Source organism: Pan troglodytes, chromosome 13, assembly GCF_028858775.2.
Source record: "Pan troglodytes isolate AG18354 chromosome 13, NHGRI_mPanTro3-v2.0_pri, whole genome shotgun sequence".
Taxonomy (NCBI): domain Eukaryota; kingdom Metazoa; phylum Chordata; class Mammalia; order Primates; family Hominidae; genus Pan; species Pan troglodytes.
This window is the reverse complement of record NC_072411.2, coordinates 47,848,191-47,992,369: the sequence shown is the minus strand read 5'-3', so window position 1 is coordinate 47,992,369 and position 144,179 is coordinate 47,848,191. Positions and strand designations below refer to the sequence as shown.

The following is a 144,179-nucleotide window of genomic DNA, read 5'->3' as shown; positions in this document are numbered from 1 at the left end:
GAAAGTTAACAAAGATATCCAGGAGTTGAACTCAGCTCTGCACCAAGTGGACCTAATAGACATCTACAGAATTCTCCACCCCAGATCAACAGAATATACATTCTTCTCAGCACCACATTGCACTTATTCTAAAATTGACCACATAGTTGGAAGTAAAGCACTCCTCAGCAAATGTAAAAGAACAGAAATTATAACAAACTGTCTTCCAGACCACAGTGCGATAAAATTAGAACTCAGGAGTAAGAAACTCACTCAAAACCACTCAACTACATGGAAACTGAACAACCTGCTCCTGAATGACTACTGCTTACATAACGAAATGAAGGAAGAAGTAAAGATGTTCTTTGAAACCAATGAGAACAAAGACACAACATACCAGAATCTCTGGGACGCATTTAAAGCAGTGTGTAGAGGGAAATTTATAGCACTAAATGCCCACAAGAGAAAGCAGGAAATATCTAAAATCGACACCCTAACACCACACTTAAAAGAACTAGAGAAGCCAAAGGAAACACATTCAAAAGCTAGCAGAAGGCAAGAAATAACTAAGATCAGAGCAGAACTGAAGGAGATAGAAACACAAAAACCCTTCAAAAAATCATTGAATCCAGGAGCTGGTTTTTTGAAAAGATCAACAAAATTGATAGATGGCTAGCAAGACTAATAAAGAAGAAAAGAGAGAAGAATCAAATAGACGCAATAAAAAATGATAAAGGGGATATCACCACTGATCCCACAGAAATACAAACTACCATCAGAGAATATTATAAACACCTCTATGCAAATAAACTAGAAAATCTAGAATAAATGGATAAACTCCTGGACACATACACACTCCCAAGACTAAATGAGGAAGAAGTTGAATCCCTGAATAGACCAATAACAGGCTCTGAAATCGAGGCAATAATTAATAGCCTACCAACCAAAAAAAGTCCAGGACCAAACTGATTCACAGCCAAATTCTACCAGAGGTACAAAGAGGAGCTGGTACAATTCCTTCTGAAACTATTCCAAGCAGTAGAAAAAGAGGGAATTCTCCCTAACTCATTTTATGAGGGAAGCATCATTCTGATACCAAAGCCTGACAGAGAAACAACAACAAAAAAGAGAATTTTAGATCAATATCCCTGACGAACATAGGTGCAAAAATCCTCAATAAGATACTGGCAAACTGAATCCAGCAGCACATCAAAAAGCTTATCCATCACGATCAAGTTGGCTTCATCCCTGGGATACAAGGCTGGTTCAACATATGCAAATCAATAAACGTAATCCATCATATACACAGAACCAAAGACAAAAACCACATGATTATCTCAATAAATGCAGAAAAGGCTTTCAGCAAAATTCAAGAGCCCTTCATTCTAAAAATTCTTCATAAACTATGTGTTGATGGGATGTATCTCAAAATAATAAGATCTGTTTATGACAAACCCACAGCCAATATCATACTGAATGGGCAAAAACTGGAAGCATTCCCTTTGAAAACTGACACAATACAAGGATGCTCTGTCTCACCACTCTTATTCAAGATAGTGTTGGAAGTTCTGGCCAGGGCAATCAGGCAAGAGAAAGAAATAAAGTGTATTCAATTAGGAAAAGAGGAAGTCAAATTGCCCCTGTTTGCAGATGACATGATTGCATATTTAGAAAACCCCATAGTCTCAGCCCCAAATCTCCTTAAGCTGATAAGCAATTGCAGCATATTCTCAGCATGGAAAATAATATGCAATAATCACAAGCATTCTTATACACCAATAACAGACAGAGAGCCAAATCATGAGTGAACTCCCATTCACAATTGCTTCAAAGAGAATAAAATACCTAGGAATCCAACTTACAAGGGATGTGAGGGACCTCTTCAAGTAGAACTACAAACCACTGCTCAACGAAATGAAAGAAGACACAAAGGGAAGAGCATTCCATGCTCATGGATAAGAAGAATCAATATCATGAAAATGGCCATACTGTCCAAGATGACTTATAGATTCAATGCCATCCCCACCAAGCTACCAATGACTTTCTTCACAGAACTGGAAAAAACTACTTTAAATTTTATATGGAACCAAAAAAGAGCTCACATTGACAAGACAATCCTAAGCAAAAAGAACAAAGCTGGAGGCATCACGCTACATGACTTCAAATTATTCTACAAGGCTATAGTAACCAAAACAGCACGGTACTGGTACCAAAATAGAGATATCGACCAATGGAACAGAACAGAGGCCTCAGAAATAATACAACACATATACAACCATCTGATCTTGGACAAACCTGACAAAAACAAGAAATGGGGAAAGAATTCCCTATTTAATAAATGGTGCTGGGAAAACTGGCTAGCCATATGAAGAAAGCTGAAACTGGATCCCTTCCTTACACCTTAAACAAAAATTAATTCAAGATTGATTAAAGACTTACATGTTAGACCTAAAACCATAAAAACCCTAGAAGAAAACCTAGGCAATAGCATTCAGGACACAGGCATGGGAAAGGACTTCATGACTAAAACACCAAAAGCAATGGTAACAAAAGCCAAAATAGACAAATGGAATCTAATTAAACCAAAGAGCCTCTGCACAGCAAAAGAAACTACTATCAGAGTGAACAGGCAACCTACAGAATGGGAGAAAATTTTTACAATCTTCCTGTCTGACAAAGGGCTAATATCCAGAATCTACAAAGAACTCAAACAAATTTACAAGAAAAAGTCAAACATCTCCCTCAAAAATTGGGCAAAGGATATGAGCAGATGCTTCTCAAAAGAAGACATTTATGCAGCCAACAGACACATGAAAAAATGCTCATCATCACTGGCCATCAGAGAAATGCAAGTCAAAACCACAATGAGATACAATCTCACACCAGTTAGAATGGTGATCATTAAAAAGTCAGGAAATAACAGGTGCTGGGGAGGATGTGGAGAAATAGGAACACTTTTACACTGTTAGTGGGAATGTAATTAGTTCAACCATTGTGGAAGACAATGTGGTGATTCCTCAAGGATCTAGAACTAGAAATACCATTTGACCCAGCGATGCCATTACCAGGTGTATACCCAAAGGATTATATATCATGCTGCTATAAAGACACATGCACACATATGTTTATTGTGGCACTATTCACAATAGGAAAGACTTGGAACCAACCCAAATATCCATCAATGATAGACTGGATTAAGCAAATGTGGCACATACACACCATGGAATACTATGCAGCCATAAAAAGGATGAGTTCAAGTCCTTCGCAGTGACATGGATGAAGCTGGAAACCATCATTCTCAACAAAGTATTGCAAGTACAGAAAATCAAACACCGCATGTTCTTACTCATAGGTGGGAATTGAACAACGAGAACACTTGGACACAGGGTGGGGAACATCACACAGTGGGGACTGTCATGGGGTGGGGGTAGGGGGTAGGGATAGCATTGGGAGAAATACCTGATGTAAATGACGAGTTAATGGGTGCAGCAAAGCCACATGGCACATATATACTTATGTAACAAACCTGCACATTGTGCACATGTACCCTAGAACTTAAAGTATAATAATAATTTTAAAAAGCCTGTAATCCCAGCACTTTGGGAGGCCGAGGCGGGTGGATCACAAGGTTAGGAGATCGAGACCATCCTGGCTAACACGGTGAAACCCCGTCTCTACTAAAAAAATACAAAAAATTGGCCAGGCATGGTGGCAGGCGCCTGTAGTCCCAGCTACTCGGGAGGCTGAGGCAGGAGAATGGCATGAACCGGGGAGGTGGAACTTGCCGTGAGCAGATATCACGCCACTGCACTCCAGCCTGGGGGACAAAGCGAGACTCCATCTCAAAAAAAAAAAAGAAAAAGAAAAAGAAAAAGAAGACAAGACCAATTATAAGCTGCCTACAAGGGACTTATTTTTTCTTTAAGGATGTATATAGGCTTAAAATGAAGAGATTGAATAAGATACTATGTGCAAACGGGAAACCAAAGAGCGTAGGGTAGGCATACCTATATCAGACAAAATACAAAATAGACATTAAGCGTCCCAACAAACAAAGAAGGTTATTGTATAATGATAAAGGTATCAATTTCTCAAGAGGGTATAACAACTGTAATAATATATATAGCTAACACCAGCGCATCTAATGTGTAAAGCATATATTCAACACAGAAAGGAGATACAGATAACAATACAGTAATGATAGAGGTCTTCAATACCTGGCTTTCAACAATGGATACATCATCCAGAAAGAAAATCTAATAGAAAACATTGGGCTTGAACTACATTTTAGACTAAGGGAACTTAAAAGAAATGTACAGAATATTTCATCCAACGCGAGCATAATACACATTTTTTTTCAAGTGTACTCAGAACATTCTTCAGGATAAATCATATATTAGGTCAGAAGACAAGTCTTTAAACATTCAAGAAGACTGAAGTCATACCAAGTATCTCTTCTGACAACAATGAAATGAAACTAGATATCAAAAACAGGCAAGAAAAAAATCAAAAAAATAAAAAATAGCTTGAAACAAGTAAAAATGGAAACAAAGCATACTAAAACTTATGGGATGCAGGAAAAGCAGCTCGAAGAGTGATGTTTATAGTAATGATTGCTTACATAAAGAAGAAAGGAAGCTCTCCAATAAATGATCTCACTTTACATCATAAGGAACTAGAAAAAAAAAAGAACGGAGTAAGCCTAAATTTAGCAGAAGGAAAAAAATAATAAAGACTGGAATAAAATGGAGGCAAAACAAAAGAAAATATTACTAAAATTCAGAGTTGGTTTTTTGAAAAGATAAACGAAACTGGCAAACTTTCAGTTAACCAGGTGGAAAAAAAGAAATGATTTAAATAAATAGAATCAGATACAAAATAGGAGAGTTTATAAATTATAACACAGGGCTACAAAGGATGATAAAAAAAACTACTAGGAACAATTACATGTGAACAAATTGTATACCTAAAAGAAATGAATAAATTCCTAGCAACCTTCTGATGCTGAATTATGATGAATTGGAAAATATAAACAGGCCGGTAATGAGTACGGAGATTAAATCAGTATTTTAAAATCTCCCAATAAAGAAAAGCCCAGGACCAGATGGCTTCACTGGTGTATTATACCAAACATTTAAAGAATAATTAACATCAAGCTTTCTCAAACTCTCCCTCAAAACTGAAGAGGATTTAATACTTTTAAACTTATTCTTCAAGGCTAGCATTACCCTGATACTGCAAACAGAGAAGCAAAGTAAATTACAGGCCAACATCACTGATGGATTCCTTTATACCAAAATAGGTATAAAAGAATATACTTCAACATAGTAAAGGACATATATAACAGTCTCACAGCCAAGATCATACTCAACGGTAAAAAACTGAAAGTTTTTCCTCTTACAACAGTAATAAGACAAGAATCTCCACTCTCACCACTTCTATTCAACATAGTACTAGAAATCCTAGCCAGAGCAATTAGGCAAGAAAAAGAAGTAAAATCATCTAAATAGAAAAGGATGATGTAAAATGTCTTTGTTTGCAGATGACATGATTTTATGTAGAGAAAAATCCTCAAGACTCCAGCAAATAACTGTTACAACTAATGAACAAATTTGATAAACTTTCAAGGTACAAAATAAACATTTGTAATTCTGTTGCACCTCTATCCACCAACAGCAAACTGTCTGAAAAAGAAATTAAGAAAATAATTCCATTTACAATTGCATCAAAATAGCAAAATACTTAGGAATAAATTTAACCAAGGAGGTGAAAGATCTATACACTGAAAGCTATAAAGCATGGATAAAAGAAATTAAAGACACAAATCAATAAAAAGATATTCCATGTTCCTAAATAGGAAGAATTAATTTTATTAAAATTTCTATACTAAAGTGATTTACATATTTGATGCCATACTTATCATAATTCCAATGACATGTTTCTCAGAAGTAGAAAAAAACCCTAAAATTTGTGCAAATCTAAAATGACCCTGAATAGCTAAAACACTGTTGTGCAACTGGAAGCACTAGACTTCCTGATTTCAAATTAAATTATAACTCTGTAGCAATCAAAACATTATGACAATACCATAAAAACAAATACATATAGTAATAAAATAGAATAGAAAGCTCACAAATAAAGTGATATGTGTGTATACATTACATATATATATAATGTATACACACACACATATACATATATATAGTCAACTAGTCTTCCACAAAGCTTCCAAGAGTACACAATGAGTAAAGGATAATGTCTTCAATAAATAACACTGGGAATACGTTGAATATCAATATGCCAAAGAAAGAAACTGGATTCATACCTTATACACTAAAATCAACTCTAAATGGATTAAAGAAAGAGATTTAAGACGTGAGACTGTAAAACTACTAGATGAAAAATAGGAAAATGTTCCTTGACATTGTTTGGGCAATGATTTTTTGGATATGACCTCAAAAGCACAGACAAAAAAGCAAAAAGCAAAAATATTACAAATTATGCCACATCAAATTAAATAGTTTCTTTTCACCAAAAGAAACAATCAACACAATTAAAAGGCAACTTATGGCTGGCGAGCGTGGTGGCTTACGCCTGTAACCCCAGCACTTTGGAAGGCTGAGGTGGATCATGAGGTCATGAATTCAAGACTAGCCTGGTCAAGATGGTGAAACCCCATCTCTACTAAAAATACAAAAATTAGCAGGGCATGGTGGGAGGTACCTGTAATCCCAGCTACTCAGGAGGCTGAGGCAGAGAATTGCTTGAACCCGGGAGGCGGAAGTTGCAGTAAGCCGAGATCGTGCCACTGCACTCCAGCCTGGGTGGCAGAGCGAGACTCCATCTCAAAAAAAAAAAAAAAAAAAAAGGCAACTTATAGATAGGACAAAATATTTGCAAATCATGTATCCAAGAACAGGTTAATACCCAAAATATATAAGGAATTCATCCAAGTCAACAGCATAAAAGCATGTAGCCTGATTAAAGAATGGGCAAAGAATCTGAATAGACTTCTTTTTTTTTTTCCCAAAGAAGAGATACAAATGGCCAACAGGTGTATGAAAAAGTGCATAATATCACCAATAACCATTGAAATTCAAATTGAAACCACAAAAAGATATCACCTCATCATACCCATTAGGATAGCAATTATCAAAAAGTCAAAAGAAAGCAAGTGATGGTAAAAATGTGAATACTAAAGATCCCTTCGACAATGTTGGTGGATATGTAAATTGATAGAATCAATAACAAAATGATTCTATCAATTTACATTTCCGCCACCATTGAGGTTCCTCAAAAAGCTAAAACTTTATCATATGATCTAGTAATCCCACTTCACCACTTCAGGACTTCAGGGCATATATATATATATATATATATATATATATATATATATATATGATTTACATATTTGATGCCATACTTATCATAATTCTAATGACATTTTTCTCAGAAGTAGAAAAAAAATCCTAAAATTTGTACAAATCTAAACTGACCCTGAATAGTTGAAACAATGTTGTGCAAGAACAACTGGAATATATATATATAGACACACACATGCATATGCGTATATATGTGTGTGAATGTGTATAAATTCACTTATGTATGTGTGTGTAAATTCACTGTTTTGAAGAGCTATCTGTACTCCCATACTTCCACGTTCATTGCAACATTATTCACAATAATCAAGCTATGAAACAAAAGTGTATATTGACAGATGAATGAATGAAGAAAATCTGATACATAGACACACACAGAAGAATATTATTCAGACTTAAAAATGAACTAAGTTCTGCCATTTTTGACATTGTGGATGAACTTGTAGGACATTATGCTAAGTGAAATAAGCTGGACATAGAAAGACAAATACTGCATGATCTCACTTATATGTGGAATCTTAAAAAGTTGGGCCAATAGAAACAGAGTGGAATGATGGCTGTCAGTGACTAGAAGAGGGGACAAATGGGGATATGCTGACCAAGGGGTACAAGCATTGAGTTACAAGATGGATACATTCTGGAGATCCAGTGTACAGCATGGTGACTATAGTTAACAATATGTGTAACAAATCTTAAATGTCATCATCACACACACAAAAAGGTTAACTATGTGAGGCGATAGAGATATTAATTAGCTTGATGGTGATAATCCTTTCACATTGTATATGTACATAAAATCATTGGGTTGTAAACCTTAAATATATACTATTTTTATTTGTCAAACAAAATCACTGATAAGGAATATAAACAACTTTCTGCAAGTTCAGGCCAAGTTTTTCTGCTAAATTAGTTCATGTCAAGTTAGCTTCCTCCTAAATGAATTCATGTGAGGTCAACTTGCCACCAAATGAGTTCGAAGAAATTGTTAAATTTTTAGCACTGTTTTGACTTCAGCAATGTGGGGAAAAAAATCTGAAATTGTATAATGTTAACTATTTTCTATATGTATTCAGTAAAATCTGAGTTTAATAATATATTCTGTTTTAATGTATGATAGCTTTTAAGGACTAATAAATAAAAGGTATATATAGTACTATATAAGGACTTGGTGTATCAAGGTATAACAGAACTTAATTCACTTTAAAAATATGAAACAATTACAGTAATTATAATAGATTGCATTTTGAAGGTCTCAATATCCTGAATTTTTAAAATGGTTTTATTTCATGCACTTTTAAAAGACTATATTTAAAACTTGGGACATACAGAGTGAGGCACTCACTGTGATTTGTAAGTAATTGCTTCTTCATCTCCATGAGTAGCACCATCCCATTTAAGAAATGGAATGCAAAAGCTGATTACGCTGAGAAGGATAGTTTCTGCAGCATTGTTTGCTGTATAGCACCTTGTGATACTTGCACTTCTTGCATTGAAACAATCTACTCTATGGGCACTGTTTGTATCAAAAGCCTTCTATACATAATGTGAAAGTTTCTTCAACTGTGAACAGCACAGTAGTAGTAGTTAGGGCTTTATTACTTAGTTCTAATTTGTATTGATGGCCTAAAAAAAGTAGCATGCTTTGCAGTTCTATGAAAGAAAAGATTATAAATGGAGATTAATTATAATTTTGCTAGCTCAGTACTTGTAAAACTAAAGCAATTTATATTCTTTCTCTTAATGATCTCCATTCCTGATTGCAGTAATGTAATCTAATTGTGATTATGATAGTATCTGAATCATGTGGGCTTCAATGTGATTGAAACTACTCTTTGCATTAAAAAGTAATTTTGGAGTAATGACGAAAAGTTACTGTGGAAAATTGGCAAGTAATATATTTTATTCTGTATCTTAAGTTTCTGCTTTCATTTTTGATTATATCTCATAGCATGGATAAGTACGATATTATATCAAGGATTTATTACATCAAAGCCTTATCGATGATAAGTATGAGTATGAGTATCAAGGATAAGCATGATATTATTGAAATGGAAATGCTATGGTTGAGTCAGAGAAATGACTGAGGAATTAAAATGCTAGCATAAGGTTTACTGAAAGTAGAAACCAAATAAGAAGGAGGAGGGAGGGCTCAATATTGCACACATATGATAGCCAGTAAAAAGAAATGCTGTGGGTGTTTAGCTGACACAGCAGATGCTATTTGGACAGACATTAAGGAAAATAAGGGTAGTCAGGTATTTTGTGAATGTTGAAATACACCTCCAGGGCAGGAAGAGAAAATAGACAGGAAATGTTTTGTTTTATTTTGTTTTGTTTCTTAATAAAATACCCTTAGCAGGGTTGAAACTTGTTTAGGCAAAAAAAGTAATCCACATGTATGCACAGTTAAAGATGATGATTTGCAAAATCATGCTCTAGAATTTGAAAAATAAGTGAATAAAAGTTAATTTTTTTAATATTTACTATTGAAACACCTAGATAAGTATTTATTATGAAAATAGAAGATTTCAAGGGAGATTGTTCTGGGAAAAGATATTTTTGAAAGAATGCAAAAACCACAAAGAAAATTTTTCTTATAATCATAATGAATTTGTGGGAAAAATTATAATTTAAAAAAGTGGTGATGCATTTAGTAGCCATTTAAATTATGGTTAAGGAAAAAGCTGATATACTTTAAAAATGAGCCTAAGCAAAATTATGCTTGAAATATCCTGAAACAGATATTACATAAATATAATTGAATTGATAATAGGTAGTAAAAAGAAAGAAGCTGACTAATAGAAATCTATCAAAATTTTGAAGGACAAGTTGGCACTTCTTATAATAGAGAGTCTTTGCTAATCCCTCAAGTCATAGCATGGGTGAAATAAGAACACCAATAGGTAACCTCCCCATGACACTCAATCCAAATGTAAGAAAGGATGTCTTTCAAACCTTCATTTCTGGGTGACACCACAGGGGGAAAAAATGGATAAACAAGAAAAGAAAGTACAAACTCATTTTGTATAGTTACTACTGACAGTGAAAACAATCCTCTTGCTCCATCCCTAGAGTCTGTGAAGATCCATTTTAAAATGTCTCTTGAAGCAGTGATGTGACTCAGGAGAAGAGAAGGGATTGCCTATATATAAATGGCTCACTGTTTCTAGTAGAAAGAGGCACATTAACTCTTTCAGACCACTAGAATCCATTTACCAAATTACGTTTCTTTCTTTCTTTCTTTTTTTTAGTGCAACAAATTGTACTGAAGAAGTAATGCAACTCCATGAAGTGCATCATTTCCTCCCATTCTGTCTCTGATACTTATGTACAGATAAGTGCCTTGTCTATTGCCATTTTTAGACTCACCCTTTAAGAGGAATACACTGTGAAATAGATACTCTCCAGGCTCAGTCAAGAAGAGAATATCATGAACCTCTATGGTACATTACGGTCAGTTATAATAGACCAGGGAGGGAAGTGAGCCTCCTACCATAATGACTATAATATGATGACCCTGTAACACATAGATGCATTGAAGTGTAGCACTGAAACTTTTGCAGTTTTTCTTTATCAGAGATAGCTGTAAAAATGTCCAAGATAGGCAAGATGATTATTTCTTCCCACCCTCCTGGTGAACTTATATCCCAATACGGAAAGAGGATGAGCCTGTTCCACCTCATTTCTACTTTCTTGAATGAATTCCACAGTTTTCTCACTTCAAGAAAGAAAGTCCATCTTTTTTATTCTAGTGAATCATGGATCTTTTTGTCATCCTTTCTTAAAAGAATATGGCAATATTTGGTATTAGAGCAATTGTTATATTCTTGAGCAAAGACTCGACATATTAAGCCTTTTGGGAGGCTGTTGTTTGTGGGAAAGTCTTTGTGGGAAGCTCATTTATTTATTCATACACTTATCAGTGTATCCATAAGTTACTGCAATTGACAAACGCTGAAATAAGCATGGGAGAAACAGGGATGATTCCTCTGCACGTGGGTACTTAATCCTAATGCCTACAATCTAATGAGGCAGTACATCCATTGTGCTCAGCGCCTTCATTCAATCACTCCCACGCTGTAACATGGAAATTGGAGGGCACGAGACAAACACAGGAGGGGCACATCTAATTTACTGTTGAGGTCGGGGGACACTTCCTAGAAAAAGGAACTAGATAACTTAAAGCTGCAGTGGAAAGTGATGGAGGCCAAAATGAGTCCCATTTCTATCTCTTCGATGTGTTTACATGGAAGAGGAGTTAAAAGAAACTTTAAACACGTGGTGTACCGTTATACCATCAATTTGTTGAGTGAGATTGCTGTGTGTTACTAATTCTTAACAGGATACAGTGAGATAACAATATAATTTATTATTTCACACATTGAAGTCTCTCTTTCTGCTTCTCTTTAACTTCAGTTGCTTTATTTTGTCTCCGGCAACTCAGCAACTACCTGCTTGTGTACTATTTCTCCCAGAAAATTGGTTATGGCTACTGACATGTAGCTCATGAAAAAATTATAACCAAGTTATTAAATTTTATTTACTTAAGGTAGTGATGTTCAGTACAGGCTAGACTTTAGAATCACCTGGGAAAATTTTCACAAAATAATTATGCTCCACCTACACTAAATATACCAGGAAACTAGGAGAGCTGACCAAATATCAATGAACCAACAAGCAGAAGGACCACATTCACTCATCCCATGAAAGCAACACATTCATTTTACAGGATGAAGGGCCCAGCCAGTCAATAACGGCAATGCAAATTAAGCCTATGTAACAAAAGAAGTATGATAGTATTAACATCTATTCTCACCAGCTCCTTTTTGTTAGTCCTTTGTTTGTTTGTTTGCTTTTGAGATGGAGTTTCACTCTTGTTTCCCAGGCTGGAGTGCAATGGCGCAATCTTGGCTCATCACAACCTTCTCCTCCCAGGTTCAAGTGATTATCCTGCCTCAGCCTCCTGAATAACTGAGATTACAGGCATGCGCCACCACGCCTGGCTAATTTTGTATCTTTAGTAGAGACGGGGTTTCTCCGTGTTGGTCAGGCTGGTCTCCAACTCGCAACCTCAGGTGATCCTCCGACCTTGGCCTCCGAAAGTGCTGGGATTACAGGTGTGAACCACCGTGCCTGGCCACTTTTTGTTTTTATTAGTAACCTTAGGTGTATTAGTAATAAATCGTGCAGACAATGTCTCAGCATTTCCTTTTATATTTTGACCAGGTTATGACTTCACAACTATCAGGGTTAATTCTTGACTTAGCCCTAGGTAATCATCTCTCTAGTCTGGAAATTAACATGTTTAGTATTTTGGAATTAGGAGGATAACTGCTTAATATCCGTAGCTAATATTCATGATGTCTGAGCTTCAGTGGCAAGGACCATGAAATCGTGCCATATATTTGGTCGATCGGAGGAATAACATTTATCATTTATTGAACTTCTATGCCAATGCCATGCTGGGTATTTTTCATGCATAACCTCACTTAAACCTCAGCTATTATTGTCCTCATTTTGTATACGGAAAGCTGTGTCTCAGAGAATTTTCATGAATTTACTGAAGCAACACAGATCCTGCAAACCAACATTTAAACCCCGGGTATGTCTGCCTGCAGAGCCTATATTTATCTCTCATTGCCATACTACCTCTCTCTATAGAGAACACCGAAACATTCTTTGGAAAAGTCATGCAGAAATTCTCTCAAAAGCTAGGGCAACTCTCTATAACAAGGGACAGATAACTGCAGTTATAGTCACAGAAGTGACTCAGTTATGTTTGACAACAGCCCATGAAAACAAGACCTCTTAAAGGGAGATTAATGCCATCAAATCCTTTCAACTCAGACCTACACCTGCTTATACAATTGGCCTTTCACATACCAGTCGGTAAAATCCAGCCTCGGGAGAGAGAGACACATGCAGTATTTATATTGTTGTTGAAAGTTTCACGGCCTTCAAACCACACAGGTTGGAATTGAATGTGAAAATCTGTCTTCTGACTTCTTTTGAGGAATTGCTAATCTTCCGAAGGATGTTGTGCTTGCTCTGCACAAATAGTTTTGCTGGAGAACGTGGTTATGCTGTGGTCGCTAAAAGAGGCTAAGTTGTTTCCTTCATTTACAACAACAGCAAAAAGAATTATTTGCTATATTGAAGCTGTTTAAAATCAATAACACAAAGAATAGAATATTTCATTATCCTTTAAAACAATATAGGAGGACCCCGCTCCTATCATTTTGACTTCCAAGAGAACATATAAAATTAAAGGTGATGGCTAAATAAAAGGCTGAATTAAACAGTTTCTTGATCCAGTAGACCCTGGGCAGGAACAAATGGCCATATCTGCACCAGCATTATTTTGCAACAAACCAAATGTAAGCTGTAGCCTGGGCAATACTACTGCTGGGGTGTTAAGCCAGTCACTGTTTACTCTAAGTTGAGAAAGAACAATCTATCTCTGCATGATTTTCTACAACATCCCAACTCCTAAACACTTAATATCCTTGCTTTTAGAAACAAATATCAGATTTTATTTTGATTAAGTCAGATTGCCTAATGTTTTATTCTTCTGAAAGTGGGTACAAATACTGGAGTTAACTGATTTCTAAAACGCCCAAGTAATAGGCGTTTGGAGTGTGAAGAACCATGTAATGAGGCCATTTAACATCTTTTTGGGGGGCATCTTGTTTTCATAATAGGCAATGTTGTCTTTTGCCATAAGAAGAGAGGTAGCTTAAAGTACTTCCCAAAGTGGCAGAGTTGCAGAAAAAAATCCTATTGCCAAAAGCCAGTTTCTTAGCAACAGCACCCTCTCAATGTGTCACAAAGTCTGAAGCCCTTTGGCCCCTCAAAGGAAGTTCCTTAGGTGTCTTTTACACATTGAATGCTTTGTGATAGTTGAGGCCTGCTGGCTGTCAACTCCGTCCCTTAAGGGAACTTGACAGATCTTAAAAAAAATCAATTTTAAACTCACATGCCCCAGTGGGTGCCAAAGCCACTTCAGAGAGCCTGAAAGATGGCTGAGTCGACAGGATTTGACTTCTGGAGGTAGAAAGGTGACAAACTCTATCATGAGAAAGGGGCAGCTCGGGGCCTCAGAGGCCTAACCTGCTCCCAGGATCTGGGGCCTGGTGTTGTATTGAACCTATTTATCTCTTTCATGGGCCTAAGGTACCACAGGGAAAGAAAAGTTGTTCAAAAAATGCTGGCAGAATTCAGGGGTGTAAATGATGAATTACTTTTCATCAGCTGAAAGGAAACATACTCCGGAACAATACTGAAAGGGAGCAGGAGCGGCTGACCCCTGCTTCAGAGCAGCCAATATCTTCATTCAAGAAGACAACCATGAAATTACACAGAAAATGGGATTGTCATGAACAGCCCCTTGAAATCTCAGTATACAGTCATTACTGCATGGGAAAAAGCCTTCATCCACACATCATAACTTGTAACAGACAAGGAGGGGGAAAAAGAACAGAGAAAAAAAAAAGGCCTTGGAGTTACCAGTAGGAATGTCGAAAATATTTGTTGATTCAAACTTTCCCCTATAGCTTCCCAATACTTTTACATAGTTTTAACAGTATAGTAACTTTATGCTGAGTGAGGTTTTCCTTTTATGAGCTATTTTGAGAGAGTTTGTATAAATTTTAAAGAAGTGGCAAGGGGAGAGAGAACTATATATTTATAACGTCTTCACCCTGTAAGATGATAACATATGCCCATATAATATGTCCTCAAATTATTGCTTAATTAATATTCTAACACTCAATGTTAAATATTACTTAACTAATATAGAGCTTACTTAAATTCTTCATTCCAACTGTCACAGATTGTAAGATCAACTAATTTTCAGGTCTATGTTGGAAAAGTTTGAGTCAAAATATAGAACGGTAGAGTCGGAACATAGAATTTTTTAATAGGGTAACTAAAATATAAAATATTGGAGATCCAAAAAAATGAAATAAAAATAATATATGTTTGCTTTGTCATTCTGGCTACTTTCTCCACTGAGTTTAATTAAGTTTGGTGTAGGTTTTTTTTTTTTTTATTAGATGATTACTCATTACACTTTTTTTTTCATTTATGTTCCGGGGGCTCAAACGACTAAGCATCATGAAAATTTAAATTATAGATTTTGTCAAAAGTCCAGTTGAAAAAAAAAAAGGAAACTATGACTAATTTGTGGAGTGCATTTCTTTCTGCAAGTGGAATGTATGTCACTGCAGGTAATAGAAGAAAGCAGAATAGGAAGTGCCTACTCGGACCAACTGATTCCTTGGTAACTTCTTGGATACTACTGCTTGGGATTTTGAGGTGTTTTCCACAGCCAGAGCACTATTTATGCTCTTTACCCTAAGTCTATGTTGAAAAAAAAAGTAAGCTCCATTGATTTAAGAATAGAACTTATTTTCTATGCTTATTAATTCTCTTAAATCAAACAATGTAGAACATAAAACCAACTGAAAAGAAAGAATTCCCCAATAGATCACTTCAGACATGAAAGTTACTTTCCTAGAACAGCATTTCTCACATTGAATTCTTTGGAATTTAAGAAGATATGGAAGGTAGACATATCATGGAAAAACCGTCTTGTGGATTATTATGTTTAGGAAATGCTGACCTGAAGTAACTGAAGGAATGAGTACAGTATGCCTAGTAAACTTCCATTCAAGGGTGTAAGATACAAGCAGGCTCCTAAAGAATGAAGGAAATGCAACACAGTGGAAGCCACGCTTTGCATTAAACTATAGATGACCTACAGAAGAAATATATAAGTAGAATGTAAATGTGATCATGCTTAACTCTAAAAATTAGCCCCTGTGAGCTCAGTGGCTGACAAAATGCAACTACATTCTTGAATGGTGATGGTTTTCAAAGCCCAAGGCTTTGCAACTATTTCTATTATTTCAGAAAACAATAATATACCCAAGATGTTATAAGGGGTATACAGAAAACCAGCATTTCTGCCCAATGGTAAGATAATTTCTTACTACAGTCTCAAATTGTTCAATGACTTCTTTTTAAGGATGAAACCACGGGACTGACCATCCACTTCTCTAACTTATTTGTTAACTCTAGTCAAAGACAATGGCTTTGCCCCTCTGTCCTTACTCTTATTTTCCACTGAGCAGCCTTTATAACGTGTCATCTGAAAGCACTTTTACAGTGCTGGGGTTAGGGAATGTGGGAAGAAAAAGTATAATGGCATAATTTGATTGAACTATAGTTTTCAAATGAGTAAGTAAATAATATAGTTACATATCAATAAGCAAAATTTTCCTTTTCATAGACTCTGTGGGAGTAAGCAAAGCCTTACTAATATTGTGTGTGTGTGTGCGTGTGTGTGTGTGTGTATGTGAGCATGTGTAAAAACAAGTTATAACTTCAGAATCATCCCTTTTCTTTTGCCCCTATTTTATTCTTCTATGTGTTTACTGTATATATTGAATATCTGCCGTACATGGCGAAATTATGTACTATTTTGGGCATATTTGGGGCCTTAATAAATAGCTATCATGTTATGTATTGTATTACCAAGGTATTTTTCAGTAGTATACAATTATGATGATTATGACATTTTTAAATATCTTTTATTGAAGGACTGCAGATCATAGTATTTGCTCCCTTTCTCCCACAAAAAGTTGTCTAGAATTTATTCACAATTTTTTTCTTTTGTCATACTTATAGTTCCATATACTCAAATGGATAATCAAATGTTATTTGATCCAATTAATGAAAGCAGAAGTAGATCAGAATTTTCCTCTAATGATGAAAATGATTATTAAATAAGTAATATTCTCCAGACGTAGATACGTATTCTAATATTAAGCCTTGCTGAAATTTTGTTAGTTTTAAAATTTTGCTTTCATCTTTCTTCTAATTATTTTTATTTTAAAAAATCAGGGTAGAGGAACCAAAATAAAGTTCTTTGGCAAATAGGAATCCTGTTTATTTTCCAACTCTGAACTCAGCAGGTTAAGTAATTGGGCTACAGAAAAGTTCCCCATTTCTATTTCCAGCTGGTGATACACAAAAGGCAGGAAGTTATCTCATTAATGGGGCACCAGCTTTATGCAAATTATAGTAACAAAAAGGCTTCCCTTCATACTTTTTCATAAATTACCTAATAAAGTGGGAATAAATGGCCATATTCAAGAGCCTTTGTTGTATTTTTAGCACAAGACTCTTTCTGTTACTGCAAATATGACTAAATGTGCCTTGTTCAAAAGGGGTGTTTATGAAATAAGGCCACTCAAAAGCTTTTATTCCTTAACAGCCTTCAGTTACTTTTATGGCACAAAATTAACATAATTAGTCACAGAGAATAGATGACATAAGCAGCATGCCATGCACAAAAGGCGGAAGCAGTATCTAAGGAAGGTGTTTTGAGAGATCAAAAATTTTCAAAGTGCTTAATACTAGAAGGTCCTTTTTATTTGTGCACAGCCTTAAGATACTTTTTTTTTTTAACTCTGTGAAATTCACATAATGAGATGCAGTAGACAGATGACATTAGCGATGTGCCATTAGAAAGAGGTCAGTTTCTTCTGAAAGATAGTCACTGTTCCTGCTCGTCATTAATTTGCAGCTTCAAAGCACTGAGCATATGATAGCCTGGCATGTTAAGCAAGTTGCAGTTATCTTTAAATAACCATTTTTTCCAGTTATTAGAAGCTAAAGTTTTTAAACTACCGACTGAAAGCAAAATTAAAGCACGCAGCAGTGGAATAGAGAGAAAAGGGAAAGAAAGAAAGGCTGCAAGAAGATTAGGAAAATAAAATCAAACATATTTTTAAAATGAAGTTGCTGTGGTATTTCCAGGGGGTGGCCTGGAAATTCAATGCTGGAATTTTGGGGGTAGTAAAGATTTGAGCTCTAGCTAGCAAATGAAACAACTGGGAATTTTTGTTTTCTGAGTTCTTATGGCACATATTATAAAACCAAAAAGCAAATTGTATGGTTCTCTATAATTCCGCTGAGGGAGAACAGTGCTGATCTGAAGCCTAAGAGCTCTGTGCAGTAGGAGAGTAAAAGGGTTAAGAGCACTTGGGTTCCTTTTAGATGTGAACTACTCAAATAAAAATACATCGAGAAATATATCAGATTATCTTATTTAAAGAGAAGATCAATGAGATTTCTCTAGTTTGTCTGTGAATAAATCATAGATGAGAAGACAGAAAAGTAAAGAATTAAAGACTGCATTCATCTGAGTTCAAATCTATTATTACAAGACTCTTCTGTTTAATTTATTTTAAATAATTCAATTTTTTTCCATAGGAATACATGAATATGGTACAAAATTCATAACATTCACAAAGATTTACAGACTTTTACATTTCAAATTTCCTTTGAGTTTATTTTTCACTTGGAAATCATAGAAGCATTACGTAGAGTTTAGCTATTTTAAAAACATCCTGATTTATAACTTCATCTTCCACCACCCAAAATAAGATTCAGTCACCAAAATCTCTGATGAGCACATGGAGACTGATTTTTCTGCAGTGTTTTCAGCCTTTGTGTCCGTCGAATTGTCCAGGTCAAATGGAATTGAATGAGTAGGTTTTGGCAAAGAAATGGCAAGCAACATTAACAAACATTTCAGAACTGTTGAAACAAATAAAATACATGTTTTAGAGCAACAATAATTAAGAGGAAAAATATTGACTATCAAATGATGTTTTCTTATCTGCAATGACATTTTACTTTTCTAAGAATTACTTTTAAATGTCTAGATCACTGGAATTGCATTTTTTTCACTGCCTAAATTACCTGAGACTGGGCAGGTTAGGGGAGGATTACACAGAGCCAACATTCTATGATGAGGAGAGGAAGCTGAGCCACAGCTCAGACTGCAACTGGGGCTTTTGTAGAACACGGGCAGAGTTAACCAGCAAAACAAATTTAAGAGTTCTAACCTGAAAACAAAGGATTGAGGAACATTAGCACAAACTGCAACTCTTCCTTCTTAAAAGGTGGACTTCTACTAACTTTTGACAATGTTTTATTACCTCCCATTTAGGTATTAGAACTCTCCTTTCTTTTCCATAGGGTGTATTTTTCAAATAATGTTACTCCTTCTCTTCTGGCATCCTGCAGATATTGCATCAGTGCTGGAGAAACGCTAAGGTATAGCTCAAACAGCTTATAGTCCAAGAAGCAATATCAACAGATGCATGGAGAAGATTTTGATGCTGCTCTAATAGAGAAGCTGTGGGTGATTATTTCTATCTTGTTGCATCTGAAGAGATATCATTGAAAGACGACTGGGAATTCATTAGAGTGACAAAATTGAGAATCAAGTGCAAACTAGGGGAGCCTGGAGAACATGCAGGGCAGGGTTAGGTACACCACTGATGGGAGGCTTAGTTAGAAAGAAAGTTTTGGGGTATGCCAGCATGGGAAGTTTGTAAATAATGGTGGTTAGCAGTTAAAAAGTGAAGGATTTTGACTCTATTATTAAAAACAAAGAAACAGCATTTTATACAAACTCAGGATGATTTGGACCACCTTCAGGTATTACTTTACATTTGAAGAGTAAATAATGGTAATTGTTTTTGCCTTTTTAAAGGGCTTACTTGTGCTGGGAACTGTAATTGGCACTTATCTGATTATCTCTTTAACTCTCTCTATCAGTCCGTTCTTGTACTGCTATAAAGAAATACCTGAGACTCGGTAATACATAAAGAAAAGAGGTTTAATTGGCTCATGGTTCTGCAGGCTGTACAGGAAGCATAATGGCTTCTGCTTCTAGGGAGGCCTCAGGAAACTTACAATCATGGTGGAAGGTGAAGAGAAAGCAGGTATGTCTTACATGGCAGGAGAAGAGAGAGGTGTGCTGGGTAGATGTCACAAACTTTTAAATGACCAGATCTCGTGAGAACTCACTCACTGTCACGAGAACAGCACCAAGTAGATGCTGCTAAACCACTTATGAGAAATCCACCCTCATGATACCATCACCTCCCGCCAGGCCCCACTTCCAACACTGAGGGTTACAGTTTGACATGAGATTTGGTGGGGACACAGATCCAAACCATATCACCCTCTCAATTCTATGAAGCAGATATTCTTAGCTGTTTTTTCAAATGAAATAACTGAAGCTCAGACAGATTAACTGACTTGCCCAGCATCACACAGTTTAGGAGATAATAGTTGGATTAAAATTCAGTTCTGTCAATTCCGTGAATCATGGTCATTCCATGATAACACATGGAAATTGTGCATAGAGGAAATAACATATCAGAATCCGTCTCCTACTGACTTTGAAGGAGTGCCCTCAAGGATCTAGGTATAACCGACAAGAAAGAACACTTGGATAATAAAATACTGGAATTTGCAGAGATTCCTTTATTAATAGTTTTCCTATTTCACATTTTTTGGGGATACAGGGTCTTGCTCTATCACCCAGGCGAGAGTGTAGTGTTTCAATCATAGCTTGCTGCAGCCACAACCTCCCTGGCTCGAGAGATCCTCCCACCTCAGTCTCCTAAGTATCTGGGACCACAGGCATGTGCAGCCACATCCAGATAATTTTGTTTTTAATTTTTAATCTTGCTGTGTTGGTCAGCTTGGTCTCAAAATCCTGGCCTCAAGCAATCTTCCTGCCTCGGCCTCCCAAATTACTGGGATTACAGGTGTGAGCCACCATGGCCCATATTTAGCTTTTCGAATGTGTTAAAATACTACATGCATTGTAAATACAGTTGATGACACAGATTTTTTTTCAAGAATTTCAAGCTGTAAAATAATAGGGAATGCATACAAGTGGCAAAAAGTAAACAAAACCAATCAAACACCCCACAAAACACATATCCATAACACAGAGTAATAGAAAAAAATTCGATTGAATTCACATGCTGTAATTGCCTTTTTGTCACTGTTCCTTTCCATGAAAAATGTGGTAGAATAATTATATGTGTTTAACCACATAAAAGAAGCAATGATAGTTAATACTAATTTTTTTTCTTTTGAAAATGAATTCCATCTGCTTTTATTAAGGAGAATAGTTGTACTAGAATGAGATACTTATTAATCTCTCTGGGCTAGGTAAGGTCTAGTTCACTTTAATTAAAAAGCAAATTACATGTATACAAACACACTGAAGGCACCTTACATTTTACATTTCACCTTTTATTTTAATCTTGAAGCTTTCGATATTGTTATTTTAAGTACATGTTAATAATATGCAAGCTGATGCTTTGAAAATTCTCTGAGATGTGGTTAATGAAGAGAAACTGCACCATAAATTTCATGTAAAATATGCAGTCCATGCAGATGTAATTTTTCTTGAACTACAGTATTTTGCAATAAACATTTTTTAGCTTGTTTGGATTTATTCTCAATTGTTTACAAAAAGTATCATCAGGCACTACTGCTTGAAACAACTACATATAGTAACAGGCAATCTTCTTGGTTTAATAAGAACTGTTGGATAAAAATAGATTTCAGATCTATCTTGTACTGAGAGAATGCAAATACTGATAAAACTGCAAACTAGTATTTTCCATAAAGTTTGTCACATGATATAATGCAGTTGCTTGCTTTCCCCTGAGTTCTGCCAGAGGAAGCACAGTGGCTATGCCAGTTTATGATCAATAGAGACAGAATGTTCTACAAGGTATTCTGGGAACTGTAGTTAACTGAGAACATTTTTCTTTCAAATGCATTTGTTAAAACAATGCCCAAAAGAGACATGATATTCTGGCGACTGTCAGAGTTTCTATGATAAACTCTGCATTTTTTAGAGGGTTGTAACTGGCAATTTGGCCATTGCTAAATGGCACCATCTGTAGTGTAGCCTGAAGGTTTGCACAAACTGCAATGCTGTTGCCACTCAGAAAAGTATATCTTTTAAAGATCACGTAAACCCGGGTTAAGAAAGACATAAAAATAGTTGGTCTTTTCATTGATTTCATTACAAGCTGAGTTCTCACGCATAGAGATGGGCTCTACAGAGAAGTGCTCCAAGTGAGTGGGAGAGATTGTGGCCAGTTTATCTCACAATGGATTATTTAACATTTCTGCTTGTTTTACTTTCCACATTATATTACTATCATTAGGGAGTGGGTGGGGAAGTTGCCAGAAAGAAAATAAGAAAAGGCTGTGATTCTATATTTTGCTAGAAGAAATAAGAATCATTTGGGTCTCAGGCTAGCCTAGGAGACAGAAGCTAAAATCTTATGGGAGATAGGTATTATATGATAAATACTGGAAATGGAACTTGGGCAACCTGGGGAGAAGTGCCCAGGTAAAATAAGCCACCAGTGCACAGCCCTAGCAGATAGCTGCCATGGTCCACGTTAAGAGCTAGTCCTGACTTCTCAAGAAACATCCAAAATATAGATTTTCTTTTCAATATAAAGTACCTTAATTTTTAATTGTTGGCATCATGTTCAAATTTAAAATAAGAAAACATGTGGAAATCAAACAAAAACTTCTCTAAACCAGTTCTGACCAATCTACCTTAGTGTGAGCCCTATCTCTAATCTCGTACGTTTAGACTAGCAGTTTCAATGCCTTCTTAAAATAGACAAAAACACTTGAAAGGTAAAAAGAAGAAAATCAAATTAGATTTTTGGGGGTTAGTTAAGCTGTTTCTATGTTTCAAATGAATTGGCTAATTTTAACTTTCTCTTAATTCTTCAGGGTTTCTAGAATGTACATATCTGTAATTTATGTGTTCACACTCTAATGACCTCATAGGCCATCAGTACTTTTCTATTTATTTTATGATTTTAGTTTCATTTTGGCTTTTGAAGTGGGCCAAAATCATCAGAAATCATCATAGAAGCATTAAAATTATTAATTCTTAGTAAAACCATGTAGCAAAATAATATATATACTTGTGAAAAAGCTATTTTATAGAGACCCTGGAAATTAAGCAAAATAAACTGAATTATCGGTAGAGTTTTACCTCAAAAAGAAGGTAATCTTTGCTAATACCTCTTTCCAATACCCTGTTTTAATTGCATAAGAATTAAGGTACAATAAATGTGATTGAAGGAAAGCAGTTACAAATAGAGAACAATACAATTTTGGAGATGTCAAAATAATGAGAAAATCTTGTTTTCTTCTAAGAGAATACATATGCATGTATTCGATATGTAGGATTATATTTTACATATTTAAAAAAAGAAAGAAAAATAAAAAAGAAATATAAAAACATATCCAAGAGCATTAACATTATTTTGAAAATATAGACAAAAATTAATGCATTTTATATTTATTATGAATGTAAGGATGGCTATTATTTTGTATATAGTTCAGCTCTACCTATAATTTCCCAAACTTCGATTATTTTATTTTGAAGAAACCTGCCATGCTAGCATATAAAGTGACAAATTATCTGTTAGAAATCAGTTTCTACCTTAAAATTATTAGATATTTAAAAATCCAAGTATGTCCCTTATCTGGCCCTTTAATAAATGCCTGTTGCCTTGTTTCCCTTAAAAGTCTGGTAATAGCTGAAAAGAAAAACGAAAAGTACATGTGCTCTTCACTGAGGCAGAAAGAGCTCTAATCGTAAAGTTTCCGACCAGAACAGGGTCACCTACACTGAAATTTTCTGTAAACAAATAAGTGCTGAGACAGCAGATTGACTTCCTTAGTGCATTTTTCCCCTAGTAAAATCAGTTCGAGATGAATTGCAAAATAAATAAATGTCAAATAACAATTCCCATGACTAGTATTTGAACTGAATTTAATGATTATTATGAAGACAAAGCTGTGATAGGTTCCTGTGTAGAATGCTTAAAGGGGACAATCTGAAACGACTTTAGCTTGAAACCATTTTAACAAATGAATGTATTTCTTAAATTGCTGTATCAACCAACCCTGCCATCTAATTATGGCTGGCAAAAAGATCTACAAATGAACTATTCCAAAGCCTAAGCCATTATTTTTGGTTGACATTCCCCAACATTCAGTTAATAAACCTGAAAGGCATCTCGCTCATTTAATATTGTAGGTTCTCATTTACAGCTAGTTGAGAATATAGTAGAAAGTTGTACTCCTCCAAGTTAGACTCTCTCTGATGACTTTATTTAGACTTGATGGTCATGTTGACCATGGATGCTTTAATCATTTTCCATGCTATCATGGTTGCTTTTTTTTTTTTTTTTTTTTTTTTTTTTTTTTTGAGACGGAGTCTCGCTGTGTCTCCCAGGTTGGAGTGCAGTGGCGCGATCTCGGCTCACTGCAAGCTCCGCCTCCCAGGTTCATGCCATTCTCCTTCCTCAGCCTCCCAAGTAGCTGGGACTACAGGCGCCCGCCAACACGCCCGGCTAATTTTTTGTATTTTTAGTAGAAACGGGGTTTCACCGTGTTAGCCAAGATGGTCTCGATCTCCTGACCTCGTGATCCGCCCGTCTCGGCCTCCCAAAGTGCTAGGATTACAGGCGTGAGCCACCACGCCCGGCCTCATGGTTGCTTTTTAATCTAGACATTCAATACATCCATCATCCATTCTTTCAAATTTACTTTTTAAGAAGAAAAAATTCCTAAAATGTCTATCTTGTATCCCACACAGTGGAATGGCTTTAGGAGCATGTGATTCTCTAATCCCACCAGGTTTGTTCTGAAAGAATATGCTGCCGGGTACAGTGGCTCATGCCTGTAATCCCAGCACTTTGGGAGGCCAAGGTGGGTGGATCAAATGAGCTCAGGAGTTTGAGACCAGCCTGGGCAATGTGGCAAAACCCCGTCTCTACAAAAAATACAGAAAAATTAGTGGGGTGTGGTAGTGCAGACCTGTAGTCCCAGCTAATTGGGCAGCTGAGGCAGGAGGATAGCTTGAACCCAGGAGGCAGAGGCTGCAGTGAGCCATGTTCATGCCACCACTCCAGACAGGGCAACAAAAGGAGACCCTGTCTCAAAAAAAAAAAATAAATAAATAAATAAAAAATAGAAAGAAGAAGAAGAAGAATAGGCCTCTGTACTGTAATTATTAACATCTAGCTTGCATCACCCTTGAACTTGTCAAGAACGATCTTGAATATAAGGATACTTTTTGATGTTCTGAAATTTATTTTGGTGTTAAGCTTGTTCTTTGGAAAGCTATGTGCTTCAAAATGTTAAATTGGTTTCCTACTAATTTTACTTTTGTAGCTATACTATTCACTTATCTGGAGGGGATCTTTAAAATGTTGCTATAAAACTTGGAGCTGTTTTTGCTATCAACTCCATATCATACAGTCATCTGTATTTAAGAGTCAGGAGAAAACATTTCTCTGCCTGGGGGACAAAGTTGTATTTTACCTAATCAATACTGATTGCATTTCTTTTTTTGCATTGGCTACCAAAATCATTAGAGCCATATCTGTGGTCTACTTCCAGGAAATGAATGAGGTTTCATGAGTTTCCTGTTCCCCAACTCTTTCACTTAAATTTGCTTTAATTCCTTCACCTGGTTTTAGAGGTATTCATCTGATTGTATTGCAGCTTTGACAACTTCCAGTTATTCTGTTTTGAACACTGTAGAATTGTGACAATTAATTCATAAAGTTTTCCTTTTGCCATGCCAAATTTTGGAGACTATGGATTAAACAAGAAATCAATGAAAATCTTTCGAAAGGCTAGATTTTAAATATAGTTCAAAGTGCTTTTCAATCATTCATTAGCCCTTCTCATAAACTCACAAAATCACAAAAATGAGCCATAATTCTGGCAAAGGAATTAGAGTTTTTGCACAAACAATGCAAGCTACAAATGTGAAACATTCAAAAAAGTAAATTTTGTGATCCCGTAAGTATTTAATGTAGTACTTCACATACTGTGGCAAATGAGTGCTCAATTGCTTATTCATTCTTTTGGCATAGACATCCTTTCTTTATAACTGCTTGGTAGACCTCTCCAACCAAATATCGCAGCCTCTCACATTAAGGGTGTCCAGAAATTTTCCTTATTATCTTCTGCATCTCTTTCCCAATTGTTCTCCTGTATTATTGCCACCTAAATATGGAACCTTAAAGAAATCTTTAATGTTTACCTTTCATTACTGCATATACCAACCAGTTTCACACATTGATTCTAAGTGTCCAAAGCCATCTGTTTATTTTTTATTTTTTATTTTTCAATATAGCCACTAGGGTTAAGTTTGTCCAACTCACACCCCACAGGCCGCATGTAGCCTGGGAGTGCTTTGAGTGCAGCCAAACACAAATTCATAAACTTTCTCAAAACATTATAAGTTTTTTGTGATTTTTTTTTTATTTTAGCTCATCAGCTATTGTTAGTGTTCGTGTATTTTATGCATGGCCCAAGACAATTCTTCTTCTAATGTGACCCAGGGAAGCCAAAAGATTGGACACCTCTGTTGGGCAATCACTACATTTGTTTGGATGTTCTGAAAAAATAACGTTTTTTTGCTTTGGACAAAAGGAAAGGAAGCCTTCTCAAATTAGCTCAAGTAGAAAATGTGGCGGGAAGGAAAATTAGGCCTCACTTGGGGCAGGACCTGAGGCAATGGCAAGGATAAGTCATTGTTTCTTTCAGGTTTTCTATTTCTTGTTCTCTCTTAACTGGTGTCCACTCTCTATTACCATAATATTATTCATAAGACTTCAAAATGCTTTGCTCTAAAATTGAGTGAGTATGACTTTTTAGCTAATCATTATACAAAAATCTCTCTAGGTATCTTAGTTAAAATTCCCAAAAAGAGAAATTTAATTGAACTGGGGTCACACATCACAAGTTTTTGGCCAGCCTAAATCTACCCCCTAAAAGTCACAGATTCAAAGTCCATCCATCTTTTTTGAAGCGATGGTGCCATGGTTGAACAGACCCAACTCAGCAGATTTTGTTAGTGGAGATAAGGTTACTTGAAAAAAATGGAGAGAGTGGAAAGTGATAGACAACTCTATCATAAGTGTAATGTATTTCTATATCTAAATGTTCATTGTTAATCAACTTCATATTTTTCTCATTGTAGGCCAAGCTACAACCTACTAAATACAGTTTGGAGCAAAGATATTCCCTTTTTTGACTTGTTTGATTTATTTACTTTTCCTAATAAACACTGTATTAGTCAGCTTTGATGCGGTAATAAATAGTCCAAAAATTACAGTGGATTTTAACCAATATCTGACTTTTCATTGACATGTATTACTTGCTCACTTCACCTGTGATGGTTGTTTGGTGTGCTATGTGTGTTCTTAAGTCAGACACATGATAAAGGACTGGCCACCATTTGTGACATAATATTCTTATGGAAGACAAAAAGGGACAGGAGAGCTGGCAGAACTGGGTGCTATCTCTCTTAAAGATTGTGCTCGGATGTGGTGCATATTACCTCTGCTCAGGTTACATTGGCCAAACTATATCACGTGGCCAGAACTAACAATGCTGTGTTTGGATTATACTTCTTATACTAACAGGGTATAGCAAATTATCTAATTGTGAATGAAAGTGTGTATTCCCTTTCCAGGATAAGATGGGAACAAGAAATTGGGGACCATACTATGAACCTACCACAAATTACTATAATGCCTCACCATGAACACTAATAAAGTTCAACTCTTTATTCCAGTGGTGTTCAAAATATGATGCAGATCCACGAGGCTCCTTGGAGATGCTGTGGCAAGGCAAGATAAATTTAGAGGAGCAAGGTTCTGTGCCTTTCCTTACATAATAGCTCTGCTTTTATCTATTTTCTATCTAGATACCTGTGTTTGGTTTATTTGGCAGAGAAATAATAGGTTTCCTTACTTTCAGAATAATGTTTAAAAGCATTTTCTTTGCTTGACAATCAAGATCTTCTCTCACATAATACCAATCTGGTTAGTAAAATTCAGTGTCCCTATTATTTTCCGTTCACTTTGCACTTCCACCAAAACTCACTGTTCTTAATTTGTTTGCCATATTACGTATTTTTTTCTCTTTGAATTTCTTTACTTCATTCTTATCACACAGACCATTATGCCCTTTTGACTTTTATTGTATCATCAGTGCTTTGCAAATTTTACCTGCATTCGTTTGCTAGATGGTAACAAAGGACCACAGACTGGGTGGCTCAAACCGCAGAAATTTACGTTCTTACAAATGGGAGCTAGATGTTCAAGATCAACGGTGTCCTCAGGGTTGCTTTCTTCTAATGCCTCTCTCCACCTTGTAGATGGCCATTGCCTCCAGTGTCCGCACATGGCCTTCCCTCTGTGTATGTGTCCTAATATCCTCATATAAGGACACCAATGATATTGGACTGAGGCCTACCCATATGATCTCATTTACCTTAATTATCTATTTAAAGACACTGTCTCCAAATACAATGCTGGGGATTAAAGCTTTAGCATCTGAATTGTGGAGGGTCACAATTCAGCCCACAACGTGTCTTTCAATTTTAGGTGATAATACTCACTCAGCTCTTATTAAAATAAATTTTCAAAATATATTACATTCATCATAAGTCTGTTGCATACAATAGAAAAAAGGAATATTTTTAATATTTTTCAATAGCTAATCTATTGGACTGAGTTAAACAGATAACTGTTGTCAATCATATACAATTAAACTTTGCATTATTGAACTCCTGTCTTTCTTTTAGCTCAATAATCATGTTGCTGATGAGGTCTTTCCTGGCCACAGCTACAACACTTACCTACTTGCTCCCTTACACTTTACCTCACTTATTCCAATGTGCTCTTTCATTTGTTGCACTTTACTTGTTTACTGCATTTCTCTATCACTCTGTTTTAATTTCCAACAAGTCAAGGAACTCGTCTGCCTTGTACATCCACTACCGAATCAGTTGTGCTAATCTGATGCTGGGCACATTGTAGGGATTCAATGACTATGTCTTGATAAAATAAACGCAGGAGAAATAGTGTCAGATATCAAAAGGTGAGAATAGGCACAGAAGCAAGAAATTGGGCTGTCAAACAATTCAACAAAGCCAGTAGTTTAGTATTTCACAATAAATCCTAATTATCAATGTAATGCAAAACAATATCTTGGGGAACAATAACATTTTTTTTTCTAAAGGGCACTGAACAATCACTAAGCTAGTAGAGAATTGACTGTAATTTAAATAAGATAATGAGGAATAAGTTACCATTATCTTCTACAAATATTTTCATACCCATGAAATAAAATAAAAGTAATATACATTTAATATACTTTGAATACACTGAATAATGCATTGAATGTACTTTCAATATATAACTGCAATTAAATACTAGAGGACTTTTTTTCTTTCTTTAAAATTTAACATGTTCACCCTCCAGAAAAGTTTCTTGAGTATAATTACAATGTATACACCTATTATCATTAGGTTCCACTAAATTTATCTTTCTTTCTATATATATACAGATGTCAATATAATTATCATTAAAGTGATAAATTATCCATGTTGGAATTCTAACAAATAGGGGTGTCACAGTGGCGTTTTGGGAAGAAAATCCATGCCTTTAATCCCATATCCTTTTCACGAACCTAGCTCATTGATGCAAAATATTAAACTATTGAACAAGAAAATAGATTCTATGCAAGAGGTAATTCCTTTAGAGGCACGAAATTTATGGGACCAAAGACTAGATTGTCTGAGGATAAAATTGAAAATAACCATGGAGGAAATAACATGAGGATTTAATTCTTTCCCAAGGAAAATTATAAAGAGAAAATAATCTAATACTAACCTATAAGCTAATGAGAATTAACTGTGAAATAAAAATTTCAAAAAACCTGGTATACATGTATTGTTCTTACTGTGTTCCTTCATCAAAATAGCTGTTGAAATAGTAGAGAATTTGTACATATCTTTATATTCTGCTTTAAATATTTTTGTTGATTGAATATAATTTTGCATGACAAGGTATATAAATGACTTTTTCAATTACCACATTGATCTAGACCTCCCTTTTCCTTCTGAGTTTACAAAAATAAATTTCCAATAAAAGCAAAAATGAACACAGCAACAAGTGAAAAGCAAGGGCATTTGTCATTTCAAGCATATAACTCTACCTTACTACTTTCTAAATATCTTACGCCTTATTTTTGCTCTTGCTTCTGTTTACACATTCAGGTGGCAAAAGTTAATGTTATATTGTCAAAAAGCAAATGAAATTATTTGACTAAATTTAAAATTAAAGTTATAATAAAGTGCCTCTAATTATGTTTTTCCTTATGCCCTTATTTGGCACTGTTCAAAATGATTTAGAAATATTTTCAATTTTATGTACAGTATATGCCAGTAGGTGGTGGTAGTATTTTCTACAAGCACTACAATGCTATTTTCATTAGTAAATAACCCAAAAAATAGAGATCACTTTCAGAACTTCAATAATTCTTAGAGGAATATAGAGACTTCAGAGGTAATCTTTCCCAAGTTGTATTTCTAGACTCGGTTTAAAAGCAAAACTAGGCACTAAGCATTTTAATCTATGTACCAGATTTTTGGGAGTATGGTCGGGGGGAACCTCTAATAAATATGGGGAGCTGTGTATTTAATTCCACAGCATTGATCATTATATTTTTATTTTCTAACAGATGCTAGACATTAAATTGGAAAATTGGAATTGAAGATAAAAGGTGAGATATGTATACCCAGTCAGTGGGTTATTTTAACCAGATTTTCTCCTTCATCATGGCTCATTTGCATTGTGAATACTCTGAAAAAGACAGCTTTTGTGGACTCTTTGCTGTGTTTGTTGCTCCTACAATGTAATACTATTCAAAGAGTCTGATTGTGTATTCAGATATTACATACATATTGCCCTGGGTCTGGGATTTCCTGTTACTGTGAATGATAAAGACTTTTTTCCTACTTAATGTACAATTATCCCATTGTGTCTGCATATGTGAAAGGGCACCTCTGTGGAATATCCATAACTAGAGGAAGAGACTGAGAGATGAGGGAATGCAGCATTTTGGCAGATAATAGAAAGGAGGTATATTTAGTAATTGAGATAAGCGAGGTGAACATTAGAGGCTGTCCCAGACAAGAGCTTACTTCAACTTCAGATGGGATGGTTTGGAAAGTGATCTGGGATTTAGAACTTTCTGAACTGCATTTTTAAAGTGTTTTCCTGACCTTAATTTAATCCAACTTTTGGGAATCCAAAATACCCCTACCAACTCAGTCCAATATTATTTTTAGAAATCAGGAGCTGGAAGAAAGTACAGAGAATGCTTCAAGTTTGAAAAGCCACGATCTCTTTAAATTTTAATCTAAAGGTAGGAGTAGAAGAGTTAATATATTATGCCCAAAGTCTGGTCCTCGGGCTGGCAGTTTCAGCATCACCTGGGAGGTGGTCAGAAATGCAGAATCTCAGACCTCGCCTTCCTCACACCTACTGAATCAGATCATGCAGTTTCATGAGACCTCCTGGAGACTTACAATCTTGTAAAAGTTTGAGAAGCACTCATTTAGATGATTCTGAGATACAGGAACCTACTTATTTTCTTAGAGCTGGGAAAGCCACCAATGAGTGGTGTTTTACATACATCACACATAATCTCAACAGAATGAATGTCAGTCACTCAAGGTCCTGATTTTCCTATCTTAACTCTATTTGGGGATTCTGTTTATACTGTCATAAAGAATTTGAAAACACTGGACAGATGGCCAAGCAGAAGAAAAAAAAACTCAGGATGGTGCTGCAATTTTAGGTATGACCAAATCTTAAAGATCATTTAGCTGCTCGGTTCCCCTATCTAGGCAGCCCATGGCGATGTCCTTACATATTATGCTTCCATCAGGACTTGGTGAACAAAGTATTCTGAAAAGCTTTGCACATAAAAATTGGTGTTGCAGCTTTTTTGAAACTGAAAGCAAAAAATCTCAGATAAAATTAAGCATCGAAATTTTGGAAATGTAGTTATCAGCAGCAGAATGGAAGCAAATTAAGCTTGTGAGCTCCAGTGAATTTTCAGCTGTTCTGTAAGGTTTCCTGTTAAAATGAGTCTGGCAGTGTTTGAAATATATTAGAAGCATTTTAAAACAATTTTAGTCAATTATTACTGTTAGAAATGTCCATCTTTTTTAAAAAATGAAAATAACTCATAATGTTCTTGTATCTGTTCCCACTTTTAAGCCTCTTGAGCAAAAGAAACTCAATAATGATTGCACTCTAATTTTGACATTCTACATAAGAATGACCCCTGCATTTACACCAAATAGGTGTTACCACAATTTTCGAAGTTTATATTGTTCATTAACTTATACTTATTCATTAACAATAAACTTTAATCTGATGCTATTTTGCCTAGGGTATCAAATAAATTGCAAGAACAAATAGGAACAAAGTGTATTATACAATATATTCTAGGACCCAGTGTGAGATAGTTCAGGTAGAGAAGAAAGGCAAATAGTTACCTGGGATCTTCATTTTGGCCAGAATGTTTGCAGTGCCATCCAATTCTGAGTTTCCATTCATCTACCCCGAATGGTTAGAAAGCTAACTTCTAAAATACATATGAGACATCAGGAATACTTTCATTGGTCATTTTACTATGTGGAAAGTTTACTGAAGTGGAAAATTCTTGGGATTTAAAAGTTGTTAGGCCCATCAATGATAGACTGAAAGAGAATGTGGCACATATACACCATGGAATACTATGCAGCCATAAAAAAGTATGAATTCATGTCCTTTGTAGGGACATGGAAAAAGCTAGAAACCATCATCCTCAGCAAACTAACACAGGAACAGAAAACCTAATACTGAATGTTCTCACTTATAAGTGGGAGTTGAGCAGTGAGAACACATGGACACAGGGAGGGGAACATCACACACCGGGGCCTGTTGGGGGTTAGGGGAAAAGGGGAGGGAGGGAATTAAGACAAATACCTAACGCATGTGGGGCTTAAAACCTAGATGATGGGTTGATAGGAGCAGCAAACTTCCATGGCACATGTATACCTATGTAACAAACCTGCACATTCAGCATATATCTCAGAATTTAAAGTAAAGTTAAAAAAATAAAAAGTCATTAGGGCTGGTTGCTGGCACTACAGGACACTCTTTCTTAGGAGTGTTTTAGTTACTACCAACCCGGGGTAGTACCACAGTGATCCTGTGGACTCCCTCCTGTTTCTTGAACTTTTGTGAACAGCCTGTCTATAAAGAAACCTTTTCAGAAATATCAAATTCTGTGTGTGCCATGTGTTTCATTTGGGGACCCTGGCAGATTCAGGGGAAGTAAACACAGTTTATAACTAAAGAAAAGGCTTAAGCCACAGGAATTGAGATGTTTGTTAAGTGGCTTGTTAGTAGCAGGCCTGAATAGAAATCCTACGATTTGCAACTCCCAGAAACTGCTTTTTCTCTATCTTGAAGTGGGAGATTAGATGCAGAGAGAATTATTCCCAGAGCATCTTCTCCCCTCAATGCATTCAAAGAGGATCAGAATGTATATTGGGGGCTATTCCTTGCCCTATGATCATTTCTTCTAAAAGGCATTCAATGGTCCGAGCCCAGATCAGGCACACTACATTGGTCACCAGAAATTAGAAACCACCATTTCCTTTAATATTGTCACCCTGAATCTGACTCAAATTTAGTTCATGAAACACACTCAGTGTCAGTGACTTTTTTATGTCTCTGCACCTTTTTGTGCTTCTTAAAGAGATGCTAGAGCCATAAGGGAAAAGAATTAAGATCAGGCTACTTTTCACAAATGCACACATGATAACATCGATGAAATGTTATTCAAACCACTAGAGTTTTTTGTTTGTTTGTTTGTTTTTGAGATGGAGTCTCACTGTGTTCCCAAGGCTGTAGTGCAGTGGTGTGATCTTAGCTCACTGCAACTTCTTCCTCCTGGGTTCAAGCCATTCTCCCGCCTCAGCCTCCCGAGTAGCTGGTATTACAGGTGCATTCCACCATGTCCAGCTTATTTTTGTAATTTTAGTAGAGAGAGGGGTTTCACCATGTTGGCCAGGGTGGTCTTGAACTTGTGACCTTATGTGATCCTCCTGCCTTGACCTCCCAAAGTGTTAGGTTTACAGGTGTGAGCCACCATGCCTGGCCTCAGACCACTTGTTTTTATTTTAATATAATTTATACATACTATGTAACGATATCTTCAACAAAGTAATTTGTGAGAGAAAAACTAATCAATGATTTGCATGTGGTCTGTGCTCATTTAAATATGTGTGTGTGTATATATATATATACACACATATATTTATACACAATATACCTGCATATATACAAACACATATATATATTTGTTCTTTCATCTCACACGTTTATTGAGATGTTCTACAGCGGTACACTGACTTCTCCAGTGTTGAGGTGGGCAGAAAACCTACATTACCAAAGCCAGGAAAGTCATATGTGACAATTTACTGTTGGGAACCAGGGCAGGAAGAAGAGCATATTAGGTCCTAAATAAACATTTGATGATTGGTTGAGCAAAAGTACGAACAGTGAGTTTGAGTTTTTTCAGAAGTACTGCTTATCTTCCAACGTTTTAACTTTATTATTTTCAATTTTAAATCCATCAGCTAACATATTCTCGGGATTACCTATCTACAGGATAGATAGACTCTATGATATAAGGGCACTAGATAATGCCACAGGGAAGAAACAGAGTTGATAGGAGAGGAGGGTCAATATCCACTAAGTCAAACATGACTTCTCCCATAGGATTGCTTGAGTGCAGGGCTATGAGCATACAAAACTCTATGTAGAAGTTATCTATGAAAAACCTAATTAAATTATTATAGGACTCACTTTAAACTTCTAACTTGCAGTGATAGTATTATTTTTCTGTTCTTCCATCTTACTTATATTGAGGATGTACAACCAGCCCCACAAGGACATTCCTAGGGGTGTCTTCCCTTGGCAGAGTGAGTAAAGACTGGCCCTGAACCCATGGATCAGGAATTGGAATCTACAAAGGAAGGGGAGGAGGATGGGGGTGGAATCACGAGATTATGAATAAGGTAGGCAGGCCTTAAAAGTCACTGTGCAGGAAACAATAAAGTCATAGAACTGGGTGTTTGTGCAGCATGTCGTGTGGGAGTAGGAGAAAAAGAATCTCTTTTTCTCTTGGTCAGGAATCAGATTGAACACGTTTGCAAAGACCAGTTAAATCATCTGAAGTGAAGCAGTTGTTGCTGCTTTTGGGTATGAGTTGCCTTTGTACACGTGGTTCAGCTTATACTCTCTTCCTTAGGTTGAAAAATAATAAACTGAGGTTGAACAAAATAATTGTCCTTCCTCCATGTCTGCCAGTGTTGGCTTTCTTACTCCGTTCTCATCCTTTGTCCCTTTGGATTGGACTAATTACATTTTATTTCTCCATCTTTTTCCTTCTGAGAGAGAAAGGTAGTGATTGTAAAGAAAGAGTGTTGCATGGAAGGCCATTACAGACTAAGAAAATAATTATTAGATTATAGATACATTAATAGAAAGAACCTTAACTAATCATCCTCTAGCTTTGGGGAGGTATCCATCAATTGTATTATTCTCAGATACTTTAGAATTTTTCATCAGAATTATCAGAATTATCTATGAATCCAAGCCTATGAGAATTAGTGATTGCACATCCCTAGCCCTTTAAAATTTCCTGCGTTCTTGCTAAACAGAGCTATATTTGCTTTAGCCAGTAATTATGATGCTAAAAAATTAAAAATAAACATTCACTTATGTGAAGAAAAGACACTTTGTTAATTAAAACCATTGAAGAGCATTCTATGTGTTTTTATGTAATTTTCAGTTTACTTTGATATTATGTGACTGTAAGTTTCAGGACTCCTTATAACCTATCAAAAATATGTTCTTGTCCTCTAATTATAAAAGTTTTGGATTCAAATTATAGGCATTTGAAAATTAAGGAAGAAAAAGAATACCACATAATCTCATTCTTGACAAAATCACTTAATATTTTGATATATTTCTTTCAAATGTTATTTTCTTTATACCTATATAACTGTTGAAGCCCAAAGCAAATTTTGGTAAATGTAAAATTTTATGAGGTTATTTTCTAATTAAACTGCATTTTACATATTTTTTCCTTTTAGAAAATTTTTTTTACATGATTTTGGTTGAGTTCATGCTATTCCATTATAGAACACTGTACTTGGGCTTGAATTCAACTCAATAAATGGGCATTTTGTTATTCCACTGGTTCATTATTCTAAGTGTTGCAATAAACATATTCATACATGAATCTTAGCCTGAGTCGGAAAATGTCTTTAAGATAAATTCTGGAAGTAGAATTAATGCAACAAAAGATATAAAATTTTGGGATAACAATTTTAAAATTCTTAATAATATTTTCAATAATTTCTACCTTTTTATAAAACTTATGAAGACTAATATACCTACTGGTAGTCTAGAAGAGGTCCATTCTAGAAAAATATATTTTTGAATTAAAAATATTTGATTTAAATTTATTTAAATATTTAAATATATTTATACTATTTAAACTTATTGATTGGATTGCTAATGAGACTGTATTGGGTAGTCATATTTCTGATTTTGTGAATTGTTTATTCATCTTTTTTTCAATTTGTTATTACATAGTGGTCATTTTATTGGGCCTAACAAGAGTTTTATAAATTAAGAATGACACTATATATCTATTATATTAGTTGTAAAATTGTCATTAGTTTTGTTTACCTTTGAACTTTAATAAATTTCCTTGACATTTAGGAAGTCAATTTTATGTTATAAAATCTATTGGTTTTTTCCTTTGTGAATTCTTTCATTGTTTATAAATTTAGAAAGAGTATACAGTCATATATTTCATATTTAACTGAAATGCTTTTATTTGATGTTTCAGTTTAACATTTTATCCAATTGGGAAATAATTTTAGCATTGGATAAAGACAGATATTTGAGATCTAGAAATATTTAATGTTTCAGTATATTCATTCTGGAAACCATTGAATCATATTGTCTATTTTTGTACACTGATTTTTTTCTGACACAAATCTGATATCTTGATCTGTTTATTGATTTTACAGAAGTCCACACTTTAAAATATTTACATTGAGCAATACATTTTAATATTTTATAGCTCAAGATTCTACCAGCTCTTTTTGTTTAAAGGTGTTATGAGTGGCTTATTTCAACTCATAATTATAGTGTGTGTTTTTTTGTTTTCAGAGGCTCTACTTAGCCTTTTGGTTTTAAACTAGGTTTTTTTAGAATTTTATTCTTTAGAATGATCTGTTTTACTATGATCAAATGTGTAACTAATACAGATTTCAAAACTAAACTTTAGAAAAGGCACGTCAGTGACGTTATATGCCCATTGTCACTCAACAAGCCAGGAAATTATAGATTTGGAATCAGAACTCACATTATAACAATTTTCCAGCCTGATGCTTACCTTATGAAACTCATAACCCTATTGTTTATGGGCTGAAAGAAAGTCTCATTGTGGGGCTTCTTGCTCATAAGGAGCTTTCCCTATGAACTGTGACAGAGCCTCCCTATTGACTTGCAACAGTTTCTCAAAGCCTTGATCCCAGAAAGAGAAGAGGCTCAGGACAATACCCTTGCCATGTCATTCTGTCTTTGTTAGAGCATAAAATAATCTTGGAAATATCTATTGTGAATGCTAATATAGAAATAGTCTCTTCGGGGATGGGCCTGGGTTGAAAGGGGCAGGTTCCTGGAACATTATGGTGGCCTAATGATATGTCTGTGAAATAAAACAGTTCCTGAGATTTTCCAAATAGTTTATTGTTCATGTTTAAGTGATTATAGCAGTGATTTAAGCCAAACTAAATATTCTCTTTCCATGGTTTACTTCAACTCATTCTAATCCTTCTTCATACAAACCTGTTCAATTTCTATTCTTTTTCTTATGTATTTGATCATGTGGGCAAAATTTACTGACTGAAAAGAGTGTTGAAACTGAAAAAAAAAGAAAAGAACAAAAGAGCAAATACTGTGTGGTTAGTGGGAGGTGCAGGGCAGGATTGATTACAAGTGTTCTAAGAGAAAAATGACACATCCGACTGGGCATCAGGAATCATTTCTTGCCAATGAAATTTCTGAAGCTGTGGAATCATCTCTAAAAAGAAATGATTGAAGCCTCTTATCTGAGCCACTTACAATTGCACCTAATAAAGCTTTTGAGAACTCTATACTGTTAGTAAGGGATGATGACTTAGTAAGTCCGGTCCATTGATTCTGTGATAGTCTTGGCATGACCTACTCATGGAATAACTTCATAATCAAATCTAAGACACCCTGTGAGCACTATTTAAATTCATGTCTCCAATTTTTGGATGACTATTCAGATATGATTCTGCTATTTGTAAAATACTTATACAAAAATGACTGTTCTTACATTTGTAAAAAATACTTTTCCCCCGCAAAAGAATGTCTTCATCTATCACGGGAAAAATGATTGGAAAAATAAAATACAAAAATAAGCAGAATTTGTCAAGATACAGTATACAACATCCCTGATGCTTTATCTAGCTGTTGGTGTTATTTCAAGACTAAGGAACAGTGTTAGAAGCTCAATTATTATTTTATCAAAATAAAAGGAAAGGAAGAAGAAGAAAACACTCTGAACTGACAATTTGTATATCATACTAACAGCTGATCTACGCCAAGCACGGTGGCTCATGCCCCAGCACTTTGGGAGGCCGAGGTGGGTGGATCACGAGGTCAGGAGATCGAGACCATCCTGGCCAACACGGTGAAACCCCATCTCTACTAAAAAATACCAAAAAAAAAAATTATCTGGATGTGGTGGCGCATGCCTGTAATCCCAGCCACTCAGGAGGCTGAGGCAGGAGAATCACTTGAACCCGGGAGGTGGAGGTTGCAGTGAGCTGTGATCGTGCCACTGCACTCCAGCCTGGCTACAGAGTGAGACTCCATCTCAAAATAAATAAATAAACAATAAAACAGCTGATCTAAACACTGAAATTAGATTGATCTAAAACACTCAAATTAGACTTTACAAGCAAATAACCAATTCTATCTTGGCTTTAGCATTGCCTCTGGCACCTTTATAATAAGAATATCTGAACAAAATTATAAGAGTCTCCCTTTGAGTGCCTGGGAAACTTATTAACTACTGGACATACAAGGCAATGACTTCCCAATGTGAAAAGTTACTGCTAATACCTGATATTAGCTTGTTTGGGTCTTGACTAGTTCCTACAAAAAAGCTCAATTGGCAGTTCCCCCTTTTACTAAAGATTGATTCCCTTTCTAAGTCCTTTCAAAATCTAAATTAACCTGGGGATTTTCACCTTGACTTCTTTAGTTCCAACGAGACATGACATGCAAAAACTTTCCTGTTAACCCATCACGTGAGACAGAGTTTGGTTTCTGTAATCGTAAGCGCAGAGCACTATAGAGAGCTTCTAAGTGGTAAAAGGAAAGGAAATTGGAAGGAGGAACTGAAGATATTTTTCTCCTATGAATTAGCACAAATACAGATTTATAGCCTACACATGTGTTTTGTTTTTACTGATGGTTGTAACTAGGGACACCTGTAAGACAGAGCCAAAGGGGAAGAATTAAAAATAAATGGAAGAAAAACGTAATAATAAGCTGCATTTCAGAGCTTGATTTGAAGCCTAGTATGTGAGACTTTAAAATTCCCCTTTCCTGGAAAATGTTTTATCATTTAGCTTATGTAATTTAGCATACAGTATGAAGGCTGAAATATAACATTTTAAAAAAGATTCTTTCAGTATTTCCAACGGAAATGTTGAGCTAAGTGTAGAATTTGTGGGATCAGTTAGCTTATAAATAATGATCCTTTATGCTGGCATTGGGAAATCCCTGTTCCCACAGCTAGTTCAATAAAGCAATTAATATCAATAAATGCTGAAGAAAGCAAATCTCTATTCACTTTTGTCTGGATTAGTTAACATGAGAAAAATCCTATCCCTCTCCTGAAGTACTTAACCTTCTCATAGGAAGACATTCTAATGGAAGGTAAATAAAGCATGTTTTGACGTATGTTTCTCTTGTCATACACTGTCTCATTCTTATAAAATGATTCACCTTTCTACTACCCCCAGAAATTTTCAATGTGGTTTTCTATTTAGACCAGGATCTTGTGGAAACTTGTGTTGTCAATATACTTTATCATTTTTCCTAAAAAATTAACTCTAAATTTAGCTTCTGTTTAGATGGCTTTCTTTAAAGGCAACATAACTTGCAAAATTCAGACATAATGTTTCTTTTCTACTGCATAATGATTACACATTCCATGCCGAATAGTTCACATGTACTCAGAATTTACAGAGGATATTTGAGAAAAAGCAATTTTTGTGCGACATCACATACTTTAGTGAATCTTTTAGCACAATCTACACAATGAAAAAAGGTTTCATCAAGGCAATGGGTGAGGTTTAATCGACCTCATTGATAGATAAGGATTTAGGCATTCAAACTTTCACAGTTCAGCATTCAGTAAACCAATGTCAAGAAACAGCCCTGAACTTTTGCTGCATTTGGCAACATTATTTGAGATTTCACACGCAAGCAATAAAAAGCTTAAAAGATATTATCCTGTAGAGTCCAAAAAATGTGGTAATAAGGTAAGAGTTGAAATGCATTGTTGACATAAGAAACCCCTGGCTCATGCTTGATTTATAACACACCCAGTTTCATCAGAATTGGCATAAATGAGCTCTTCTAACAGTATGGTGATAACATACTGCAAGAATTGAAGCTGCCAATTCTTACACCTTCATTCTACTAGCAAAGAATTTTAAAACAAAATTTCAATATTGCTACAATACAACAACACTCTTTTGCTGGTTCTCGAAAACTGAAAGACCCATTCTGCCTCCTGCTTATAAATTTGAGGATGGAGAGAAAGCTAACTTTTAATGTACCTAACTAAATGTGTGTGTGTGTGCATGTGTGTGTGTGTATCTGTTAAATTTATATATACCAAAGTTATAAAATTTAGGGTGAGTTGCCTAATTACCAAGCTATAATCAAATGATATTTTAATGTTGAAATAAAGTATAAATTTCAAACCAATACCTTAAAATTAAATATAAATTTCAAACCAGTACCTTAAAACATAATTAGAGGCTATTATTATTACTCTCATTACAATAGGTTCTTCTTATTATTTGCCATCTTGTCTGTGGGGCTTGAATAAGAAAGAAGACAACATTTCTTACAGAAATTACATTTAAAAGTTACATTACAGTAAAGCAAGTAACAGCTTTTTCAGAGAAGTAAGTTTATTTTCGCAATGTTAAAAAAGGAACACTTGTTGTGGAGGAAGGGGTATCAGGAGAAAATCATTGAGTATGGAAAAACGAAAGGACCATAAGAATTTGTTGTTTTTCGACTTCCTCATTAGTGAATTCTTTTAAAGCCTTTGTGTTTAATTCAGTGAAAAATTATACCTTAAAATATTTTATGTATAAATTGAACTATGTTCAAAAGCGGCCAATATTATTCATGGTGTTTATATCAAGGGATAAATAATACATTAAAGTATATTGTGTATTATTTAAGTAAGCTTTTTATATTGAGATAATTGTAGATTTGCATGCAGTTGTGAGAAATAAAAATTCCAGAGTACCATTTACCCAGTTTTCCCTAGTAGTAATAACTTGCATAACCATAATACAAAATCACCAAGCAGGATGTTTACACTGATACAATGCACTGATCATACTCAATTTTTCCCAGTTTCACTTGTACTCATGTGTGTGTCTGTGTATATGTGTGTGTGTTTAGTTTCATAAAATTTGGTTATATACGTAAGCTTATATACCCACTACCATGGGAAGGATACTGAACAGTTCCCTCACTTCTCTTATCTCTCATGTGGCTCTTTTATAGTAACACCCACCTCCTCTTCCACTCTCCCCCCATCCACACCCTGATAGTCACTAACCTGTCCCCACTTTCTACAATTTTGTCATTTCAAAAATGTTATATTAATGGAATGATACAGTATATAAACTTGATATTGGCTTCTTTTCACTCGACAGAATTCACTGGAGATTTGTCTCTACTTGTTTGATATCCATAGTTTATTTCTTTTTATTGCAAAGTATATTCCATGGTATCAATGTATCACCATTTGTTTAATCATTCATCTACTGAAGGACATCGGGGTTTTGTTTTGTTTCTAGTTTTTGGATATTATGCCAAGTATCTAAAGATGTTCCTGTTGTCTCTGTATCTTTGATTTCTTGTTTGAATCCATTATGTTCAGAGAGCATACTCTGTATGAGTTAATTCTTTTAAATGTGTTAAGGCTTGCTTTATGGCCCAGGACAGGGGTGCTTAAAAAAAGAAAGTATATTCTACTGCTATGGGTTGGCTTATTGTATATATGCCAATGAGATCCTGTTCGCTAATTGCATTGTTTAGATCTATATCCTTGCTGATTTTCTGTGTAGTCATTCTTTCATTTGCTGGGGGGTTGGGGGAGTTTTAAATTGTTAATTATAATTGATGATTTCTTTATTTCTCCTTTAAGTTTTATCAGATTTTGTTTCATCTATATCCAGAGTATCTTCTTTGGTGCATATACATTTCAAATCATTATTATGTTTTCCTGGTAGATTGATCTTTTATTATTTCATAATTCCCCTTTTTATCTCTAGTAATTGTCTTTGCTCTGAGGTCTGCTTTATCTGATAATAATACAACCACTCCTGCTTTTTGTTTTGGTAGCATTTACACAGGTTTGTCTTTCTCGATCCTTTTATTTTTAACCTACGTATATTGTTAAATTTGAAATACATTTCTTTTAAATGCCATATAATTGGGTCATATTTTCTTATCAACTATATTGATCTCTACTTTTTAATTGGTGTGTTTAGATTATTTACATTTGTTATACTTATTGATACATTAGACCTTAAATCTGCCTTTTTATTATCCATTTTCTGTTTGTTGTCTCTATTTCTTGGGTCTCTGTTTTGTTGTTCTTGACTTCCTATAGATTACTTGGATTTTTTATTTTTTAGGTTTACATCTTGATTTATTTTGAGCATATCTCTTTGTTTAGTTTTCACAGCGGTTGCTCTAGTCATTATAATATACATATGTGGCTTATCACAGTCTAATGATATCAACATTTTACCACTTTCAGTGAATTGCAGAAACCTTAACTTCATTTATGTCCTTTTTCCTTTCCTACTTTTAAATATCGTCTTGCATATCAGATAGTGTTATATTTTAATCAGTCTTAAAATACGGCTTATAAAACTAATGAGAAGGACAGCCTATTGTATGTACCCATATATGTTTCTGAGTGGAGAAGGGAAATCTCAGGCCTAGTAGGAGAAGGAAAAGGGAACACTCTTGCTGTCAGCCTGGCTCCTGAGTAATTGGCCTTGCTGTGCTGACCTACTTTCCTGAGGTTGTTGAGGTCAATCCAGAGAAGGAATGCACCCACCTAGGCCACCTTCTGTGGTTAGGCTGATAGTCAGGAAATGCAGGACTGAGTCATCGTCTTCTGTTGGGTGTAGGTCACAAGACAGCCTGTCCCTTTTTTTTTCCTGCAATCCCAGAGTCTCTAACCAGTTTTCCTTCTTTCCACCTTTCACCATTCCCCATTTGATCTCCTACTGCATTATTTCCAGTTTGTCATTGTACTTAGTGGAGAGGAGGAGGGTGATGTAAGTCTACATCATCTTATCCAGATGAGATGTACCACAAAATATATTTTAGCATATAAAAGACTATTTTTTTCAGAAGTTGATAAAAACCATATTATAACAGTTTGCTGTGGGAATGGTAGAAATAAAGGAATATGGGGAATAAGAGGTTGGTGAGATAAGAATAGATCTGATGCTGCTGAGTATGCACAACTTTAATTGAAAACAGTATTTCAGTCACAAGCAGTTTTATACCATAAATAGGAAACAGCCCATACATTATTTACATAAAGGAAAAAGAGGAATCAGAAACTGGATATTTTGACAAGTGTCAAGATAGCAGTAACGTTCTGTTTGTGTTAGTTTCGGTAATTTCCTTAAATCTTTCAAAACATGGTCAGAATAAGCTAATGTGAATTAGCTGCCAATATAATAAAAGCAATTGTTGTCCTCTAATTGTTACTTTTTGTCACAATTTCAAAAGTTTTATTTCTGAACTGATTCAACTGTTCAATAGATGAAGAATAGTATAGACAACTATGAGGAAATGAATAAAATTGGAGAATGTATATTAAGTATACATGAAGACTTAATAAATCTAGAGAAACTGAAATGAATAGGTTAGAAAATTAACAAAACAAAAGAGAAGTCACAAATATACAGTCAGCTGTTATATGATAAAGGTGGTATTGCAATTTAATGAAAAAGAATCTTAAATAATGTTGAATCAATTTTATATTCAAATATAAAGAAAAGGAACTTTGACCAGTACTTCACAGCATAGTCAAAGACCAATTCCAGATGGCTCATAATCTAAATTTGAAAGTTAATACACCACAGATAACAGTAAAAGGTTTTCATGAACTTGAGACAGGTAAAAATTTCTCAAGCAGAACAAAAAAAGTATTAAGACAAAGATTTGTAATTTCTACTAAATTAAAATTTAAAACTTCTGTTCATCATAAGACAATATTAAGAGTGAAAAGGCAATCCACAGAGTGGGAGAAGAAATTTGCAATGCATATATTTAACAATGGACTCTTATCTAGAATGTATAAAGGACTCTTACAAATTGAGATTAAAAAGACAGACGACCCAATTGAAAAATTGTCAAAAGACTTGAACAACACTTTACAAAAGAGATTGTCAGAATGGTCAATAAGCATATGAAAAGTTCCCCAACTTCATTATTCATCAAGGAAATTAAAATTAAAATCAAAATGAGATTACTACACACCCACCAGAATGACCAAAATGAAAAAAAAAGAAAAGTTGGAAATATCAAATGATGGCAGAAGTGTGTTGCAACTGGAATTTTTATATACTATACATGGTAGTATAAGTTAGTTCAGTCACTTTGTAAAAATATTTGGTACTACCTGTTAAAAGTGACCGTGCACACAATTCTGTAAACCCAGCAATTCCATGCCAGTTAACATATGCACATACATGCACCGAAATACATGCAGCAGAATTCATAGCAGTTTTGTTCATCTCAGACAAAAACAGGAAACAACCAAAATGCCCATCAACAGAAACATAAGCAAACAACCTGTAGTATATTTACATACAGAAATACCATAGAGCTATTTTTTTCAAAAAGAATTACTGTCGCATACAACATGTTAGATAAAATGTTGAGCAAAAGAAGTCAGACCATAAAAAGTAAAGTTCGTATAATTCCATTTGTTTGAAAAAAGCAAAATATACAACAGTTTCTATAACAAAATTCAGAATATTAGTTTAAGTTTGGGTATTTAGTTTCTGAGAATGAACATGATGGAGGCTTCTGAGTACTTCACTGTGTAAGATTTATTAAGCTAGACATTTAAGATTTATGTATTTTAGTGGTATTTATACAATGGCCAATTAAAATATTGGTAGTCAAAATGGACCTACTTTTACTCAAAATCTATATCACAACTACTTGCTAATGACAAGAAAATGTGTAGAGAAAAGAGCCAGTAATATTTTTAAAGTATTATGTTATCCATACCCTTTATCAAAAATACACAACTGAGAAAAATACAGGTGATTAGAAATCAGGCAATTAGAAATGTGTCAAGAATCTTCTGTATACTGACTATAAAATGTAGTGCATCACTTAACAATTTGGCATCAATTTTCTCATCTGTAACATGTAAATTAAAATACCAGCTTCAATCGAAATCATATCGGTGGTAGTATTTGAAGTTGACATGGAAAGTGTTACAACATTGAAAACAAATACAATTTAAGGTAGTTAATTAATGTTATTGAAACAATATCATGATGTGCTTGGGAATAAATAAAATAGTAAGAAGAATTTCAGTTATGTTGAAGAAGATACTTAGAAAGCAAAATGGAGAAGGTATAATTGACCAGTCTTTTGAGAGATTTCAATTCAGTTTATACAATTGAGTATAGGGCATTTCCACTTAAAGGCTGACTCCATAGTCCTGCTAAACCCATTTTATCTAAAACTGATCTCTTTGTACACAATTTGGGCTGCCTGCTTCTGGTTCCTCTTATACGTATTCCAGTGAATGTCTGTATCCCCAGACGTTCTGTCTTCTAACCTCTGTATCATTCTTATCTCTTCCCTCATCCTTTACCACAGCAGCCCTACAGGTTCTTCTCACTTGCTGCTCAGAAAAGTCAATACATTGAGAACAGCAGGAGGTGAATCAGAAAAAAAGAGTTTAATGGTCATAGGGCCAGCCAAGCAAGGAGACAGGAGATATTTCTCTAATCTGCCTCTCTGAGAATTCAGAGGCTAGGGTTTTAAACTGTACTTTGGTGGGGAGGGGGCTGGGGAACTGAAACAATGGGTTGGCTGGGAATGAAATCACAAGGGTGACAAAGCTGCTGGTGAGTCCGTACCCAGCTGAGGGTGCAGGACCAGTTAAGTCAGTCCTTAGTACGGAACACAGGTTCAAGTGGCATCTCTCAGTCTATCAAAATGCTACATCTGAAAAATATCTCAAAGATTAATCCTTTAGTTCTCATAATAGTGATGTTATCTATAGGAGCAGTTGGGGGAGTTATACATCTTGTAACCTCAGTTACATGACTCTGGGACACTAAACAAGCTAAGCAGGCAATGGATGGCTATCATTTAACCATACCTATTCCTTAGCAAAGTTCAGGCCCCTACAATGATTCTAAACTTGTGGCCTTTTACTACTTTTTACAAATATAGTTTTTATCTTTCAACAAGGAGGAAATCAGCTCAAGAAAAGGACTATGATGGCCTCCACAGAATAATGAGCAAAAGCAATTTAGCCTGGTAGGTGCAAGATGGAGTCAGTTATGTCAAATTTCTTTTACTACTATAATTTTTGAAAGGCAGTTTCATTATCTCTCTTTGAACCACCACAAATCATTTTCATCTTACCTCCTAATCTTTTACATCATCTACTTTTTTTCTCTATCCTGTCATTACCTAATTAAGACTACTCTCATGTCTCATCAAAATTGATATAATAAAATAAAAAACAAGTTAGTTACTTCCTAAATACAATGCAGGTACAGACATTGCATAAATACACTCATTCAAAATGGAAGAAATTGGCCAAAACAAAGGAGCTACAGTCTCCATGCAAGTCAAAAATCCAGTGGGGCAGTCGAATCTTAAAATTCCAAAATGATCTCCTTTGACTCCATATCTCACTTCCAGGTCGCACTGATGCAAGAGGTGGGTTTCCATGGTCTTGGGCAGCTCCACCCCTGTGGCTTTGCAGGGTACAGCCCCTCTCCTAGCTGCTTTCATGGGCTGGCATTGAGTGTCTGTGGCTTTTCTAGGTGCACAGTGCAAACTGTCATTGGATCTACCATTTTGGGGTCTGGAGGACAGCGGCCTTCTTCTCTCAGTTCCACTAGGTAGTGCCCCAGGGGGACTTTGTGTGGGGGTTTCAACCCCACATTTCCCTTCTGCACTGCCCTAACAGAGGTTCTCCATGAGGGCCCTGCCCCTGCAGCAAACTTCTGCCTGGACATCCAGACATTTCCACACATCCTCTGAAATCTAGGTGGAGGTTTCCCAACCTTGATTATTGACTTCTGTGCACCCACAAGCCCAACACCCCATGGAAGCTGCCAAGATTTGGGGCTTGCACCCTCTGAAACCACAGCTGAGCTGTATCTTGGACCATTTTAGCCATGGCTAGAGTGGCTGGGACTTACGGCACCAAGTCCCTTGGCTGCACACAGCAGAGGGGCCCTGGGTCCAGCCCACAAAACCATTTTTTCCTCCTAGGCATCTGGTCCTGTGATGGGAGGGTCTGCCAAAAAGGTGTCTGACATGGCCTGGAGACATTTTCCCATTGTCTTGGTGATTAACATTCAGCTCCTTGTTACTTAGACAAATTTCTGGAGCAGGCTTGAATTTCTTGTCAGAAAATGGGTATTACTGCATTATCAGGCTGCAAATTTTCCAAAGCTTTCTGCTCTGCTTCCTCTTGAATGCTTTTGCTGCTTAGAAATGTCTTCTGCCAGATACACTAAATAATCTCTCTCAAGGTCAAAGTTCCACAGCTCTCTAGGGCAGGGGCAACATGCCACCAGTCTCTTCATATAGCAAGAGTAAACTGTGCTCCAGTTTCCTAAAAATTCCTCATCTCCATCTGAGACCACCTTGGCCTGGACTTTATTATTCATATTACTATCAGCATTTTGGTCAAAGCCTTTCAACAAGTCTAGGAAGTTTCAAACTTTCCCACATATTCCTGTCTTCTGAGCCCTACAAGTCTCTAGGAAGTTCCAAACTTTCCAACATTTTCCTGTCTTCTTCTGAGCCCTCTAAACTGTTTCAACCTCTGCCTGTTTCCCAATTCCAAAGATACTGCCACATTTTTGGGTATCTTTACTGCAGCACCCCACTACCTTGGTACCAATTTAGTCTGTATTAGTCTGTTTTCATGCTGTTAATAAAGACATACCCAAAACTGGGTAATTTATAAAGGAAAGAGTTTTAAGTGACCCACAGTTCCACACAGCTGGGGAGGCCTCACAATCATGGTGGAAGGCAAAGGAGAAGAAAGTCCTGTCTTACACGGTGGCAAGCAAGAGAGAACTTATGCAGTGGAACTCCCACTTACAAAACCATCAGATCTTGTGAGACTTGCTCACTACCATGAGAACAGTGTGGGGGAAACTGCCCCCATGATTCAATTATCTCCACCTGGCCCTGCCCTTGATATTTGGGGTTTATTACAATTTAAGGTGAGATTTGGGTGGGGACACAGCCAAAGCATATCACTCTCTTTGAAATTCTGTAACTCTTTACTCCACAGATAGTTATAGTGGGCTTTCAGCAGGATGGAGTTGTAAATGTGAAGAAAAAAAAAACTGAGAAGTCAACAGAGTGAAGTAATAGTGTCAGAGAAATCACTGGAAAGGTGGGAGAGGGTATATCAGTGAATTCTTGGATGGGAAACAACCTTGATAGGCAATCCAAGTTATGCTCTGAAGTAACAAAGGAAGGCATCCAAGGAAGGGGTGGGTGGGGGAAAGACGGAAAAAGTAGTGATGATGAGAAAAGCAAAACAAGATCCTCTTCCCTCATTGAACTGCACAGAGTTGGTGTGAATGTTTTTGAAAGCAAGCTGAGTAAAATTTCACAAAGAAGGGATTAATGGAGGTTTCCAAGAATAAAGAATGGCCTGTGGAGAGTTAGAGTTATAGAGATTTTTGAATAACTATTGGGAAAGTGCATCACAATCACCCTGAACTCAAGTGGAAGGAATTGCCTCATCTGTAATCAGGACAAAGGAGGTAAAAGAAACTCATAAACCCAGAAATTTAGCAACATAGATGTAAAAAATTAGCCAGGGAATGATTATCTAGTTTCATATACCAATTACTGTATTAAGATTAAATATTCTTTTTTGTTAATAATTTTAATTAACTTTTTACATTTTGAATATCCCCTAAAAGTTCTAGTTATGATATCATAAGCTAGAAACATGGGTGTATTATTTTTTGAAACAAATTATTTTGGGGATAAAACATGTTATATAAATTAGGATAGGTTATGTTATATTGCATTTACAAATAGTCCCCAAATCTCAGTGACCTATATATTAAAAGTATATTCATTGATTTATGTTACATTTCCATTATCAGTAGAGAATGCAAATTCATCCTACGTACTCAGGTACCCATATACAAAAGCTCTATCTTGACAGATCTTTCATGATCATGATGGCAGGGATGGTCGTCATGCACTGGTTCTCAAAGCTTTCCCTAGAAATAACCAATGACACTGCCACCTGAATTTCATGGGCTAGAACAAATTGTGTACTCATGCCCAATCTCAAAAGGCAAGGATAAGTGAGATTCTACTAAATGCCTGCATAAAGAAACAACTAGAATATTTGAATGGCCCTAAAGATAACTTTGAATGGGTAACAGCAAGTAAGATAGTGAAAATTCTTATTCTGAGCCTTTTATTTAATAAAATGGCTCTAAGAAGATAGGGCAAGGAAGAAAACTTAGTCACTGAGAAGTGGAATGAGATACCAATGTGAACAACTAGCAATTGGCAGAGCTACAACTGAGTTTCAATGTCTGAATCTTCCTTTTGTAGTATATATCATTTTTAAGTAGTATAACCTACTTCCTCCTCTTTCACAGACTTTATAAAAGGATCTGTACATTCATATTTCTGTGGCAATCTGTAACATGCTGACCTTTGCTTTGTCTCTTTTAATTCTCTCCTCTTCGAGAAAGTTGTCAAAATAAAGGGATATATTAAAGGGTATCTTGTACAACAAGCTATCTTGGTTTTATAGGTATATTGTTATCACTGTATTTAAGAGAATTTTGGTGACCTCTAGTGACCTTTGGGGTATATATTTTTTTCAATATTAAAGAAAAAAGGGCTGGGCATGGTGGCTCATGCCTGTAATTCCAGCACTTTGGAAGGCCAAGGCAGGATGATCACTTGAGGCCAGGAGATTGAGACCAGCCTAGACAACAATATAATGAGACTCCCTCTCTACAAAAAATAAAAAATTAGCCAGGCGTGGTGACACACACCTATAGTCCCAGCAACGCATGAGTCCGAGGAGGAAGGATCACTTGAGGCCAGGAGTTAGAGGCTGCAGTGAGCTATGGTCACGCCATGACACTGTAGCCTGGGCAACAGAGTGAGGGGCCCTATCTGGAAGGAAGGAAGGAAGAGAGGAAAGAAAGAAGGAAGGAAGGAAGGAAAAAAAAAAGAAAAAATAAAGAGAAAAAAAGAAAAACAGTGTCTTCCTGCCCCTAGAAAGAAAGCAGTTTGCTCAACCTGTTTAATTGAGATGAATCAAACTTATGACAAATAAAGACTTTTAATTAAAAGTATAATTTATAAAAACAATAAAAGAAACCATGTTTGAATCATACGCTGCATTGTCTATGGAGTGAAACTTAAGCATCATTCTAAGCCTGTTATTATGAATCCCCAGTTGGAAATGCCAAGACAATCACCTGCTTAAACACTGATTGAAAAACAACTGCTCTCAGGATTCTGTCTAACTTTATAATTTCAAGAGTAAAAGATAGGATTATTCAATCTTAAAAAAAATCACTTCCACATTTAGAAAATAATGCCACATACTGGGAATATCCACTTTCTATACTCCTTTTCTACAAAAAAGTTTATAAGAGATTTAACTGTGATACTTAATCAATCACAATTTGCTAATGATATCAAAGCGGCAGATTCAAGTGCACTTTAGATCATTTGAAAAGCTTTCTATTTTTCATGTACTCCTTTTGTCTGGTGTAAAATAACCTTTAAAACTGTCTGAACCCCCTCTTTAGTGAGAAGACAGAGACTAATCACAAATGGGAACTGATTGCTGTTCACCAAACTTGAAATAAAATGCAGGTCTAAAGCTTTATATGCAGAAAAGATGAAATCCTCTTATCTTATATTGAATGTGATTGCCGTCTCCCCACCCTTTGACATGCATTACCATATTAAGGACATCTTTACAGAGAAAAGAAGAAAGTACAGATATACATTTGATAGTCACATTAGTTCTACTAAATACTTCTTTAATTTTTGTTTGTTTTACCTGTTAATTGGTCTCCAGCATGCATCTTCTTTCTTCAACCCATCTTCTATAAATGTCCTTAGAAATTGTTGACATTGGCATAGTTTCTACCTGAAAATAATTTAAATTTCTAGGTTGTTTATGGAAAGAAAATGTTGCTTCATTACCAGTTGCTGAATATCTTGCCACTTTTTAGAAATGCGTAAGCCCAGAACTCTCTACTCACTCTCCATATCAGAGCTTGCACCCTGGGCTATTTGGGCTGAAGTGAGTGTGTGTGTGTGTCTGTGTGTGTCTGTGTGTGTGTGTAATCTGAACATATAAATACTACACATATTTATCTATCGAAATTTATAAACCGAGAAATGTAACAGAACCTCCCAAATTTTTGTTTTCTCTTGATCGTAGTCAGAAGGCCCACAGTTCTTTGAGAAAAGTTTCCTGCCTCCTGTGGCAACTACAACCTTCAGCTAGGGCTTGTGCTCTGTGGTTTTGTGCACCTCGCCTTCTTTACTCATGAGTGTTTCTTTCTGACTTCTAGAAGCATTTCAGTTTGTCATCCTGTTCTATATAAGCCAATTACTTGTTTGGCGGTCCTATAGCTGGAATTGTGTCCCCCGGAAATTCAAATGTTGAAGCCTTAAATCCCAGTACTTCAGGATGTGACTGCATTTGAAGATGGGCCTTTAAACAGATGATTAAGGTAAATGAGGTTGTAGGGAGGGTTCTAATTCGATCTGACGGATGTTCCTCTGAAGGGAATTTTGGATACACAGAGAGATACCAAGGGTGGGTGTTCAGAGGGACGACCACGTGAAGAGGCAGCAAATGGGCAGTCATCTGGAAGCCAAGGAATGTGGCCTCAGTGCAGCCAAACCCACTGACACCTTGATCTTGGACTTCCGGACTCCAGAACTGTGAGAAAATAAAATTTGTATAGTTTAAGCCCGTCTGTAGTATTTTGTTATGTCAGCTGTAGCAAACTAATACAGTCAGTATCACACTGAAAGAACTGAATATCTTTTCACAAATATGAAGAATTAGGATTTTGTTCTTCACGTAATGAGATGGCATAATTTAACATTTAGGATATGATATGCTTTATAAGCACCTTTGAGGGTTCTTAAAGACACCAAAAGAAAAAAAAAGTTTGGACCATTGCCCTTTCAAAGAGTCTGAAGAGCAGGCAAACAGATATGCCTTATTTACTAGTAAACCAGGAAAGAAAACTGAAAGATTGATTTCAAATATGAGCCCCAAAACAACAGTCACAAGGAATGAAGCTGCTCATCTACTGTAGAGCTGCTTCTTATATGGAAAACATTATGTTGATACCACAGAAGGAGTAAATTTTTATTAATGTAAAAAATAATGTTAATGATTCCTCTGAAAAACTCAAATGTCAGCTAGTTGAGGAACATAGGGCAAGAGAGCAACTAGCCAGTATTTAACTGTCATTTATTATTCAGAAAACAGAAATGAGAGAGGTCTGACTTCCCATTCCCCCTTTCTCTCTCTTCGCCTCACTTCATCAACTAGGGATCTGTTGCATTCACCCTGTTGGCTACTTTTCAACTAGTCAACTCCAACCTTACCCACATCCTGAGCATTTCTGGTCACTGCCTAAGATGCATACTCCCATACCTGCTCATCTAACTTCTTCCTTATTTTCCTTGTGATTTCTCTCCTTTGGTAGTTTGTTCTCCGTTTCTTTTTTCAAAACCTTCCTAGCCTCTAAAATATCACACCAGAGCAAATCAACTTCTCAGCAGAGCTGGCTACATAATCTGGGGAAGGAAGGCCTATGTCAAACAAAAATGAGGGCACTAGCTTAGAAAGCAGGAAAAAATGTAAACCTAAAGGCACTAAAATATAAAGCCTTTTTCTTTTAAAATATTTTATTAACTATAAAACACAGTGGGGAGACCAGGTATGATAACTCATACCTGTAATCCCAGCACTTGGGGAAGCCAATGCAGGAGAATTGCTTGAAGCCAGGAGTTCAAGATCAGCCTGGGCAACATAAGGAGACCTGCATCTCAACAAAAATTAAAAAAAAAATAATTAGGCAGTGCAGTGGCATGTGCCTGTAGTCCTAACTACTCAGGAGGCTGAAACTGGAGGATCACTTGAACCCAGGGGTTTGAGGTTACAGCAAACTTGAGCTATGATTGCACCACTGTACTCCATCCTGGGCTTGTCTCTTAAATAAATAAATATATATATATATATCTCATATCATATATATCGTATATGGTGATAAATATGAGATATATGATATATGAGATAAATATGAGATATGTGATATATCTCATATATCACATATCTTATATATCATGACATATATGACATATTATGTATATCACCATATATGATATATATACATATATATTTAAGAGACAAGCCCAGGATGGAATATAGTGGTTCAATCATATATATCACATTAAAGGTAATAGGATACATGAGTAAAAACAAACTTACAAATTGCAAAAAGTAATATTTTAGTATAACTTTATAAGATGCAATAAATAATATTTTATTAATGTGATATCTTCATTGATCATAAGATTTTCCTGGCTTGCTTTTCTGAAAATTCATATTTTAAGTCATCAAAGTTTATATGTTTATATGTTTAACAACTCATTTTAAATTGACAAAACTGAAAATGATGTCATTCATTCTTGGCAAATAAAGATTGCAAAACTTTTTGATAATTTTTAATTTTGAGAAGGATATTTCTGCTGATACAACTGTTACTAGAACAGTTCAGTGTATTTTATAGGCTGTGATGACATTGTAATGAACTTCTGATAAATTATTTTGAAATATAAATTTTAGTACCATCTATAGCTAGTGATTCTTAAGGAATAGTTTTTCTAGAGTTATTTAACTTTATACAAATCTGTTCTGTGTAAGTCTGTTACAACTTTAATATATAAATGTAATGTAATTAATATATAAATATATGCATTTAAATGAAATTTATACAACAGCATTTTAATTTTTCCTATAACTTGTGGAGATTGTACAGGAAACCAAATGTGGATTTAAGAGTTGTATATAATTCAAAAATTCAAAACACCCATGCATGTTTTTTATAGCTGTAGCTTCTATTACAGGAAAAATAATTTTAAAATTGCCTTTGTCATTAATAATTAATTCACTCAAAGCTTCATATGAAAATAGTGTCCTTTCCTGTAGATTGCAACTATCTTAAATTTAACTTCTATTAAGTCTGTGGATATGTGCTTTGAAATTGTGGCAGTTTTTAAAACCAGATATTATAAACTCTTTGAAGAATTTCAATATTTCTGTGATATTTTTTATTTTAATGTCTACATGTACACTTTTATTTTGTATGAATTCACTGGCAAGGTATAGTGCGTGAACACTAACAGCTCCTGTACTGCTGCTCAGGGTGGAGAGTATTTGCGCAGATGCTTCCGATCCAGACTCCAGGTGGTGGCACTCCTCAATCCAAGCCCCCTCTTTCAAGGAAGGGCAGCCCCTGCCAGACTTCTGTGATTACAGTGGCTGCTGTTCACACTCTTGCCACTGCCAGTTTGGATCATGGTCTCCATCTGGCCAACACCTTGGGGCAGTCATGGACTGCCCTGGGCATCCACTTGCACCCCAGGATCCAAGTCAATTGCTTAAAACGTTAGCTTCTCCCACAGTCCTTTTCTCCTCAACTATTTATCTAATTGAGCTGAAACATCATGTATTCAGTTGCCCAAACCTGAAATCCAGGCATTTCTTTAACTCTTCTCTCTTGTGCATCTTGTCTATCAATATCTAAATTTTCTTAGCTTCCATATTACTCAAATGGTCAGAAGCATTTGACACAATTGAGCATATCTAATATATAAATATCCTTCCTCAATAACTTTTTTTTGGCGGGGGGTGGAGTGCAATGGCACGATCTTGGCTCACCACAGCCTCCGCCTCCCGGGTTCAAGTGATTCTCCTGCCTCAGTCTCCCGAGTAGCTGGGATTACAGGCATGCACTACCATGCCTGGCTAATTTTATATTTTTAGTACAGATAGGGTTTCTCCATTTTGGTCAGGCTTGTCTCGAACTCCTGACCTCAGGTGATCCACCTGCTTTGACCTCCCAAAGCCTCAATACCTTTTAGAACATTACACTCTCTTTCTTTTCCTTTCCATTTACTAAGCACTTCTTCTCAATCTCCCATGTTGTTCCCTCTGCTTCTCTTGAATGCCTAATGCTGGAGTTAACCACAGTTCACTCCTCAGCCCTCTTCTTACCTTTACTATATCCACTTATTTGGTTATCTCATCCATACATAGCTTTAGTGATTGTCTTTATGATGACTACCATGACATTTATGCCTGTAACCCAGGTATCTTTCTAAACTCCAAATACATATATCTCTGTCTTTTTGGATATTCAGTAGATACCCCAAACTGCTTGGAGACATATATATATCTCTCTCCAAACAATCCTACTGCTTTTGCCCTCTTCTCACCACTTTCACCTCTATGACCCCAGACTCTTCTCTTATTTTTCACTTAAGATCTATAACTCTAAAACACTGCATATTTTGCTTATTTGTTGATTGATGTTAGTGTTTGTTAGTGTTTCTTCCTCTTGCTAAGGAGAGATGACTGGCAGTTTCATTCATCAATGCATCTCAAATACCCAGAGCAGTGCCTACCACATTACTACATTTTAGGTGCTAAATAAATATCTGTGATTTTTTTTTTTAAATCAGTATAGCCTCTTCAACTTCTCTAATATCTCCTGTTCTCTTTCCCACTTTCAACTACCCTAATTCAGACATCAACATTTTTAGTTTAGTTTACTAAACTGAACAGCTGCCTAATTCTTCTTCTGTTCTACAGTCTTTTTTTTTTTTTTTTTTTTTTTTTTTTGAGGCGGAGTCTCGCTCTGTCGTCCAGGCTGGAGTGCAGTGGCACGATCTTGGCTCACTGCAAGCTCTGCCTCCCGGGTTCACGCCATTCTCCCGCTTCAGCCTCCCGAGTAGCTGGGACTACAGGCGCCCGCCACCACGCCTGGCTATTTTTTTGTATTTTTTTTAGTAGAGACGGGGTTTCACCGTGTTAACCAGGATGGTCTCGACCTCCTGACCTCGTGATCCGCCCTCCTCGGCCTCCCAAAGTGCTGGCATTACAGGCGTGAGCCACTGCGCCCGGCCTGCTCTACAGTCTTAATCTCTATACATTCATTTTCTACTGGCAAAGACAGTCCTTTGACCAAAACTTTAAGCAGGCTCTTCTTAGTCCTATGTTTGACTAGGCTGGAGTTTAGCCTTTCCTCTCTGTCCTTGTAGAACCCTCTTTAAGCAAAAATCCTGCTAGGTCAGTTTAGCAAAAATCCTCTACCCTTGGTATCTGACACCTCTACCTTACCAGCCTGGTTTCCCTTTAGCAAGGATTTTGTGGAGTCAGTCTGGCAAGACTCTCCCTTACACCTGAGTTTGCTCTCAGTAATTCTCCATCCTCTCTCCCCCACCCTACTGCTTGGCTATTAAACCCTGTGTATCCTTGTTAGAGTCAGAGTTGAGTCCAATCTTGGTCTCCCACTGCAAGACCCCATTCCAGTGTTCCCTATACCTGTTACAATGCATTGCCTTTTGAATAAAATTTGCCTCACCCTCTTTAACAAGCTTCATGAGTAATTTTTTCTTTAACACTATAATCAGAACTGACTTCTAAAAATAGCGACTGCATCCTCTTCTGCTTGAAGTTTTCCAATAGCATAGTATTTTCCTCAATTTGTAAATAGCCACAATTATAGTAAAGGGGTCATCAAGTTGCAATCTATCAATTTCCAAAAGTAACTTCCAGGAGATATCTTAATTTTATACTACCGTGTTTGAATAATTTTAAAAATCCAAGTATGAGATTTGTCCTATTTCTTAATGACAAAGTTTTATGTTATGTTAAACACAATTTTTTGTGATACTAGAAAAAGTACATTTCAGTAGGGCTATGAAAATCGTCTTCATTTGTGCAAAGTTTCCATTAGCTATGTAGAATAGTGCTGTTTAATTGGAATGGAATTGGTGACAAGGAGTTCTAAGTTATCAAGGTACAATGCAAAAATGTATACTGTGAAGGAAATATTCTTTATGGTCAAACAGAGCAGCCACCAGCCATAGAGGCTATTGAGCACTTGAAATATGGTTAGTGCAACTGAGGAACTGAATACTTCAATTTTATTTAATTTTAACATAATTTAAATAACTGTAGGGTGCTAGTGATTAGCATATTGGACAGTACAGTTCTAGAGATTCTGTGTTAGATATATGTTATAGAATATATATTCTGAATGGGGACATAGATTAATGGGCATTTCTAATTTATCTTATATTGCATCTGGGTATATACTTCTAGGTGTTTTGTCTTTTGATAGGATAGACAACCTCTAAGATTCTAGATTTTAATTTTTGTCCCAAACAGACATACTCCTCATGAATGTATATAATTTAAACAAAACAAATGGCATACTTTACCACTTAACAATGTACTGTTGAATGAAAGTGGGATGATGATGATGATGATGATGATGATTATTATTATTATTATTTTGACATCGAGTTCCTGTGTCCATGCTGGAGTATAGTGGTGCGATCTTGGCTCACTGCAACCTCTGCTTCCCAGATTCAAGCAATTCTCCTGCCTCAGTCTCCTGAGTAGCTGGGACTACAGGTGCGCGCCACCATGCCCAGCTAATTTTTGTATTTTTAGTAGAGACGGGATTTCACAATATTGGCAAGGATGGTCTTGATCTCGTGACCTCGCAATCTGCCCACCTTGGCCTCCCAAAGTGCTGGGATCACAGGCATGAGCCACGATGCCCAGCCTGAAATTGGAATTATTTTTAAATATTATATTTTAAAAGACAAAACAAAGTATAACGAGTAAATCCAAATTATATATATATATAACTATATATATAACTATATATATAACTATATATATAACTATATATATAACTATATATATAACTATATATATAACTATATATATAACTATATATATAACTATATATATAACTATATATATAACTATATATATAACTATATATATAACTATATATAACTATATATAACTATATATATAACTATATATAACTATATATATAACTATATATAACTATATATATAACTATATATATAACTATCTATATATAACTATATATATAACTATCTATCTATATAACTATCTATATAACTATCTATATATATAACTATCTATATAACTATATATATATAACTATATATATATTTAGTTTCTCATTAATACCTAATTCTGAAAAATGCTTTCTTTTAACAGGGTCTCTATCTTGCCCACTTTGACAAATTATTTGATGCAACTTAAAATAAAATATACATAAAATATCAGTGTACAAATAGAAAAAGAAAATTTAAAACCACAAGATGTTGGAAAAATTAAATATCTCAAGAACTTAGCATTATATAGTTATTGTAATTGAGCCATAAATTTAGCTTAACATTTTCTAGAAATAAAAATATTTTTTAAAAATGTAAAAGGAAGCCCAAAATGTCACAAACATAGAATGTTATAAATGGTTACAGTATTGGAATGAAAGGAGATGAGTAATTTAACATTTATAATCTTGTCCTTGTCTGATAGTAAAATATACAGTTGTCTGTGACAATAGAAATTTTATTTTTCAAAAACTTAATTCTGAAAGTTACTTATGAATGATCTTTACGTGAGCAACATTGAACAACATAATGGAAAATTCCTTTGATGGTGTTTTTTTCGGAATAGACAAGGATGTATTCTATGTGACCATTTTATTTGAATGTTTTATTCTTGGGAAGTAGGCTAATATGTCCAGGCATATGGATTTTTGCTTCTAAAATGGTTTTTTATACAGCTTAGAAATTAAAAGTGAAATAAATAGTGAGTGTCTCGGTCATCCTGCCTTAAATATAGATTCTGTAAGCTATTCTTTCAACAGAAGCATTGCTGTAGTTCAAGACTGAGCTATAGTTAATGTCTGAAGACAAATGTTGTGTTGTGGACTAACAATATCCCAACTCTCTGCATACTGTGTGTGATAGTCATAGTATTTACTCTGTACGTGACAATTCAGTAGACATAATTATATTTTATTCAAAAGAGTGGGAATTTTTTTGCATAATGTATGGGAGTAAATTGCAAAATTCATTCAAAACTGACCCAAATATTTCCCAAACTGGATCTGCTGAATTTTATGAATAAATTATTATTTGGGAAGCTAGATTTCCACACCACAAAGCACATACTAGATTATTTTGACCAGGAAAAATCGAGAGCAGGTATGATTACCCACTTTGGCCATAAAATTAATCACTACTGCACATTGGAATACCTGGTATTTGCATGGTTTTATAAGGATTTAATGAATATGTACTCCCAGGCTAATAATTTGAATGACCTACAGTATATAGTAATTATAATCAAACATCATTCTATTGAACTTTTATTTTCTCCTTTCTCATTTAGAACAACTCATCTGGAATTTTCAGTATAAAGATAAAATCTTCTTGGATAGTATAAATGGCTCTATGAACTCACAGCAGATTGGTACCAAAGACTATTTTATTCATTTTTTTCTAATCTGTCAAGGGTGGTACTTTAACACGGTCTTAAAATTTACTCATCCAGCATTTTTTGTATACCTTAATAAAAACTGTATCTTCTATTTCTATATCTTTTGCAATAGGGATAATATTCAAATTTATGAAACTTCTATAAATTTGCTTCCTGGTATTGATTTCTCAGTGCCTCAATATCATCAGATGTTTACTTCTATTTTATAATAGTTACCATGTTTTATCTTACTTGTGTGTTTATAAATTTCTCTTTCAATCTTGGCTACAAATTAAAACCACCTGAGAAGCTTTTAAACTACTGATGCCTACACTCTGGTTTAAGCTGAGATTATTATTTAATTAGTCTGAGGTACCATCTGAGCAACAGTACTTTGGGAAACTTTCCACTTTATTCTAATGGATGGCCAAGTTGAGAATCACTGCTGTGGACTGTACTATTATTGAGGGTAGGGGGCATGGCTTATTTACCCTTATGTTTGCTCAACACTGTGCCTGCCTGTAATAAATTTTCAAACACATGTTACTAGATATTACCCAACAGCAAAGACCCAGTCGTGCAGTTATACTCAGAAAGGTCTTCCAATTTTTGAGAGAATCAAGTTTCTGTAATTCTCAAAGATTTCAGGGCTTTTTTCCTCAGAAGTCTTAATCTTCTTTCCTAAGATTAAAATTTTTGATTCTAATTTTTTATTCATCATACAATTTTCTATTTTTTCTTCTCTCATGGACAAGGTACAGGAAACAAGAAAAAGATATGATTTTATGTTACCTACAATAACACATAATTAATACTATGATTAATTTTCCCCATTAGAGAAATCATCTAGACTTTCTCTTTTTAATGTGATCTCTCTTAACTCCCCATTCTTTCAGTATTTAATTTTCAATTAAATAAAATAAATTACATCCTCAAATGTCATGCACACAAGATTGGCCTACTTTAGAAATAATTTCTTTGTATAATCATCTTAAACTAAACCCATACCTGAACATGACTTTAAATCAGTGATACTCAACCAGAGACATATCTAGGGACATTTTTGGTTCTTACAAGGAGGAGGGGAGTGCCAGTGGCATCTATTGAATAGGTGCAAGGAATACTGCTAAACATCCCAGAAAATTCAGGCAGCCCCACAACAAGGAATAAATGTGTCTTTAGTGCTAAGATTAAGAAGTCTATTTAAATACACATGCAAATTGCACATAAGCATTTTTAAATAAATTATATTATTTTCCCATGGTTTCCTTCTACTGTAAGTCAACAAATAGTCTGAGAATGATTATTGACAATGTAAAACAAAATGTGAATGTCAAAACACTTTGGCATCATATAAAAATAGAGTTATTCCTGATAGCCAGATAATAGAACAAGCCAAGCATCAGGCCCAACACTTACTAATATAGGTAGCAGATCTCCAGAGAAGGTGAAATTTTCAACCACAGAACGTCTGCTTCACCACAATTCAAGTAGTGGTTTAAAGGAGTGGGATTCTGAGATTTGGGATTGTTACAACTGGGTTAATGCACTCAAGTATTTTGAAACCTTTGCTCTTCTTGTACATTCTAAATCTGCAGAAGTAGCTCACTCTCCCTATTAAAAGCTAGTCCTACTCTTTTGATGAAGACAATGTAGAGACCCGTGCTTTGCATTATAATGTATCCTCTTTTTTTTTTTTTTTTTTTTTTTAGCATCTACCACCACCTTTTCTCCTGAACAACAGACCACAAATAATATACTGTCCAGGGAAATGCTGAGAAATGTTAACAGCTGCAGCTGTGGGTCTTAGCCAACATATATTGACAACAGCCTAGAGAGTATGTGTGAGACTGGATATTGAGGATGCTGGATTAAAAGGGATGAAATACAAAGTTGGATAAGGGAGAGTTTATCCATATAAGAGCACTCTTCCATGATATAGCATTTAACATCCTGGCAAGGACTGAGAGAGATAATACTAATATGTTACTTGGATGTTTTTTAGACACTTGGAAAAATCAATGGCCCATACACAGTGAGACACAAATGCTGACTACCACGGCAGAACAAGGTGGTGGGGGTTGGAAATCAAAAAATTCAGAGAAGTGTGAATGCTAAAGTGGATATATCATGTAAGGTCAGAAGCTCACAAGCTAACTGACTGACTAAAGAAGAGGTCAGGTGCCACGTGAGGAAGATCTTGCTATCCCGTAGCAAGTCTGTATAGTAATAACTCTTTTTTCTTTATTTGCTGCTTTTGAGATGTTATCAGTTTAACATGCCAAAAAACATGCTAAAAGCATGACGTTCAATAAAACCAAGACCAGGATGAAGGAAATACACAGACAAGACATTGCAAACAGAACAGTGCATTTGAAACCAACAAATGTGCTTCCTCTGATGCCCTGGGGTAGAGGGGTCAGGCAGGTGGGAGGGCAGGGGTGTGTATAGGAGCTCCCCCTCCACAGGCTCACCTCCTCAGCATGCCTGTTCATAAGAGGAGGGCCAGGACCCACCTTAGACCCCTGCCTCACTGTGGTGGAGAGGAGGAAAACGGGGAGAGCAGGAACACACAAGAGGCCAACTGGACTCTGGAGGGCTGAGGGATAAAGAACATACCCCAAGCACCTGGCACGCAGCTCCCATCATATGTCATGTCCCTGCTAGTTAACACCTTGACCTGTGGGTGGGCAGGAGGCTGGAGAGGAGGGAACAGTCACTTTCATCCACTTGGACTGCTCTTTGGTCACCAAAGCAAGAAGAGATTGCCACCTAATCCCAAGTACATTATCTAAATCAGACATTTCAAGCACTATTGGACACAGGGTCTAAGTTGACAATAATACATAGGGACCCGAAGCATTTCATAGTTTCTATGTTTTGTAGAGGCATACAACATTCAGGCAATAAACCCATGCTCAGCTCACAATGGGCCTACTGTGTCCATAAAGCTACTCAATACTTCCTACTATGGTCCAAATGTACAATTGGAATGTACACACCGGATAGTTAGGAAAACCTCCATATTGCTTCCTGACCTATAAGATAAGAGCCATCATAGTGGGCAAGGCACAGTGAAAGCCTCTGAAACTGCCACCCAACTTTAATCAATATAGTAAAACACGAGCAATATCGAATCTTGGGTAGAATGGCCGAGATTAAAATCACTTCTAATGACTTAAAGGATGCAGGCCTGGTAGTTCCAATCACATCACTATATAACTTAAAATTCTGTTTTACACAAACAAGCGAAAACTAGGAGAGGAAAGTCAACTACTGCAAACATAACCAAGTTGTAGCCCCAACTGGAGCTGCTGCACTGACTATAACGTGTTTGCTAGAGCCAATTGACTGCACTACAAGATGTGTGACCACTGATCTGGCATATGCATTTGTTTTCATCACTATGAGAAAGGAGGATAAAAAGCAGTTCATATTTACATGGCAGGCAGCAGTATGCATTTCAGCTTTTCTTCAGGCCTAATTTAACTCTATGCCTAGTCCACTGTATCAGTGGTATCAGATTAATTAGACTGGATAACCAAGAAGCAGAGAATACATTGGAGACCTTGGTGTGGCACACGCATTCCATGGGGTAAGATTAAAGCTGCAGGAATTCCACGGAGCGGGTTATGCCTGGACCTGCTCTCTAAAGTGAAGAACAAAAGACTGTATCTTACACAGTCACTAGGAAGTAAGCACAAGGCTTGGTAGGCTTTTTTGGGTTTTGACAGCAGTATAATTGACAGCTGGAAATACTCATTTTACCCTTTTACCTGGTGACTTGGAGGGCAGCCAAATTTGAATTGGGTCCAGAACAGGAAAGAGCCCTTGAACAAGTCTATGCCAAAGTGCAAGCCATCTTGCTGCTTGGGCCACATAATCTGGCAAACCTCATGGTCCTGGAGGAACTATGAAAATTACAGTGTAGTGTTTATAGCAAGTCCCAATAAGAGGTCCTCAACTTTAAGACCCAGGTTTCTTGAGAAGAAACATGTCATCTGTAAGGAAGTACTACACATCATTCAAAAAATAAGTCCCAGCCTATACTGAGTCTTGGCTGGGATTGAGAGGCTGTTTCTGAGGGATCACAAGGCCGTGTGGTCAGAGCTATACATCATGAGCTGGGTTTTGTCCAACCAAAAGGTGATAAGACTGGGTGGGCTCAGCAACAATCCATCATAAGATGTCAGTGTAATAGGGAGGATAAAGCATAAGAGGGGCCAGAGGCAGAAATCAGCAGCATAAGCAGGTGGCCTGGAATACCCCACATCAAGCTCCCCTGTGCCAATTGTTCTCTCCTTCAGCTCATGCCTATGACTGTATGACGAGCCACCCTTTTGACTGGCTGACAGAGGACAAAGTAATCCCAGGATGGATCGGCTTCATATGTTAATATAAATTGAATATGGATTGCTGGGGCATTACTTCCCTGCACAGGAGCATCCCTGGAACAAAGTGGTGAGAAAAACTCTTCCCAAACTACAGTTTGGCTGGCATACCTAATCATTTGTTTTGTGTAGAAGGGGAAGTGGTTCGTGATAAGACTACATATAAAATCACTGGTGAGTAACAATGTTTTGTTTAGTTGGTAAGACACTCAGAAAGAAAAATATTGGAAGATTGGTGGCAAGATCTGAGGAAGCAGCAGATAGATGGACCTATGAAATAAACATGAATGTAAAAATTATTGCATTACATATTAATGCTCAGTAGAAGGGATTCCAAAGAAAAGTACTAAAAAGTAACCACCTAGACAGAATAACTCAGCCAGCTTCTATCCCTAGCTGGCAAAATGTGCTCATAAACAAAGTAAACATGGTGGTAGCAATGGAGGATGTTCATGGGCTCAAAACTTGGGCTCCAACTCACCAAGGCTGATCTCTGGGCAATAAGTAGTTTCCAGCACCAGAGACAGACTCTGAGCTCCCATTATAGCATCATCCTTTGAGGAGTCTAACTTGCTATTTAGTGGTAAATGATTTATTTTTAACTCTTTCTACTGCAGGAAGGCCAACACTTAATCTTGACATGGACTGCATGTATTCTGGGTACAGGTTTTCATTTCCTGTCTCAGCCAGCACCACTAACCAAGCGTTTAGACAGTGACTGACCCTACTAACACAGAAACGTACAGAACACTGCATTGTAAAAGAGATCCACTTTATAGCAATGGGCATATGACTATGGCCTGAGCATACCCCACATCACCCAAAATCTGCTAATCAATCTTTTGAAGGTACAATTGAGGAGTCTACTTGAAGCTGTTGTGTGTTTAGGATGGTACACAATCTTCCAGAATGTTATATGCTCTAAGTTGTTTCAAGTAGATAATTTCCATGAATTCAGAAAACAAGGAATGGAAGTTAGAGGCTGGCCCAACCCAACATCATCCCCAGAATTTCTCATAGGGAATCTTTGCTTTCTGTTCCTAAAAATATTGCTTCTCAGGGTCTAGAGCAGGGATATTCAATAGAAATTTCTATGATGATGGGTACGTTCAATGTCCATGCTGTCTAACACACATGTGGCTGTTGAGCATTTCAAATGTGCTAGTGTGACTGAGGAACTACATTTTCCATTTTATTTAATTTTAATTAAGCTTCATGTACTTTGTCTGCTTTTTGGATGAGAGTGCAGTTCCTCACTGATGCATCGCTCTCCTCTTTGCCACAGGATACTTTACTTTTCTAGACAGGACTCAGGAACTTATCTGCTAGGTCCCTAACTGAGGGACCACAGTCTTTGTTCTTTGGGTGGTGTTACTGATGCCCTCTCAATGAGCATTCAGAGAGATGCAGGAACTGTCCCCTGAAACCACTAGAGGGAAGGTCTGTGTGTTAGGCTGCCCTTGCATCGCTACAAAGAAATACGTGAGATTGAGTATCTTGTAAGGAAAGAAATTTAATTGGCTCATAGTTCTGCAGGCTGTACAGGAAGCATAGTGCCAGAACCTGCTTCTGGGAAGACATCAGGAAGCTTTTACTTATGGCAGAAAGTGACAGGGGAACAGGCATGTCACATGGCAAAAGCAGGAGCAAGAGAGAGGGGGTGGGGTGGCTGGAGGGTGCCACACACTTTTAGACAACTAGATCTCGCAAGAACTCACTATCAGGGAAACAGCAGCAAGCTATGCAGGATCCATCCCCATGACCCAAACACCACCCACCAGGCCTCATCTCCAGCACTGGGGACTGCAATTCAAAATGAGATTTGAGTGGGGACAAATATCCAAGCTATATGAGTATGCAACAGAGCTCACACCCCATCAGCTGTTCTCTAAAAAAATGCTCATATACACCTTTCCCTAATATCCATTTACTTGACCCTTTCATCTCTCATTGGATGGGAAGGAGCTCCAAGTCAGTGAAAGGCTTTCTATTTTGAAATTCTGCATATGGTCTAACATCTCCTTTGTAATACAGTATGGAGGCTTGGTGCCACAGCAGAAACTCCCATTTTAACATCCTGTTGCATGCATGACGTAGGCAGAGATACAAAGTGCAGAATATTAAGGTACTTTTCTTCATTGGACTTTAATAGGACTTACTTGTTTTCCATAGTGAGGCATTGGGAATGTCAGTTACAGTATAATTAATATTGGAGCTGTTGTAGGTCAAATAACTCTGAACCACTGTGAAAGCTTCTCAAAATATATAGCAATTTTTTTGGGGGGAAATGAGAATTAAGTTCTACAGACAAAAATTGACAAATGTGATTTTGGAATACAACTGATTTGTATGTTAAGAACTTGCTTGGATTGGTGATTGTCTTTCTACTCAACCCCTCAAATAGTGACTTTCGACCCCCGGTGGCACATAGTTTGGAGATGTCTGGCTGGAAAGAAATTGTTGACCTTGAGAAAGCTGACAGTCCTATCCTATGGCATAGCATTTTAACTGTCTCATCGAAGTAGCCCTACACTCCAAACAATTAAGCAAATAAGTCCCATTCATCCAGAACAGGATCTTTCCAATAATTTTTGAAGAAGTTTACTCCAAATTATCAATCTAATTTATTCTAGCCAGTTAACATGGCTTAAGTAAGCTTACTAAGTGAGTTTGAATCCTGGTGATTTATTACTTTGAATGTGGGCAGCTTCTACATTTCTTGTGATGCTTTCTACTTTGGAATCTACTGGTGAATAGTTTCTGAACTTACACAACTTGACTATCAATATGCCTAATAAAAGATAAGTTAGTCCTGCAAAGCAAGACACTTAAGTACAGTCATATTTTATGCAAAGAATGCTTCTTTGAAGATGTCACATAATTTGAAATTCATGTCATTTAAAACTAATTTTCCTATAGGAATAAACATAAAATTTTATTATTTCAAATTTTTTATGAAAACTGAGAATTCATTAATATTTTATATTGCACTCTTACAAATTACCATAATATAGCTTTACGTAAAATATAACCCCCTACTTTGTGTATATGAACAATGACAAGGGTACAGGTGAATGTCTTTAATATATGAGGCTAGAGAGTTCTTTAGTTTGTTTTCTGACAGATATTAGTAAGGGCAATCTCTATGTAACTATTTCAAAATAAAAATAGCAATGTTTTTGAGAGTCTAAATATGTAAGAAATAAATACTGAATTAAGAGTATACATTATTCACCAAGTTAATCTGCTTTGTTTATAGCCAAAGTGTATGGAAAACATTTCTGATTCCCACGTTCTGAGCTTAGGACCTGTGCTTCAAAAATAAAGGGAACATCAAGCCTTAAATGTGCTTCTGATGTTAATGATTTCTCCTCATATTTCAGGGAGGTCTGGATGCTGACTCTGACAGCCAAGTACAGAAAGCTTAAAAAGATCGCCTTAATTCTATCAGAGCATGCATTTTGTGGTATGTTAATATTTTGCATTAAGCCACTTTTGAGCTATTAAAGCTTTTTATTTTCTCTTTTTTTCTTTTCAAGTCTGTGAATCATCAGAAAGCACTGGCCCATGTATTGATTGTATTTCCCCAGGTCCCATGCTGCATACCAAGCTTTCAGGATTAGTTTTGGAGGTGGCTGCGGTGACTCCATCTTCCCCCAGTGTGCTCTCTTTGCCCTTCCTTAGGCTTATGGAATTAAAAATAAAGAGATAATTTCAGACAGCTGGAAAAATACTCCTGTTCATTTTATATTAATGGACAGACTTGGGGATATGTGCTGCTTGTATGCATTAGGAGAGCAGTTCATATATTAAATATATATATATATATAATTTTTATTTTTAATTTTTTTACTGTAGACATATTGAAGTGTTTTCTACCCAAGTGTGAAGTTCTTTTCTGAAGCTCTGTCACATGTTCCTCCTCCATTTCCTCATGGTTCAGAAATCTCTGCTCTATCAGTGAGGTTCCTAGCAAGAAACAGATGTGCTTTAATTTGAGTGTGACCACCCCACTCCACAACAATTTCAGGTGTTGCCAATGTGATAGTGAGAGGTGACAGCATGCTGGCAGTCCTCACAGCCCTCGCTCGCTCTCGGTGCCTCCTCTGCCTGGGCTCCCACTTTGGCGGCACTTGAGGAGCCCTTCAGCCTGCCCCTGCACTGTGGGAGCCCCTTTCTGGGCTGGCCAAGGCCAGAGCCGGCTCCCTCAGCTTGCAGGGAGGTGTGGAGGGAGAAGCGCGAGTGGGAACAGGGGCTGCGGGTGCGGCGCTTGAGGGCCAGCTGGAGTTCAGGGTGGGCGTGGGCTTGGCGGGCCCCTCACTCGGAGCAGCCTGCCGGCTCTGCCGGCCCCGCCGGCCCCGGGGAATGAGGGGCTTAGCAGCCGGGCCAGCGGCTGCGGAGGGTGTACTTGGTCCCCCAGCAGTGCCAGCCCACCTGGCGCTGTGCTCGATTTCTCACCGGGCCTTAGCTGCCTTCCCGTGGGGCAGGGCTCGGGACCTGCAGTCCGCCATGCCTGAGCCTCCCACCCCCTCCATGGGCTCCCGTGGAGTCCGAGCCTCCCTGATGAGTGCCGCCCTCTGCTCCACGGCGCCCAGTCCCATTGACCACCCAAGGGCTGAGGAGTGTGGGCGCAGGGCGCGGGACTGGCAGGCAGCTCCACCTGCAGCCCCAGTGCGGGATCCACTGGGTGAAGCCAGCTGGGCTCCTGAGTCTGGTGGGGACGTGGAGAACCTTTATGTCTAGCCCAGGGATTGTAAATACACCAATCAGCACTTGGTATCTAGCTCAGGGTTTGTGAATGCACCAATCTACACTCTGTATCTAGCTACTCTGGTGGGGCCTTGGAGAACCTTTGTGTCCCTACTCTGTAACTAATCTGGTGGGGGACGTGGAGAACCTTTGTGTCTAGCTCAGGGATTGTAAATGCACCAATCAGCGCCCTGTCAAAACAGACCACTGGGCTTTACCAAACAGCAGGACGTGGGCGGGGCCAGATAAGAGAATAAAAGCAGGCTGCCTGAGCCAGCAATGGCAACCCGCTCGGGCCCCTTTCCACACTGTGGAAGCTTTGTTCTTTCACTCTTTGCAATAAATCTTACTACTGCTCACTCTTTGGGTACACACTGCCTTTATGAGCTGTAACACTCACCGCGAAGGTCTGCAGCTTCACTCCTGAGCCAGCGAGACCACGAACCCACCAGAAGGAAGAAACTTCGAACACATCCGAACATCAGAAGGAACAAACTCCAGACGCGCTACCTTAAGAGCTGTAACACTCACTGCGAGGGTCCGTGGCTTCATTCTTGAAGTCAGTGAGACCAAGAACCCACCGATTCTGGACATAACAGTATTGAGTGGTGGGTACCTTCCAAGGTTATTGGGTCATGAGAGATCCTCCCTTTGTAAATGGAATTAAGGCAGTTATAAAACAAGCTTCGCACAGAATGAGACAAGCTGCTTTTCCAGGTTCTGCCCTGTGAGGGTACTGTGTTTTTCCCTCCGGAAGATGCAGCCATAAGGCGCCATCTTGGAAGCAGAGATCAGCCCTCATCAGACAACTGAAGTTGCCACCACCTTGATAGCAGACTTCCCAGGCTCCAGAACTGTGAGAAAATGAATTTCTATTCTTAATAAATTACCTGGTCTGAAGTATTTGGTTATTGCAGCCCATAAACAGAGTAATGCAATATAGTACACTCAGAGCAGTTTAATAGAAAGTCTGGAATGAAGGCAACCAGCTAGAGATGTTTGAGGCACCTGATACATTTGAACTATAGGATGCCATTATTACTTCTAAGCCTGGAGGAGAAAAGGGAGGGGATGGTGTTACTGGAGTCTTAAGACAGAAGGAGCCATGGAAGAACACTCGCCCTGACACCAGCAAAAAATAAATAACCTGCATTTCTCTTCCAGTCCCTCATATTCTGCCTGTATACCTACCATTCACCCCAATTCACTGAAAGCCCAGAACAACAATAACAACAACTAAAACAACAAAAACCTGTGGGTAGTCCATAAAAGCAACTTCCAGTCACAGAGCAGGGCAAAGGAAGGCCAAAAAGGAATCTGGGGGAGCAAATGGAGAATAACCAGCTCATCTGCCCTCTTATTGGTCTTAAATCAACTCTTGCCTGTAAATTCCATCCATCTTCCCTCCCATCCTCCCTTTGGCTTTCATTTCAAAGCAAGGTCGATCTATTTATTTTTGTTTTAAAATTTATTAAATGCAGCTATACAGTAAGCTCTATAGTAGAACTGAGAATACACACTAGATCAAATCCTTGAACGCTGGAATACAGCATCATGACAATGAGCATGAAAAGGGTGTTTGAATGGAAGGCACACCAAGACAGCCACTACTCCTCCTTCGTCTTGACTCCTCCTCCTTCATCTTGACTCCTCCCTATCAGTCCACTCTGTAGCCAGTCGTCTTCTTAGCGGCTTTCTCTGTGCAAGACCCATTTCTTTCCATGGGCCCTGCCTTGCTATTCTCTAGAAAAGTTAAACTACACACACACACACACACACACTTTTTTTTTTTTTAGCTCTCAGAATATAACACTTTAATGTTAAGGAAGCCAATTATAAGTAGAATATGAGTGTTGGGGCTCAGAAAATGCTACCGCAAAGTACTTTGAACTGAAGGACTGAATCATCAGAAGCAAGATGATTACTCTGACCTTCCCTTGCTTTTCTGCATCAGAGCTGGCTGTAAAGAACTTCTCTGACCTACCCTTCCTGAAAGTAGTTTATAAGACACTTTTTTCAAAGGGGTCCTGCCCCACATCTAGGGGGAAGGAATGCTACACCGAGAGTCCAAGAAGCATCTGAAGTCAGGTGTTGGCTAAGAACCCTCCCTTAATCTATTACCATTAGATCGTATTATTTGGTCCAATCACATTTCTACACAGCTGTTCATTCTTTATGGAATGTAAACACAAAAATAGACACGTTTCTGAAGCCACTTGTGTGACATAAAACTTTGATTAAATAAATGTGTTGTGCTTTTCTCTTGTTAATCTGTATTTTGCTATAGAGTGCTGTCATGACCCTTAGGATGGGTGAGGAAAGATATCACAAAATAATGTGACTTTTAGTTATCAGTTTTCTTAATATTAATAAGAAAAATAGAAGTGCACAAGAATATTCACAGGAACATATATAACCCCACGAATAAACCAATGGTTGTGCTTCAAGCAGTGCTAATATATAGAAGAGAATATACTCCAATTCTTTTGATTTTCACACACTTTTTTTTTGAATGCACAGGGAACCACTGGCAGAAAAGCCTGCATCTTGCAACTCACTTTCAAGATCCTTATTAAGAACCATCCAAATCCACCAGCCTCTGACTGACTGTAGCCATGTCTTAAGCTGTTGGAACTACTCCTATTTCTACTACCAAAAATGTGCTGGGGAAGAGGAGAACAGTGCATTGAATACTTCCATCCTACTACAGAGTGGGAAGGATTACTGTTGAACTCCCAATTATTTTGCCATAGACACATTGTTTACACAACACAGCTGCTGGAATGACTTTGATGACAGGAACTTATTGAGGCCTTTGGGGGATGATGAGATTTGTTGGAATCATGATGTTTGTTTGCTGCACTTGATTGATGTACCATCACCAGTCCTAGGCTTCAGGCATATTGAGGCATACACAAGTTTTGTGGACTGAACTGCAAGCCTAAGCCCACTATAAAAACAAATCAATCCCTTGTTTAAAAGCATCCAGTGTCTTATACAGCCTGAGAGATAAAGTTCAAGCTCCCTGACAATGTAGACAAGGCCTCCTATAATCTAGATCTTATCTCCAAAATTCTCCCTGCTGAAAACAAATGGTAATTATCCAATCATCCCATGCTATTTATTTCCCTCTTTCTACTTTTCTGCTTAGAATGCCTAATCTATTCTTAAAAGCTCCTCGTCTTTAAGATTCATCTCATCCCTTTTTCATTCCACAAAGCCTTCTCGGAGATTGATCCCCTCCCCACTTACAGTGTTCTTTATAGAACTCCAATGGCATTTTGTATTTTCTTCTATCAGGGTTCTGAGCACATGATACCCTAGTGGATCCTGTTCTCCTACCAGAGGTTCTGCTCCATTCCACAGCCCCCTGCAGGCTGTATCATTCCACGTGTTCCACATCTAGCTTCCAAATGTAGCCTCACGGATCCGTGTCTTCCCATAGAAATTCAAGCATACTCGGCTTCCCGTAAGTTTAGGACCTTTTCTGAAGGTATAAGGAGCTCCAAAGAGAAACACATTTTATGACTCCCTCAGTCTCCATCATACTGAGCTGTTCTACCTCAATTCCTTCTGTAGCCTACCTTCCTACTATGTGTCCCACCCAATTTGTGAACATATAGATACTGGAGGACAAGGACAGGTTATTTCACCACTCTGACCTCTCTTCTGGAAGTTGTCCTGCCATGCTGGCCTGCCTTCCCTATCACTCTGGGAATTCTGCTAAATAAAATATTATCCATCTGCTGATGTTTCTATCTCCCTGAGATGATCATGAATTCCTTGACGGCAAGAATTGTTTCTAACTTACCCTTATATCCCCAATGTTGGGCACAGTACATAGAAGATAGTAGATCCTAATAATGCATCAATATTATAAAGGAGAAAATGATTTTTAAATCCCAAGCCACCACTTGGAGTTTTGGATCTTAACCTTTTTGGTCATTAGGGAATGCTGCACTTTACAGTAGAAGAGAGGAAGGCTGCTGAGTTTAAAGTGGGCTTCAGGAATCTATCAGTGATACTGTCTTTCCTAGATTTTTTCCCATTAGAGATCTCTCTAATGAGAATCTTGAACTTAGCTGCAGTTATGAAAGAATTTTGATTAAGGGGAAATGAAAGAGGTAAAGGCTGTTTTTTCATAGTCATTGGTTTGCTTCAAATTTCCATCCATCGTCTTTCTCTAGCTTTTCAATTTCTGGCTTTATTGTGGGTACGTGTAGTTTCTAGAATACAATTCACTAATCACATCAATTTCTTATATTACAAATTATTTAAACAAAAAGCAAATTTTACAAATGTCCTTTAATTTACAGGTCTCTTAAAGATTAGGAAAGTAAGACTATGGCTATATATGTTATCTGATGTATAATTTATACATGTATGAATAATCAATTTCATCCCAAATAAAGAAATTCCTTTTTTAAATTTGCTTGAGATTGGGGAATGAGGAGGAGTACGTGAATGGGAGTTAGAGTAGAAATTAATTTAGTAATAAACATTAATAGCAAAAGCTTTATTGAACACAAGCTTGTTCATGTTGTTCTTGCTCTATGACAAAAAATTAATAAGGGCTTGAATCACTACCATTTATTGAACACATATGCCACATGACTGTATAGACCCACTCCCTTGTATGATGTGAGCTTGAGATCTTAGTGAAAGTGTAAAAATGTTTCACATACACTAGGATATTTTTTTCTCATGTTACAGCTAACAAAGATCATAAAGAGTGGTTAAGTCCCAAAAAGTAAACCAAATCCCAAGACTCCAGGAGAGATTCATTCTACATTGTTGCTTTTCTTATCACAAAACTATCTTCAATTTCAATCTTCATATGACCCCATAATCACCAGCAATAAAACTGGCTTATCAGAATATTATTCTTTTCTGACTTAGTGTTTACATAACTAATTTTTATAAATACCTCCCAAAATATCTCTCCTTATATTGTACTTGACTTTATATTATTTATTTTTATGGTCTAAACTTAATGCATAATTCATCCTTCATAAATGAATCCAGCATGGTTCAACCATGGTTGGTGGACTCCTTGAATTTACTTGTAAACCAGTAACTACTTGAATTTACTTGTAAACCAGTAATTGGATATTTTACTCTTCATTGGACTTCATTAAAATTAGCTGAACAATAAATTCACCATTCCTGGTCAGATCACCCAAACTGGGGAGAAGTGCACATCTTAATAAAATAGCTATGATTACCTTTCAAAGGATTGGGCTCTGGAATTACTTGAGCCCTAGTAGGCACTGCTTTCTGAGCACTTTATTGTCATGGAGGAGCTCTGCCAAGAAAATTTAAAACAAATTCTTCTTCCCAAAGTTCCAAACATTTCTCCATTATGAAATTTCTACGGAATTCCATGAGAAGTCTCTTCTGTAAAATGAGCCTCCGTACTTCTGCACAGCTGCAATACCTGGCAACTTCCCTAGCCCTAGGATGTGAATACAGCAAACAACAACTCCACTGGCTGTCAAAACCGCGAGCAAGTTCTGGAAATGGAAGCACGCTGCTGCTCTCACCACAGAAAACGAGGCACACACTGATTTTATTACCTGGGTAGTCTCAACTAGCAAGATGCTCCTAAAAGGACAGGCAGACTAATGGTTTATTTCTGGCATGCCAAGTGCCTTGGTAGAAGAAATTAATTTTGTTTTTCATTTGCTATCATCCTTGACTCTCTCGGCAAGGACAACTAAGCAATGCTGATTGAAGAAGTCATCATTGTGTGCTTAAATATGTTAGGATCCAGTCAGCAAAGATGGGCACAAGCATTCTCTAAGAGCTTTTCTTCCTTTTACTTCCTAGGAGAGCAATATGCCATCTTGTGAACTAAAAGTGCCCCCTGACCGACACCAAAAATTAAAGACGAATGTTCTGCATATCAACTGCAATGCAAATCATTCTGCTATCCTCGAGTTTGTAGAGAAGATAATTCTTACTTCATTTGCTATAGGGAGGTGCATCTTTCTGGCATCTTCCACAGTACTGTGCTGTCCTGGACTCTGTCCAGAGTCAACAGCTGAGCAGCATGATGTAGCCTATGATTCAAAGGCCCAGGGCAGAAGGGAAATAATTCCCCAATGCCACTTTGTACTATCTTGCTTTTTACATAAATAAATCAACATCCTCTGAAAGATATTTGATTGTGTAGGTAGTAAATTTAAGAAGTTTGCTTCATGTGAAGATGAAACAAGTTATATTTAGTCTTTTAAAAATTGGTCACTGTTGAGAGAAGAACCACACCTGTCTGAAATTATTTTTAAGGTATGCATTTGAGTAAAAATATCACGGTTATCAGAATGTCAGGTTATTCCACAATGAATTTTTTCCCACAAACATCTTTTTTTTTCTTGCTACTCTAAAAATATAACTGCCTTAGGGAGCAAAGTTGAAAACAAATACACATTTTGCTGAATTCTTTATATTTCATTCACAGACCTTAGCAAACAGGCTTTAAGATGTATTTAATTTAAGTAATTTTTAATGCATTTAAAATGAACATTAACCTGTAACATACAAGCCTACAGCAGGCCAGCTTTCAAGCTGCACATTGAAAAATCCATATTGAATTAGACAAGGTAAATAGAGCCAGTTCATGATTCTTAAGTAGACTTGACATTTACTGTTGGAAACATATAGGATCTGTTGCTACTACTTAGTCTAAAAAGGAAAAATGAGTCTTGGGCCCATTTTTGAAATTATGAGGTACCATAAAAATTGTGGCATTCTGAGGACCCGCCCTTTCTAATTTTGAAAAGTGATACAGAATTTGAGAAAAGATGGAAATCTTACTTTTACAGTCAACTGTGCTCAACAGGAGCTGGAGTAGAATTTGTCTACCATGGCACTATTAAAATCTTGGGGCAGATGATGTTTTGTTGTGGATGTATCCTGTACTTTGTGGATGCTTACCTCTATCCACTCACTGCCAGTGGCACCTCCAGTCATAAGAATTAAAAATGTCTCCAGAGATTTCCAAATGTCCCAGGGGGAGTTGCAAAATCATTCCTGGGAAAGGACCACTGCTGTTAAAGTGCTGCATAAAATCTTTTGAGTCCTTCTCCATTGTTGCAGACGGTAATCTCCGACAGTTGACACCATGGATTCCTTCAGTGTTGAAAAGGTGCTCTTCTTTATTTTTGTCTATGTTGTTCCTGGATCCCCTCTTGGCTGCCTGTTTACTGACTTCTATTTCTCTTCCTTCATGCCACTCAATGAGTCCGGTAAGATTCAGCTGTGAACACTTTCTCTGTTTCCTTTCTCTTCTACCATGTAGTTTAGTTCATGACTGACTGCTTAATGTTGTTTCACCTATAGTTCAGGCTTTTCTAAGCTCTAGATTTCCACCTATCTTCTGGAAACTATGCACTGATATACTGTAAACTCCTTATAACCACCACATACCTAAAAACGACCTCCATATTCATTCATGTTTTCTGTTCTTTTAACTATTATTGTCTTCATCAGCCCCCAGGTGTTCCTGATTTTAAAATAGGGAGTTGTCTCTTCACTATAGTTAACACACAATCATTTGCCCAGAAATTCTATTATGCATTCTGTCCAGTCATTTCTACCTTGGGAAAGCCCTTATGTCAAAACGTTTTTTGGTAACCTCTGGATCTATTCTAACCCAGGCTCTTACTGCTTGCTGCCTTATGTTTGAAGATATTTTCCCGATTGCCTCCCTGTCACTTCCTTTGTCTTCCCTAGCTATGTAGTTCTAGAAGAGAATCCTTCCTAAAGCATAATTCTGATTATAATTTTCCTGCTCAAAACTAATTTTAAATTGCTCCCTTGCCCCTAGACAGTGACAGCCTCCATGATCCAATCCTAATCTTCTAGTTGTTTTTTTTTTCACTCCCCTTACCACGACACCTTGTAACCATTTCCTCTCCACTTCTAATATTAGACCAATGAATCATCTCAATATACCTTTTTACCTCACCTTGCAACCATTCATCAAGCTCTTTTCTTTAGAAGAAATGTTCTTTCTTCTCTCTACTCAATCAATCCTACTTAGACGTCAGGATTCATATCAAGGTAAAACTTCCAGATTCCCTGACGATAGTCTTTCTCTCTCCCAACCTCACCAAAATTCAACATTTTGTATTGTACTTTTTGCATTCTTAAATAAGTTACTTGTATTTCCTAAATTATGTAGCATAATGTCTTGTTCTTGAAAGGTACTTAGTGTTTGTTGAATTATATCTATATCAGAAGATGGGGCTTGTTTGGGCCCTAGCTTCATAAACAGTAAGAATCTGACATTGCATATTAAGAATTATCCACTGTCACATTCTTCCTAAATACCTAAGTTCTCGGTGGCAGATAGTATTTCTCAAAAGTGACCGCAACAATATTTTCAGTCCAACACGCTTCTCTAGTACCTTGCCACTCCTCTTCAAAAAGTCGAGTGTATTTCCCATCCCTTTGAAAATGGGCGGGGCTCTGCAGTTGACACAACAATAGAATGCCGCGCAAGTTATGCCACATGACTTCCAAGGATAGGCCCTCAAGGGCAATCTGGCCTTTCCCTTTCTTCCTCTCTCTAGGATACTCATCCTTGGAACTCAAATTCTCACACACGGAGAGACTTCCGCACTGAGAAGAAATGAGCACCCTAACTGACAGCCAGCGTGGACCATCCATCAGCAATATGACTGAGGGAGTGAGCCTTCAGATGACTCTTCCAGCACCCAGTCTCCCAGTTTTCCTGCTAAGGCTTCAGACATCATGCAGTAGAGAGAAAAAGCCATTCGTGCTCTGCCCTGTATAATTTCGGACCGAGAGTATAAGTGGTTGTCTTAGACCACATGTTTCAGGGTAATTTACTATGCAGCCATAATGACTGGAACATACTTCCAAGTAAATCTAGCAGAAAATACAATAATATTTTTGTTTATTTTCTACTCATATGTAAGAGATGAGCCTTTTCTCTCATAAAGAAATAGTTTCTATAATGTTATGGTAGAGGAAAGGGGCAAGATAACCCAAACACACTGAAGGGAGCTCTAAGTACAGGGAAGAACATATACATATTATAGCCACAGGTTTTTTTTTTTCAAACTCATCTATTATTTTGAGTATGATAATACTATGTCTGTGTATGACAGAAAAATTTAAACTTTGTCATCCTCTGGGAGAATATTCAGGTAAATTGAAGGTATTTCGGAAATTCAGACTAACAAATGCATGGCTAATTATAGGCATACATTTCAAGGGAAAGATTTTCAGGTAAATACAAATTTGTTTTATTTTATTTTATTAAATTATCCCTTGATTATTAACAATTTGTTGTTTGTGTAAATAAAAATAGTTACTGTACAATTTGAAGGTTAGCCTTTTTTCGTGGTATTATCTTTCATACCGATCCCTGGAGGGTGTTTACTCTGAGGAAATGTTGATCTCTTAAAGATCTGCCACAGAATTCTTCTAGCCTACTTTCTGATCAGCTCCCTTTGTATTATGAGTCTATGAAATGATAAATCACAATTATTTCCTGGTCGATTTCTTCTGGATAACAGTCCTCTTAGCTCCCTTCTCATTCCCAGTAATTAGTGAGCTCTCTTTTCTTTTACTGTTGATGTCACTAGTATTCAACTGACATCTGTCAAAACTTTCGGTATTCTTTATTGAGTTATTATTGAAATGCTTTTAAAATGGATGAATACAACAATCATGAAGTTGTCAATTTTATAATTAATTTTTGGATGAGCTTGTGAGAATGATTGTGGCTTTATAGTATCAGGTGTGAAAGCATTCAAAATTAGTCAAAAGATTTTTTTCCTTTATCTCTTAAATACAATTATGAATTTTAAAAAAACAGAACAAAAACAGCATAATGATCTAGATATTATTATTTTTATTGCTACATGGTGGAAAAAAAACTTCCTTTATACATTTTTCAAGACGTGTATCTATTTTCTAGTATGTTTTACTTTACCAAATCCTGTTTTAAATAAAGTGAAATTAGTGCTTAAGAGACTGCAAATTTGAATTAACTATAAAATCATAAATCAGATGTTAATTTTGTTAATTCAAAACATATTTAAATATAATGATATTAACAATAAAAAATATAACAACAAATATTTATTGAGCACTTACTATATGTCAGACACTGATAGGTACTGTTCAAGAGTTAGTTTATCAGATTCAGGTATTAATGCATTTACTCTACACAATTACTTTGGATAGATACTTTAAATTTCCTTTTGTTTTACAGAGGAGGAAAAAGACTTACAGGGACTATCTATGTATAGAAATGCATTCGTTTTCAATGTATGTCTATGTGTGCTCTTTGTAAGTATACATGCATACACAAATACAGACACACACACACAAATTAATATAGCTGTATCAAGTTTTCTGAAGGAAAGACACAACATATTTAACTAGCATATTTTCTTCTTTGTTTTTACAGTGGCTATAATCCAGTTTCTGTCTAATAATTGTCTTCCCTGAAATGCCCATTTTTCTCCAGAAATGGCCTTTGAATGGAATGTTCTAGCTAAGGGGCTCTCTGTTGTAACGGTTCCCGCAGCCATCAGTACATTAGCTCCAACTGCTGCTGTAGCCATTGCCATTTACGTTTCTCCCAGGAGAATTCAGATGAAAAAAGGAAACTGTTAGTGCTAAGTGTATGCCAGGTTTGGATATAATCTCTAAACACATTCTAGCTGAGCCTAGAATGAGAATATTTTCTTTTATTTTTCAATGGGCAAAAATACTATGTTATAGAGTACAAAATGTGAGTGCATTACAATAAAAACAGTAGTACAGTAAAAATAGACACTCTTATGAGGACAGAAAAGATTTTATTTGGAACAATAGCTTTAAAAGCAGACTCCTGCTTCTCTAAGTTTAAGTATTGGGAAGCCAAGGGGACAAAATTCCAATTTAGTTGCTGAACCCTCACTTTTTCCAGATTGTTCTTCCCTTAAAACAGGTAACAACAGTGATTGTAATTTCAACTAAGTAGTTTGGCACTAATTCAAAATGAGGATTTTAATAAACTTCACTGTTATCCTAACATCTCCTCTCTTCTCCTAAAACCATATATGTGAAGGTATGTGTATATTCACCTACATATTTCTTTGCCTATTTTTTTCTTTTAACGTTTTATTCTTCTACACTTCAGTTTTGCTGAAAGTTATGTTCTAAGTCATAAGAGGGGGGTTTCATGTAAATCTGTAGCCGAGAAGACTGGGAATCATGAAAGTCTTTGGAAATTAAACCCTTTATCTTCAAAATGTGGTGTTATTGCTTCTGAATGGGAGAGTTAAAGGCTGAAACCTGCTGCTAAACGACCTTGCTCAATATGTTTGTAGGTGCAGCTCAAAGAGAATCCAGCGGATTCCTTCTTGTTTCTTTGCAAGTAGATGACGCCTCACAGTCAATATGGTAAAGTCTGACACACTCCACAGAGAGGGAGGGTAGAATGTTAGTTTGAGCACAACTGGAAAAGGTGTAATTAGAGAGTGAAACCATAATAATAGAATAAATAGAAAACTTAAAAAATAAAAGTAAAATAAAGCAAGAAACTGTGAGTAAAAATTCGTGTAAAAGATCAAAACTAAATTAAACCGTCCTAATAATACCAGAGCCTCCTGGAGTTTTAAATCAGAAATATTATAGCAGAATAAACCCAAATATAAATGACTTAAATAACCATTCCAGAATCCCACAAAACCATTCATCCATACTTCAATTTATTCACTTATTAGTGTAATTGGTAAACCAAGAACAGTATTGTGGCCTTCTGACCATGTGAGATACCAGAAGTTAGACTCATTTTTAAATCACAAAGGTACTATTAAAAGCAATATTGAAAATTTTAATGAGATGGGATAATGCAAACAGGCAGTCTTGGTAAATGATTAAGTGACTGTTATGTTTTTATTAGGTTTACTGCTTCTGGTATATATATTATTAGGGTGGTGTGTAAAAGTGATATGACAGAAATTGTTTTTTCATAGATAATTCCACCACTTTACTTCTGAACAAGATTAAAACACTACTTTGTTTTACAACTCCTACCAATCCCTCATACACTTTTCTTTTGTTCTCTACTTCTCTTTCTTCGCAAGATTCCAAACCTAATAGAGTATAAATGCGTGTTCATGGCTGGGAAGTAAAATGAAATTTGATAGTTGTTGAAGGACAGTATTGAACTAGTTCAGTGACTTGCCTTTTTTAACATAATCCTAGGTATTGGGTATATAGTTGTGGCAAATGGATAGGCTTGATGACTCGAATACATTACCTATTCCTTTATCCATACCCTTTGCTCTGTATCTTTGCAATTCCTATTAAAAGGGTTGGTGTCTATTTGCCTATCACATCAACTGCACGTAGACATGTGATTTGCTTTAGTCAAAAGAATGTTAGCAGGCTTCATACAAGCAAAGGCCTAAAAAATTGTTTGTATTGTACATTTTTACTTACTCCCTTGGAAGCCTGCCCTATCAGATCATGCCTGAAGTAGCATATGAAGGATGAGAGACCAGGAAGGACAGTGTCAACTTACCAATGCCAACAACCCCCTAGATCACCCAGCCTCTATACTACAAAACAGCTAATCACAGATATATGTGGGAGTCCAGAAGGTCCCAGTGAAGCCCAGCAGAGATAAGCAGAATCCCCAACCTACTAATACATATGTAAGAAAAAACAAGTCATTGTTATATAAAGCAGTTAACATTTGTATAAAAATGTGAGATGTTTGTTAAGCAGCAATAGATAACTAACACAACATCTCAAAGATTTATACTCTTCATCTTTAAAAGTAACATCATTTGGAATATCAAGGGAGAATAGGTTTTGGTTTGTGCCAGATACCATATTAAGAACATTATTAATATTAACATTATCATCCTCACAATCCTATACAGTAAGTAATAGTAAAATCAACACTTTAAATTAGTAAACTGAGACACAGAAAGGATAAGTGATTTGTCCAATAATATATATTAGGTAGGGCTTGACTTTTCAACCCACACTATTTAGCTCCAGAATATGGGATTTTTAGCTACTGAGCCATATTAAATAAGACTACCACTCTTCTGGTAAAGCATTGCCTTTTGCAGGGATAGGTTCAGGCTGTTGCTTCTTTTGTTCATTGGAATTTTCTTCCATGTGATCACTTTTCTAGTCTAATGTTTTTGTATAATCCATTGAGATACGTTCATGGATTATTTCTTCAGATCTCAAAAAGCCTAACAAATGAATAAATACAATTTCAAAAGACTAGTCAGAATTTCAAATGAACACAGTCCACACTTCTGCTCTAGTATGCTATGAATATGACTTTAAATATAATTTCAAAAGACTAGTCAGAATTTTAAATGAACACAGTCCACACTTCTGTTCTAGTATCCTATGAATATGACTTCTTATATGTCAAACATAAATGTTCAATTATTTCTTAAATAGGAAGGCTATTTAATCAACATTCTTTCCCTCTGCTCTTCATTTTTTTGTTGTTTGTTTAATCAATTTTGAGAACAAAGGTAAGGCAAGTATTGTATTATATGCTAGGCAAGAATTTTTCACTGGACAGAACTCACAGGCCACACAGACTAAATCTGGAGAAACACCCATGTGGGAATCAAACAGGAAATCCTAACACCTGATGACTCCACCTGTTTCCCCCAACTCACTCCAGGCACAGCTGAGGTGATTAACAAGGTATCATGTCTACTTCCTGTGTGGAATCTATTTCATAGCTCCAGGGATTGCTGCTCTTCCTGGATGATTATTTCCCAATGTTTTTAGGAAGACATTTACTTAAACCTGTGATATCGCTAGGGAAACGTAAGGAAAATGTTAAAAATAACTGCAAGAAGGGAGGAGAGAAAGTCTGTATTTTAAAATACAAAATGAATGAACTTTGTATTTTGGGAAGAGACCAGTTGTATGTGAAGAGCTGAGTTCGACCTTCAGAGTCAAATGATGTTTGACCACTCCCTCCTACTCACCCAAGTGTGAAATATGAGAGCAGAGGGACCCTTATTGAATTTAAAGGGCAATAAATGTAGACCAAATAAAAAGAAATATTTTCTCACACAGCATATAGTTAACCTGCAGCATTTCTGGCTCCAAGGATCATTTAATTAAATAATCTGCACAGACAGAATTAAGTAATTTTATGACCACTAATAACATCTTCGGTGCTACAAAGTGAATATGGTGAAGGTAAATCAACTCACATTCTTCAGGCATAAGTTAATTGTCCATAGAAGATAAGAATAATTTTCTTTCCAAGTGGAAATAACACTGGACCACCCAATAAACCCCCACTGACTTCCTTATAGGTAACAGGAGAGAAATTTAGACTAATCATTTCTCCAATTGTGAACACCCCCCCATACAACATTGATGCCAAAACCATTAATGGTTGAATCTATCTTGGCATCTCTATTATATTTTATACACAAGTAAAGGTTTATAGCAGGAAAATCTATAAAAGTTGGGGAAATAAATTAGAGAAATTAATGATAGATATTAATACTTTGAATTATATAATTGAAAAAAACAGTAGTGTTTCATTGGCTACCCAAAATTTGGTATATTTCCTGACAGACAGTTTTAGTTATTGAAATACTAGAAGATTTTTAGAGGAAAATCTGGGGGTAGACTGCCATAATAAAATGCCACCGACTAGGTGCCTTAAACTACATATAGGTATTTTCTCACATTTCTGAACTGTTGAAGTTTGAGATCAGGGTGGCAGCATATTTGGGCTCTGGTGATGGCCTTCTTCCTGACTTGCAGACAGCCACCTTTTTCTTGTGTTCTCCCACAGTGTGCAAAAAGAGAGGAAAAGAGCCAGCTCTCTGATGTCTCTTTTTAAAGGTCACTAATCCCAACATCAGGTCCCACCCTCATGACCCTCATCTAAACCTAATTAGCCCCCATCTCCAATACCATCCCATTGGTGACCATGTCTTAAACATATGAGTTTTTCAGGTTGGCGGGGGTGGGGGTACACAATTCCATCTATAGCACTAAATAGTCACTAAATCCACAATCTAATCAATAAATAAGGAGATTCTCATGACAACCAATTTGTATATCCAAACTCCAAATACAAACCAGATAATATTCTTGGCAGTAGAGGCACAAAGGGAAAAAAAAATCCTTCCTCCATCCTTCATCTTAAATTGTGTTTTTAGTTTGTTCAGGGAGGTACATAGTACATATACAAATAAATGATATTAATGCAATGTTTTACATAATATAAAGAGAGGGTGTAACTAATGCTTTGGAATCACAGAGAGAAAAGATGGTAGAGGGAAAAGTAATGAGTAAGAGCTTGTCAACTAGACAAAAGTATTCAAGAAGAGTTGCAGAGTTCACTGCCATTACATAACCAGGCAGAGGGAGAGAATATGTCACATTCTTGACAGACATGGCCAGTAGTACAATCTGGCTGAATCATATCATGAATGACAGGGAACTGATGTTATTTATCTGAAAAGGTAGCTGGAGATCAAATGTGAGACCAATTGCTTCTGTGGAACATAAAATCATACATTTCTAAAGTAGAGGATCAGCAGTAGAAAGGTTAGTAAAAGAGAAAGTGTGTTCAACAATTTTTCTCATATTTTCTACAAATAGCAAGAAATGCCTTACAAAGTGACAGCTCAGTAGTGTTCCCTTCTCCAGAATTTTAGAATGGCATTGACAAAAGGAGAATCTGAGGCAGCTAGACAAATCTAGGGCATCTACACAAAAAGCTAAATGTGTGATGGAGACATGGCTACCAGCTCTTGAGCAAAAGAAACTGAGAGATGGATTATGGTTCTTCATATAAGCACTGAAAATTAAGAGAGTTGTAAATAAATTATCCTAGGAGAGACTTGACCATATTGCATCAGATTGAACTGATTTAGGCAACTGAAATTTCCTTGTGATTCACTTTCATACTCTCTTCACAGTACTAGTAAACTAGGCTTTGGACACATACTGGATTTCGTTACTTGTCAAAACATGCGTGACAGAGTGTTCTTGATTGATTTGAAGTTTCATTACAAGATCCTGTCAGAGGGAAGAAAACTGTGGAAGGTATTATATAGTTCAAGTAAATAAGTAAAAATTAATTAAAATTATAAGTTGCCAGAAAAAATCAAATATTACAGATTTGTGTTGTGCATTGATTCATATGACTGTTGTTATTTTTATTGAGGAAATAATCTATAATTTTTCTCTTTGCTGAGATGACTTTGATTTTAATTATAAACAGCATTTAACATAATTTCTAATTAATTTTATTTTACATGGGTTTCTCTATATACAGCATAAAACTAAAAGTTGAGTGGCACTGAGGTATTCCCATTCTTGAATTGGGGTACATTTATATCTTTGGAGGCTGGGGATTTGGAATTCTGTTATTTTAAAGGAATAAAAGCTTTTAAATGATGAGAACATCAAAATGAGGTCAGATGGGCAACTGCAAAGAAGACAGTTATAACATTTCATCACACTCTTTAGCTCTGTTTACTCTGCTCATCATTTTTCAATCTGTGATTTATATCTTTGTTATTATCAAATTTTGAAAGGTTTAAAAAAACTTTAAAAAGTTTAAATAAAACTTTGGCCATGTGGCCTAAAAATTATATACATATTTTCTCCTGTGTTAAATGAGCACCACCTACATCCTCAACTTATCCACTGTTAAAGTTTTCTGTGGGAAACACATTAACCAATTTACTCTGGATTACTTCTTTGTATAATTTTGTAAAGTCTTTACTTTCCTCATGTTTAGTTTTATCAAATAAATTAAGTTCTTCAAGCTTTTATATTTTTCCTATAACTCAACAGCATAATCCTAGAAGACTAAAATTTAAAGTGTCTTAAAATATCATACAAAACAAACAAAAATATGAAAGTCCTATTTATGAAGCAGAATCTACATTCTCATAGAATATATTTTGATGAATAATCTTATTTAAAGTGTTTTGAAGTGACCCAAACCTAATCATACTTATGTTCATTGTGATGCTTAGAATATACTGACCATAAACACAATTTAAAGGTGCTTACAGGAAACTCACTAGTTACTCCTTTTAAGCATCAGAATAGAGTTTACGGTTACTCACAATCATTCTTTTTTGATTGCCTGCTTATTTTTTTCCTATTAAAATTGTGGATGCTATCAAAGAATACAATAAGGTTATGTAATGGAATTTAAACACACTTTATTGCAACAATATAAGTTCCATGTACAGTTATAAGCAATATGGCTGTGCTTAATAATCTTACATTGCAAGCATAATTGTGGTATCAAATTAGTAATTTTCACAAAGTACTTGCATTAGAAATTGGTATGATACAATATATTTCAATTCTCAGTTGCACAGGAAGATAACAATTTGTTTAATAGGAGAACTGGGGATACAGTTCATACTCTTAGATCTGATTGTCCTGTTTATACAAAGCTCGGATTCCTAGTCATAGAATTTTAGAGCTTGAAGAGACCTTAGAGATCATATAGTTCAACAGCTTTATTTTATAGAAAAGAAAGTAGAAGTTAAGGGAAGTTCTTTGACTTAATGTAACATAGAAAGTTGGTGAAGGAGCTAGAATGGAAACCACTTTTTAACTTTCTTAGGACTGCAAAATGAAGTTGGGACAAAAGGCTTAGACTTGAAAATCTTATGCACCGAAATGGTATTAAAGCCATTGGGTTGGACTGAGTCACTGAGGAATTGAACAGGAGGTGCATGTCAACCTGTAGTTTTTGAGCAGAAGAGAGAAAACCAGCAAAGAAGGCTGCAAAAAGTAGCTGGTAAAATGTCAAGAGAGTATGGGATGATGGAGCCCATCGAAAGAAATAAGGGCTGGTTCCGTATCAAATGCTGCTGAAAGATCAAGTAACCAATGCCAGCTTAAATGACCATCTGGTTTAGCAATATAGAAATCACTAGTTTCCCTGGCAATGGAGGTTTGAAGCCTGATTGGAGTCGATAGAGGTGAGAAAGTATAAAAAGTGACTGAAGGCATTAAGCTCAGGATGCTTTACTATGGTGACAGTAGCTGCTGGGAAACTAGACGTTAAATGACATCTTCATTAAGCTACTTCTTCAAGTTTGTACTTCCAGTAACAAAAAACAGCAACGTTTAAATTGTTGTGAGAAAATGGTTTCTGATTTCTTACCTGGGGCACATGCACAGTGCTTTGTTTTGGATGACATTATTAATTAACCACTCATTCTAAAATAAAACGTGTGCTCAATTTGTTAAATGCTGTGGAATCCCTGAAGGTAAGGGACAAAACTCTTGTCATTGTCCATTGTGTCTTAACCTGGGACTTAGCTAAACCTGGGACTTAGCTAAAACAATTCACGCTTCTCCCAGCAAAACCTCACTAAGACACTCTGTGTCTAAAGTAGCAGTCCACCTTAAAGTCTTGTTTCTTTTAGCAGAGAGCTCATCAATATCTGCACAGCCTCACAGGCAGCTAGGAGGCCCGTCCATTAATGAAATGTTAATGACTGAATTAGACCTGTAATAACTGAAGTAGGATGCACTGCTGTGAGTCCATTAGCATCAGCAAACCCCGCTGAGAAACAAGTAAACACAGCATACAATGAGAAAACTTTCAGGCAGAGGAGTTAGAAGTGTACAGGTGTTTTCACATGGAAAATGACATTTCCCTGAAATAGGATTAGTTTATTTAGGAAAGCTAATCCCATTCACCATATTTCTTCAGGGGAAAATAAAGAACACAAGATGGATTATGTACTTATTCAAGATTGTTTTGATTTTAAAAATTCTAATATTGCACAATTGTTTCCTCAAAACATTTTAGGATCACTTGCCTTTATCATCAGGTGCCAAATATGCCAAACAACTATGCTTTTCTTTTTTTCTTGCCTTGTTCTTTTTCTGGCTTTTTTTATTTTTGTTATATTTCCCTCTTTTAAGCTTTCCTTGCTTATTGAAAAGCAAGATTTTTGTAAAAAGCAAGAAAAGACTGTGAACCATACAATCTTCCCAATATACCTATCCATTTTCAAAAAGAGGAAAATTATTGGGAGATTTAGGATACTTTTTGAGTCTTGATTAATATAAGATTATTGTGGAATTCATTTCTGAGATGTAAATATAAATCATATGACATATAAAGCAAAAGCTGCTACATATTAGCATCTAGTTCAATTCTATAATATATTGCCCTTGTAATAAGCTTGAAGATTTACCATTTTTATTTAAACATATATTGTAATTCAATAATACTTGAATTGTAGCAACTTGATGTAAGGCAAAAATAATTGCCATCCCAAGTTATTACAAAAGACAGAATAGCTAAGGCTAATTCTATTAGATTTCTTTACTACATCTACTATGGGTCTTACTGCCCCATTTTCATATTTGAATCTCTAACCAGAGCTGAAAATAACATATATGTGGTTTGAGAATTGGACCTTAGTGTTTGCTTGGTGGATGTTTTAGAAATACATATAAAAAAGCTATAAAATCAATATCATATTTTTTGTTAAATAAAATAGTATATATCAAATATAGTAGTTCAATAACAAGTGTTGCAGCTTATGCTTAACCTCAAACATCCTTCCAGGTCTGTAGTTCTATATTTATCAATAACCAGTCATGTGACCCTAAATCAAATCCTTTAACCTTTCAGGGATATTTTAAAAATTTTGAAAAGGAAGCTTTATAAAAGAAAACATGATAAACATTTAAACTTTACATTTATTTGAACTTTAAACTTAAATAATTATTCTCCCTGATACATTAAAATGTAAGAGGTGCAGATAAATCAAAGAGATAAGAGAAAATGAAAATAAAAGGTATGTTAGAAATCTAATCAGCTAACTGTCCCACAAAAAAGGAAAAATCATATCAGTGGAACCCAAATTCACAGAAATCATGCAGTCTACATGGGTACAAACTAAATATTTTAACTAGAATTTGCAAATACAACAAATCATAAAATATATCTCTTTGAACAAATTGTGCTCTAATACAGCTCCTAAGAGATCAGATTTGAATGGGACAAAAGAAAATACTGACATGTTTCTTTTCTGTAACCTAAATGTTGGTTTGCCATGCAAATCATTCACTCCTTGATTTATGTTTGGAGTGTTCTGGTTATCTTTAGATCTCAAAATACATACATACACTTGCACACACACATACTCACATTATCTTGCTTCTTGAAATCTTTGTCAGGTTTCTTATTTCAGTTTAACTTTGCTGTCCACACGCAAGAAGAGAAGTTCTGCACAGCATTTTGCAAATAGCAAGCATGACACTGGAGTTGAAATTCAGACCATGCAATGAACTGGCCTATAAAGATGAGGTCAATGACAAATAGTAACACCTGACAAAAAGTATTATTATGATTACAGTTAATGGAATGTGTTTCCTCATTCAGAGTGTCCAGAGCCTATAAACACTGCCTTACAATTTTAAATGGCTAAGAAAGAGAAATCCATCAAGCCCAAATGATGCACTGATAACCATGAATATGTAACTTATGGATAATCTATTGGTGGTAGTTTCTGGAACAGTCAAAGATCAAGTAGGTTACATATTGGTAGTATAAACACCATATGAATTACTGCAAACTAACACACTCATAACATCAGTCTCAAGAATATTAGTGAATTTAAAGCCAATTTAGAGTAGTAAGCTATTAGCTTTGAACTAAATCTCAGTATATAAGATTGGATTTCCCCCTCACTATTTTTTTTTTTGGCTTGGACAACTAATGATTTCAGAATCAAATATCAAAAGGCTTTTGTAATACCAAATGTCTTCCCCTCAAAGTTATTTTTTTCTTTTGTCTTTAGGTATTAGTTATTCTGTAGAATAACGAACAAGGTATCCTTAAACTTTTCTTTAGTACAAAATTTCAAGCAAAAAGTTTAAATGTATCATTATTTTTCAGTAAGGACAAACTCCCATTAGCAATACATATGCAATCGTACTTTATTTCAATAAATCAGATTGAGATTATAAAGAAATATGGCAAATGTTGTATGCCCTAATGGCTCCTATAATTCTAAAATGTTTAGAATATAATAGAATATACAAATATCTTATTAGTATATAATGGTAATGTATGGCTTGCCTGGCTATGAAAAATAACAAAGTTTCCAAAAGTAAGCTTGGATCAGGATTCAACTAACTTCACCCCAAAGAAATGGAAAAGCCCTAGAATATCACATAATTGAGTAGAAATTCTAGGGCCCATGAAACACAGCTGTCATTGCCCCTTACTTGCAACGGTATTGGTCATTCTTCAGGCTGCTACGTGAATATCCGTTGGCCCTTTCTGTAAAAAAATTATAATGTAGAAATTAAAAATTTTATTTGTAATCCAGAAACCCCAACAATGGTACTCCCTCATTGTTCCTCTATGTTACTAACACTCATAGAAAATCTCTCTAATACACTAAATTGCAGTTAGAGAATAAGAATTTCTAGTTAGGCCAGTGCAGTGGCTCATGCCTATAATCCCAGCACTTTGGGAGGCCGAGACGGGTGGATCACCTGAAGTTGGGAGTTCGAGACCAGTCTGACCAACATGGAGAAACCTCGTCTCTACTAAAAATACAAACTTAGCCAGGCATGGTGGCACATGCTTGTAATCCCAGCTACTTGGGAGGTTGAGGCAGGAGAATTGCTTAAACCCAGGAGGCGGAGGTTGCGGTGAGCTGAGATGGTGCCATTGCACTCCAGCCTAGGCAACAAGAGTGAAACTCCATCCAAAAAAAAAAAAAAAAGAATTTCTAGTTAATCAAATAGCTATTGTATTCATTCATTTGTTCGTACATTCTCTTTTATAAAATTATGTTAAATATCTATCATATATAAGGGAGTTTTTTTGTTTATTTATTTATTTATTTATTTACTTGAGACAAAGTCTCGCCCTGTCACCCAGGCTGGAGTGCAATGGTGCGATCTCGGCTCTGCAACCTCCACCTCCCGGGTTCAAATGATTCTCCTGCCTCAGCCCCCTGAGTAATTCCCTGAGTAACTGAGATTACTGGTGCGTGCCACCACACCCAGCCAATTTTTGTATTTTTAGTAGAGATGGGGTTTCACCATGTTGGCCAGGCTGGTCTCGAACTCCTGACCTCATGATCCACCCGCCTCCACCTTCCAAAGTGCTGGGATTACAGGCGTAAGCCACTGTGATGGCCAGGGTAGTTTATTTTATGTGCTGTTTGTTCACCGCTCTCAAACATTTCAGAGTGCAGTAGAAGGTGTTTCATTCATTTATTCATTCATTTATCCATTCAGTCTATTTTCTGAACCCCTACCATATTCCAAGCACTGTTATAAATATAGAGAAAGAGACAAGAAGAAAACTGTCAGGATCCCTACTTTTACAGAGCTTACATGCTCATCATGGAGGGAGTAAAAGTAAAATGTCAACGAATAAAACAAATTCAATGTCAGATAGATAGGAATCAAGAAGGAAACTAGAACAGAGTGAGATGATAAAAGTGGCTGTGGTGCTGTTTTAGATAAGGTGGTCTGAGAAGGCCATTTAGAGAGGATGTTTAAGGAGAGATCTGAACAATGTATTAGGGAAGAGTTTCAAAGCATAGAGCAAAATAAGTGCCGGTGCCTGAGGAGGGAGTGGACTTGGCGTGTTTCTGGAAGAGCAAGTAGACTAGTGTGGCTGAAGAGGAATGAGGGTAAGTGGGGAGACTATAAAGAACCAAGGCAGGAAGGACATGCCAAAGATTTGGGGACTTTATTCAAAATGAGATTGCAGGATATAAGCTAGTATCATATCTTAATTCCAAAGCTATTTAAAAATAAGTTTATATGGAGATTGAAAAGAAGAATGGCAGAAGCTCTGACTTCACTGAGAGAGTAGAGTCACTGTTGGCAGCGACTTGGAGACGGTCAGGAACTTTGTAACCAAAAGATAACTATGGACACATTGGGCTGGTGGTAAATACAAAATCTTTATAATCCAGGAGTCATTACATATACTTCCTAAGATGGTTAATGATATATAATAATACAACCTATACATGCATCCTGACAGTGGATTATTACTAGTTATGACATAACTTGAGACAGATAATCAAACTTCAAAATGCAGTTAGAGCACTTGATTGGGAAAGGAAAAAGAAAACTAGGTCCAAGGCAGACTTGATAGGAAAAATATGTCAAGAAAGAAAAAAAAAATAGTCAAAAGGACTTGGCAGAGGATAGAAAAGTGGGGAAGCTAGTCACCATGTCAGATTTTTAGCTGTATACCTGCCTTTTCCCAGGAATGGTCTTCTGCTTTCCCGCTCTGAATTGTTATCTCAAAATAACTCCTTTGTTTTTCAGAAGGATGGAAATTATTCTGTCTCTGGTTAACATTTGTTTTGTAGGGGTTCATATTTATTTGCCATTCTACAGTAGCCTGCCTACTTTAACAAGTACTTTCCAATTGCTCTATTATTTCTCAGAGTTACATTTTGCCTCTAATTAGTTTTTATTTTGTAAACGCCTCCCATTTCCCATTGATTTCTTGAGCTTTCTGGTTTATCCTTTGTTAAGGAAAGAGAAAAGATTATATATATATATATATTTTTTCCAGATTAATTCTACTCAGCTGAACTTGTCAGTGATGAGTGTAACTGTGTTTTAAAGCAGAATTCCAAGTCTTCAGGCATGGCAGAGAATCAACTGGTTACTCAAGATATGATCACCAAACTATTAGATACACTGATTATAGTCCTCCTGGTTAAATATTTCAAAAACACTCAATTAAGAGGTCAATCGATATAGTTGTGCAAATCCAAAGGCGAGTTCTTGGGTGAAATAGACATAGATAGTCTCTACATCTCACTCTACGATATCTTCTCTCTAGAAATATTCTTTCTTATTTTTTTTCCTTCTTGCACATTTGAGTTCAAAAGGGCCTAATGACTATTGTTTTCTCCCTTATCTGTGTTACCATTCACAGCTTTGTAATGCAATCTGAATGTAAACCCAATTGACCCTAGTAAAAGTGAAGTCATGGAACAAGTGCATCTATAGAGAATAAAAAAGCAACAGGTTTCTAATGACAAATGCAAGGCAAATTTCTCTCCCTTGGGTCAATTTCAGCAAAATGGGTGGGCACAGCACATTCCCTTCCATTTGGAGAAAGATAGGGCAAAGCAGAGAAGACCAAGAGGTGATTTTGCACTTTTTTGACTAGATGGCTACAAATTGAATGTGAACTACAGTCTTAGTACAGGAAGCTCAATGATTCTTTTTTTATCTTGCAGTTTTGGAAAATGGAGACATATTCTGAAAAAGGAAGAATAAAAAGTAACAGAAAAAAATGTTGTTTGCAAACTGGACTATTCTTGCTTATACATCTCTATAAATACCATGATTAATTACAAGCTGTAAGGAAAGGAGAAAGAAAATAATTGTTGAGTTCTTACTTTGTACTGTGCTCATTATATAGACAATTTCATTTTATCTTTACAAATTCCTCCATATTAATCTCTATTAATTAGGAAAGGAATTTGAATTAATTAGGAAAAGAAAAGGAAACTGAGGCGTAGCAAGGTTATCAGCTGAGTTTTGAACTACATGGCTCTAAAGACTGTCTTGTTCACTAGGCCACTGAACATGGGGCTTTGTACAATGTGAGCTCCTGGTCCCTGGTCCCAAGTGGGTCTGAGGTGAGACTATATTTTTAAGAAGCTTTACAGATTATTCCTCTAACCAATCAGTTTTTTTTTTTCAATCACAGCAACAGGCTGTGCTCCCTCTCAGAGAATCAGTAGCTGATATCAGGATGCTGAAAGCAAACAAAAAGCCCAATGGTAAAGACAATGCATCCAGCACACCATGCAATTAGTAAGTTACTTTGCTGAATTGTCAGAAATATGGCTTAAGCTTTTCAGGGCCAAGACAGTGCATGAATATGAAATTGCAATGGGAAAAATATAAATAAGAGCATCTTGTGATGTTGACACAGGGCTATAAAGAAATGTACCTTAGAAGGTCACAGCACACACAATAGACATTGAAGTTTCCAAATGAAAATAACTCCTTGACTAAGAGAGAAAAAGACAAAGAAAAGCAAGTGAGGAGATGAATAGCAGTGAAAGACATTGAATTCCTCTACCTTCATTCCAGTGTGAGTGACTCCTAAAAGATGGGAAATGAAAGGATCCATATGACACCAAACCAAAGAAATGGAGCTGAAACTTTCATGGAAAAGAGATATCAATTAGTCTGGGGTGTGGCTGACTTTTAATGTATTTAGTAGAGCTCCTGAGAGTGCTGGGATGCTGAGCATAGAAGCAAATGGAGCTCTGAGGCCATCACGCCCATTCAAGAAAATAAATAAAGCTTAAAGGGTTGGAAGGGTGGTGAATAGACTATGTATCTTAAGCTAGGGAAGCTTGACTGTTCCTTTGCCATTGTACCTCAAGGATGGTTGCATAATAATTTTTTAATCTAAATTTTGTTAGACCTCTGGAGAGAGGATACTTTTGCTGTGTTTCTGTTATTGGAAAGGGGTCCTGATCCAGACCCCAAGAGAGGATTCTTGGGTTTCACACAATAAAGAATTTGAGGTGAATCCATAAAGTGAAAGCAAGTTTATTTAAAAGGTAAAGGAATAGGCTGGGCGCGGTGGCTCACTCCTGTAATCCCAGCATTTTGGGAGGCCGAGGCAGGCAGATCACGAGGTCAGGAGATCAAGACCATCCTGGCTAACATGGTGAATTCCCGTTAATGTTAAAAATACAAAAAATTAGCTGGGTGTGGTGGCACGCGCTGTGGTCCCACCTACTCGGGAGGCTGAGGCAGGAGAATCGCTTGAAACTGGGAAGTGGAGATTGCAGTGAGCCAAGATCACACCACTGCACTCCAGCCTGGGAGACAGAGCAAGACTTTGTCTCAAAAAAAAAAAAAAAAAAAAAGAAAAAAGAAAGTAAAGGAATAAAAGAATAAAAGAATGGCTATTCCATAGGCAGAGCAGGAGGGCTGCTGATTGTCCATTTTTTTACGGTTATTTCTTGACTATATGCTAAATAAGGGGTGTATTATTCATGAGTTTTCCAGGAAATGGGTGGACAATTCCTGGAACTGAGGGTTTCTCTCCTTTTTAGACCATATATGGTAACTTCCTGACATTGCCATGGCATCTGTAAACTGTCATGGCACTGGTAAGAGTGTCACTTAGCATGCTAATGCATTATAAGTAGCATATAATGAGCAGTGAGCACAACCAGCGGTCACTCTCCTTGCCATCTTGGTTTTGGTGGGATTTGGCCAGCTTCTTTACTGCAACCTGTTTTATCAGCAAGGTCTTCACGACCTGTATCTTCTGCCGACCTCCTATCTCATTCTGTGACTTAGAATGCCTAACTTACTGGGAATGCCGCCCAGCAGGTCTCAGCCTTATTTTACCCACCCCCTATTCAAGATGGAGTTACTCTGGTTCAAACACCTCTGACATTTCTGTTACTTCTGGGAATATTCAGAAAAGGAAAGAATTTCAGCCCTCTCTTTACAAGATCCCTCTTACCTTTTTAGTAAAAAAGGTTTCTCTCTTCTCTCTCTTTTTTTCTCAAGACAGGGTCTCATTCTGTCACCCAGGCTGGAGTCAGTGGCTTGACCATGACTCACTGCAGCCTTGACTTCCCAGGCTCAAGTGATCCTCCCACCTCAGCCTCCTGATGAGTAGCTGGGAATACAAGTGCAGGCCACCATGCCCAGCTAAATTTATTATTTATTATTTTATTATTTTTTGTATGGATAAAGTCTTGCTATGTTGCCCAGGCTGGTCTCAAACTCCTTGGCTCAAGCAATTCTCCCACCTCAGCCTCCCAAAGTGTTGTAATTACAGGTGTGAGACACTGCTCCTGGCCCATGAGTTTCTCTTAAGGTGGAGAGGACGCCCCCACAGAACCTGACTGTAGAGGCTTCCGTAGCTCCAGGTCAATTGGGCAGGAGCAGATGGGGACAGATAACACCAAAGACATGGCCATGATAACATCTATAACAGCAGTTCTTAACCTTGTCTATAATTACAATCTCCTGGGATTTTTTTATTATTATTATTTGCTAGTACCCAAGCAACACCCCAGACTAATTAATTCAAAATCTTTGAGGGTGGCCCCCAAGCATCAATACTTTTTAAAGCTCCCAAAACAATTCTAATAAGCAGCTAGTACTGAAAACCACCAGTGACAGACTTAGCCTGTTTCTCTCAGCATTTGAACATTTTATCCCATAATGTAGAAAATGGAATTTAATGAAAATTATACCTGTAAAGACATATTAAGTAGTTAAGTATGTATTTGCTTTGAAGACCAGAATGTATGCATACACATCATTATCTTACTTCAAAATCAAAATATATTTCCCGTGTCACAATTCAAAAATGTTAAAAGATCTTCCATGTCATATAAAAAGAAATTCATTGACATTCAAGAACTTAACTGATCATATGCATATGATCTTGGTTCCTGGGCAAGCCGTGACCTTGATTGGTCCTGCAATATCATCCATTACAAAGGTAGCTATTATCCAACTGTCACCTAAATATAAAGCATCTCTTATTAAGGTGATACAGTATACTGTAATGTAAAATTAAAATAATAATTTAAAAATATTTTCAGTACCATTATTTCAGTCCCAAATCCCAAATCAACCATTGCCCTAATTTCATAATGTCACAAGGGGATATATATTTTCCACTGTGATCTTTTCAAGCACCTGGTCCATTGGAAAACTAAAATTTTATCTCTCCCTCCTCTTCTTCTTCCCCCTCTTGTTTTGTTTGGTTTGGTGTTTAAGATGAATGACTATTGTGAGGGGGCTGGTAAAAACATAACCAGAATTAATAGATTCAATCCTGTCCCACAGAAACCAGCTCATTAGGTACTCCAGGCTCCTTGATGTTCAAATTTATTATTCTCAACATAAGGGAAGTATTAAATTTAGAACATTGAGGTTCTTTGGCATGACATACACTGTAGAGAAAAGAAACCTGGATTAGAGGCCAGAAGATAGAGTCAGTAAATCCAGCTTGAGAATTAACAAATTATACTATTTTTTGCAAACCACTTAACCAACCTCTCTGATGTTGATTCTTTCATCTGTTAACTGAAAGACTTGGACAATACTGAAGGACTTAGTCCCTTATAACTTGAACTTCTTATGGCATATTTTAGATCTGTGACCTGTGGAAATAATTTCATTTTGAGGAATGATGACAATTCATTTAATGTGTTATAAATCAAATGTGGGGTAAATAAACAAGTTATATAGAGTTCCCAGAAGAGACTGAAAAAAAAAAACTTCTTTCCTGTAACTATATATTTTTTTGTAATTGCAGGTTACACAGACTTACATATTGTTTCAGCTACAAAGCTCTGCCTAACACTGGTTAAGAACGTCCAGGTTATACTAAATATGTAAGATTTATAAAATGACATTACATGTACATATAAATAAAACTCTGGTGTGTATTTTTGGACACAATACTGTCACTGCAAACAAATAAAAAGAAAAAAGAAAAAAAGATGGATCCAAAGTCAAGTAAAACCTCAAATACCAAAAGCTGCATAAATCAAAGCTTAAAATCTGACTGGTAACAGCAGGACCAGATCCATGTGTATAAACTGACGGAGGTGTGGTTTCCAAAGCCACTCAATCCGCTTGTATACACAATGCTTGAATTTATTGAGTTTTGCTGCAGTGACCATTTGCTTCTATGGCTCAAGTTTTGTTTTCTTGAGGGTTTCCCAATCTGTCTCCCTCTTGAGAAAACCACATGAGATTTGTTCTTTTTATCTAAGCCATTTGCATTCCTCTTAGCGTTTCTCCTTTTAAGGTAAAATGAATGTTAATTCATGTTAGTGCCAATGATATTTGGCATATTCTGATTTTAAGGAATGAGATTCTTTCCGTCTAGCTCTTGTGGGATAGTGATTGCTACATATTTGAAAGACAGAATAATCAGGCTTAAAAGCTCATTGAAAGGTCATTTAAACCATATCCCTGACTACACGCACCTGGCCTCTGGGACAAAGAAGTGAGCTTCATAAGGTTGTCTCCCATTTATTTCATTGACACAATCGATCATCGAGAGTCATTTTAATAGGATGATGCTGTCTACTTATTCATGGCACCTAAGACATGGTCACAGATACTGGACCACAGAGAAGGACAGGCCTTGGTTGGAGGCAAACAGAAAACATACTCTCCATTGATGTCTGTCACCTTGACTCCTATTGTACACATGGGGTTTATACTGACAAACCATGCCCATTTTCTGATACACACATTTTTCTCAGAGATAATCTGTGCACCTTGTGAATGTTAAACTGATGGTGCACATCACTTGGCTGTTCAGAAGAATCAGCTTCATATACTCTGTTTAGGCTCCAGGTCACAGTCCTTGGAAGGGCCGCTACTTGCAGCTATCAGATAAAAATGACAATCTTTCCTACACAGTACTTTAAAGAACATATGCGGAAATATTTGATTGATTTTTTTTCTATGTTTCAGGCTATGCTTGTGAGGATTCTGCTATATTAGGCCTATCAGAACCCAGAAGCAAAAATAGTGCTGATTTTTATACATGCTTTCATCCAGATCTACAAGCAGAAAATCAAAGGCTGTGGATCCTTTTTCCCCTCATAATCTAATCCAACCCTTATCCAAACATTTGCATCAGAAGGGATCATAAAGCCTCTAAATAAATAGCATATATGATAAAAGCATATATGAAAAAAGTAAAGTCTTATAGCCTGTCATTTATCAGACATCTTATTTGCATGATAAGAACAGCCCTTAACACAAGAAAAATTCAAACTCTGGGCATCACAGATAAAAGTCAACTGGTTTAGCTCTCATTCATATTTCAGAAATTTACTCAAATACTTTTGTACACATGGTTGTAGCCAAGAGTTGAAAAAATATGAGTACCTGTACATTTATATAAATAAATATTTATCTCAATGTATTTATAAAAACATATACCTACATTTATCTATATTCATGTAAACTTTTATAAATTTTATATATATATAAAATATATGTATGTTTATATATATATGAATGAAGAGATAAGAACAATCCAATGATGTTAGGACATTGTGTCAACTCTGATGGTGAGGAACTTTTAACTATTGATGCTGTTTTGTCTGAGGTCAAAGGAGTTTGGCTCTGAGCAGTTTTTGTTTTTGTTTTTTTTAAATTTTAACTCAAATCCTCTCTTCTCCTTGAGATTCTGTTTCTCATATATTTTCACACTTAACAATCTCTTATTCATCAAGGCTTGGTGAAATGGTCACTTCTTTCACACAAGAGTTTGATGTTTACAAATAAGAATAAGCCTTTCTTCCTAAAAGCTTCTATCAAACTTTATCTCTCTTCTTTTTATATGACCTCCTCCTTTTGGTTTTTTATTTTATTTTTGTCCATATGTTTAGTTGTATAAGAATCTCCTTGAATAATGCCGCAATAAACATACGTGTGCATGTGTCTTTATAGCAGCATGATTTATAGTCCTTTGGGTATATACCCAGAAATGGGATGGCTGGGTCAAATGGTATTTCTAATTCTAGATCCCTGAGGAATCACCACACTGACTTCCACAATGGTTGATCTAGTTTACAGTCCCACCAACAGTGTAAAAGTGTTCCTATTTCTCCACATCCTCTCCAGCACCTGTTGTTTCCTGACATTTTAATGATTGCCATTCTAACTGGTGTGAGATGGTATCTCATTGTGGTTTTGATTTGCATTTCTCTGATGGCCAGTGATGGTGAGCATTTTTTCATGTACATGGACGCAGGAAGGGGAACATCACACTCTGGGGACTGTTGTGGGGTGGGGGCAGGGGGGAGGGATAGCATTGGGAGATATACCTGATGCTAGATGACGAGTTAGTGGGTGCAGCACACCAGCATGGTACATGTATACGTATGTAACTAACCTGCACAATGTGCACATGTACCCTAAAACTTAAAGTATAATAAAAAAAAAAGAATCTCCTTGAAAAAATACTACTAATAGTAATAATCCTTACTTATTGCATTCTTTGTATTTTATACAATGCCTGACATAACCCCTTGAATAATGTAGATACTTAATACATAGTTTTGAAGATGTGAAAAGAGGTATAACATTTTTATACTTCGTTGCAGTGGGAAAGGGCTTTTCTTGCACTTCTTGACATTCTATTTCCAGTCTAAAACAGGGAAACTATTTTTTTCTTAGGCTTTGTACCCTGCTTCAACCACAGGTTCTAAAATTAAATTAAAATCTATCTCTTTTGAATTGAGAACCACCAAGCTTTATTCCCTATCTTCCTCAGAGTCCTGAGCTACTTTGAAAGTTGCCTGGGATTCTATGGGATTTGGAAAGGCCACAGAATCTTCCTGCAGAACAGCACAGGTATTTTTAAGAAATAAATCTATAGCCGTCGGCACTAGGTCAGGTATCAGACGACTGTCCGCAGGCCACTTGGTGAAATCATAACTAGGATTTCCACTTAGTTAACACTAAAACAAACAAACAAACAAAACCCCACCCTGCAGTACCCAGAATACATATCCAGTTAAAAGCACAAGGGGCTGCCTTTGTTCCTCACAGAAATTTTCTCTGTGATCAATAATGTCAGCCAGGCTCACTGAGTGTGTTGCCGTCAGACTCTTGAAAACAAAGGTTTATTTTATTTTTGTGACAATTTAAGTTAAAGAATTACAACATTAACAGAGATCCACCCCATTAAAATATAAGAAATGTTAGCTATAACACATACTCATCTCAGCCATTTGAGATTTTGGTTGTGATCTATGATAGTCCTCACTTGAATTTTTGCTGAAACCCCCGTTACTTAGAAATTGTTAGGATATGTCAAATAGAATAAAAATATAATCTGATAAAAAATTGATACATTTGACTAAAAAAAAATTTTGGAAATTTTCAACTCATAAAATAAGTTACAAGGCAAATGATATACTGGGATGAAATATTTGCTTTATATGTAATTGCCAGACTCATACAGCCATTTTATATAAAGAACTACTACAGAGCAACAAAAAATTTAATTTGCATAATACTAATAGGAATTCACTGAAAAATATTACAAACAGACAAGGCACACGTGAAAAGTAACTCATTTCAGTAATAAACAAGTAATTGAACATTTTTAAAAGCTGTTTTTTTAACAAACTTCAGATTAACAATATTTTAAAGTTTGAAAATATCCAGAGTTGATGTAATTGTAGTTGCTTTCATATATTGTCACTTGGAGAACAAGTGATTACAACTCTTTCGGTGAGAAACTTGACAATAAATCCTAAAATTGAATCTCTACATATCCTTTGACCCAGCATTGCTACTTCCAGGAATTTATTCTATAAAAATGCCTCCACAATATACGTATATATAAAAGTTTATTGCATTTGTATGTGCAATATTACCAATTTTTAAATACTCGTGTTCATCAATGAGGCTGATTAAAGTAATTCATCATATATATATGATACATGCAAATATGTAGATATATGAATTTCTTAAGCTTATCTTAAGAAATAAGCCAGATATAGTGAATAAATTGCTATGTGAAGAAAAGTGTATTGAAGAACAATATGAAAAGTATAGTCTCATTTCACATAAAAATCAGAAAATTATTAACGTATACAGAAAAAATAAAAATTTAAGGAATATGCATGCACTTGTTGACAAAGGGTCTTTTCATGTGGTAGACTTAGGGTAGACATTTATCTTTTAGAATATATGTCTCTATTATTTGGATTTGCACATATTATTTGTTTTATTCTGAAAACAAAATAAGCATTTGTTCAAAGTATTTAAATAAAATCTATCTAACAAAGCACCATGACAGTCCATTTGGTCCAAATTATCAGGAAAATCTCCTTGAGAACCAACTTTACATGGATTTTAATGAATATCAGTAGTTTGATTCATACTTTCCAGGGCATTAATCTGTTGTAAAATACTCAGCATTACTATTAGGGATTAACAGAATGCTTACTCTTACAAAGTTTAACACTTAATAATTCCTTTTTTGAAATCAATATAGTGTTGTTTAGATATTTTCCTATAAAATTATTAAAGATAGTTTTTCATATTGAGTGTAGAATGAACCTAGTAACGTGCTACGGCCCATAAGAAAAATGTCGTATCTACAGAAAACAGTTTAAAATGATTGTAAGAAAAAGAAAAGACTCAAGAAAAGGCCAGTGTTGCTCTTTTTACAAATCTTTCATAATGGTTACTCTTTTCTTTGTATTACTACATTTTAATTCCATTTTACTCTAAATATTAAAAAAATAGAAATTTAAACCTATAGGTGCTTTTAAAAAGTCAAATACAACTTGTGTTTCACTTTTCCTAAAATTGCACTGCCATGAGTAACCAATAAATCAGCTGTTGACTTTTAAGTGAGCAGAGGTTATAATTGTTCTTCAGTAAGCATAGATTTATTTTGTAATTAATATTCTCTTTGGAATTTGTCTATGAATAATACATCATTCTACCTTTTTATTTTTGCCAAGCATTAAATATAATAAAAGATGTTTTGACTGGTCTTTTGCCTCAAAGAGATTTTTTAAGTTTAGAAAATACATTTAAAATATATGTAAAATGCAATATAATACTCAGGCTTTAATATTATTCCTAAAAGTAACAGAAATAATTTGATATTTTAATGGCAATACATATACCCAACATTACAATGCTTTTACAGTCCATGGTGGGGGAATTAAAAAAAAATACTTCCATATATTTAATTATTTGCAACCATGTTATCATTAGTGATTCTCATTGAACAAACACTGTTCTTGAGACAGTACAAATATAAAGTGGAACGCAATCTCTATTGGGTAGCATCAACCTTTACTCAATCATTAAACGATGAGAAATATTGGGCTGTTTTTGTTAAGGATTAAGAAAATGCTTTTTGAAGCAGATAAACATTTGTCTGTGCTGGAAGCTCCTCCAGCAGTAATGCATTACTATGCCTGACCAGCCCTAGAAACCTTGGAAAGACAAAATATGTACATGTTCGTTGTTAGGCATATGTGATATGTTTTGCTTTGTCACCTGGCAACCAAAAGATTTTTGAACTTTGCCAAAATCCAAACTTTCGGGACTCTTAAGCTGCTTAATTTTTATATTCATAAAACACAATCCATGGTATATTTTTGTTTGGAGAGCTAATTGCATAAGACTTCTTGAGTTGTGATAGATTTTGCTAAAAGATGTTTAACCTCATAGTTATCATGTCAAATTCAATTCAGACCAGATTCCATGTTAGTTATTTAGACCTGCATGAATGATAAATACTAAAAGTCACATATATTTCATGTATTTATCATGTCTTGAAGGAGCCATGAAAAATGAACAGAGAAGCAAAGGATGAGTGTTCTAATCTTGCTTGGCTCTGTTGTTTAAAATAGTCTTGAGACTTCAGAAAATAATGAAATCCCTTTGATCCCATTTTCTTCATTGGTAAATTAAGGAGATGCACTTAAAAATTTCAAAGAGTTGTAAAAAAATTTGAGGTGTATGTTTTCTTTTTAAATGAGAGGAATATCAAAGATGTTCAGTCTAGAGACACATGGGTATACAGGCCTTTCATTCGTACCCATGTTTTGTCAATCTTTGACCCACATTCCATCTCAAAACCCTCCAGCATGCTCTGATATATATGAAGTACTTGTAGAATATAAATTCCACTGAACTTTTACAAAGTATTTCTATATTCATGCTTACTGATCACCATCAGAGATATTCAGTTATTTTTCTTTTCTTCTATGTTTAAAAATTTGCTAACTCTTTCCCCTTGTTCCATTTGCAGTATGTTCCTGGGATAAATCATGGTACTTTCAATTTAACTTGGTTACCTGGATTTTCACAAACAATGCACCATCCTGAAAGACTGAACTAAACTGAGGAATCAATTGTAATTGGCAAAGTTTCCATAAGTACTATGTTGATAACATCCTCAAATAATACCTCATATAAGGAAGGATAGTTTTGCTATTTTAAAGTCCAATTTAGTAGTGCTACATTGCTGACTGTGATGTTCAAAGATATGGGGCATATGAGTAAATATTTGTCACTGGAGACCATCAGCCCATGGTGAAATAGACACCAGAACGCTACATAATTTGTGTTTGTTCAGAGAAAAGACTATTCAGATTTTTATTATCCTAATGATTAAAAAATTGCTCTTGGTGCTTGTTCCAGTAAGAGAAAAAAATGTTCTTAAATGCTAAAACAATAGTAGCTTCTTTGGTGAGTGATGTGCCACTTAGTAATAATGCAGTGCATTTTGAACAGATCTGTAGTTTTTCAAAGACAAACATCAAATAGGAAGAAAAAGGTTATGTCACCTTCACCCTCACAGTACTGTCATTTATATGCTATCAGCTCATTAAATTCACATTAGGATACTCCATGGGACTTGAGTTGCTATTAGTGCACCTAAAATGGCATAACAAAATCTCAGTTCACTTTAAGAAAGATGGCATTGCGACATTTTGTATTTCATCACTGAATTATTACAGTCTCAGATGCATTCTGCTGTGATGGTAATGGAAGGAGGAGTACAAGAGAGGAAAGCTGTCCATTTGTTGTTCCCCAGGGAGAGAAAAAGCAAAGTTTGATTAAAAAAAAAAATTTAAGGAAGTGAAAGTAAAGCATTAACAATTTAACCCCTGTATCTAGGCTGAAAATACACAAGTAAAGGCAAATGTTACATTTTGAGATAGACTTTATAGGACTTGTTTATTTACTTAAGTAAAATGACTATATTGACTACTCGGGAGCTTGTTTGCTTAGTTGTTTTATGTCCACAGGTGCATGACCATCTGGACTTCATATTACCTTTCAGAAGTACTCACCAGTAGCAAATCACTGTCCTTTTCTATTATATTTTTAGCAGTTATATCCTTATGAAAAAAATATGGGTAGCCTCTCAAAGGTAAACAATTCCATGATAAATATGAATATTGATAGTTATCTCCATGATCTCAGAACCTTTCCATTATGATGAAGAAAAGCTTATTATCTCCTATTCTGAACAACTTGCAGTTATACAAGATTTCATGAAATAATTTTACACATTTTACAATGATAAAATTGCACACTTGTCAAAAAATAGAGACACCAATGGAAAAAGCTTGAAATAGCAATGGCTTACACAGCATACAAGAATTAGTGTTGTTCTCAAAACCAGTAAACTTATGAGAATTTTGATGTATATTCTACCAGCAGAATTAAGAGAAGTATACGGCTGACATAATATGCTTTTACATATAGAGAAATAAATGTGTGTTTATTAAGAAATGAAATTGTATAATAACAGAAGCATGCTCTCTTCTAATGATTGCTTCTCAGTGACAGAAACAGAATTTGAATAGAAGAAACAAGATTAAAGTCTTCATCCCACATCTTGAATGTTTGGACATACTAAACACAATATTTCATAATTGGGAGTTTATATTACATGTGGAACATGTTTAAAATTACAGTTGTTCAGAATATTTAGATTTCATGACTATTGCTTTCATTTGTATCATTTGTTACATAAAGTAAAAAAATGTATCAAATATGTGAAATATAAATACCTGCTGCTTCTGAGTAGACTTTGGTTGTAGTTACAGCTCTGTTGCTGGGTGATTGGCAGCTGTAATATAAAAAAATTAAGGGGTTGAACTAGACAATCGTTAGATTTCCTAAAATTCTCTACATCTGTGTCTTACAGGAGACATCAGAGTGTTGGAAAAAGAGACCCAGTAGGAGTCTAGGCTGTTGGTCTTCACCCAGACCAAAATTAAGAAACCTAAATTAGTGAGTAATTTACTCTAGGCCTTAGTTCTCCCTTCTACAAAGTAAGGCAAAATACTTTCTGACCTCTAAAGCATCCTGAGATCTAAACTTCTCTGGCTTTGTGTTCTCCGATCCTTTCTCAGTTCTCTAACAATTTTACCATGTAATATTAGAAAAGGTCCTAAAACATATAGAGTACTCATTTTTATTAGTCAGGGTTCTTCAGAGAAACAGAACCAGGAGACAGAGAAAGAGAGAGAGAGGGAGAGAGAGAGAGAGAGAGAGAGAGAGAGAGATTTATTATGAGAAATTAGTTTTTGTGATTACAGAGGCTAGAAGTCTCACAATCTGCTTCCTGCAAGATGGAGAACCAGGAAAGCCAGTTGTATGATTCAGTTGGAATTGGAAGGTCTGAGACCCAGGGGACTTGATGGTGTGAATTCCACTCTGAGGGCTGGAGAAGACGAGATGATATACCCCACCTCAACTAGTGAGGCAGGAAAAAACAATCAAGTTCCTCCTTCTACTTTTTATTCTATTCAGGCCCTCAATTGATTGGATGATGCCCACCCACATTGGGGAGGGCAATCTATTGTAATGAGCCCACAGATTTAAACATTAATCTTATCCAGAAAAACTCTTCAAGACATACCCAGAAAAAATGTTTAATCTGGGTACACTACACAAATTCACATGTTAATCTTATCCAGAAACACTCTCCCAAACACATCCAGAAATAGTGTTTAATCTGGGTACACTATGACCAATCAAGTTCGTACATAAAATTAACCATCACACCATCATTATGCTTAATCTACCAACCTACTCCCAGGAGTATAGAAAATGTTACTAAATATGATACCAGATGAGTGTTACAACTAAGTCAACCACAGACAAATTTGTTAGGCCTCTAGGTTTATCTTCGCTTCTTTAATAAGCGAGATCCCCCCATAACTTTTTAATCTCTTAACTTCAGCCCAGTTCAATCACTTGGATATCTACCCTCCAGCAATGGTCATTTGAGTTTATAATCATCCTAATAAGATAAGGAAATTGAAATCCACACAGGATAAATGACTCATCCAAGGTGACATGGCAGAGAGCTAGGTTCAGAAAATACTCTGTTTCATGACTTTTAGTGCAGTGTTTTTCCAGCCAGTGTCCTGCGGAGTTAAGGATCTCACTTTCTATTATCTTGGTTTCAGCTTTCACATAGCCCATAGCAGGGTAAATTCTTTCAGGAAAAGTTGCATTCAAGATAAAGTACACTGTACTATCAAGTGATAAGATATTAATGGTAGGAAGTGAAGAATCAACCAGTCATGAGGAAAAATTTTTTAAAGTAAACCAATTTATTTATCGTACCCTCTGAAATGAGTGGGTAATAGACTATATCGTCATTTGTTCGACCTTAGAATAAGTTCTGATCCATACTTAATACATTCAATGTAGCCTTGAAATTGCATTCTGAATTGTATTCGCCTTTAAGTCACCATGCCAACCGCAATGCCAGGACATATAAGACACCTTATAAGTATGTCCTATATTGAATATGACCATCTTTCAAACAAGCCTGAGTTTGCAATTGTGTATACCTCAGCTGTGCTCCCTTTAAAAAGAAATAAAACATTTGTGGTGTAAAATCTCAACAGCAGGAATAAAGAGAGTATTTTAGTTATGTAGTGTGTATTTGATATCATGCTTCTTAGGTAGAAAGAACCCTTCAATACTCATTACATTGAGTATTGAAGCTGATCTCATTCAACACAACACAAATGAGATTAGCCATTTGTAGAAGCACCCTCCCTGAGAAGTGACTTTGCATGTCTTGGTAAGATGAATATGTCTTCTAAAATTCAACAAGAGAGCCATGAAATTTTCTTTCCAACATTTTATAAGGGAGACAGTAATCAAGAATGTAAGTAATGATAGATAAGCTAGAAAGTAATTAATTGTGTGAAATAACCATTATATTGAAATAACAGAATCTTATGTTAAGTGATAAGAAACATTGTTTCTTTTTTTAAGTAAATACTAAAATCTGTCCGTGCTTATTTAGCAATAACTCAAAGGGTAGTCAGCCAGTTTGGTGATACTGCTCTTCACTTTTTGGCAGGTATAAACCTGAAATGCAGAAGGCGGCATCATCTACCACTACATGAACAAAATATTCCCTAATATCATCCAACTCCCTTTGTTTCACCTCTTGACTCACCACAAAAACCATTTGACCTTATTTTGATTTCCCAAGAAGACTTTTTTTTTTTTTTTAAACTGGCAAGGAGCATGTACTTGCCAGCTGATGCAAGTATTCTGTTACATAGTGCAGCGTGTTGTTCTGTGTAAGTGAATAAATTGGCATTCTGGTTTATAAATCTGTTTCCTGTAAGCTTATTTAGCATTAATGAGTCCTCTAGAGCCTGACCATTCCTGGGAAAACTGATAAAATAGTATTCCTATCTAGGTAAAGCCAAGATCGCCACCCTGGCTCTGAAGTCACTCCAGTGAAAGTTATATATATGCCATGTGTTCCTGCTGGAAACAGCAAGTCAGTCAGCCACTCTCTTAATTCCTGGTAATTACAAGTGAGACAAATCTCTTAGGAGGAAACTTCTAAAGTGAACAGGAACAGTGCATACCATCTTCATCCCTCAGAGATTTACAGCATTCAGTTATATAATAATAGTTTGTAAAAGATAAGCCTGATTTATACTGTATAACCCAGTATTCCAACTACTTTCATGTGATCCATATTAAACTTTCTGGGAATACACTATGGAAAACTCTGTTTGTGGGATATTATAGTTCTAGGAATCCTGAAGAAGGCCTGGAAGTACAGCTTCTCCTCAGGGACTTTTATCTCATTTGCATCTTGATAAAAATGAGAATTTCTCAGCTATAGATACCAAGAAGAATAACATCTGACAATGCCATAATAAAGTTAGTTTTATTTAGAAACTGGGTAGATTTGCTTCACACTAGTACTTGGATGTGTCTTGACACTGACATCCTTCTCTTTATCTTCCTTTTCTGTAAAGCAGCCCATTCTTAACAAGTAACCCACAATATACTGTTTAGAGGAGTTATAGAAGATCAGTTGGGATGGTTCTGCTACCAAACTTTATTAGAGCTAAAAATGTACAATATCAGTCACATTCTGTTGTGTTGGAGTCTAAGGATGTATCCAATAAGTATCACCCGTCTTATGCAACAGAGTTCTTAAAGCTAATAGAGAAATAAAGGAATGGCAGAGGAAGGCAAAGTAACACCTTGTTTACTAGAAGATCAGATAAGAGCCCCTTATTTAGAGTCAGTTATTTGAACCTACCTACTCACCATTGAATTTAGGTTGAATTACTCACCTGGGCCCAGCCAGAATAAAGTTGGTAGAGAAAAGTCAGCCACAGGAGGTAGAGATAGTCTGTGTTTCTCCTTAAAGGAAAAAAAGTTTCCAAGAGGAATAGGCTTGGAACCTATTAGAGTAGGCTGACTTTAATCCTCAACTGAAGTGCCTGCATCTGGGGTAAAGTGAGGAAAAGGATAGAGAGAAAGTCTTCCTCTACATGGGACAAAATCAGGAATGGGGAATCATAATTTTCTTCTAACATACTACTTCTTGTAGTAAGAGACCTAAACTATAAAACCTAAAGTAAACAATTTAAAAAAACCACTAAGATTTGAGCGCAGTATATTTTTTCCCACAAGACAAACCTGGCAGAAATTAGTTAATGGGACAAGAAAATTATGTGTAATGTGCCTAAAGCTGGAAAAGAGAAAACAAGACAAAGATGGGATGAGATATAAACTAAAAAAGGCAGAAAGGTAAAGGAATTATTTTCTCTTCCTACTAAGGGATGCACTGATATTGAAGCAATGACATTTGAGTGGTAGGCTGTCCTAGGATTTGTCCACCATCTTTTTGTTTTGTTTATAACATTTATTCTGTTTTCAAATACATCTAAGGAATCACTGGTGTGCAGATTTATAAAAATCTGAATATTAAAAGTGTTTTAGCTTAGACCATTGGGTCTTCTAAAATTAATCAAAGGTTCACCTTAAATTATAGTTAGACAGATGATTTAACAAATGCATAATATTGCAGATTTACAAATTATTTTATTAATAATAATTAGTGTTCCTTCTCCACATGGAATGTATATTTCTGCAAATGTATATATCTATTTATGCTTACTCTGTAAGCGCTTATTAGGTTCACAACTATACAAGCTGTGTGCTGTAACCTAAGATTCAAAATCAAATATGGGCCAGGTGCGGTGGCTCACGCCTATATTCCCAGCACTTTGAGAGGCCAAGGCGGGCACATCACAAGGTCAGGAGATCAAGACCATCCTGGCTAACACAGTGAAACCCCGTCTCTACTAAAAATACAAAAAATTAGCTGGGCGTGGTGGCGGGCACCTGTAGTCCCAGCTACTCAGGAGGCTGAGGCAGGAGAATGGCGTGAACCTGGGAGGCGGAGCTTGCAGTGAGCCGAGATTGGGCCACTGCACTCCAGCCTGAGTGACAGAGCAAGACTCCGTCTCAAAAAAAAAAAAAAAAAAAAATCAAATATGACAGTTTCTGTCCTTGAATAGTTTTGATTCCCATAGGAAAGGAGACAAATCAATGATGATCATATAGCATGAAAGATGCTAAGGTAGTGGCATGTACAGAGCATTGTGGGAGACAAAACATCTGTGTCAGACTGAGAGATAAAGACAAGTGGTGTTTGAGCTAAGGCATGTCTGTGTGTGTGTGTGTGTGTGTTTGTGTGTGTGTGTTTTAACTTTTATTTTCATGCAATTTCAAAAAAGTTTGTTCTGAAACATTTGACAATAACTTGGAGATGTGGTGCCAGTTTACATTAATATCATTGAATGTATTAATTCCTTCACACAGGAACATATAGCTCTATGATCCAATCCACAATCTGTATTCAAATTGTGTCAATAATCCTAAAAATGTGCTGCATTTGTTTTTTCCGCAGCTCAAGGTCTACTCTGGATCACTTGTTGCAGCTTGTTGCCATATCTCTTCAGACTCTTTCCTTCAGTCTGTATCTTGACCTTGATGTTTTTGAGAAGAACAGAAGGGTTATTTTGTAATTGAATTTACATACCTTTGATGTTTCACATTGTTACATTCTAATCATGATTTGTGGCAGGACCACCACAGGAATGACAGCGTGACCTTCCCAGGAAGCATGTGAGGCTCACTGGTCCCAGGATCTGATCACTTGATTAAGGGGCTGTTCCCATTAGACACTGTGAAAGTACTGCTTTTCCCTTTGTAATTAAGGAGCGTTAATGATTTTGGCAGGGGCAATTTGGGTAATTCAAAACATTCAATTTTTTGAAAGATTTTTTTTTCTAGTTTTTGGCTCTTATAAATAAAGCTTCTATGGAGAGTGTCAGATAAAGGTTCCTAAATACATTGGGTTGTCAGGGAAGGTTTCGTTAATAAGGTAATTATCAATTAGAAGTGCAATGTGGAAACCAGTTTGAGTAGGGAATACTTATTTGTATAACTTAGAGTAGGTTTGGATTCAAGAAACAAAATTCTCAACCCAAAATAACAGAAATAATTTGAGCTTTATTACCTCCCTTGAGAAGTCTAGAAATAAACTCTCCCAGGTTTGGCCTAGTTGCTCAACTTTTTCATCAAAGAACCCAGGATCTTTCCATTCTTTGGAACCATCATTCTTTATATTTCATTTGCCTTAGGTTTGTTTCACTGGAGTCAGCAACTGCTTGACTGCCCCCTTGACTCTAGACACCATTTGTGTGTGTGTGTGTGTGTGTGTGTGTGTGTGTGTGTGTGTGTGAAGGAAAAACTATACAAATAGTTAAAGTGTCTGCCACACTAAATGAGAGCAAAAATATAGAAAGATATTTTGCTTCCGCATTCTTAAAGTAATACCTTCTATAAGAAGGTACATGCTTCGAAGTGTCCACTTCATGCTTTTATGCACAATTAACTATCATACCACAAAATAATCAGTGTTTCTGCTTCTGCTTAGTATGCTAAAACTATCTACTGTCTAAATGGAAATGTTCTCACCTCTTCCAAAAATGGATGATATGAAGTCCCCTTGTCTGTCATATTTTACACAGGTCAATATCAATTTCTTTTCTAGTTCAGTCACAATCTTATCTGGTCATATATTCTAAAAATCAAGTTGCAATTTTATCATTGACTAACACATAAAAAATAATAGGGGAAATTTAATTGAAGGAAGAAGGAAGAAAAGGTGCATGATTTTGTTCAGTCACTATGCTAGAGTTGATATTTATTGTTTCTCCTTCTACTTACCAATTTAACGTTATCTTTGTCCTCACTCGATCTTTGGGATGGTTGCCTGATAGAATAACTCAAGCCTTCCTTCCTCCAAGTTTCATGCTTTTATGGCTCTGTTGACATAAATTTATTACCAGTTTCTCAAACATTTTAAGTTAACATTGTTGTATGATAAAGACACATTTGTGTTATGCTGTAGATGATGCAAGGAATGTGGTGAACCATGTCATAATTGAAAATAAAATAGTTATTCATAATTGAGTCCTATAAAATCACTAAATATAAGGCAAGTAAATAAATATGGAGTACTTCAAAATTAATAATTACACTAGGAGTCAAAATATAGGTGGAAAATTGCCTCAGGATGAGCCAATCAGATTCTTTTTACCAGAATTTATCAATTAAACTAAGAGATTCTAGTTTCAGTTGGGGTGGATCTCTTGCACAGCAGAGATATAAAAATTTGAGATGGTAGCATAGTGTACTTTAACACACATAGTAAGAAGCAGAGAAAACCAATCTGCAGAAAAAGAAAGATAAAAAGATAAGAGAGAGAGAGAAGTCATAGAGTGCAACGAAACATTCCCTGCGTTCTGATGGTGTTTTTAATACACTGGGCTCTAGTCTTTCTAAAGGGACTTGATGCATTTCTTATCTTTGCATTATAAAATTCTCATTTATGCCAGTAAGTAATTCCTCACCAACATCCCCATTAAAATATCTACTTAATTTAGCTAAGGTTATTATATTTCACTTGCATTCACCGAGCTCTAACTCTAATATATCTTCCTAAATTATTTTATCCTGAAACCTTCTTTCTGTCCCCTCACAGTGTGAAAATATCTTTACAGGAACAAGGAAAGAAACTCACCTGTTTAACTTATTATGGAAAATTATTTTGTCCATGTGATTTTGACACAGTTACCTCAAATTCTCAGGAAAAATGCTTAGCAAGGCTTTTCTTGTGTCAAAATATAAAAGAATGTTTATTTTAACAAAGGACATGGGGGAGGCCTTTACTCAATAAGTTTGTATTAAGTGCTTACAACCTGTAAAAAGCACCATAAATATTTGTGGAAGATAAAGTTTTATGCAATTTAAATGTTCTGTGTATAATTCACAAGAAGAGTATTTCACATGCAGTTGATGGAGAGGTGACTGAATTTCAATAACCTAAATACTTTTACATAAAAAAAAAACAGGGAACCTACAAGTGTTACTCTGGAGAAGCTAGGTAAAAATTTAACTATGTGCACAACATATTTAAGTTCAAGTGAGGTGGGATATCTCAGAAATTTGGTTATTTATTTTGGTGAATAAAACCTCTAACAAATATTTCCAAATGCAAACTTTGGGAGAATTAAAATATTTATTATTTTTTCCATGGAAGCCTCTGTGTTTCCTAATTGGTCATTTTACTATGTTTGTTCCAGGTGGCTGTTTCGAAATATCCCTCACACATTCATATTGTGTTTGAAAACACATGGCAAAACCACGTATTTTGACTAGGGAAGTAACAATAATTTTTCAATGGTAGACAAAAATCATGAAATTTACTTTTCAGTGGAAACCTCTCTCTCACAATACCATAGCCATTTGTTTTCACAAACTATGATTTCTTCACAAGGTTATTTTTTGGTGGTCTCCAGGATGCTCACTTACCAAGGGAGTTACACTAGCTATTTTCTAAAATAGGTGTTCCACTGATATAACGTATGTTGGACATTTATGCTTGTTTTTATTTGACTTAATTATAATTCATTTCAACCTTTGCCCCAAGGTAGTTTTAATGTGGAGGCCAAAATTTGAAACTTTTAATGAAATAAATAAATATACTTAGTAATATATTATTTTCCTGAAAGAATGAATATGCTTTCAAAAATAACCCACCTAATAAGAGTTCCGAAGTTTTACTTTCACACCATCAGTAATGTTTTAAGTTGCTTAATGCATGAAACAACCCCATATATATATACATATAAATACATTTAACCTGTACACAACCATACACAGACATAGCCAATTCAACACATTTTCTTTTGAGTGCCTACTATGATCCAGAAACTGGAAATGTAACAGTGAGCAAGTCAGTTATGGTTTCATTCTCAGCAGCCTTATATTATAGTGGGGATCTGCAAGTGAAAATAATCAATAGAAACTGTGAACATAATAAGGGAAAAATTAGGAAAGGGAAGATATGGAAGAATATGTTTATTTAGCTACCCCTCCCTTCATGATGTAACTTTTGCCTTCCCCTCTAGACACATCTGTATTCAGTTATAACTCTTAGAAATAATCTGTCCTCCTTTTCAAGTCACACTTAACTCCTTAGGGTAGCTATTATCAAAAAGACAACAACTAGTAAATGCTATGAGGATATAGAAAAAATGGGAACTCTTATACACTGTTGGTGGGAATGTAAACTAATACAGCCACTATGAATAGTGTGGAGGTCCCTCAAAAACCACAAACAGAACTACAATATGATCCAGCAATCCCACCACTAGGAATTTATCCAAAGAAAAGGAAGTCATTATATCAGGGAGACATCTGTACTCCCATGTTTATTGCAGCACCATTCACAATAGCCAAGATGTGGAATCAAACTAGGTGTCCAATAACAGATGAATGGATAAAGAAAATGTGGCACACATACACAGTAAAATGCTAGGCAACCATAAAAAAAAAGATGAGGTCAGATCAGACTATGGTGGCTCACACCTGTAATCCCAGAAATGTGGGAGGCCAAGGCAGGAAAAACACTTGAGGCCAGGAGTTTCAGAACAGCCTGGGCAACAAAGCAAGACCCCATCTCTACAAGAGGTTTAAAAAATTAGCCAGGCTTGATGATGCATTGGTGGTTCCAGCTACATAGTAGGCTGAGGTGAGTGGATCACTTGAGCCTGGGAGTTTGAGGCTCTTGTGAGTTATGATTGCACCATTACACTCAGCCTGAGCAACAGAGTGAGACCCCCTTCTCCAAAAAAAAAAAAAAAAAAAAAAAACAAAAAACGACAACAACAAAAAAACTCTATCATTTGGAGCAACATGGATGGGACTGGAGGACATTATGTTAAGTCAAATGAACCAGGAAAAGAAAGTTAAAGACTACATGTTCTCACTCATATGTGGAAGCAAAAATAAATGTTGCTCTCACATCAAGGGTTGGGAAAAGGAGGAATAGGAAGAGATTTGTTAAAGGATATAAAATTACAGATAGATAGGAGGAATAAATTCTAGTGTTCTATAACATTGTAGGATGACTATAGTTAACAATGTATTATATAGTCTCAAATAGCTTGAAGGAGGATATTGAATGTTCCCAACACAAAGCAATGATAAATGTTTGAGATTATTGATACGCTAATTACCCTGATCTGATTACTATATAGTATATGTCAACTTAAAAAATATATATTATATATATTTCATCTTTCCATATCTACATACAGATGATTTCTTATATGTGAATTATTCATCTTTCTAAACTCCTATTCACTATGAAAACTCAGGTCTCTTTACACTTCTGCTCATGAGATTTGTACCGGACTTTTCCTCCAACAAAAAATGCATGAGGCAGGTGGTTTTAGATACGGGACAACAGACAAAATGTGATCCAAAAGGGAAAAGAAATATGTGTTGAATATCAGGACCACCGTAACATTTTACAAACTTAGAAGAGGAAGAAGGAGCTGAATGAGGTGAGTGGGGCTGGATCAGAATCCAGGGCTGCTAAAGTGAAATGGATGGCAATTTGGGGGCAGGATTCCTGAGAAAAGAGGCTAAAGGAAATGACCCCATGTGTTTAGTTGGAGTCACTAAAAGTTATAGAGTATCAATCAAAAATAACAAATAATAACACTTCTTAACATCTGACCTATTCTATATTTATTTTCTTTCTGATTTTCTGTGCTCACATGAACATAAGCTCTGTGAACACAGCTCTACTGTTCATGCTGTATTCCTAGCAGAAGAATATCTGACACAAAGTAGGTGCTTAATAAATATTTATTGAGTTAAGTGACTCTCACATAACTGGAAGTCCCAAGAGAGGACAAGCTCAAGGCAAATTAAAATGAGGACTCAAACTCAGTTCCCCTGTGCTTCTTCCAGGTCGACTCTTGTACATATATAACTTTGTTTTCAAGCTGGCCTCTCTTGTGGCCAAAACATGATTGTCAGTAGCCTCCAGGACAGCCCGTTTCCTAGTCTTCATGTAGTAGGAGAGAGGAAAAGCCACTCTTCTATTTGTGGAATAAAACACCTCTCTTCCACTGTGTTTGGGCTATATCATGTCTTGGGTCAACTCACAGAATAAAAATAACCAAAGGCTGGAATGCTCTGTGCTGATTGGATTAAATTTGAGTTCCTGAATCGATCACTGGCTTGATCGAGTGTGGAATGGGGATTAGATTATGATTAATAATTTAGATTGATCAAGGGTGGCATCTGAGCTAGAAACAGAATCAGTTTTCCCTGAGTCACCCAGGTAGTATGAAGGAGGAATGTGTTCCTGAAGAGCATCCCAGGTTCCCTTAGGAAGGTGTAAGGAGACAATGAATGTTGAGTAGACAATCAAAATTGTCCATTGCATTTTTTCACTACAGATATATTTCAAAGATTTTATTCTTAGCAGTGCAACAAACATGAAAATAAAATATTTTAAGAGGAATGTATTTATTGTATCACAAAGAAGCCATTTAAAATGACAGATCTTTGAAGACAATTTGGGGAACAGCTACTGACCTATCAAGAACTTACAAGTTTGTCAGTACTGGAAGAACTCTACTAGATCTGTACCTGCTTTGTTCAACATTGTACACACAATCCTTAACATAAAGAAGATGATCAGCTGGGTGTGGTGGCTCAGGCCTGTAATCCCAGCACTTTGGGAGGCCAAGGCAGGTGGATCACCTGAGGTCAGGAGTTCGAGGCCAGCCTGGCTGACCTGGTGAAACCCTATCTCTACTAAAAAAAAAAAAAATACAAAAATTAGCTTAGCACAGTGGTGGGCACCTGTAATCCCAGCTTCAGGAGGCTGAGGCAGGAGAATCACTTGAACCCGGGAGGTGGAGGTTGCAGTGAGCCGAGATTATGCCACTGCACTCCACACTGCATTCCAGCATGGGCAACAGAGTGAGACTCCGTCTCAAAAAAAAAAAAAAAAATGCTCAACGAATACTTGATGAAATAATGATTGTATTCACGTGTTTGTTTTTGTAAGGATAAAACCACAAGCTTTTGTATAAAGAAAACCGGAAGTTTCCTGCAGGGAAAACACAGCATACCCATATTATAAATGCCTCTTGCTTCCCAGTAAGATTATTCACAAATTACTCTATTTATGTATATGAATTAAGATTTTTCAGAGTGACTCTAGAGGAAACAACAATAAAAAGCCTAGGAGATAAAGATCTACCATTTTCCCACACTGTGTTTTATTTGTTCTATCTGTTTTTGCTATTTTTCCCTCTTTTTCTGATGTATCTTGTGTTAATAATACATTTTATAATAATCAATTTTTATCTCCGTTATTAAATTATTTGTACTTTTTCATAGTCCAGTGATCCATACTTTCAATATATACTTTCAATTAATCAGAATCTTATTTTAAATAAAATCATGTACTATTTGACAAGCAGATTAAGGACCTCATAACTGTGTATGTCCAATTCTTTTTCCCCATTCTTTGAGCTATTGAGGTCATACATATTCTTTTAAACACTCCGCAAACACAATATGTTGCTAGTATTTTTCTTTAGGCATCAAGTTATCTTTTACAGCAAATTTTAAAATTATTTTATTTTCAGTTATTCCCTTGGCAGTGCTCTTTATTTCCTTAGAAGATTCACATTTCAATCTGATATCACATTCCTTCTGCCCGATGAATTTCTTTTAACATTTCTTGTTGCGTAGATCTTCTCAAAATGAATTATCTGATTTTGTTTCTCTTATAAAGCCTATATTTATACCTCATTTTCAAAATATATTTTTGCTGGGTAAAGAATTATGGAAACACAGTATTTTATTTTTTTCAGTTTTTGATGAGAAATCAGCTATAATATATTTGTTTCCCTGTAACTTGTCTTTTTTCCCTCTCAGGCTGTGTTAAGTGTTTTCTTTTTGTCTTTTGTTTGCAGCATTGTTTAATATAGTATAATATAATATAATATATATAATTATAATATTACATATAATATAATGTAATATATTATATTATATATTATATGTAATATAATATTATATGTAATATATTATATGTAATATAATATTATATGTAATATATTATATGTAATATAATATTATATGTAATATATTATATGTAATATAATATATTATATTACATGTATATATTACATAATCAATGTAATATATTGATTATGTATATGTCAATGTAATATACATGTCAATGTAATATATAATCAATGTAATATATTACATGTAATATAATATTATATTATATATAGTATTATATTATTATATTATATCATATTATATTATATTACATATAATATAACATATTATATGTAATATAATGTTATATTACATGTAATATATAATATATGTAACATAATAATATTATATTATATTATATCATATGTAATATTATAATATAATATGATACCTATGTGTGTTTACTGTCCCATCCCACCAGGTCTCATCCCTTAAGGCAAGTATTTACCCTGTTTGATGTTCTTTGAGTTTCCTGGATCTATGTGTTGGTGTCTATTATTCATGTCAAAAATTCTTGGTCATTATTTTTTTCAAATGCTTCTCTGTTCCATTCTGTTTCAAATGTTTCTCTGCTCCATTCTGTCCTGATTCTCCTTCTAGAATTCCAGTTAGGCAATTGTTAGATTACTTGATTTCGTCTGACAGTTCATGGATGCTTTTTTCTGTGTTATCGTTTGTTTTTATTTTTCCCACTATTTTTTCTGTGTTTCAGTTGAAGTAATTTCTATTGACCTATGTTCAAGTTCACTGAATATTTTCTTCACTCTGTCCAGTCTACTAATAAGTCAATCAAATACATGCTTTATCTATTACTATGCTATGCATTTCTACCATTTGGATTTGTTTCTTCCTTTTGCTTTCCCTCTTTTTGATAAAACTGGCTATATAATGTTAAATATGTCCACCTTTTTATTTAGAGTGTATAACATATTAATCATAGTAATTTCAAATTCTCAGTCAGGTGGTTTCAACATCTGCACCATATCTGAATCTGGTGGTTCTGTTGATTACATTGTGGGGTGTGTGTGTGTGTGTAGAAAGCCATGTATTTTGTATAGGAAAGCATAGACTCAAGTACTTAGAGTTTAGGCTTTTAAATAGGCATACCTTTTCTGTATATAGGATTGTGTTAATCTAGCCAGGAGTTGTTCAGTATTGAAATTGTCTTTGCTATGTTTGCCTTTAGTAAACCCCAGTCTTCAAATTTCTCTAGCAATATACTGTGTGTTTGGAATGGAGGCTTCCCAAAATTTTTTTCTCAATTTCTACTCCACCTTCCCCATTAACCTTCCCTTTCGTGCTGTACCACAAAGAGTGTCTGTCACTTGCAACTTAACCAGCAGTACTCCATTATCACCTTACTTGGTGCTTTTTAGCCTGGTGGTGGGTAGTGAAGTTGGGAAAAGTCTCTGGGTCTCAGGGATATGGCCCTGAAAGTGTTACTGCTCTTTTTCCAGCTATAGTTCTTGCTAAGAACATAGTTCTGCTCCTTTTGTTTTTCTTGTTCTCTTTGTCAGGTGCCATAGGTTAACATCAGTGCCTTATGCCCTGTGTTTTTCCGGTAGATTAAGGCTTTGGTTCCATACAGGAGCATTACCTCCAGCTCATTTTTCATGCCTGCTTTTCCTGTCCACCAGTCCTAAATAAAAGAGGCTGTCTCTTGACTCACCTTTCTGTTCCTCTAACCCCCATACCTCCAGCTCATTTTTTATGCCTGCTCTTCCTGTCCACCAGTCCTAAATAAAAGAAGCTGTCTCTTGACTCACCTTTCTGATCCTCTAACCCCCATACCTCCAGCTCATTTTTTATGCCTGCTCTTCCTGTCCACCAGTCCTACATAAAAGAAGTTGTCTCTGGATTCACTTCTCTGATCCCCTCACCCCCATACCTTCCTGTTAACACCTAGTGGGCTTCATGGATAAAAAGAATGCTGGTGTGTGGGAGTCTCCTTCTCCCATATCTGTGGACCTCAGAGGCTTCACCCTCTCTACCAGTCTGCACTCTGCACTCTGCCTCCAATTTATCAGTTATTCTGAATACTTAGTGGTGTCCAGGTGACATCCACCTTAGCAAAGCAAATGCATATATCCTGTCTCTCCCTGTAGGCACCTGTCTCTCCCCAGTTTTCTGGTTAGTTGGTTGTGTTGTAATCTCAACTTTTGAATGGGTCCAAGAAAAGTTGTGGGTTTACTATTTTTCTAGCCTTTTTGTTTCTATAAGTGTAGAAGAAATACTCCTTCTAGCTTTCCATATCCTGGAGCAGAAACCAGATGTCATTAAGACTGGAGGAGAAAATATTTTGAGAAGAATTAAAAATTGTGCTCAAAGGCCTTAGATTCTTGATGAATCAATAGTCTTCTTTGTATATTGTGAAATTAGTGATCAAATACAAATGAACATGAGAACTCTTTTAAAAATATACTGAATTAGTTGATAAGTCCTAGAAGGTGACATTCAAATGAATTTTTTTTTTTTTTTTTTGAGACAGAGTCTCGCTCTGTCACCCAGGCTGGAGTGCAGTGGCGCGATCTCGGCTCACTGCAAACTCTGCCTTCCAGGTTCACGCCATTCTCCTGCCTTAGCCTCCTGAACAGCTGGGACTACAGGAGCCCACCACCACACCTGGGTAATTTTTTTTCTATTTTTATTAGAGATGGTGTTTCACTGTGTTAGCCAGGATGGTCTCGATCTCCTGACCTCATGATCCACTTGCCTCGGCCTCCCAAAGTGTTGGGATTACAGGCGTGAGCCACCGTGCCCGGCCTCAAATGAATTTTTTTTTATGTTTATAGTGCTGTATATATCACTTAGACTGTAATTTCTGTAAATTTAGTGTTTTTTTTAATTTTTAATTTTGAGTCAGATTCTGGTTCTTATTACCCAGGATGGAGTGCAGTGGTGCGATCTCAGCTCACTGCTGTCTCCAACTCCCAAGCTCAAGTGATTCTCCCACCTCAGCATCCTGAGTAGCTGGGACTATAGGCACATGTCACCATGCCCAGCTAATTTTTGTATTTTTTGTAGAAATGGATTTTCACCATGTTTCCCAAGCTTGTCTTGAACTCCTGAGCTCAAGAGATCTGCCCTCCTCGACCTTTCAAATTGTTGGGATTATGGATTTAAGCCACCATACCTGGCCTATTTAGTTTTAATAAAGAATGTTGCTCATGATTCACATTGTTGACTAATTGTTGTGTATTTTTTTTGATAAATTTGAAAATCTCTAGGAATTGTTGCAGAATTTGTAAGTGAAAGCAACAGAATGTCATAACTGAAAGCATAAATGTCAAATTTGTAAATGCAGAGGCTGGCTGGCTGGTGAGATTTTACCTGGATCTTCTGGTTTACATTACTAACTTAGGTTTTCTACACAACCAGATCAAATGGAATCTAAAAGAGAGGGGACAAGCTACAAATGTGAAGACCATGGTAGTCTGAGAAGGCAAGAGATTAAAATAACCAAATGTGTGGGTGAAATCAGTAGTACACAGAGAAGACAGATATATGTTAAGACAAGGCATAGATGGTGGTTATGGCAACTTTTGGAAACTACTTCTTTACTTTATGCATTACTTAATTCCTCCTATTGACCCTAGATGCTGATTGGTGTTAGCCAACACCGAACAGCTAACGTACCTGAGGAGGAAATGTGATCCTGGACCACCCAAAAAGAAATATTTGGTGACGCTAACACAAATTTTATAAAAATGGGTTCAACTCTTCTTAGGTTTAGGTTCCTGTAAATAACTGTGACTCAGCTAAGCATTTCTCAAAGGTCTTGTCCAATCAACCTAAGGTTTAGACTGCATGTGTAGAAAATACTATACTGTTTGTGTAACTATAATTAACGCAAAGTGTTACGTGTTTTTAAAAAGAAGATTTCAACAACAACTTAGGGATTTAGTTCCCTGAGTCTATTGTAAGAGAATAATATTAAGTAAACAGAGAGAATTTAACTAAAAGGGAGTTTTAAATTATTATTCTAGCACCTTGCTTTCCTTCAGCATGAACAACCATAACTTCGAATTCGCAGACAGAAGTGTTAAGTTCTGGTTTGTTGGTAGAAAGATATACTGTCACTAAAACTTGCATAATAGGCTAACATTGATTTTCAAAGTTAAGTGAAAGGTACTAGAATGTTTCTCATTCAACCAAGAGGTTCTTTGTCCATTGCATCAAATCTTAGAATATAGAGGATACACTTAGAGACAATATTAAATTCAAATGATTAGAAAATATTTACCCTCAAAATTCAGAGGAACATTTTAGGCAACATGGCAGGTATGGAGGAGGCAGCGACCTTTGGGAGCTACATGAATGGCAACCTGGATCCAGATGAAAGGGAGGAGGAAGCTGCCTCTACAACTGAGGAAGCAGCCAAAAAAAACAGATGGGAGAAAAAGAAGAGTAAAGGGGCTGCAGCAGGGCAGCAGGAAACTGATAAAGGATTAAGAGCCTCAGTGGATGAAGGAGCAAGACAACTGGAAAGACAAGCATTGGAAAAGAAAGAAAGAGATGATGATGATGATGATGGTGATGGTGATGGAGATGGAGCAACTAGAAAGAAGAAGGAAAAGAGGAAAAATAAGAAGGAAAAGAGGAGGAGGAGGAAGAAGAAGAAGAGGAAGAAAAAGAAGAAGAGGAGGAGGAAGAAGAGGAAGAAGAACAAGGAGGAGGAGGAAGAGGAAGAGGAAGAAGAAGAAGAAGAAGAGGAAGAAGAAACAACCAAAATTCAAACAGACCCTCCCTCAGTTCCAATATGTGGCTGTATCCTACTGGTGTATTTCCCAAAGGACAAGAATGTGAATCCCCACACACACAAGATGGATGGAGAATTATGTGTGAAGAAAAGAAAGTGTTAGATCAGGCTAGGGAAGAGATTTGGAATGATTTTCGATAAGCTGCAGAAGCACATTGACAAGTGAGAATATATGTAATGAGCTGGATCAAGCCTGGGATGATAGAAATCTGTGAAAAGCTGGAAAACTGTTCACACAATCTAATAAACGAAAATGGATTAAATGCATGCCTGGCATTTCCTGCTGGATGTTCTCACAATAACTGTGCTGCCCATTATACTCCCATTGCTGGTGACACAACAGTATTACAGTAAGATAACATCTGTAAAATAGATTTTGGAATTGGTATAAGTGGTAGGGATATTGACTATTGACTGTGGTCTTACTGTCACTTTTAATCCCAATTATGATACATGATTAAAAGCTGTAAAAGATACTACTACTGCTGGAATGAAGTGTGCTGGAATTGATGTTCATCTGCGTGATGTTGGTGAGTCCATCCAAAAATTTATGGAGTCCTATGAAGTTGAAATAGATGGGAAGACATAACAAGTGAAACCAATCCATAACCTAAATGGACATTCAATCGGGAAATATAGAATACACGCTGGAAAAACAGTGTCCATTCCGAAAGGAGGAGATGCAACAAGAATGGAGGAAAGGAAGTGTATGCAATTGAAACCATTGATAGTACAGGAAAAGATATGATGATATGGGATTTTCACATTACATGAAAAATTTTGATGTTGGACATGTACCAGTAAGGTTTCCAAACAAAATAATTATTAAATGTCATCAATGAAAATTTTGGCACCCTCACCTTCTGCCACAGATGGCTGGATTGTTTGGGAGAAAGGAAATTCTTGATGGCTCTGAAGAATCTGTGACTTGGAAATTGTATCCACCATTGTGTGACAGTAAAGGATCATACACAGTGCAATTTGAACATACCATACTGTTGCAACCAACATGTAAAGAAGTTGTCAGCAGAGGAGAGGACTATTAAACTTAGTCCAAAGCAACTTTAACACCTTTATTTTCTAAGCTTTGTTGGAATACATACCAAATTAATTTGCAACATGTTGTCTATTTTAACAGTGGACCTGTATAATATTTTTATCTGTGTTTAAAAAAGAAGAAATTTGGCCATGCAAGGTGGTTGACACCTGTAATCCAAGCACTTTGGGGGGCCGAGGTGGGTGGATCACCTGAGGTCAGGAGTTCGAGACCAGCCTGGCCAACATGGCGAAATCCCATCTCCACTAAAAATACAAAAAATTATCCAGGCGTCGTGGCATGCGCCTGTAGTCCCAGCTACTCGGGAGACAGAGGCAGGAGTATCTCTTGAACCCAGGAGGCGGAGGTTGCAGAAAGCGAAGATGGCACCACTGAACTCCAGCCTGGGTGACAGAGCAAGACTTCGTTTCAAAAAAGTAAAAATAAAATAATAAAAAAGAAGGAATTTGATCAAAGGTAAACAGTCTAACGTAATGAACCAAAGAAAAAGCTTTCAGGACTTTCAAATGTTAACTGTTTTTCCCCTTCCTATCTAGGAAAATGCTATAAAGCTCAGATTAGTTAGGAATGACTTACACCTTTTGTTTTGAAAACTAAGAGACGGTTTCCAGATATTTATATTCCCGTATTTCTTGAATGCTTAGAATGACTACAATTCTGCATTGATACCCTCTATTGTTAATTTTTAACCTGCCTGGAATCTTTTTCCTAAAAAGAAAAAGATATTTTCAGATCTGAAAAAAAAAATATCAAAGGAACCATAAACGTCATCAAGTCTAATCATATCCAAATGTGGTCCATCAATCAACCTCAGCAGAAATAATTGGGGAAGATTTAAAAATTCAGGGAATGTTGACCTCATCTCTGAGATAAGATTAATAAATATTTTATGATTGTCTGGAAAGTAACAGCATACAGTTTAACCTATATTCTAATTTTGATTCATGATTTTAAATAATTAAACTTTAATAATTGATATGGTTTGGATATTTGTCCCCTCCAAATCTCATGTTGAAATGTGATCATCAGTGTTGGAGGTGGGGCCTGGTGGGACATGTTTGGTCATGATGGTGGATCCCTCATGAATAATTTGCTGCTGTCCTCATGGTAATGAGTGTGTTCTCACTCTATGGGTTCACACGAGATCTGGTTATTTATAAGAGCCTGGAAATTCCTCCCTCTCCCTTGCTCCCACTCTCACCATGTGACATAACTGTATCCCCCTTTACCTTCTGCCATAATTAGAAGCTTCCTGAGGCCCTCACCAGATGCAGATGCTGGTCCTATGCTTCCTGTATAGCCAGCAGGACTGTGAGCCAAAACAAACCTCTTTTTTAAATAAATTACCCAGTCTCAGTTATTTCTTTATAGCAATACAATAATTGACTAATAGAATAATATAAATTACTTATATTTTGGTAGAAATATATGGTTATAATTTTAGAAAAAATAACTTTTTTTTTTGTCTTCTGACTACAGAATTTACTGGGAAGAGAAGTGGGCTTCTGTTCTGCTGCTAATTTACAAGATTACGCTCTAATGGCAAATTCTTCCTATGGCAAGCACATAGTCCCTAGAGCCCAACGATTTCTAAATGTACATGGTCAGTCAAACCCATGTCAGATGGAAGACATAGCAGTGTCACTTTTGCACAAAAATGTTTACTATCTATTGCTATTGAAGATTTTGCCAACCTCTGCATTTTTTATTGCTGTGTAGCACGAGGCATTTTATTTGTTTATCTCATTATTTCTCCTAGATTTTCAAATATTTCTCCTAGATTTCCAATCATGAAATATTTCTCCTAGATTTCCAAATCATGAATGAACAACTAGAAAAGAAGTAGAGGACACAGGCTATATGATGATTAAATCGAGTTGTTTAATGACAAAAAACTGAACAGATTGTGCATGTTATTTTATCCCATTTACATTGACAAAGTGTCACACTTCTACTTTGTGAAGAGAAATTTCATGCAATAGTCATAGGGAAGAAAGAATTAATGCTAGGAATAAGTGTAAAGCTCTGTATAGCTTTTCGTTTAAAAGGTTTTACAAATCCTGCTGACCTGTTGCTAAACTAAGCAGAGCGAGTCCCCCTGGAACACACTCTATACTCATTCTTCCTCTTTATTTACATTCCTTTTAACTATTTTAGCATTTTCCTAAATAGCAGAAACTTTTCCTATGAAAATAATGTCAGCCTTTCCATCCCTGCAATGCAAGCTGCTTGCATCAGTTAAGTTCTGAGTTGCTTCTTTTGGAGTTAGGGCCAGCTGGTTTATAGCTGAAGTCAGCAGTCACCTGCAGAATAGACTCTGGAGAAAGTAAGGGTGTTTCTCCCTGGCCAAAATTAACATTCCCATTAAGATTCAATTGTGCCTGAAATTCCACTATTAGGGATTGACTCCCACCAATCAATGTCTTGTGCTTTCTAGGGCTTACTTATTTCTGACTTCATTGAATCTAAGATATCATCAATTATAAAACCTGTCACTATTATATGTACAACTAAAGAAAAAATGTATTACCAATTTAACCATGGCAGATCATCAACTCTAAAATTTATCCCAATTTCAAAGATGTTAAATTATATTTTTAAAAATATGTTTCAATTCTTAAAATAAGGTAAGTGAAAATGCTAGTAATGACAGAGAGAGAGTTGGGAATGAAGACTATGAAGACCCATATTAACTCAATGTTTAAGCATTGATGTCAACCAGCTAAAGCCAAGCTCTAAGATAATGAAATATAGGATAGTCATATTCTTATAGAAGAGAAGGAAGAGGAAGATAAACTGCAACTGCTTCATAAGGTTGACTAAACCCAGCTTTATTTAGACCACACAATCGTCTTTGAACAACTCCTTTTAGCAATGTTTATTTAAAGAGGTCACTATTTGAAGTTAGCATAGGGAATTCCATAGCTGTTGACCCTTTGGAAAAATAACTGACTCTGAGAAAGGTTAGGAAAGGTGGGAAAAGTCTGTGAATAAAACCTTTTCAAGCTAGAAATAGGTCAGAGTACAGTCTGATCAAAGACACAGATGAAATGCAGAAGAATGTAGATAAAGGTAAAATAATGAGCAAGAGAGAAACTAATAAACAGAGAAATGCTTCTTTAAGTGGCTAGGTATGACAGGAAAGAACTTTCAGATGTAATGTGGGAAGAGCTTTACTCATTCCGCCTGTACACAGCAGCAGTAAAGGAAACAAATAGAAAAAAAAAAAAGATGGTGAATTTCAATGCTAAAAAAGGCAGACTTACACTGACTGTCAGAGCTCAGAGTAGAGTTATGGGAACAGACACCTTTTTCTTCTTGAGCTGCATGTCAGATTTTTACAGTAACACAACTACTTTTCCAATTCAGAGAATAAAACAAAAGAAACCTAGACATTTTTTCTCCCCTCCCCTCCAAAATATCTATAGACTGAATTGATACTAGGGGCAAGACAGGATGTTAGTACAGATATATTTAAAGGGAACAACTATGTCAAAACTAGGATAATTACATAGTATCTACATGGCATGATTTGAAAGATTAGAAAAAGATTTTCTGCTCTTTTTTTCTTGGAAGGGGGGTCTTGAGCTTATTACCAAAGACAAATTTCTTTAAGTTTTCATGTGTGTGTGTGTTTGTGTGTCTGTGTGTGTGTGTGTGTAGGAGGAAGGTGATTTCAAAACCAATAAAATGTAAATGTCTTGGACATAGAGTATTACAAATTCTGCCATATTCTTTAGTAGATTTTTAAATAAATTTTCGAGGAAACCTGAAAATTAGCATAACCACACCCTATATGATTGACTGACCATGGGAAGCAAGGCTTAAAAGGAGAGACAGAGGAGAACCTTGATGAATTGGAATTTAAGAACTTAAAATATGCTAGATGCCCTGCTAAGTACTTTACATACGTAATCCTTTAATCCTCATAAGAGCACTGTTAGGTAGGTATTATTATCATCCTCATTTTAGGTAAGGAGGATGAGGAGAAATTGAATCTCAAGGATATTAAATAGCTCGCTTAAGGCTACACAGCTAGTCAGTGGAAAATATGAGCCAGTTTAAGTCAGCTCACTTCAAATTTCTATGAAATCACGTTGAGAAATATGCAGGAAAAAAACAAACACTGAACCAATGGTGAGAAAAGCACAAAGTCAATTTTATGCACATCAGGTATTTTTTCCTGGGGTAGTGGTAGCCCATAAAGTTATAACATTTGTTGTTTTTTAAATAAACTTAGCTCAGAGTTTCCAGATGAAGCTTACATTTACTGAATATTTATTGTACAATAAGTTAAATTTTATTCATCTCATTTAATGCTCAAAATAACCCTGTAAGATGGATATTTTCATAATCTCCACCTCAGGTTCGTATAGCTGGTACATGATAGAGCCAGGGCTCTAACCCCACTTCTGATTTTAGATTCTGGACTCCTCTGAATAAACCATAACACTTCAGGTGTATGTTTCAATGAGGAATTTTTAAAGACCTCATAAGATCTTTCAAATTTTTTTAAAATAATGAATACAGAAAGAATATATCCCATACCTTCTATCCTCACTGTTCTACGGTGTTACACACAGCACATTTTCTTATCAAATTTGTTCATGAGTATAATTTTTAAAATCGAAATTCCTGTGGAGTAAAGTTATCTTTATGAACAAAACTAAATCCAAAACTGATGGCTGGCAATCACCGCATCGCCATAAATATTACTGTCATTAGCAAGATGAAGTTTTCTTTTTTAGATTAAGGTATCTCAGAGAGTTGCTATAGAGAACATTGACATCTTTAAGAGACATGAGATCAGTGTATAGAGTCAAAATATGTCAGCCAGTAAATTTCTTCATGCATTCACAAATATTTATTGAACACCCTATATGCTCTCTCCACATTGTTGTAGGTGCTGGGGGTACCACAATAACCAATGTTGGAAACTCCTGTACTGGAGGAGTTTACATTCAAGTACAAAGAGACAGACAATAATGAGATAAACAAATAAAATGCATCGTGTGCTACATAGCAATAAAAAATGCAGAGGTTGGCAAAATCTTCAATAGCAATAGATAGTAAACATTTTAGGCTTTGGGGGCTACACGGTCCATTTCACAACTACTCGCCTCTGTCTTTGTAGCACAGAAGCAAGCATAGACTAAATGTAAATAAATGAGAGTGGCTGTGTTCCAACAAAACTTTATAAAAATAGGCAGCAGTGAAGATTTGGCCTGCTAGTCAAAGTTTGCCGACTCCTGAAATAAAGCAAGGAAAGAGGATAGAAAGAGTCAGGGATGAGGGTAAAGAAGGACTCACTGAAATGGTGGCATTTACCTAACGCAACAGAGAAAATAAAAGAGCCAGTCATATGGGTCCCAGAGGAAGAGCTTTCCAGACAGGGGAAGCAGAAAGTGCAAAGGCCCTGAGGCAGGAGCTTGTCTGGTGTCATCAAAGATCAGGCAATAGGTCAGAGTGTTGGTAGAGTGGAGTGAGAGAAGTGAGCAGGCATCTGTGATTTGGAGACTTGAGAGCAGAGTAAGGATATGAGGGTTTTTCCTGTGTGATACAGAAAGCAGGGGAAGATTTTGAAAAGAGGAGTGCATGGTGTGTCAGGTTTCAAAATGATCTTTCTGGCTGCTGTATGAATAGATTGAAGGGGACAAGGAGCAACAAGAATGATTTAGGCAGTGATTGTAGTCATTTGAATGAGAGAAGATGGTGTGTTAGATCTTAGGCTGTGGTCTAGCTGACGAAAAGTAGCTGCGTTATGCATGGGTTTCAAAGGTACTGTTAACATTATTTCCTGATGGATTGAATACATAGTGTAAAAGAGAAGGAAGAGCCAAGCATAGGAGTGTCTGCGTAGCAACTGGAATGGGAAAGACAATGAGAAGTAAAGGATTTTTTTTTGAAACCACACACATATCAATAGCTTAGTGTTTAATCCATAAAATGTTGGAAATGTCGCTTTTGAGATATCTACTAAGAAATAAGAAATACATAAATTGATGCCTGGTTCCTCCTGAGTACCTAACAGATATCAATAGGCAGGTATGGCAATGGTGAGAGTAGAGCCCAGAACTTCCTTTTATTTAGGAAAATTTGTATGGAGTCATGACTATACACAACTTTTGGATTATTGAAATAAGACACAGAAACATGAGATATAATCTTGGCTTTGCAATTTAATGGAAACACAGATAATTATTGTCATTTAATTTCTCTATATCTTAATTATAAGGCATCTACATTAAACATGATGTAGAAACATGTCAATCATGAAAGTTGCAAGGCATCAATGAGACAATTTAAAAAAGCATTTAGCACAATGCCTGGCAAATAGTGTATGCTCAGTAAATATTTGATATTATTCTTACTATACATTATGTAGAAAATAAGTACACTTCAAACCTTTTGACTTTAGTTTATGAAAAGGCACACATTTTTAAAGGTATCCAGGAGTATGCTGAGTCTTCAATATATTAACCAAGCCTCTTGACTCTACAAAATTATGATCTAAGATTTTATTCAGACTCCAAGAAGAAAAGGACTCTTGGATCTTTAAAAAAAAATTTGCTTGTTGTATTTTTACTCATTAAAAATATAAGCCTTTCAAAGAGTCTTGGCATCACTCTTTCTTGTTTGTTTGTTTTTTAACATTAGAGGTAGTTAGATTAAATCCTAACTGCTAGCACAAGGAAGGAAGGGAGGAAGGGAGAAAGAAAGGAAGGGAGGAGTGAAGGGAAGGAGGGAGAGAGGAAGGAAGGATGAAATGAAGGAAGGAAGGAAGGAAAGAAGGAAAGAAGGAAGGAAGGGAGGGAGGGGATGGAGGGATGGAGGGAGGGAGAAAGGAAGGAGGGGGGAAGGAAGGAAGGAAGAAGGGAAGGGAGGGAGGGAGGAAGGAAAGAAGGAAGGAAGGGAGGGAGGGGATGGAGGGATGGAGGGAGGGAGAAAGGAAGGAGGGGGGAAGGAAGGAAGAAGGGAAGGGAGGGAGGGAGGAAAGAAGAAAGGGAGGGAGGAAAGAAGAAAGGGAAGGAGGGGATGGAGGGAGGAAGGAAGGAAGAAGGGAAGGGAGGGAGGGAGAAAGGAAGGAAGGTAGGAGAGAGGGAGGGAGAGAAGGGAGAGAGGGAGGAAGGAAGAAAGGGAGAAAAGAAGGAAGGAAGGAAAGAAGGAAGAAAGAAAGGAAGTGAAGGAAGGGATGAGGGAGGAAGGGAGGGAGACAGAGGGAGGGAGGAAGGGATGGAGGAAAGGAAAGGAGGGAGAGGAAGAAAGAAGGAAAAGCAAGAAGGTAACAGTGAATAGGAAATAGGTTTTTGAGTATCAAGATTCCCAAATCTAAAAAATAACTTATGGATACATTTATTTTTATAGAACTTTCTTTATTTCCTCATAAATTTATCATGTATCAGTTTGTAATTGACATCCTGGATTACCATGACAAATTCAATTGTTTCTCAATGCAAGCACAGTCTCTTGAGTGGTTTAACTACTTGATAAAACAATAAAATACTAAAGCTTCTTCTCATAGAATGTTGAAACATTTGTGTCACCGTGTATTAGGAGACAATAGTGGTGCCATTTTCTTTTATAAAAGCCCCACTTTGGTATAAAATATTATTTAGACTCATAATTCACATTTTTTGTGAGTTTCATTCATGTAAATGATTTTTAAGAATGAAAATATTCAAATCTGGGAACAAATTACATAGACAATAGCTAAAATGTACACTCCTGTTTCTCAACTTCATCTGGTATAGGTTTCCTCTGAAAGATACAGTGCTTTTGATAAAAAAGATTACTAAAGATATGTTAGAATGTCAGCTTGCATACTTGGTCTTGGCTTAGTCCTATTAAGATACTAGCTTTTTTAAAATATTTTTTTAAAAACTAAAACAAAAAAAATATACTTAGCAGACAGAGGAGAGGCAGTGTAGAAGACTAAATTTAAAATGTTAGAATTCTGATTTATGTGGATTTGAAATCCAGTTTCATATCTTACTATGTGATATTTAAAATTTATGTAACCTTCCTTTTTATATTTATCAAATAATTATGACATTTTAAAATTGGATGAAATGATTAAATGAAAGAAGAAAGTGAAACCCTCTGTACAAAGTATTATTCTGTTGTTTTAAATGGTGAACTACCATTCATCTTATTTAAGAAAATAACTGCCATGATTTTATCTAAGGAATATTGTAAACCAAAGATGGAAAACAAAATCTAACAAAACCCTTTCCCCATTTGCACCAAGAATACTTGCCTCTCACTGGCAGTTCTTGCAGCTGCAGCATTTACCCCTAATAACTTTGCCATGAAATATGTCACTTTTATCATTATTTTTGCATCGCTCTAGTATATCAACTTTGGAAACAAAAGACATCATTCTATTTATAGCATTCTGTTTTTAGTGATGGTATTTCCATTTACAAAATATAGTAATTCTTAATCATTGAAAATGTCAAAACCTAGAAACCGTGACATTCCTATGCGTGATGTTAACATCCTTCTCGAACAGTTGTTAGGCAAGGATTTATTTGACAAATCTGAATTTTGCGAAATAGAGAATTCTGATGATTCATATAATTCTGATGTTTAGAAATAACTCCAAAAACAGTTTTTATATTTTATTTTCACACTGAAAATCAGTCAGATTTACTTCAGCCTCAAAGAAGGTATTTATGTAAAATTAAATAATCACTGGCAGCGAGCTGCACTTTTTTTTTCTAAATGAGAAAAGGGTTATTAAATTCATAACCAAAAAAAGTACTTATGACAGCATTTTAAATAGTCAGGGTCTTATTTCCATATTGAGAAAATATTTCAATATTGTTGTTTTTCAAATTAAACATTTGCCTGTTGTCCCCATCCCCAAATAAAACTACACAATTATCATTAACTTATGCACAGCAAAATTCTAATACAATATTTATGATGTCATATACATAGAAATTAGTTTCTATGAATATAGAGGGCATCTGTAAATAACACTCAGGAGAGCATGTGGACTAGAGCAGAGAGCTTGCTCCAAGATCAGAGATAACTATGCATATCATCCTTAGAGATTTTTGAAAAAAGTGACTTTCATACCAAACTATAAATCAACTAAAAAATCAGTAGCAATTTACCTGCTCCTAAATGCTGTGGGGTTGGGGAGAGGGGGGTGGATACTGTGCTAGTTGTAAAAAGACTAGCACTGAAATAAAAATGGGATGACAAAATCACAAAATTTATCATTAGCCACTATTTGCATGAATTCTCCTACATTAACTTCCATGTATTTTTATGCTGGCCCATTAGTTACCTGGATAGTTTATTAACTGGGTCTCACTTTATTTTTTCCTTTCAAGTAGAAAAGAAAATGCTAGTGGAAATTTCATTTGTAACATAACTTAATTCTGAATTTTACTTTTGATTATAGCCATGATTTACTTTAATGTTTTCAAAATGAATTTCAAAGACTTTATTCAGTTAATTTTGAAAGTAGAAACATACTGAAACTTTTCTCCCACTTGGTAAGCAGCCATCCCTTAGTTTTATCCAAGTTTTCCCATGAAAATGCCAATCGGGAATAAAACTGACAAATATATTCAATCAAAGATGGAATTTTTTTTTGCTCTTAAGTTGCAAATGGCCTCATTAAAATAAAAGCACTACCTTAGGGATTGTATAAAGCAGAGTATTGGTACCTAAATGGTATTTATGACCAGGCTAAATGTAAAGTGAATTAAAATTTAAAGGATTATAGTCAGGTAGGCCACAGACATCTGTAGAGAAATGTCCATTAAGAAGATGAAAGAACCAGCAGTCCCTGGTGACAGGCACATGTCAGGTTAGCGGTCAGCCATACCTACACACTTAGTGTCACAGCAAATGAGAAACACATTGCCTAAGGAGGAAAGTACTTTAAATATATATTTATTTTAGGCTAAGAAAAAAAATTAGGAAACTAACACGTTGGAATTCATATCCATCATTGTCATCAAGCTAAAGTCTAAAGAAAGGGGAAAATAAGATGTGGATTGATAATAAAGATTATCACATATGTGTTTATAAAAGCTATATATACTCCAAACCATGGCTGTGTTTATAGAACCAATTGAAAGTAGAATTCTGTAAGCATGACATTAAGTCCATGGCGCTGTAACCACAAAGAGGTGCTGCTGCCCAGCTACAAATAAAGGCCTTGTTTCATAATAATAATAAAAAGTGAAATAGCCTCTAGGGTGCTAATACACCAAGGGTTTTATTACTTTTATAATGTGAATGAGTCACAACACCAGTCACTATTTTTGTCATTTTCATGACACCATGCTGTCTTATGCATGCCACATATCCCTGTTGCATCTGTCTCATCACAATCGAGTACTCTTTTAAATGATCATCATATGCTCTTAAGTGGTGACACATGGACACAAAAAATCTGATCTCTTAATTAAAAGGGACTAACTGCCTCTTATTTTATTTCCTCTTTTCTCCTTATTTTCCTCTTTCTCTTCCTCCTCCTCTTCCTCCTCCTTCTTTTTCTTTCTCTCTCCCTTTCTCTCTCTCTCTCTCTCTCTCTCTCTCATACTGGGCCAGGAACACACACCACTAGTGTTCAGATAGAATTCATTTAGCATACTGTATTGGGACATTAACTTTGACATTTGATATAGCAAAATATGGTTGAAGGTGTTTGTGGTAGGATTCTTTCTCTCTGACATTTATTCATAATCCAGGCACCACAGTCTTCCTCTGTATGGTTTTAAACATAGCTCAGAGAGAACATTTTTTCTACTAAGTTTGCACCTCATACTCCCTAGGATTCATGGCTTCTGACCCTACTTTTAAGCTAACTGGTTCTTATTCACTGATGATCCCAGATGAAACCATTCCTAAGATGAAGTCACTCTCAAATCTGGACTTGTGTTTTGACAAATGCTGAACAATAAAAAAAGAGATGCTTTATAATCACATTTTGCCTGGAAACAGAAAGTCTTTCATCACAAATGCTCTATCAGTACTTCAGTGGACACCATAGACATTATTTGGGTGACCTTCCTTGTCTTTACAATTGAATTGTTTCAAAGGTACTATTTTTCTAGTTATATCTCTGCTCTCATTCCACAGTTCTTTACATTAATATACTTATTTGGTAGACAAAATCTTTGAAAGTAGAAATAAATGTGGGGGGATGTCTCTAAAATCACCATTTTCCAGCTCCCAAATCTTCTAGCTTGTCCTACAATTGCACAACCTCCTCAGCCTTATCTATTTATTTTTTATAAAAGTATCACCTAACCACCTCCTAGACTGTGAATCTCAGTGGCAACCTGTGGAACAGGAGAGTATTGCTGAAAGATGCGTGGTAAACATCATCTTTAGGATAGGATTTGGGGCAGAAATATGGTAGACTCATTGAGCGGAAGTGTGAGAGGTAAACAGATTGTTCCTACATCCATAATCTCAGTATGCAATTGGGGGTCTAATAAGAAACAAAACGGGGATAACTGGACCAGCTGATAATCACAGAAACAAAATGAGAATAACTAGATCCTAGCCAAAAGAAAAAAAATTGTCTAATTTTTATATCTAATGTGTAAATTTTAAAAATATGGTATTTTATAACTCTAGAAAAGTTATTCTGCCTATTTCTTTCATTTACATTTCAATACCTCTCTTCTGGGGTAGAGGCACTCCTATGATGACTGCTGTGTTTTCTGACAGAAGCACATGCCGTGAAACTTCCTTACCCTTCCACCAACAATGTGCACTTGGCTTCTGAGTCTTCACTGTGGTACCCTGCTCTCAGGTCTCTTGGCTAGTTAGTATGATGTCAAATTATCAAGGTGAATGGAAGAACAAAGTGAGTATGTTTTCTTCCTTCAGTGCTCTGTATTGTAATATATTTAAAGAAGCTTTTAATTAAACAAATGGCAAGCATTTCATGTGGAAAAGCCAGGCAGAGATGCAAGTGATTTGAAGCTCAGGGAACCTTACATCATGCCCTATGCATTTGCCAACTCCTGGAATACAGGACTTTCTTTTCTTTCCCACTGAATCAGACCTGAAGACACGCTCAGGCACTCCGTACGCGACATTATTTCCTCCTAAACAAGCTGCCTATCACATCAATGTATGCTTAGTAGTTTGGTCCCCAAACCTATTTTTATTAAATACACTGTCTTCATGAAGCACCAAAATGAATGCTGAATATATTTAGAAGTAAGAGAGACTTATTATTGTGTCTTGTCTATGTCAAAGCCTGTCTGTTTGATAGGGAAACATTTCATACTACTTCAATCCCGGACTTGACTCCTCAAGGAGCAACCTCAGACAACCTAGTTAGAGACATGGCAAATTTGGGCTAGCCCTATGTGCTCTAGAGTTTGGATTGGACTTGCTGTCTGTGGAGACTGTAATCTGAAACAGATAAATTGCTTGACATCAGTTTCTTTATTATTTCTCTGTTTAAAGTGTGTGCTAAAATGGATGTAATGTTATACCTAAATAGAATGAATACCAAAGGAGGGACCTCCATTGCTAATAAAAAGAGTACAACCCACAAGCAACTAAGATTCTGCTCTCAAACATTTCCCTACAGTTTCCTCAGAGGCTTAAACTGAGATTCTGTCAGACTTGGAGAAAGGAGGAATTCCAAGAATGAGGGGGCTCTCCACTAAAAATAAATGTTCTTACCAGGTCTTGAGAGAGTTCAGATTCAAGCTCGAGCTGGTCTGTAAAACTCAAGGGTCAGAGATTCAAGAGGAGAGGAGTGATTGTCATGTTCAGGCCATATATAGCTTGTCACCATTGTCCTGTTTAAGAAATGTCAAGCATTTCCTCTTCCTAACGGAGAGAGCGTCTAAAGAACCAAACTTGTGTTTAAACTATTTACTATTTCAGCAAAAATAAATGTGCTTCAGAGTTAAAAATAATAATAAAGAAAGGTGGAAATCATCTAGGAGGGGAAAAGGAGTCTGTTGAAATGTCTATTATCTTGTGGTATATCAGCACATTAAACATACTCCTATGCATTATAAGATAATTAAAATCAAGAAAGGATCTAGCTTCATTTTTAAGTACAGAAGATGATTGCTCAGAGCAGAGCAGGTCTAAATAGTTTTGAAGCAACATATCAGAAATAACAATATTCTTGTTCATACCGGCTGTATGGTATAATATTATTACCCTGGGATTTTTCATTCTTTTAGGTCATGTGTGTGTGGGGGGAGTTGTGTGACTTACATACATAAATAATATTTCATACTCAATATCCTGTTGGCTATTATATAGTGTTATATGAGAATGAGATATGAGTTTCTGTTTTCTACTACTTGAAGGAATACACCAATTTATTTTATTTTATTGATTCTTGTCAATGCAATGTTAATGCTCTTAAGGTGAGAAATAACGTTTTCATTATTTGTGAATAGGTAAGAAAATTTGTGTCTGGCAATGAGCAAGGAGTCCTCAGCATGTTTGAATTAGGATTGACTGTATAAACATCTAGCAAAGTGCTGAACACTTCATCACAGCTCAGTGTGTATTTATTGAAATGTATACTTTTCTATATCATATTTCTGTGAATAGAACTATTTTCTAAAAATAGATACTTAAAATAGAGAGCAATTATTATCAAGATTGGGGTAGAGAAGTACATAGGTTCTTAATGAAAATAATAATAGAATATGATCCAGAAATAACAAGAAAAGGCCATATTATTTATATCATATTTTTCAGAAAGAAAATCTTAAAAGTGTTCAAAATAAAATAAAACAGACAATAAGTGAAATGGTATCCAAATGCTTTCCTCCCAAAGTTGTGGATTTGGATTGACTAGGGCACACCTGGACTTAGCCCCAAGGTTTAGGGTCTGTTTCCAGGCCAAAACCCAAGTTTCCAGTTCAGGGCTCCCAGATTCCATTAAGATTTCCTGTGAATCAGGCAGGGCTAATTCAGCCTTGAACAATCAATCACTCTCACTTCATTTTGTGAGTGGGAGTGATTGATGGTTCTCCACTGGTCATGGCTGACCTAGAAGTAGAAAGCAAACCTGGACACGATGCTTCATGTGTGAGTGGCTTATTTGGAATCAGTCAACTGCAAAGAGCTCTCCTGTGTCCTCCCTAGCTCCTTCCTGGATAGACATATACCTTTCATAAAATTCCTATATGTTCTATTGTTTTCTTCAAACTATTGTAGGTCTTTCCTTCCCCTCACTCACTGAAAATATCTGGATGTCTGCACCCCTGTACTCATGTTCATGGCCCCTGGATTACCTAGATGTCAATTTTTCCTCTTGATTTTCGTTTTTTAGAATATTATCTGCTAATTCATCAACTTCTCCTCTCTTACAAAATCAGGGCTTGTGCAATAGGAGTTGTCTTTCCTCTTGTAGCTTTCTCATAGAATTGTTAAGGAAGAGAAAGAAAAGAAACGTAATTTAAACTGCTTGTTTCTTCTTTCTGACACTGTTCTTTCAAGCAGTGGAGAAAAAAAAGACAAGTAAAAAAACAACTCCATGGTTTTGTGAATTCGTATGTTTTGTTTGTGGTGTTTTCAGCTTGGTTGTCTTTCATTTTTGGGAATGTTCATTTTGCATTTCAGAGAACAGCGTGCCATTTTGTGGATGTTATCATTATGGCCTTTTAGCCCAGAATTACCACTGCTGTCACAGCCACTAGAAGGAAATGCTCTCCCACTCATTTCTCTGATAAGAAGCTGCCTCATATCCTCATACTTCCTGGGGTTCACTAGCTGGATGGAGACATTTGCAGTTAGGACTTTCAAAGGGAAGCCAGTACTGTGCACAGCTTTTCAGGATTGTTATTTTGCCCCAAAACTCACTTAAGTCGTGAAAACCCTTACAAAAAATGATTAGAGAAGTTGCAAAAGTTCAAGGACCCAAGGCAAAACTGAAAGCGGTTCTTTTCATCATTTTGGTGAAGAGTAAAAGGGATGGGCTGCAGCTCTTCTTTCCTGTCTCACAGCAAATCGTATCATATGGAAACACAACTACCACATATATTTAGGAAATTATTGACAGGTTCTCTGAAAGGAGAAAGTGCAATTTCACTGATAATTTAGAGAAAAAATAGCCAGCGATTATCCCATATTGTGACAATTGAAAGGGGAATCATTAGTATGGAACATGTATGCATGTATTTACTCAAAATGAAGGATGCAAAAGGATGCAGATTTCTAAGCTTTGATAAGTTGGGAAGAAATATAAAAATATAGAATGCATATATGTATATATACTTTTTATATATTTTATATATCCATCCATATTTATATATATATACATAGATAGATGGATAGATATATAGATAGATTTGATAGAATTCATAGGAGATGACTATTTTGTTCAGATAAAATCATGAGACCATATTCTTTTCTAAACTTAGTTGAACCCCTTAAAGGGGTGAACTATTTTTTTCTTGAGGGACTTTTAGAATTGTGTGAGTTTATTTGAATCACAAATACAATAAAAACACTCCAGATAGTTTTGTATTTTTTTTTCTTGCTTATTGCAAAAGGTAGTAAGTAACACAAAAGAGCTTGTTGTAAAGATGAGCAGAGGTGCCCACATTCCATTTGGCTCTGTCAGTATTTTCGATAAGGATTGGGCCATCAGCCTGGTGGACTCCTGTGTTGGGGACTGTTATTGGGGAGGAGGATCAGGCAGTGTGGCTGGAGGGACAGCAGGCTCTTGTCAATGGTAGCATCACATATTTGGCCTCCCTGCTTGTAGAGTAGTGTGGACAAATGTTCCCCTCTCTGCCCAAGTGCAGTACACTTGAGACTCACCCAGGTAGACACTTACCCTGAAGGCAGGGACAACTTAGGTGTCCTGAGGTGGAACTGGCCCCACCATAAGCAGTCATTCTTCCTTTCCCTCAAGGACCACACCACTGCCACAGACGTAGCCTAGTGTAAGACACTGCTGAATCACAAAAATATTCTTTTGCTATCAGCCATGTCGCCACTCTCAGACTGAGAATCAGGCTTACCCTCTGGCCATGAGAACAAGAGAACTTGGAAGTGGGTGGAAAGGAAGTAAAATTTCTCCCATCAAAGCCTAAATACTATCTTATTACCTCCTTCCCAGATAGGAGGGAACATCACTGCTGATGTTCTCACTGAAGAATAAAATCTTTTTTTTAAGTTATAGCCACTAAAGTTACATGTAATTCATAGCACGGGAGATATCCTGGTTCCTAACCAAATAAGAACAAAGGAACTAGCCAGTTATTTTTTATTAATAATATCTGTACATCAGAATGTGTATATTAATGTTATTTGGTGAGATTATTGTTAGGCAAAGAATATGCTGGAGAGATATGATTACTTTAATGCTAGGGACAGGCAGATGCATATCAAATGTACATAAACATCTGAAAGCAGATAAGAAAATATTGGCCTTGCTTCAAATGAGATGGAAGCAAAGATAGACGAGAATTATTTATCAGAAATGAAGTGGAAAAAGATCAGAGCCAGGTATGTAGAACCTCCAGGGTCTGCAGTTGCAAGCAAATCAACAGTACAATTTTAGATACACATTATTGAAATGCTGCTGTGCTTGGTTAAATAAACAACTAATAAAAATATACAAGAGTTTAAAAGGTAAAAGTGTTGTCCATTATTACCTACAAATAAAGGGAAATTGAGCAATTTTGAAGTTTATTCTTTTTGTGAGGTAAGATCAATTTTAAAACAAACTCTTATTTCTGCATTAGTGGTCTTAAATCCAGATGGTGGTATTTTTTTTTTTCTAGCCTGGAGCGTGGGAACAATTTTTTCTGCATAGGAAGCAGAATATCTAAGGGGCAAGGGATATTTAAAGTTAGGTATAGTCCAGCTGTATTGGGTAAAATATATCACGTTTATACTATGACCACAATGTATTTTGATGACATATTCAGTAATTAGTTTGTTGCTTCTTATAGTATGTTTCTTAGATCACAGTTTATCGAACCATGTATGTATTAATATATATGTAACAAGTAGACCAAATATCATTTAAACAATACTGAAAGCAGTTTAAACTTCCCAGAGTGAGAATTTAATTCAGGTTTGGGAAATAATTATTCTGTTCTGAGAAAAGCACTAGAGTGGGACTTTTACTTACACAACTAAGAAGAGACTAGCAGCACATTGTCCTTGAGAAAAAACCCTAAGTGACCACCGAACTGAAAACAGACGTTCATCTGAAGAAGGTAAAGTTTCTATTTGATAATGAGAATTAGATATAGGTTTAGCAGAGCTTCTGCAGGCTTTGTAAGTTTATAATGTTTCTTTGTTCTGAATTTAGACTAATCTGAGACTATAGGGTATTTGTTATTCTACAGCATATTGCTTATTCTGTTGTATTCTTGCTTAAAATTTGAAGGTCTGAAATTTACCAGAAACTGAAAGAAGGATATAGGAAAGAAAGATCTGGATTAAGATTGGCCAAGTTCAGCCCCAAGTGAGCAATGAATGCTCTGCTTTGGAAATCTAGACTGATGAACCCAGATATCTATTCTAACTTTTTATGTTTCTGGGGCTGTATCACCTTACCACTCTGCATGAAATGAGTGAAGAGTCCCACTACCAATCATTTTAAGAAAAGATCTATGCATTTAAGAAATAAGGACTTGAGAGGAAAACTTCATACTGCAATGTGCAGGAAATCTTCCTATCTTTCTGGAACCTCATAGGGTTGGAGCTTGATCAATGGAAGAGCAAGCTTGCTTGAGGGCATTTCCATTGGCCTTGCCATTAGGTAACAGTCCAGAAGATAAGAGCATTCTTAGATCCTCTGGGTTGCATTACCCCTCCATTCATCTTAAGCATTCAGAAAAGTCCACCTTGTTAAAGAGGACCTCTTCCTTTCTTGGGACTGAGTAGCAAAGGGGAGAGCAGTATGTCCTCCCTTAAACCCAAACAGGCAGCACAGCTCAGCATCTCCAAGAAGAGAGGTATCTTTGGAATGTTCCTAGCAGCAGAAACAGCAGGGAGAGGGGAGAGGGTGAAGAAGTGCAAGAGATGTACCAGGTCATTCATCTATTCTTGATGTTCATGCAACAATCCCAAGAGCACTTATGCTGTTGTAATCCCAACTGGTATACTGCAATTCAATTCTGGCACCAGCTAACTGGAGTTAGCGCAGATCCCACAAGTCATGTGCTCATCCTTCACAATACTGCAGATGGCAGTGCAAGTTAGGTGTTCCCATGACTCCCTCAAGTTTGACAATTCACTGGAATGACTCACAGAACACAGCAAAGGATACAATTTAGGAATAACCAAGTGAAGTGACATGCAGGGCAAATCTTGGAGGGGCCTGAATGCAGAGGTTCCATGCCTTCTCTTTGTGGAATCTGGGTGTGTCACCTTCCTGGCACATGAATGTATTCACAAACCCAATCAAAATGCACCACTGAGCTTCCATGTCCAAAGTTTGTCTTGGGTTTTTATTACAGAGACATGACTGGTTAAATAAATCGCCACATGATTGAACTCACTATCCAGGCTCCCTCCCCTCTGAGGAGGTTGTGATAACAAAAAAAATCCCACCTCTGGAATTACGTGATGGATCTTTCTGGTTACCTGCTCCAAATCTGATTCTACCTAAGGGCCTAACATGAGTCACTTCATTAGCTTAAACTCAAGTGTAATCATGTAATCATGAATAAGAAAGTTCATGAGTACCAAAGACATTTCTATCATTTGGGAAATTCCAAGAGTTTTAGAAGCTCCATGGTAGGAACCAGGACCAAGATCAAACTCTTTATTATACAACACACCTCTCACAAGTTGGTAGGGATGCTAAGTGGGGAGGAGTGTCTGCTGGGATTCAGAGAAAATGGAAATCAGAGCCTTAGAATTTGGAGAGAAATATGGCCACATTTGTAGGCACTTTGGGAAGAGACTTAGGCAAACAGGATAGAATACTGAAAACTGAAGTTTATTGTTTTTAAAGGTGCTTCCTTCTTGGTTTTAACACTAGTGTTATAAGAGGAGACTTCTCAAGTCATGTATTATCCCCAAGTGTGGGTATAAAGCTAAGTATGCTACTCATACAAATTTGGTGAGCAATGTAAGACTTTATTATTGTTTATCCTTCTAATTATCCTCCTAAGCGCATACCGATTTCCAGTGAGAGAACCTTTTACTTTCCTTAAGCTCATATTGCTTATGCATAGCAAGCCAGTAGCCATCTGTGTGTGAGAAGACAGGCACTTCTGAAGAAAAGTCAAACTTGGAGAACTGAAAATAATGTTTTTATAAATGTTATTATAAATGACGTGTAAAGTTCAAAGAATTTCAGGAGTTCAGCTAATGAATTCACTTGAAAAGCTATCATTTATAAGGTTCTCAGGTAAGACATCCATTTTGTACATGTATCT

General features: G+C 36.2%; 1 pseudogene; it reads left to right on the top strand.

Moving 5' to 3' along the window:
• Window positions 1–123,264: 123,264 nt before the first annotated feature.
• LOC100613772 (methionine aminopeptidase 2-like) lies at window positions 123,265–124,795 on the top strand (annotated as a pseudogene).
• Window positions 124,796–144,179: the final 19,384 nt, after the last annotated feature.